The following is a 144,179-nucleotide window of genomic DNA, read 5'->3' as shown; positions in this document are numbered from 1 at the left end:
ATTTTGACCATCGCCCACTAGATCAACTAACAATATGTAAAGGTGAGAATCAAGATATTTCATGATAGGCCTATACTTAATGCGTTTGGGAATGTTTCGAATAAAAAGGAAAAAATTAAAACATATAATTGCTGTTGTGGCTGCTGTGTGTCATGTGACGACCAACCAAACAACCCCCACCCCCAAACTTGTGCCCCCTCAAAAATGAGTGCATGACGCCCCTGCTTACCTAGACAGTGCTGTTGTAAGTCGACAGCGCACTCTCTGTGGTCTGGGTATTTTTAGTCGTTCTCCTGTCTGGTAGCCCTTCCTACACATAGCTATCTGAGGATATCTATGTGCTAGCTCAGTGACTGCTCCCCTTCTTAGGGTCTTTAAATAGCGGTCTCCTTCAGCCCTCACCTAGACAGTGCTATCTCCCCTGCTAGGGTTGTAAGTAGACAGCCCACTCTTTGTGATCTGGGTAGTCTCAGTCGGTACTGTTACGGCTCAGTTTTGTTTTGGGATTGTTCTGTTTTCTTTTCTTATAGGTTGCCAGATAAGGATCCACACCTGTGTTCAATTTGGAAAGCAGTATTTAAGATTGCTGTCCTTTGTGGGAAGGAGTGCTGACCCCTATCTTGGAGATTTTCCTCAGGAGCTGGACCTTCCTATTGTTTTTCTCTTTATTGTTTGTTTATTTTCTGTTGTACATTTAATTTCTTTATTATATAACCCCTAGACGTAAATAAATATTTTGCTTAATTTATTTGTTGGACTCTGCACCCTTTATTTTGTTACTTCCCTGAGCCGGAATGTAACAATTGGGGGCTCGTCCTCAAATGTTTGATAGAATTTGGAAGGTCCAGCTTCTATTGATAAAAACAAGAGAAAACGTAGCCTATTACTTGTAAAATTTCCGCTAGCGCCTGTGTGTATGTATAGGCGGAGCGTATTTGACGGGTATTTGATTCACCTGCGTGAGCGTGTTAACGCTAACAAACAGTGGCCGTTTTGTGCGAGAGTTTTCGGTGTCTTTCAAACGTTGGATTTTCTTCGTTTTTTTTCTCATCTGCGGAGAAAATACGTGGTAACCGAAATAGACCGTATGGTAAGTGTATTGATCTCTCGTAAGAGTTCCCTTTGTAAAGTCTTTTTTTTCCCTCTCTCTAGGCTATACAGTGTAACGTTAGCTCTGGCAGGATTTTGTGTATGTGTACTCTACTCGGTGAGCTAATATTGCTGAAAGGGAATTTGACAGTGAACTCTGTATTTTGTTATACTAATGGTGATGTTCCCCGTTAGGTTTAGCAACGCACTGCGTTGATCTTTTTTTATTTTAGTTTGTTGTTTTTGTGCTGATACTGAGTTGAGAGCGCTGCCGCTATTGTATGTCTCACTGGTTTGTCCGTGAGTTTATACATTTGACGGTATTTGAGTGCTTAAAGATACTCGACTCTTGGTGGACGCATGAAGACTAGGGTTGAGTTATTTTAAGGGAGAGAGAGTAGGGGGGAATAATCACTTGTTGGTGCTTGTGAATTAATGCAATCGGTTACGAGTTCTGCTGAATAGAATTTAAATAATGGCTACTGTTTTAGATGTATTTTTTGAGTCTCCCAGTGAGGGATTGTTTGATCAACTAACGAAAGAACAGTTGTTGGAGGTGGCCTCGAAGTATGAGATCTGTTTAACCACCAAAGAGAAAAAGTTAAAGGAGTCTGTGGCACTAATTGTTAAAGCCGCTCTAGTTAAGTTAGAGGTCTTTGTTCCTGATAAGCCTGTTGATTTTGATGATGATAGCGCAACACAGTCTTCAGTTATTGCTTCCACATTCTCTTTTGAGCAACGAAAAGAACTAATGCTTTTAGAGATAGAAAAGGCAAAATTGAATCGTGAAATTGAAGTTCGCAAATTGGAGGTTGAGGCTTTACGGTTTCAGTTAATTGGTGAGGGAAAAATGGGGGACAGCGCAAGTGGTCTAACCAGTTCTGTCAGAAAAGGGTTGGATGTATCCAATAATATTAAGCTGATACCCAAATTTAGTGAAACTGATGTAGACACATTCTTCAGTTTGTTTGAACGTTTGGCAGATGTTATGAAATGGCCAGATATGGAACAGACTTTGATGTTGCAGTGTGTGCTAACTGGTAAGGCACAAAAAGCTTATTCTTCTTTAAATGCTCATGATAGTCAAAATTATCATAAGGTTAAAGAGGCTGTATTGAAAGCTTATGAGCTGGTACCAGAGGCCTATCGGCAGAAATTTAGAAACATGCGAAAACCTGCAGAACAGACGTATTGTGAATTTGTGAGAGACTTAAAGATCCAGTTAGATCGCTGGTGTGCTGCTTCAGGTGTAACTAGTCGTGAAGATCTTTATGAGTTGTTCCTGTTAGAACAGTTTAGAAGCACTTTGTCTGAGTATGTTTCCATCTTTTTGACTGATCGAAATGTTACATCTACGGAGGAGGCTGCCATTCTTGCTGATGGGTATGCACTCACTCATAAATGTGAAGTCAAGAAAAGTAGGTTTAAGTTCAGTGATAGTCAAACGGAGAGTGTAACTGCCCGTTATGCCCTGCCTGATAAGAGTGAGAGGATTTTTAAAAGTTATGCTGATAGAAATGACCGGTGTGCTTATTGTCATTTAAAGGGACATTGGAAAAAGGATTGTTTAGCACTTAAAGGAAAACTGAGGCGTGTTAACCCTGAACCCAAGCCTGCTCTTGCTATTTCATCTGTTCAAGCAGATAATTCTGACTGTTTTGATATTTTACAGAATCTGGAAAAACCAGTGGTACCTTGCAATGTTGGAGATGTTGGATATGCTCCTTTTATTACAGATGGCTATGTGTCATTGCTTGGAAGTACTGAGAAGGTTCCTATTAAGATTCTCAGAGACACGGGTGCATCGGAATCCTTCATTTTGCAAACTGTCCTTCCTTTTACTCAGGAGTCCAATACAGGAAACAGTGTGCTGATTCGCGGCATTGGATTGCAAACATTGTCTGTACCCCTGCATAACATGTTTCTCCAATCTGATTTAGTAAATGGAGCAGTGGTGATGGGAGTCCGTCCCTCATTACCAATGGAAGGAGTTTCAGTGATTTTGGGGAATAATCTGGCGGGTGATCGTGTATGGCGTGATGTTCCACCTCCACCTGTGGTTGCTACTTGTCCTGCTCCATTGGGTGACACTGATATCTCCCAACAGTATCCAGAGGTATTTGTGTCTTGTGCACTTACGCGTGCAATGCGTAAACAATCAGCCGATGTAAAATTAAGTGACGTTAAGGATTTGTTTACCTCTAAGAGGGTAGTGCCTGGTCTCCTTGCTTTGCCTTCTATTTCCCATCAGGTCTGGGTGTCTGCTCAGAAAGAGGATTCATCTCTGAACTCGCTGGTTGATGCTGCTTTACCTCCTGAGGTAGCAGAGAGTTCCGCTAATGGGTACTTCATTGAAAATGGGGTACTATTGCGGAAGTGGACTTCTAACATAGAGGGAGGTTTGACTGAACCAATTATACAGGTAGTTGTGCCTGTTTCTTTGCGAAGTGCTGTGTTGGATTCTGCTCATGGTGGGGTGTCTGGTCATTTGGGCGTAAATAAGACCTACCAACATTTGCTGCAGTATTTTTACTGGCCTCGTATTAAGAGTGATGTAAGGCAGTTTATTAAGACTTGTGCGATCTGTCAGTTGACTGGAAAACCAAACCAGACCATAAAACCTGTGCCTTTGTATCCCATACCTGTTATGGAACAGCCTTTTCAGCATCTTCTGGTGGATTGTGTCGGGCCTTTACCATCTTCAAAGTCTGGTAGTGTTTATTTATTGACAGTGATGTGTCAGAGCACTCGATATCCTGCTGCTTTTCCTTTGCGTTCAATCACCACACGATCAGTTGTAAAAGCCTTGTCCCAGTTCATTTCTATTTTTGGAATTCCAAAGGTTGTTCAGAGTGATCAGGGGACAAATTTTACATCTAACATGTTTCAAGAGGTTCTGCGGCAGCTTGGCATTAGACACAACAAATCCAGTGCGTACCATGCGGAAAGTCAGGGTGCCCTAGAACGTTTTCATCAGACGTTAAAATCTTTGTTGAGGGCATATTGCACTGAGTTAAAAGGTGATTGGGAGGAAGGTCTACCTTGGTTGTTGTTGGCCACACGTGAGGTTATACAGGAGAGTTTGGGATTTAGTCCCAATCAGTTAGTCTTTGGACATTGTGTACGGGGACCTCTGGCGGTACTGAGTAATGCTGCTTTACCAGAGGAGCCACCACAGAGTCTGATTCAGTATATACAGGGTTTTCGTCGACGTTTAGTTTTGGCTGGGGAATTGGCAAAAGAAAAGTTGGAAAAAACTCAGGAAAAGATGAAAGGCTGGTTTGATCGCAAGTCTGAGATTCGCATGTTTAGTCCAGGAGATCAGGTGTTAGCCTTATTTCCTTTACCAGATTCTCCTTTTGCTGCGAAGTTTTTAGGACCTTACACTGTGCTTCGAAAAGTGTCTGATCAAAATTATATTCTTTCTACCCCTGAGCGCAGGAAACATACCCAGTTGTGCCATGTGAATTTGTTAAAGCCCTTTTATTCTCGTAATGTTGTTCCTGAAGTCATTCCTTCCTCAGTTGCGTTAGCTAGTTTGAGTCAAATAGGTGACGTGCAACAGGATGTGAAATCACCTGATGATGTCATTTTACAACCTCGCTTAAAAAACTCTGAGACCTTGTCTAATTTAGAAGGATGGGTAAAACATTTATCTTGCCAACAACGTTCTGAGTTAAATTCTATGCTGACTGAATTTTCTGTTCTTTTTTCAGATACTCCTTCTCGTACACACTTGATTGAACACGATATTGATGTAGGCGACGTTAAACCTGTCCGACAACGATTTTATCGTGTATCATTTGACAAACGTCAGAAATTGGAGGCTGAAGTCAATTACATGCTTAAAAACAACATAGCAAAGCCTTCCTTTTCAGATTGGGCTTCGCCCTGTTTGTTGGTGGGAAAATCAGACGGCACTCAGCGTTTTTGCACAGATTATAGACGAGTAAATACCCTAACTAGACCTGACTCATATCCATTGCCTAGGATGGAAGACTGCGTTGACCAAGTTGGATCAGCTAACTAACTATGTCAGTAAATTTGATTTGCTCAAAGGGTACTGGCAAGTGCCTTTGACTGCTCGAGCACAGGAAATTTCCTCTTTTATTACACCATTTGGTTTATATTCTTACACCGTAATGAGCTTTGGTCTCAGAAATGCCCCAGCTACATTTCAGCGTTTAATGAACAGAGTGACCGCTGGTTTAGAGGGTTGTGCCGTATACCTGGATGACATCGTTGTCTTTAGTGACACATGGGATCAACACCTTATCCGAATTCGTGCGCTGTTTGAGCGTTTGTCTGATGCCAAACTCACAGTCAACCTGGCAAAGTGTGAGTTTGCCAGGGCGACTGTGACTTATCTGAGTAAGGTTGTCGGAATGGGCAAAGTGCGACCTGTACGTGCTAAAGTCATGGCGATTGACAAATTTCCTAGCCCTCAGACCAAACGTGAATTGATGAGATTTTTAGGAATGGCTGGGTATTACCGAAGTTTTTGTCCGAACTTTTCTTCTGTTGTTGCCCCGCTTACAGATTTGTTGCAAGCAAAGGCTAAATTTGTGTGGACTCCAAAATGTGAAAGCGCCTTTGAGAATGTTAAACGTTTGCTCACATCGTCTCCTGTCCTGACGGCTCCTCGACTTGATAAACCATTCAAACTCCAGGTGGATGCTAGTCAGGTTGGAGCGGGAGCTGTTCTGCTGCAGGCTGATGAGAGTGGTATAAATCGCCCTGTTAGCTATTTCTCACGAAAATTTAATTTGTGTCAGATCAATTATTCTACCATCGAGAAAGAGGCGTTAGCGTTGATTTGGTCCCTGCAACATTTCGAGGTGTATGTGTCTTGTGGGACTATGCCAACTGTGGTGTACACAGACCATAACCCGCTTACGTTTCTTCACTCTCTGCAGAATCCGAATCAGCGTCTTATTAGGTGGTCTCTTTTCTTACAACCTTATGCTTTGGAGATTCGTCATGTGAAAGGCGTAGATAACATCTTAGCTGACGCCTTGTCTCGGGCCCCATGTGGTGGAGAATAAGTTTCTTGACTATTGTTACTTCTCTTCTCTTCCCGTTTATTGGTTTTTAATTCCTTAATTTTGCTTTTTCCAGGCGCCGGGAGATTGCTGGTTTTGGAACTAAGGGATGGGTGGAGTTTGGGAAGTTGTAATGGTTAATGATTGTTACTAACTTCACCCTAACTCTGGATAGGTGTTTTTTTTTTTTTGTATGCATGTTGGGGTTGGAACTTGTAGAAGGTAGAGCTTCTAATGAGAATCTCTCCCTTTTTAAGGGGGGAGGTGTTACGGCTCAGTTTTGTTTTGGGATTGTTCTGTTTTCTTTTCTTATAGGTTGCCAGATAAGGATCCACACCTGTGTTCAATTTGGAAAGCAGTATTTAAGATTGCTGTCCTTTGTGGGAAGGAGTGCTGACCCCTATCTTGGAGATTTTCCTCAGGAGCTGGACCTTCCTATTGTTTTTCTCTTTATTGTTTGTTTATTTTCTGTTGTACATTTAATTTCTTTATTATATAACCCCTAGACGTAAATAAATATTTTGCTTAATTTATTTGTTGGACTCTGCACCCTTTATTTTGTTACTTCCCTGAGCCGGAATGTAACAGTACTCTTCTGGTAGCCTTCCTAGGTACATAGCTATCCGAGGATATCTATGTGCTAGCTCAGAGACTGCTCCCCTTCCTAGGATTTTTAAGTAGCAGTCTCCCTGAGCCTGGACAGCCTAGACAGTGCTATCGCCCCTGCTAGGGTAGTAAGTAGGGATAGCCCACTCTCTGTGGTCTGGGAAGCTTCACTGGAAGGTTTACCTGATTATTAGTTTTTGGTCCCGTCGGGTAGCCCCTTCCTAGGTATATAGTTATCTGAGGGTAGCAATGTGCTAGCTCAGTGACTGCTCCTCTTCTTTAAGAAGCGGTCTTCGTGATAGCTTGTGTAGCAAATTAGCTCAAAAGGGGAATATTAATAATTAATCATAACTCATAATTAATTATAATATCTGGATAAGTTAATAGAATTAGCTTGATAAAGCAGAATTTACAGTACAATCAATTGATCAGGTCGTCTAGCAAATCCTCAGTATTGATTTTTTTTTAGTTTATTCAGTAGGTTGCATTAGTGGCATAAGCTATTGAAAGTATACAACAATGTGACAATAAAACAATGCATTTACTTTTTACTTTTGATACTTAAGTACTTTTAAAAGCATGTACTTTCGTACTTTTACTAAAGTAAAAACCTGTCTTTACAACTTTCATTTGGAGTGGAGTAGTATTTGACCAGTAGTATCTGTACTTTCACTCAAGTAATGAAGTTGTGTACTTTGTCCGCCTCTGTAAATAATATTTTGTAACTGATAAAGAACTTAATAGGTAGCCAGTGCACTTACACACCTTGTACTTGTACTTGAATTTATTCTTGCAAAACTGCTTTTTTGTGCTCCATTTTTCCAACAGAAAAAAAAACCTATTACATTTCCACATCTTTCTAAAATAGGGCAAAGATGTAGAGGGATATAGAGAATACAAGAGATTACAGATTACATGGCTACATGGATTACTGGAGTGAAAAGGGAAAAAGTCCTCAGCTCTAGCAGCTGTATTAGAAACACTGTCACAATTATGTTTATTTGGGATATATTGCATCGAATTTGTTCTGACGTTTACATTGTTACACCGTTATGTGACAAAGACGTGTGACTGTCTTCATGAGTAAGTCATTTAAAACATTCACTCCACCGATTTGTTCATCAACACTATATTCATTCAGGAACTAAACAGAAACATCACTACTGTGTTGCTCAGAGATGCATAACAGTTGATTCTGCTTTGACTTTGTTTGAAACTACATTAATTTTATTGACAAAGATACTGGGTATTTTTTTGTCTACATTTATATTTATTCATTTAGCAGACACTTTTATCCAAAGAGACTTAAATGAGGAGGCAACCTACAAATAAAAATGTCTAAAATTTAAGGTACTTAATAGTAACTTTTTTGTTTGTTGAACTGTTGTATAAAAGCAATATCATACTCAAAATTGACCATTCGAAAAGACCCACCCTCCTTAGTTACTGTTGCCATCTCCGACAAACAATGGCACTCTCACACTACACATCATGTTCTCACGCAGTGAAAAATACGTCGCAGAGCAAAGAGGAAACTGACAACGTGCCGACAGACAAGACAGAGCAGGTTACTTCTGGGATCAAACAGGGTCTCAGGGCTCTCAGCTTTCAAATTGTGTCATTTTTAAAGAAATTTAAACAATAAAGACCAATTTGTGGCTCTATATGTGTCGTGACAGATCACTGTATTGCCTCAGTTAAAACACGTGAATTGATTGTCTTTTCATATTTACTTTAAGCACGAAATGAATATCAGAAAGTGTTTTATTTCAACCACGGAACACACCATTTTTCAAGTTTAATGGTCAGTTGTGGTGTTGGTCTGAATATCAGCCCAGCTATGATTACCAGTGTCTGGCTCATTGCCTCAGCTTCACGCATACTACTCATTGGGACATAAAGGGTTGAATCTTTGTTTTGCTTCATTCAGCCTAATGCTCCATAGTGCATTGTATCTTCTCTTCCCCTCTGCTTTCAGTCTGTGAGGTGCTTTCATCACCTGCCATTAAGGTCTGAATAAATATAGAGGCCTTGGCTAGAGTAATGAATGAGATGTCAACCCTAGCAATGCCTCAGCCTAATGAATCCTAAGCTGTCCCTCATGCTATGGAAGACTTATAATAGCAGAAAGAAAGTTTTCACCCCCCTTTTCATTAGTCCATATTTCCCAGGAATGAAAAATGAGCGAATACTCCTTCAAATGGAGGACAAAGAGGATGCTTACCTCCTCCTGACACCAGTGCTTTTTTTGTGTGCTCAGCTTTGCAGTTCATTGCTTTATTCTCATTCTGACTTTATGCATTTATTTCTTCTTCTTGCCCTAATCTTCACCTATTTCCATGCTTTCTTTACATTCACGCACATCAGTGGTTTTGCTATTATGCTTCATGCTAAATGTTTTGAGGTGCTCATTGCTCCTATCAGCCTTCTAGCTCTGTACTCTATATAATCAGTTTTATCAGATGGCAGAATAAGAATGAGAAGTTGAAGAAAGTTTTTAAGATTTTTAAGATGGTTGTCTCTCTTTTCTTCTCCTGGGTTTATTCAGACAGACCACTGACTTGGCAAATTAAACATGAAATCATAACTTCTAAAGATGATTCCAGATATTACCTTTACTCTTAATAAATCTCCCCTGAGGCATTATACACATTATTGAAATGGCATGAATGTTATTAAGTTTAAAAGGTCACTGAAGAATTAAACAACCTAAATTAAATGCCATTCAGACCTCTGAGTAAAATCAATATAAGCTTGATTGACACCCCTTGTTTCAGTCTCAGCTCTTAAGCAGCTAATGATAATGTTAATGAGGCAATAAAACTGTAATTTATTCCTCCTAAATTAGAATAGATTTGTTATTATATTTTAATCTAGACATCAGTTAAATCACAAAATATCCCTGATGTTGGGAGTTGAATAAGGTCATATAGTGTCAGACATAAAATCATTGTGGAATGCACTTCAGGTCCAGTTGTTGCTTTAAAGGTGCCATAGAATGCATTGATACAATATTTTAAATTGTTCTCTGATATCTACATAGAAGGTATGTGGCTTAGGTAAGGGAAAAAAATTATCCAGAAACAGTTGATTTACAACCCTAAAATTTCTCCTCAGAATGAAACGGTCTGTTATTGGCATTTGGAAGGGTCATGAATAATAATGTTCAGCTCTACTCTGATTGGCTGTTTCACAGTGCGGCTTAATGTTGACCTCTGCTCTGATTGGCGGCTCATTTCAGTAGCTCACAGGAAGAAAACACAGGGAAAATATATATATTTCAATACTTTCTTGCGCAGTTATATCGTTGGGTAATTATACTGTAAATAAAATGCGGGCATCAGGGAACCGCTATTAATATGCTGGGCATTGAAACTGCTTTTGAATGCACGATCGCGTTTTACTTTCGGTTTCGAGCTCGCACGAACTCTGTTTATACTATGGAGCAGCAGTACTTGCCACACATTTTACAAGATCATTGGATCATTTTACAAGATCACTGACACATTGTCAGTGGTGCTCAGGATCTGTAAATCATTCGCCATCATCCTCAAGCATCTCTCCTTACTCTGTGTATGTGGTAAGTGAAATCTTATGTACTGTAACAGGCTACAGCTTGCAAGGAGCTAACCATGTCCCTTTAGTGGCTCACGTTATTTTATTAGAACGCGTTATTTGTTTTCTGTGCCTTTCTGAATACAGACATCAACCCATCCCTGCACTTCACTTCCCCTGCTCAGCCTGGAACATAACATTTGCTTCCATGATCTGCAATTTTCTCTGCTGTCCTCGCTCGTATTTCTTCACAATACCTGCAGAACTTAGTTCTGATGGTTCGGTTGGCAGCTGGCCTAGAACATGGGCGGGTATATGCAAATGTTGGGGGCGTAACTATTAGTGATGTGTTATGTTCTGATTCGGCTATTTTTCAGAGGTCTTTTTTATTCACGATATTTACATAAGAAGAGGGAAACAATGGTGTCTGAGGCTCACTGTATGTCATTTCCATGTACAGAACTCTTACTATTCAACTATGCCATGGCAAATGCAGTTTTCCATTCTATGGCACCTTTAATTATTTCATTTAGTAACATTCAAAAAGCCCTAATATGTATGAAATCATGATTGTGAGAATATCATGAGTGTCAGGTGAACCTTGTTTTTTCAGTTTTTCTCAGTCGCTTGGTACAGTTGGTACATTTCTCGAATCATCCTTGACATTTGCAAAACAGAAAGTGCATTTCTCAAAACAGCTCGTGCAAATAGCAAAACACCATGGATTACCTGCAAAAGCCAGTCTCTTGCTCAAAATACTTAGTTAATCTCTAAAAAATACATATCTGTGTCAATGAACATGTCAGTGCTATCAGAATGACAAGTCCTTGTGTCATTGTGTACGGATAAGACAGTCAAATTGCTTAGTCATGTTGGCAATATCACAGTGTACTCTGGAGGGATGTTCTGATGTAAACTATGGCAACAGTTTGGATGACAATTACTGTACAGAAATGCAGCGTTTAAACGATGCTCAATTGGTACTAAGGGGCCCAAAGTGTGCCAAGAAAATATCCCCCACAACATTACACCACCACCAGCCTGAACCGTTGAGACAAGGCAGGCTGGATTCATGCTTTCATGTTATTTACGCCAAATTCTGACCCTACCATCTGAATGTCACAGCAGAAATCGAGACTCATCAGACCAGGCAACGTTTTTCCAATGTTCTATTGTCCAATTTTGGTGAGCTTGTGCGAATTGTGCCTGTTCTTAGCTGACAGGAGCGGCACCAGGTGTGGTCTTCTGCTGCTGTAGCCCATCTGCTTCAGGGTTCGACTTGTTGTGCGTTCAGAGATGGTATTCTGCATACCTTGGTTGTAACAAGTGGTTATTTGAGTCAATGTTGCCTTTCTATCATCTCTAACCAGTCTGCCCATTCTCCTCTGACCTCTGACATCAACAAAGCATTTTCATCCATACAACTTCCGCTCACTGGATATTTTCTCTTTTTCGGACAATTCTCTGTAAACCCTAGAGATGGTTGTGCATGAAAATCCCAGTAGATCAGCAGTTTTTGAAATACTCAAACTAGCCCGTCTGGCACCAACAACCATTCCACATTCAAAGTCACTTAAATCCCCTTTCTTCCCCATTCTAGTGAGATTAGTCATTCTTCCAAGAGACTAGTCATTCTTCCAAGATTCTAGTGTTGACAAATCTGAGTACTAATTAACCAGTTCTTTAATTGAACCCTAAATAAAGCAAGTGTGTCTAGATTTCTTATAGTTGTCGGAACAGTATTCTATTCTCGAGCAGCTTTGACACAAAAAGCAGACTGACTAAATTTACTTCATCTAAGCGGTATGAGACAGTCTCCTCTTAATGCGCCTCTTTTAGAGCGATAATCAGTTGTTCTGATACAAACTAACTGACCAAGCGGGGGAGAAGATAAATAATAAATAACCATAAACAATTTTATACATCAAGCATACATTTGCATACTTAATCATGTTTTCCCAACTTAACAAATTATATTTTTCTAGTATTGGACAAATGATGATAATGTACCGATTTCTTATCGAAGACTTTAAGTGTACGTTTGTATAAGGACTCTAATGGTTTTAGAGTCACTGAACTCGCCTGAGACCAGGTGGTTAAACAGTAAGTCATGTGAGAGATAACCTATACGCTGTAAAAAAAAAAAAAAAAAAAAAAAAATAAGAAATTGAGTCAACTTAACATTTTAAGGCAACCAGCTTCAGCAGATTTTTGAGTTTTCTCAACTTGTTGTTTTAAGTTTATACAACAAAAAGTTGAGAAACTTTAAAAAATCTGCTGAAGCTGGTTGCCTTAAAATTTTAAGTTGACTCAATTTCTTATTTTTTTTATTTTTTTACAGTGAATACATATATATTTTAGTTGCCTCTAATGACATGTAATTTCTAATAAATTTAAAATTATAGAGCTTAAACTTATCCTGCTTACAAACCTTTTTAACTTGAGCTTTAAATGTGTAAGATATTGTTAATAATCCTACATATATTTATTTTATTTATTTTAGCTTTAGGGAACCACCCTTACCAGTGACGTCATATGATTAATGGATATTAATCAGAACGTCCAACTTATACCTTATCAACGACTTGTCCAGCAAGCATTAATCTCAGCAAGTTATCTCTTAACACTTTGTTTATTTAATTCGTGGCCAACGATTAAAATAACCAAATAGTTAACTTAGTTCTCAGACTCATGAGCGTAGGTAAACGCGATCTTTTGGCAAATAATTACGATATACAAAATCCATAGCACAGACAAGAGATTTCTTAATAAAGTCAAAGTTTTATTCACTACTCTAACACAATATTAACGAGACAACACAAAATAGACGATTTAACATACACACAGATGGGAGCGAGTTGTTTTATATCTGAAGAGAGAGACTTAGGTTTTAATGCTCGTTTCAGCCTGAGGGAAAAATCACACGCCAGAATCCTTATCTTTACTTTTAAACAACAGGTAGATATATCACCAGTTTCCAGTAGATTCAAGAGAAGTTAATTTTGCCTTACTGTTCGTGTTTCTTTTCGGTTCAAAGAGTCTTTTCCTCAGGTGAAATCCGTCCTTTGCTTTGGTCAAGACGGACCGCGTGTGGATTGGCTGCTCGGTAGGTCGTGTGACGCGGTTCCTCTTCAGTGGTTGGAGGACCTCGTTCTGACTCGATGAAGTTCTCAGGAAGTCTTTGTCAGCTCTTAGAAGTTTAACTTTGATCACTATGCAATGCCTTCGCCGTGATGTTAGAGGCCAGAAGCGCTTTGTAGCGTGAGCAGAACGAGAGACGAGCGAGGCGTGCGTGAGCCTGCTGTAGTTTTCAACTCCAACACAACTTTCAGTTGTGCATCTGGTTTTAACGGGCCAATTTGAGGCCCGCCTTTGGGCGCGTGGTCCAATCGGATCCTCTCCTGCGGGGCGTTTGATCCAATCGCAAGTGTTTCTGTGGGCGGAGCCCCGCCCCCTGCACAGTTGCGTGTTGCATACATTATCTGCGCAAGTATTTTATCACATAAAAACTTATAACAGCAAACTTCTATTCGTCTCATTAATGAAAAACAGGTAAGATTTCATTCATACCAAAATATTATTTTTCATGAAATTAGCTTTCATCCGAAACCAAACAGTAGCCATTTAACATGCACCAAAATACAAATATCCTTTATATTCAATTCATATTTAAGGCATTGATTAAACGATCCTAAATTCCCAATAAACATATCAATCGTGTGAAAATGAACAACTAGTGATCAGGAATATAAAAAAGATTACATGAAAAAGACTACATAAGTTCACACAACCAGCTTATAAATGTCACAAACAAAAACATCCTTTAATATATATGTTTAAACTATATCGTCTATAGTGTTTTTGTTTCAGAGTATATTTTGTTTTTTTAAAACCAAAATCCTCAGGGAGTGGCTCTCTCTTTCTCTTTGTTAGATACAGACGCACAGAAAAGGCGCGTTTTCAGGAATGTGCTTGATAACAAGGTCATAAAGTCAGTTCTCTGGAGGGGAGGGGTCCGTGCCTGGCCGTGCTTGTAAAAGTCTTTTGCACTATTTTTTTTTTGTTGAATTACTGCGACTTAATGGAGTTAGCAGTTAGGGAGGGTTCTGTGGAGTTTCTCCAAATGACAAGGGCTCTCAAAAACCCAAAATATATGTTTTTCTGGTCCCAGGAGATTTAAGGGAGGGCCTTCCATACGGCACCAGGATGTCTGTTGTTAGATGTGTGCGTTCAGACCACTTCTTACAAATGTAAGTTTAGAATCAATCAGTATTCCCAGATATTTATATTGAGGCACTATCTGCAGCCTCACCCCTGACACGTAAACAGCCGGCTCTTTAATAATACTGTTAGACTTAGAGAAAAACATACATACTGTTTTGGATACATTTAGTTGTAAGCAATTCTCTTTTAGCCATGCCGACACATTAACCATAGAATTTGTAAGTTCATTTGCAACCTGTGTCAGACCATTACCATGTATATAAATTACTGTATCGTCCGCATAAATTTGTATATAAATGTCAGGACATGCAAGATGAAAATCATTTATATGCATAGCAAAAAGCATTAGACCTAAGGTAGATCCTTGCGGAATACCAGCTGATGTACCTAAATCATTGGATATGTGATTTTGTCACACTTAAACCTATCTGATAGACATGACTCTATCCAGTTAAGTGTATGTGAGAAATTATAACAAGATAACTTAGACATAAGGATTATATGATTAACAGTGTCAAAGGCTTTCTTTAAATGAAGGAACACTGCTCCAACCACACCACCTTTATCTGAGAAAATTTTAATATTTTCAAAAAAAACAAAAACAATTTGCAGTTTCTGTTGAGTGTTTTGCTCTAAAACCAAACTGCATTGGATGCAATGAAAATGAACTACTACTCAAGTAACTGCTAATCTGTTCTGCAACTAGTTTTTCTATAACAGTGGATAAAATACTAATTGGCCTATAATTATCAATAGAAAGGGGATCTCCACTTTTGAATATTGGAACAACAATCGCTGACTTCCAAACACTTGGGAATTATCCCTGGGAGGGAGGGAAAGCTGTGAAGCCTAATTTGCATTATATTGGCGCTTGTAATTGGTATATTCTAAGTATTATTACATTACATCATGAAATACTCATAATCAGATTACAGTTTTTTTTTTCTAGATGAGAAAATTACATATAATTTTACCACTAGATTTTCACAAATCATGATACATGGCAAAAACAGTACTATGCAGTAGAAACCCAACATTTCCTAAAGACTGCCAAGGATATCCACAACCCCCCAAAAAAAAAAAAAAAAAAAATTGGAAGTATGCTTTTTTTTTTTTCTTCAACTGATCTCACACATTTTTAAAACTTTGCCTCTTTTTTTTTCAAAACTTTATACACAAATCCAAGAATTGCACGAACAAAACATCTCTTGCAAAATGAAGCAGTGCATTCAAAATATTACAAACACATCTCAAAAGCATACATTTGCAAACACTTTTGCCATAATATTAATTCCTGATAGATTTTTGTGTGTAACATAGAGAATTGTGTGTTGTGTTTTGCAAAATGTGTTTTATGAAATTTAAATTGAGTCAAAGGCAGAGAATTACACCCACTTCGAATGATATCAGTTGATTGAATGGCCGTTATCAGTGGTTATCAGGTCACAAATATGGAACAGAAGGAATCTGCTGAGCCTACTGGTAAGCTGAGAAGGCTGTTATCATCGATCCACATCCTTAATCACCGCACACATGTATGAAGGTGAAGTTAACACTGGAGTACCAGCAGAGGCGATCATTTCCCCAGCGCCAACAACTGCACACGGACCAAAGACCAGCGAAATAGCGCATTAAACAATGGATTTAGATGACTTCAGGACACATATACAGGTACCGTTTCGTAAAATACTCCATTCCGTGTTTATGAATGAAGTTATTAATTTAAAATTTGCCTATGGTGGGAAAGGGATTGTGTAAAGAGTCCACACATTTACCATATGTTTACCATAGTAACTGTCGCTCGACCATGTTATGTGTAGTCAATGCACATTAACCACAAAATATACCATGCTTCTCCCACTGTAACCATAATTTTACTGTGGTATTTGTAGTGAAATCACAATAACCTCGATATTTACTATGAGTTTACCTCAGTAACCGTAGATTTACTGTGGTATTTGTAGTGAAAGCACAATAACCTCGATATTTACTATGAGTTTACCTCAGTAACCGTAGATTTACTGTGGTATTTGTAGTGAAAGCACAATAACCTCGATACCCTGAGATTTTAAAGGGTTAGTTCACCCAATAATTAATATTTATCTTACAAAATGCATGGATTCGCTACAGGAGGCCATTATTCACCCCCCGGACCCATGTGAGGGACGTTTTATTACGGATGCACGCACTTTATTTCACATCTTCAGAACTGTTGACAAAAAACACCTGTTTACCCCATTGAAAGGCTTGGAGGGACCAGGACAATTTTTAATATATCTCCGATTGGACTCGTCTGAAAGAAGAAAGTCACATACACCTATAGGATGCCTCGAGGGTGAGTAAAACACAGGCTAATTTTCATTTTTGGGTGAATTAACCCTTTAATTTAATATTTCAATAATTTAACAAAACATTTACATGTTCGCCGTTCTTTGATGTGAGCTAATTGTCAGACTGACATGCAGATAAACAAAAAGTATTTGTATTTGAACAAAGTTTTTTTTTGTTAGTTTTTTTTTTTTATTGTTTTTGTTTTAAAATAAGCTAGATAGTAAATTAGTTTACTTTGACATTTTTACACATTATCTATTATGTGTAAACCAGAAGATTATGTTACCAATTACAATTTTTATCATGTAATTTGTAAACAGTAACGGAGTATAATTTGAAGTGATTACCCAAAATGAGAGGGCAGAATAAATGGAAAGCTCTGTAATTAAAGTTCCCTTCCAGGAACTTCGAGCTACGTCCGAAGACGCTATGGGAACGCCATCAGCATGACCGACGCTCTGAATATTATCTACAACCAGTCTAATGGATGGGCGAGGCGTCACGGGCGCAAAGCGGTGGCTGCGCTCGTGGGGCTCGCATATGGATCATCAGATCCAGCGCCCGCTCTCTGTGCTCGGAAGCGGTTCTCTTCCCCAGAGAGAGGGCTCGACGCCCCGCTTGTCTTCCTCCGAGGAGGTGGATGTGAAAGATGTTGATGAGCTTTGTAAGCTCCAGTGTTTGCACAAGCACAAATAAAGCCGGTTCGCTTACACCGCAGCACACGGTGACCGTCTCCCCTCGGTGCCCTCTGGGGATTTGTCTGTCAACCCTGCAGTTCCAGGGCACAGCAGGTCCCAGCGAGTGGTACTCTCAGGTTCTTCCGCCTGTGATTTCAGCGGGCCTGAGAAACTCGCCTCAGCCGCCAGATCATGCGTCTCCTGCCGGTGCGCTGCAGCGAGGCAGCAGTCTGGCCGCTTCTCTGACACCAGAGGTCAGTCTCGAGAGACTAGTAGATCGTTTTGGCAGCTTGGCAGCGGCTGCCGAATGTGTCTCTTTGGGTCCTGCGGACGGTAGAGGCTGGCTATTCCATCCAGTTCGATGGGCCACCTCCGCTGTTCAACGGGGTTTGCGTGACTATGGTCCGCCCCGAGCAGGCTCTGGTCTTGGAACAGGAAGTCGGTACTTTGCTGAGAAAGGAAGCCATCGAGTTGGTTCCACCTCACGAAGTCCACACCGGCTTCTACAGCCAGTACTTAATTGTTCCAAAGAAGGATGGTGGGCTGAGGCCCATACTGGATTCGCGTCTCCTGAACCGCTCAGTCAGTTCGCTGAAGTTCAGGATGTTGATGGTCAAGCAGATCGTGTCTCAAATCAGGTCCGAGGACTGGTTTGTCACGATAGACCTCAAGGACGCCTATTTCCATGTGTCCATCCTTTCTGCTCACAGGAAGTTCCTGAGGTTCGCTTTCGGGGGCAAAGCGTACCAGTATCGGGTTCTTCCCTTCGGCCTAGCACCCTCACCCCGCTCGCTCGATCGGAGCGCTTGGCGATTCGGCATTGAGATGTCGCTCTCGCCCACATGAAAGACTTGGGGTTAAGACTAAACGCCAGGAAAAGTGTGCTTTCTCCGGCTCAGAGAACCACTTATCTAGGCGTGGTGTGGGTTTCGACGAGTCGATCCTCACGACAGTCAGAGAGTGCGAGAGGGCCAGCCATTCACTGTCAAGCAGTTTCAGAGACTGCTTGGGCTCATGGCAGCTGCGTCCAGCGTGATACCTTCTGGCCTGCTGTACATGAGGCCCCAACAGTGGTGGCTCAAGACCAAGGGGGTTTTCTTGAGGGAAAACTCGCTCCACGCTGTCAAAGTGTCACGCCGTTGTCCGTGCCTTAGACATGTGGAGGAAACCTTGGTTCTTGTCTCAGGGACCGGTGCTGGGAGCTCCTTGTCGCCGCGTCTCACTAGCGACAGACGCTTCCCTCACCGGTTGGGGTGCGGTCATGAGTGGCCACCCTGCCCGCGGTCTGTGGAGTGGTCGCCACCTGATGTGGCATATCAACCAGCTAGCGATCCTAACTGTGTTCCGTGCGCTCAAGCACTTCCTCCCGGACCTGGGAGATCACCACGTGCTGGTCCGCACCGACAGCACGGCAGTGGTCTCTTACATCAACCACCAAGGATGTCTGCGGTCGCGCCCCTTGTAGAAGCTGGCACACCAGATCCTTGTGTGGTCCCAGGGCAAGCTCCTGTCACTGAGAGCTGTGCACATTCCTGTATGGTTCGCGGACCTGATTTCGTTAGATCTCCTCTCACAGGCCGGGGGCACCTTTGTGCACCCCCGCCCGGAGATGTGGAAGCTGTAGTATGGCCCCTGAGGGGGCGCAACTCATAGCTTCCGGTCTGTCAACCGAGGTTGTCGAGACCCTCCTCCAATCCAGAGCTCCCTCCACGAGGAAACTGTACACCTTGAAGTGGAAACTCTTCACTTCTTGGTGCGGGGACCGCCAGCTCGACCCAGTCAACTACCCGATTCGCGCAGTCCGGAGTTCCTGCAGGCCCGTTTCTCCGCAGAGTTAACCCACTCCACTATTAAGGTCTACGTGGCAGCTATCTTGTCGTACCACGCCCTTATTGGTGGCCAGTCAGTGGGCAGACACCCCCTGGTTACACGTTTCCTCCGCGGTGCGCTGAGGCTGAGGCCGCCTGTACGACCCGTGTCCCCACGTGGGACCTGGCTGTGGTACTGGAGGCTCGGTGCAGAGCACATTTTGAGCCTCCCGAGGAGATAACAGATAGACTCCTCACCATCGAGACCGTCTTCTTGTTGGCCATCACTTCTCTGAGGAGGGTGAGTGACCTTCAGGCCCTGTCTGTGGCCCCTTCGTGCATTGACTTAGCGCCCGGTTCGGCGAAAGTCTTTCTCTACCCCCGTGCGGGGTACGTACCGTAGGTTCCGACGGTCGTACCACAGCCGGTCGTACTCCAGGTCTTCTGTCCAGCTCCCTTCAGGGAGCCCGACCAGGAAAGGCACAACTGTATGTGTCCAGTGCGAGCACTGGACGCATACATCCACAGAGCTGCCCTGTGGAGAAAGACCGACCAACTGCTCGAGTGCTTTGGTCCGCCTAAGAGGGGTCTTCCTGTTACGAAGCCCACTCTTAGTAGGTGGATAGTGGATGCCATCAATCTGGCGTACGAGGCCTCTGAGCGTCCCCCGCTGTCAGGAGTCAGAGCGCACTCAACGCGAGGTGTGGCAGCCTCCAAGGCCTTCTGGGCAGGTGTCTCAGTCCAAGACATCTGCAACGCTGCGGGATGGTCCACGCCCCTGACGTTTGCCAGGTTTTACAACCTCGACATCAGAGCCACTCCAGGCTCCTCCGTCCTTTCAGCCTGACACCAGGCAGGGACTTGTCAGTCTGGCGGCATTGGTATTGCGTTCCCATAGCGTCTTCGGACGTAGCTCGAAGTTCCTGGAAGGGAATGACCCAGGTTACGTATGTAACCCAGGTTCCCTGAAGGGAACGAGAGCTACGTCCCGAGCCACACTTCCGGCATCCCTGCCAGCGCTTGCTTCATGACTTGAAGCTGATGCCGGCTCCGCCGCACGTGCTTATATACTTCCTGGTCGTGACGTCACCCCGCCCGTGACGCCTCGCCCATCCATTAGACTGGTTGTAGATAATATTCAGAGCGTCGGTCACGCTGATGGCGTTCCCATAGCGTCTTCGGACGTAGCTATCGTTCCCTTCAGGGAACCTGGGTTACATACGTAACCTGGGTCGTTTTTCACTAGGCAATGTCCCAGTAAAGTTTACTGAATCTATTGTTGGATAGAGACTGTCTTTTGAGTAGATTATCAGATGTCTCTGTTAGAAGAGTAATAGAGATCATTACTGATTTAATTAAGCAGTTTGAGTCTGACATAGAAAAATGTGAGTGTGTGTGTGCGTGTTTGAAGGAGAGCGATGGAAAAGAGATAGTAGAGGAGTAATTCCTGGTTCGTCGAAATTGTAAAGAAAGTAGATGGGAATACAGCCAGTTCTCTTGCACAGTAGGAAACCTTTCTGTGTGCATAGTGTTAAGAAGCCTCATGGTGAAAATATTTTAGAAGAAAAAAAAAGTCTGCAATTTTTCATTTGTATGTCTGGTACAGGCCAACCAACCTGACTATGCAGCACAAACCATGAATACATTTTCAAAAGTTGAAACAATTATTTTTGTATGTCATTGAGCAAATGATGCATTAATCTATGACCATGTTCTGTTCAATGCATTTATTGTATCATATTTATTTGCAAGACACAAGGTTGATATAGCAGTGAAGGTTTTATTATTTCAATTTGATGAGTATTTTCATAACCAAAGGAAGGATGAGTTTCATTTTAGATACATGTAAGTACGTGTTGATACATCACCAGCGCACGTATTATGAAAATATTGAAAAAATGACATGAAGGTCAGAGTAATCATGGGGGATGTAAAGTGCTACCTCACCCTGAGACTCCTGGCTGGATATAAAAGTGAATAAAGTAGCACTTTATTTTAAGGTGTCCTTGTTACACGTTACATGTTCTTACTCTAGTAATAACAATTAATTATGCATAATTACATGCAAGTAACCCTAAACCAAACCCTAATCCTAAACCTAACCATATAGTAAGTACATGTAGTTAATTAATATTATGTTATGAGCCCCTTTGAAAAAAGTCTAGGGGTAAAAGGGATGTAACAAAATAGTGGGGAGAGGCTGAGAGAACTGCCATCTCCAAGTCCCACGGCAGGTACACAAGAATGCTCAGCAACACCAGTTTTAAGCAAATAAACCAAATGTATTTTATTTAACAGAATGTGGAAAATACTTTAAGGCTTCAGGAGGGGAAAAGGCCAAAACAATAAACAAACAGTTCCTCTGACTAGGGTTTTAAGAAATAACTTACCAATCAAAAGAAAATGAAAGAAAATACAGAGATACTTCCCTGACTTCCTCTCTAACTCAAACACAGGAGAAAAAAAAAAGGTAATTTCTAAAATAAATGGCATCCACCTCCCTACAAAAGTTTTCCACTCAAGCAGTTACAAAAATAGCTGAAACACTCTGCTATTGACACTTTTAACTACTTTATGTTAACACTAGGTAAAGCAATCAATGAACACTTAGGTAACCATCAGCTTAACAACAGCACTGGGACTGGAAGAAGGTAGCTGTAAGGACGGAACACCTCAGCCTCTCTCCCTGGACTGCAGTTCTGCAGGTTCCTTTGTACTCCAGCAAACGAGCTCAAACAGGTGTCAGGTGGCAATCATTAGCCTGTCAAGCAGAGAGTAGGAGGAGCAAGAGAGACAGGAACACAGTATACACACACAGGAAACACGATTGTAAGTTAAATCATACAAAACAGAATAACTTATGTCCCTATGAACGTAACAATTACACTCAGTACTTAAATGTATAATTACACTGCAACAAAGACACCTTAAAATAAAGTGTTACCGTGAATAGTTGTTAATAGCACAAGCTTTTCATAGTGTGCCCATGTGTGTAGAAATCCCTTCCAGGTGTTCACTGGAACTGCAATACTCAGTCAGAACCGGTGTCTAAACTATGCTAATGAGGATGATGAAAGCTCCCTGATGGAAGAAGACAATAAGAGAAGAGCAGTCTGTGCCCTGTAACACGTGTTTGCTTTAAAAGTAAATTCATCATAGTTCACATTACAGTTCTGTTATTTTAGTGTGTATGTGTAATGTAAAGTTAAATGCATGAAACTCAATGACATGTAGAATATGGAAAGTAAGTTATAGAGAGTGACATACTTAAATTATTAACTTTCTGCCAAACAGCTCTAACTATAAATAAGGGAAAAACTATAACTATAACTTTTTGCTATAACTATACTTTTTTTTTTTTTTGTAAAAATTGAGTGAGGGAGTAAGAGAGAGAAAAGGAGAGATATAGCCTATTGAAGCAAGAAGACATTTTTGTTGGTATTTTATGGCCAATTTCTCTGTGAAGACAAGGGAGGCAGTGTCTCCTCAGAATTCAGGAAAAATAAACAAACAAACAACCAAACTACAAAAAATAAAGCATAGTGAATATGAAATATAACATGAAATTGTTTATACAGTGCTATTTTTATAAATTTTCAAAGGAAGGGATTGTTTTTTTTCTTAAGATCATTACATTTGAATGTTAAGGTCAGGATAGCACAATATCACGGTGTTTTATTTTTTAACTGTTGGTGCATGGTGGCTAATTCAAATTAATTTGTATGATCTTATTCATGCATTTTCATACAATCTGCTTGTGCCCCATGTTTAGGGGTAGACCTTCATACTTTTTTTAATAAAAATCAAATGTTTTCCCATTTGATTTCCTACATAAAAACATAGTTCTGTTTTCCTGTGAGATCAGGTTGGTACCTCTATTGTGCTATGATTGGCTCTGCCAACTGTTTTAAATGGTTCAATTCGATGAGGGATGGACAAATTACAATTCATATACTATAACTTTCAGTCACATCCTAATGAAACTGATCTTGAAATTACTTTATATATGAGATTGGAAGAAAACTCAAAAAAGTTTGCAAAAGTGTTCATATACAGTGTCATGAAAAGGTTTTTGCTCCCTTCCTGATTTTAACATTTGTGCATATTTTTCACACATAAAAGATTCAGATCATCAAACTAATTTTAATATTACACAAAGATAACCTGAGTAAATACAAAATGCCGTTTTGAAATGATGATTTCATTTATTAAACCTGCCTGACAAAAGTAATTGCCCCCTAAATGTAATAACTGGTTGTGCCACCCTTTGCAACAACAACTGCAATCAAGCGTTTGCGATAACTGGCAATGAGTCTTTCACATTGCTGTGCAGGATTTTTGGCCCACTCTTCTTTGCAGAATTGTTTTAATTCAGCCACATTGGAGGGTTTTCGAGCATGAATGGACTGTTTAAGGTCATGCCACAGCATCCCAATCAGATTTAAGCCCGGACTTTGACTTTGCCACTCCAAAACCTTAATTTTGTTTTTCTTGAACCATTCAGAGGTGGACATGCTGGTGTGTTTCGGATCATTGTCCTGCTGCATAACCCAAGTGCGCTTGAGCTTGAGGTCACAAACTGACAGCCGGACATTCTCCTTCAGGATTTCAGAATTCATGATTCCATCAATTATGGCAAGTCGTCCAGGTCCTCAGACCATCACACTACCACCACCATGTTTGACTGTTGGTATGTTCTTTTTATGAAATGCTGTGTTGGTTTTACGCCAGATGTAACGGGACACACACCTTCCAAAATGTTAAACTTTTGTGTCATCAGTCCACAAAATATTTGCCCAAAAGTCTTGGGGACAATCTAAATATTTTTTGGCAAATGTGAGACGAGCCTTTGTGTTCTTTTTGGTCAGCAATGGCTTTTGCCTTGGAACTCTCCCATGGATGCCATTTTTGCCCAGTCTCTTTCTTATTGTTGAATCATGAACATTGACCTTAATTGAGGCAAGTGAGGCCTGCAGTTCTTTAGATGTTGTTATGGATTCTTTTATGACCTCCTGGATGAGTCGTCATTGTTCTCTTGGAGTAATTTTGGTAGGCCGTCCACTCCTGGGGCCAGGTAGGTTTGGACAGCTTTTTTCCCTTAATAAATGAAATCATCATTTAAAAACTGCATTTTGTATTTACTCGGGTTATCTTTGTGTAATATTAAAATGTGTTTGATGATCTGAATCTTTTAAGTGTGACAAATATACAAAAAAATAAAGCAGGAAGGGGGCAATAACCTTTTCATGGCACTGTATATCCCATCAGTTTTTTTTGTTGTTTTTTTCCATCACCGTGTCCGTTTCAGAGCTCTTTAATGACCTCTGTGTAAATGAGCCATGTTTGGCATGGTTATCTTATTATCATTTATTTATGTATATTTTAAAATATGAAGTGAAGGCACGGGGTGTGGGCAAAGCTTTAACTAATTACAATACATATAGCACCGAATTAATTTAATGGCTTTATTATAATTTACCAATTTATATTGGACATCTGGTACATGTACAGTTAATAAATGACCTTTTCAGCTGTCTGTATCGGTCTGAAGTTTATATATTATGCTGTTGGCTCTTGGCCTAAACAAGTGGGACTTTAGACCAACCACATAACAGTGCATTACTTCTTTGCTGAGATACACCGTACCGTTGTCCACGTGTTCCGCATCAGTTTCTTGCTTTCTTCTTTGTTCTGTCAGGTCCACAATGTTCTGAGGTGCCATAGGTCTCAAGTCTCAGGGAAAGGTGATTACTAATGTATGGGAGTTTTGACATGGTGAAAAGATACTGCATCAGAATGCTTTCTGAGATTTGAAAATCTGAAAGTTGTAACTTTCTCCCAAACATTAAACTTTCTTTCTCTCTAGAAAAAAAATGAAGAGAAAGGAAAAGAAATGGAAGAAATACAGTACACTTGAGCCTAAAGACCTGAGCCATTTGATGTTAAGAGGGAGGTTTTCTCTTTCACTTTGTCACAGTAAAGGAGTCTACACCGCAGACAGTAATTGCATACCTCTTAGAGGAACGTGTCATCAGCAGTAGAACAAATCATTATTCTGCTGCACGAATATAACAATCTATCAAAATAACAAATGTCACACATAAATACTGAAGTATAGCTGAATTCTCCCAATTGTGGTTCTGGTGTGCACAGTGTCTGTCATATCTGAAGGGCTGTACTGCATGTTTGTCATCTTCACTTATTTCTGAATCTGCTTAGCTGTGACCACATGCTATTAAATTACAAAATGAGAACAGAAGAGAAAGGGAATTAATTTGCACTTCAGGTGCTTTAACTGCAGACACTGAGCTTTTTTAATAGAGCTGCAGGCAGGGCCGAATTAACCATTGGGCTAGGCGGGGCTGAAGACCTGGGGCCCGAGCAATGAGGGGGCCCGTGATTGGCTGTGAAGTAGATTGACTTGTCATTGGTAGCGCCGATCGCCAAAGCCCCACCACGTCCCCCACTTATTAGCGCTATTATTTAGTGGAGCTATTCCATAAATTTCATTCACCTTTTGAATTTGTTTTACCAATCAAATGCATTTAATTTATATTTTGATTTTGAACGACCTGTGTATCTATAAGGTGACCACTGCGTCCGCACTCACCTCTCTTTGCTTCGTTCTGGCGTAATCTGGAAATGGTCACACAAAGAACAATCTTCGAGAAGTAAAAATGTCAACTATTCTAAATTACTATCCTCTCTCTAATTTTTTAAAAAATGTGAGAGAGGGGCTATTCTAAAAAAAAAAAAAATGAGGAGAGAGGGAAAAACACGTGTTAAAATTCCCAGCTATCAGGTTATTTTACTAAAAAAGCTGATGATGGAGTGGAAGTTGTGAAACAGCAAGTGGACCGGACACATGGCGCAGATAAAAACATAGCGTCATCGTCGCCACAGATTTTAGGTTAGTTTGATTATTAATTTGATGGATTTATATTGTTTGTTGTGTTTTAACAATCTCTATAGGCCTATATTCGCTTTTGGGTCGATAAATAATCCGGAAGAAATATGTCAATCGTTTTGCGCGTCATGATGTTAGCTTATCATTTAAACTCATTTTAAACATTGTGGTTTAAAAACAATTTTTAACTTTTCAGGGACATTAAGAAGCAGGGCAGAATTCATTCTGGGATATGGCGCGCGTAAAGCACCTGCCTAAACTTGAGTTCTTTTTCGCGCCTTCAACTTAAACGTTCAAATACACATAGTTATGTGTCAAAACGCCCGTCCTTGCGAGTATCCTCATAAACAGTCATTTGTGTCTTACTTGAACATTATAATTAAAGATAAAACATGCATGTGTAGTGTAGTAGGCTATATGAGATCCTGGCATTGTATGATGAGATTTTAAAGGGATAGACTCGAGTTGTTCTGAACCTGTATGAATTTCTTTGTTCACCTCAACATAAAAGAAGATATTTTGAAGAATGTTCATAACCAGAAGGTTTCTGGTCCCCATTAACTCCAAGTGTATTTATTTATTTATTTTTATACTATGAAAGTCATGCAGAAGCTGTTTGGTTACCAGTGTTGTTCCCAATATATTATTTTGCATTTAGCGGCAGAAGGAAACTCATACAGCTTAAGAAAAACAACAGAATTTTCATTTTTGGGTGAACTATTCCTCTAAAGCAGCCTAATATAGCTGCTGTTGCCATTTGTGTCAATAATGTGAATCAAACATCAGAAAGAAAATTACTCCATGTCCTTGACTGAATCACTTTTGTAAAATAAGAATTAATCTATATTGAATTTATACAGTGAAGACTATTCATTCTATTTGTACATTTAATGGAAATGTTTTTGATGACTGCCAGACCTGTTGAATCACTTAAATAGAACCTGTCTGACAAAGTAAAGCATGCTTAAAGAGCAACACATCATGCTGCGATCTAAAGAAACTAAAGAACAGATGAGAAGCAAAATAGTTGACATTTATCAGTCTGGAAAGGGTTATAAAGCCTTTTCTAAAGCTCGTCTCACATTTGCCAAAAAATATCTTGATTATCCCCAAGACTTTTGGGCAAATATTTTGTGGACTGATGACAAAAGTTTAACATTTTGGAAGGTGTGTGTCCCATAACATCTGGCGTAAAACCAACACAGCATTTCATAAAAATAACATACCAACAGTCAAACATGGTGGTGGTAGTGTGATGATCTGAGGCTGCTTTGCAGCTTCAGGACCTGGATGGTTTGCCATAATTGATGGAACCATCCATTCTGCACTCTATCAGAAAATCCTAATGGAGAATGTCTGGCCATCAGTTTGTGACCTCAAACTCAAGCGCGCTTGGGTTATGCAGCAGGACAATGATCACAAACACACCAGCAAGTCCACCTTTGAATGGCTCCAGAAAAACAAAATTAAGGTTTTGGAGTGGCCAAGTCAAAGTCCGGACTTAAATCCGATTGGGATGCTGTGGAATGACCTTAAACAGTCCTTTCATGCTCGAAAACCCTCCAATGTGACTCCCTGCCAATTATCGTAAACGCTTGATTGCAGTTGTTGCTGCAAAGGGAGGCACAACCAGTTATTTCACCTGTGGCCAGGCAGGTTTGGACAGCTTTTTTCCTTTAATACTTACTTACTTTACTTTTGTCATTTAGCAGACGCTTTTGTCCAAAGCGACTTACAAATAAGAAAAAGTAACTAAAACTAAAACGTTACAACTCTATAAATATTATCTACCCACATATTTAAGAAAATAAAGAAATTAAATAAAATTGACACATGCATATAACAACATTTCAATAATAAACATATCAATGAAAAAATTTAATAAAAAGCTACTACTATCCCTTGCCGGTGTCCCTGCCCGGTGGAGTCGCACGGTAGAGTCGATGGTCTTTACACTCTTTACTTTTGTCATTTAGCAGACGATAAATGACAATTTATAATGAATAAATTAAATCATTATTTCAAAACTGCATTTTGTATTTTCTAGGGTTATCTTTGTGTAATATTAAAATTTGTTTAATGATCTGAATCATTCAAGTGTGACAAATATGCAAAAAATAAAATTAAAAAAAATTCACACCACCGTTGTTATGGTAAGTGAGTCCAAGGATGGAGGAAGACGAGAATATAAACAAAAAAGGATTTTAATAACATAAAGAGATCGATACAGCAGAATAAAGCTTTCACCACAATGCAAAACTTTAACATAACTTTAAGACTTGACGAAGACATAAGGAAAACTGAGGACTTATAAAGAGCAGGGAACAAAGGAGACAACGACATAATTAACTCAAAACAGGTGACCGGACTAAATGATGATTACTAATTAACTAAATCAGAATAGGAACTACCAATTAAGGTCAAAAGGGGAACTAAACAGAAACTGACATGTTACAACCGTGAGTTTATATATATATATATATATATATATATATATAAATGCTCTTAATTGTAGATGAATACTTCACTTCCATCTTATTTGTGCAGTGTATCTGAGAGGAATTGATTTCATATGTTTTACTGGTTTACCTTTCTCAATTCACAAAAGGGACTGAGGGAGGAAAAATGGCCAAGGCATTCTTCTATGTGTTTCAATGTCCATTTAGAGTCAGAGTCCATTTATCACCGAGACAGACTGTTCTTCATTTTTGCCAGGAGTGAATGCAACTTGTTGACTTGTTTCCAGGCACTTCCCATAGCAAAAAATAAACATTCTCCTCCTATCATTTTACTGAATGTTAATTAGTTTAATCCCTCATTATAATGGATGAGCCATGAATGGGTGTAATGAATTGGGAGTTGATTAGTCCAGACTTGTAAGTGCTTCTTAAATATGCCCTAGGGATAGTGTGTTCGTGACTTCACCAGTGCTGGTCTGGGCATATGGGCTCCAAACAGCTCTGATGGTATTTGTCTTGTGTAACCAATTGTCTGCTTCAAGATGCACAGATAGGCTCTCTGCAACTAATTCTGCCTAACATCAAAAGTGTCTTGTCCTTCTTAAAAAGACATTTGATTAAATACTTTTAAGTGCTTAACCGGGAAGCGTCATGGATATCAGGACCTAAACTTGAAGAAAAATAAGGCTTCTAGAGAGATGACATCAGTTGGTTAATCATAAAATCCCAATTTGCCTGCTGACTGTTTGTTTACTTGTTAAGAGGATTGTGTATATATATATATATATATATATATATATATATATATATATATATATATATATATATTTCCACATTTACCAGTTAAATTGTCTTCTGTTTTGGAGCAGTTTGAAGTTAACTGCAAAGTACACATTTATTTCTAAAGTCCATATAAACCTAATATAGAAAGTCTGTCACAACGTTTGCCTGACTGACAGTTTATCTTCTTCACACACTGCCATTCTGTCAAATCACATAATCATCTTCTTCACATTTAAGGGATGAATGAAACTCACCAGACATTTGACTGTTGACAGAAGCCAGAGGTTTTGTTGTGGAAGGCCAACAAATAAAAAAATATCATACTTTAAATTAAATGTGCCACAATGCTTTCAAAAGATCTTTATTGATCCAACTGTGTTTAAGATCTCAAATGTAACAACATTGGATTGAGATTTTCACACTCTACAAATATAAATATTGTAAAATAATACATTTTAAATCATATAATGATTAATTGCAAACACAAAGGTCAAAGCAGTAAGTTTTCATCCTCTATACGACATTGTGGACAAGTAATGTTTGGAAATTTATAAATGAATGATGTGTACATTTTTTACATAATTAGTTTCTTTCACATTATTAATCGCATAAGTATGGTAGAATTTTAATGAAAAGTCTTTAACAGTCTGAAGCTACAGTAGATGATTTCCTCTACATTTGTTTACCTGTCAGTAGTCCTTTATATCGAGATACTGCCTTTAGCAAGGCAAAAATACTGTGGAGTTCTCTTTTTGCATTGTTCTGATATTTACTGCATTATTGAATCAAACATAAAATTTGCAAATGCAAACAAATGTGATAGCATTTCTGTATGGGTGAATGAACATAAACACAGGTCATGCACAACTAATTTTTCATGTAAATCTACATCAATATTACATCAATCATTTCTACATCAATATTTTGAGATAAAAAGACAATGTTTTTGAGGTGTGCTGACATATAAAATGCAAATGTACAGGTTTGCTGCAATGAAGTTAAATGTCCTAAAAATGCAACTATGTATAAAAAAATTGTAAACTGTCATAAAAATACAATAGCATCATATTTTTTTTCTTCTATTCTCCATTTGGTTTAAAACAGCTCTAGTTTGTATCATGTAATTGTAAAACATTTGAGCAAATAATGGGTGCATGAATTAGCAAATACAGCTCTGCAGGTGCTGTCAAAATAGTCCAGACTTTTTATAATCATAAGTAGGCTATAATATTGAATATTTTATATTATAATGTCATTTAAAATATTATGTTACAAAAAAACAAGAAATTTAGAAACTGTATCTTACATTCACAGGCCACACAGTAACAGTGCTTACAAGGTTTAAAAGTCATACTCAACCTCCCTTATGAAAAAAATTCATAGATGTAGAAAAACCATTTTAAAATTAACAAGATGTACATTGATACAAATACTGTTTTCTCATTGGGGACTATTGCAAGGGAGAGTGTTTTTCGAAGACACGCTTGAGAGCTTTTGTTTACTGTACTGAGAATAGTCTTTTTTTCTCATCAGACCTTTGGACAGGTCTACAAAAATAGTCATCTTAAAACCCGCAGAATCTGAGAACATATCAAAGACAATTAGTAACTGCTAGCTACTTATTACTGCAAGAATATAACACCCTGTTGGATAGCAGACACATAAACTCCACAAAATCAAACTCCTTTGGGATTCTTTCATTTTCCCGTTTGTTATAGTACTTGTACGCAATATGTCTGTGAAATCCTCCAAATCTCACACTGCATTTCCCTCATTTTGTGTGAAAGGTTTCTTCAAGTGTCACCATTTATGAAGCAGAATAACTCTCAAACATTATAATGGGCCACAAGGGAGACCACTGCAGGTTTGGCATTATCTGTTGATAGAGGGCCGTCCTCCACTGGGTTTGCCTGGTTGAGCAGCACTGTGGGTCCCACTGAAGCAACCATAAAAGTGAAGTTGTCTGTGCGCCGTCCAGCCTGAACAGGTTTAGTTACCTTAGAAGAACTTTTCAGACTGGAACCTCGCTGGGGTTTTTCACAGTTGAAAAGAGCTCTGAAACACCTGTAGAACTAACACAAATAAACCCAGACAAACAAGTAAAAGGCATTAGATCAACAATGCTGAAATATATTCAACACAAGCACTTATCAGTTTGCAGGAAGTATGCATCTGGTTCTTGACGCTTTAATTTACTTGTTGACATGCATTCTACATTGTGATTGCACATCAAATGTGTCGAACTGAAGATAAAAAATGCTGTATGTGCATTCTAAGCCTCTATAGTGTTGTTGATTTTATAATTTAAATTTAATACAAACAATTTTCATTTATAATATAGTATTGCTTTATAATAACTCAATACTTCAGAGAGCATAAGCATAATCAATTTGAAAAATGTTATTAAACACTACAGTAAGTTTATGGTTTATTAGTTTCTCTGTTTCTCTCAATGCTTTGATTTCATACGACCTCGCAAATGAAAACATCCACATTCATTTCAGTACCTGCACTTCATAAGTGCTGCATGCCACTAATGAATCATTCATCAGTTATGTAGTTGTTTCCCACCCCACCCTCCAACACACACCAGAGAAAAAATAAACTTTGCAGGTCCTATGGGTGAGAGAGAGCCTACTCGGACGAAAACCTCTTCAGTGAGCTCAATTATAGTAACGCTGCATTTTATTGTCAGTAACGGTAATGGCGTTGTAAAAGAGAAATTTGATTACTCGTTACTGAAAAAAATAATGCTTGACTACCATTGTGCCCTTTCAAATGAAAGACACAGCCAGGTTCGTGATGTCACTTCCCTTAAGAAAATGTAGTGTACTTAGTATACGCATTCTGCTAAGTATACTTATAGTCAACTACATTTCCTCAAGAAATGGAAAGGTGCAACATTTACACACAATGATACTTGATAGGGGAATGGGAAGTTATAACCATTTAGAATTACAATTCATTAGTAAGAGCATTTATTTCATTTCATGTACAAAGGGAAAACAGTGTAAAGTGTTAAAAATAAATAAATAAATAAAAATACTCTACATAAAAATGCTGAGAGCTTATATCACCTTTCCAGGCTTGTTATAAATTAATGATCAGCCTCTGTTGTTTTCTCTCTGTGAGAAAATTGGCAGATTTGTTTGGTGTTATAGCCTAGCAAGGATCAGACACAGTCATTTTTAAAGTGGAATGGGACACCACTGAACATCATTGATTCATAACCCTTCTGATTGTGTCATAGACTTTCACATTTTTCTTGCTCTGGTCAGAAAAGCCTGAGGCCTTTTCACACCACATGTGTAAGCAACAGCAGGTCTGTGACGTCCTTTAACACTGACAATGTACCTGCTGTGGAACAAAAGTAAAGAAACCTGTTTCTTCTAGAAAGTAAAAAAAGAAAGAAGTTAATTGCGATTTTATATCTCACAATTGCAAGTTAGTTTTTTGTAATTGTCACTGTAAATGTGGTAATGCAAATTTATTTCTCACATTATACTTCATCAAGTTTTTTTTTTTTTTTTACTTTGTGGCAGAGATGTGCTTCCACACAAAAATTAAAGTCGGCGGAAAGGAAATTGCAATCATTTAGTCTTTTCCGTACTGTAATGTACACTCACCTAAAGGATTATTAGGAACACCATACTAATACTGTGTTTGACCCCCTTTCGCCTTCAGAACTGCCTTAATTCTACGTGGCATTGATTCAACAAGGTGCTGAAAGCATTCTTTAGAAATGTTGGCCCATATTGATAGGATAGCATCTTGCAGTTGATGGAGATTTGTGGGATGCACATCCAGGGCACGAAGCTCCCGTTCCACCACATCCCAAAGATGCTCTATTGGGTTGAGATCTGGTGACTGTGGGGGCCATTTTAGTACAGTGAACTCATTGTCATGTTCAAGAAACCAATTTGAAATGATTCGAGCTTTGTGACATGGTGCATTATCCTGCTGGAAGTAGCCATCAGAGGATGGGTACATGGTGGTCATAAAGGGATGGACATGGTCAGAAACAATGCTCAGGTAGGCCGTGGCATTTAAACGATGCCCAATTGGCACTAAGGGGCCTAAAGTGTGCCAAGAAAACATCCCCCACACCATTACACCACCACCAGCCTGCACAGTGGTAACAAGGCATGATGGATCCATGTTCTCATTCTGTTTACGCCAAATTCTGACTCTACCATCTGAATGTCTCAACAGAAATCGAGACTCATCAGACCAGGCAACATTTTTCCAGTCTTCAACCGTCCAATTTTGGTGAGCTCGTGCAAATTGTAGCCTCTTTTTCCTATTTGTAGTGGAGATGAGTGGTACCCGGTGGGGTCTTCTGCTGTTGTAGCCCATCCGCCTCAAGGTTGTGCGTGTTGTGGCTTCACAAATGCTTTGCTGCATACCTCGGTTGTAACGAGTGGTTATTTCAGTCAACGTTGCTCTTCTATCAGCTTGAATCAGTCGGCCCATTCTCCTCTAACCTCTAGCATCAACAAGGCCTTTTCGCCCACAGGACTGCCGCATACTGGATGTTTTTCCCTTTTCACACCATTCTTTGTAAACCCTAGAAATGGTTGTGCGTGAAAATCCCAGTAACTGAGCAGGTTGTGAAATACTCAGACCGGCCTGTCTGGCACCAACAACCATGCCACGCTCAAAATTGCTTAAATCACCTTTCTTTCCCATTCTGACATTCAGTTTGGAGTTCAGGAGATTGTCTTGACCAGGCCCACACCCCTAAATGCAATGAAGCAACTGCCATGTGATTGGTTGATTAGATAATTGCATTAATGAGAAATTTAACAGGTGTTCCTAATAATCCTTTAGGTGAGTGTATATTCGAGTGAAACAACTTCTCGAACAAGAAAAAATGCAGGACGGGACCTGATTACCTTCATCAAGAACTGATTGATTCATTGGATTATTGTTATTTGTTAATTGCTGCGATACAGGGGCGGATCTAGAAAATAATTTTTAGGGTGGCAAAGGGGTGGAATGGGGACTATGAGGGGTGGCATCACCAAAGCAATCCCCCATGCATAGTCTTTGGGTATTTATTGTCTGGCATGCACAGTTGTGTTCACAAATATTGCATTACCATTAAGTAATCATCTATACCGTTTAAAATGAAAAATTAATAACAACATTTCAATGTCCATCATGGCACCATGTCAATACACAATATAAAAATTTTCAACAGGTTATATCTGAGCTTGTATCATTAAAGAAGCCATGAGGTTCTATTAATATTTCATAGGCTACTTAGATGGTATAAATCACGTTTTAGTGCAAGTTTAAGAGCAAGTTTAAGAGTAACACTTTTGAATTTCCCAACATTAGAAAGAAATACAATAATATCAATGCATTGAAACTGGATCATTTTTTAAAACAATGTTTGATTTTCTGTTATTAGCCGAGGTAGGAATGTCTGTAATCACCCAGAACACACTATATCAATAGCCTAGCAACACCCCAGCAACTGCATAGCAAGAGCCTAGCAACCACCCAGAATAGCAACCAAATAGCAAGGGAGGGTGGGGGTTCTGGAGGAGGGAGTGGAGCAGGAGAGAGGGCAGACAAGAACAAAGTAAAAGACCATGGGGGAGTGGAAGGTGGAAGGAGCCACGGGGAAGCCAGGAGCAGGAGGAGCCAAGGTGGAGTCGAAGTGTCGACGGACCGAGGTGGAGCAGGGGGCGCAGAGGTCTGAGTCAGAGACAGGGGATCCTCTGTGTAGGGTTGAGCTGATGGTCCGAAGACACTCGGCATATCCAGATGAGCAGCAGGAGGTGCAGAGGGGCTGAAGGGCATCAGCAATGTTGGGGCTGAAGGACTGGTTGAGTAAGGAGGCGGGAGAGAGAGGCTGGGCGGGAATTCAGGACACACAGGAAGCACAAGAGATTCAGGGCTGGACGGGACCAGCGGAGACACAGGAGATTCAGGGCTGGACGGGACCAGCGGAGACAAAGGAGATTCAGGGCTGGACGGGACCAGCGGAGCCACAGGAGTATTGTGAAGAATAGGGGGTTTAGGGTTCACCTCTCCAAAAAAGTAAATTAGGTCCACCAAAAAAATGTCCTTCAGCTCATCATAATATCCATCAGAGTCCAGTTCGTACTCACTCATCGCAGTAGGAGTGTGGGCGGGGCAATCCTCCAACTCCCCGAACTCCACTAACACTCCCTCAGCGCTCAGCGGTGTAGCCGGCTCACACACCTGGTCAGACCATTGCGGAGAAATGGGCTCCAGGGCGATGGTAACTTCTGACCTTGTCCTCGGTCTAAGTTCCTCCATCGCGGCACGCCGAACTCCTCGGTCTGCGGTGGGCTCATGTGACACCTCCGTCGCATCTTTCGTTGGTGGTGGGCTGGTCTCTGGCAGTTATGGAGTGGGGCTGGTGGCGAAATAATCCTCCACAGGATGGTGAACACAGAATCGTTGTGCACCAGCACCCACCCCACAAAGGCGGCGAAATCCTCTTTAGGACCGCCCGCTGGAACGCGTGCATTTGACCGCTCGCTCAGGCTGGTGTAATAAAAAACACAGAGCGAGCGGTCCGGATAGTGAGTGAGGCACACGAGCTGAATGAAGTCCAGGGTGTGAGCTTCCAGCGGGCGATCTCCCTGCTCCAGGCAGAGAAGTTGTACGGCGGGATCGTTCATGAAAATTTTTTGGAGAAATGTGTCTTTGTTTTGAGAAATGAATTAATGGGTTGGGAAAAAGGTGCCAACTAAAATCAGTTAGCTATATTATGTTAACAATTCAAGAAAATTGCAATACAAGATTCTCACCTAACTCTGTTAGTTTTATTAGTTTTCGTGATTGGCATCTTCTTATTGATTTCATGTTATTGTTTCGTCCGATATGGCAGAAAGGCCTTTATCCATGAGTGGAAAAGTGCATCAAAGTGGAGCGAGCGGTCGGAGAATCAGATCACCAAACAATTACGGGATGAATCTCAGACATATCCGGATGGGATTAGATTTATCTAGAGGACTTCTGAATAAACCGAGAAGCAGTATCTGATTCACGAACAAATGTACAAACAATTTGCGCTTTGTGTTTTTGACTCAAAAAGAACCGGTTCATAAGAGTCATTTGTTAATGAAGCCGACTACACTGGGCGCGCTGCATGCGCGTGCAGACTAAACTTCTTTTTGCCAATATTTTCCGTTACGCTGTCATCGCCGCGGCTGAAAAGTAGCACATGAAACACTGCTTACATTTATGTTTTATTCTGTGGTAATTCTGGGGTGGCAGGTGGGGTGGTAGATCCGCCCCTGCTGCAATATGATATAAATGACAGGTTGCTGGTGTAGCCTACACATAATTAGAGAAGACATGACATGAGAGGGAGGAGAAGTTAATTATTTTGATTACAGACTTCAAGCACATAAGAATTAAAAAATAAATAAAATAATGTGCATGGATAAATCGGGATTTTATGGTGACTTCTGGGTTTTTATGTTAGAAAAACATAATTTTATTTCCTTTAAAAGCAGCCATAAATTTTAAATACAAAATGGTTACACTTTATTTCGATAGTCCACTTTAGACATTCTACCAACAATAAATAACTTTGTAACATGTCAACTATATGTCAGCTAATTCTCATTAATTTACAACTACAGGTGCATCTCCAAAAATTTGAATATCTTGAAAACGTTATTTATTTTCTTGTAACTTATTTCAAAAAGTGAAACTTTCATATATTTTAGATTAATTACATGTAAAGTAAAACATTTCAAAAGTTTTTTGTTTTAATTTTGATGATTAGAGCTTACAGCTCATGAAAATCAAAAATCAGTATCTCAAAACATTAGAATATTTACATTTGAGTTTCAATTAATGACCATCCCTACAGTATAAATTCCGTGTATCGCTTGTTCTTTGAAACCACAATAATGGGGAAGACTGCTGACTTGGCAATGATCCAGAAGACAAACATTGACGCCCTCCACAAAGAGGGTAAGTCACAGAGGGGCATTACTGAAAGGTGTGGCTGTTTACAGAGTGCTGTATCAAAGCATATTAAATGCAAAGCTGACTGGAAGGAAGAATTTGGGTTGGAAAAGGTGTACAAGCAACAGGGATGACTGCAAGCTTGAGAATACTGTCAAGCAAAGCTGATTCAAACACTTGTGAGTGCTTGCAAGGTGTGGACTGTAGCTGGAGTCAGTGCATCAAGAGTCACCACGCTCAGACATATTCAGGAAAAGGGCTACCAAGCCACTTCTGAAACAGAGAAGCGTCTTACCTGGGCTGTGGAGAAAAAAAAACTGGACTGTTGCTCATTGGTCCAAAGTCCCCTTTTCAGATGAATTGGAATTGGAAATCAAGGTCCCAGAGTCTGGAGAAAGAGTGGAGAGGCACAGAGTCCAGTGTGAAGTTTCCACAGTCAGCGCTGATTTGGGCTGCCATGTAATCTGCTGGTGTTGGTGTTTTCTGAAGTCCACAGTCAACAAAGCCATCTACCAGGAAAGTTTAGAGCACTTCATGCTTCCTTCTGCTGACAAGCTTTATGGAGATGCTGATTTCATTTTCCAGCAGGACTTGGCACCTAAACATGGGTAGTATTTCGCTGCTTATAGAAGTGGTGTAAAATAGACTTGTTATTTAATTGCTTCCACTTTCTTGTCTGTGACTGTTGAGACAAAACTTAAAACTGCAAAATAACTTAAGGTATGGTTTCTAATTTATTTCATATTTAAACAGATAAAGAGTAGTTAACAGTCCCAAAGAAAAAAAAAAGTGTGCACACATAATACTACTAATTTATTTTTCATCTGATTAATATGGCAAGAAAACATTCAAGTGGAAATAATATCATGCTTCAGTGGTAGTGAAAATTTCAGTGGGGAAAAAACTGAGAATTTATTCATGGAATGTTCTCTTTGTGCTCACAAGTTATGAAATCTTAAAGTTGCAATTTAATACTTACTTCATTACTTCATAAAATGAGTTAAGAGGAAAAAATATAGCATTCCTTTCTAGAACAGCTGTCATCCACCATTTAATATGACAGCAATGCTGCTTAATTTGGTCTAATAAAGTTTCAGATGTTAAAAACTATTTCACATCTGTGCTAAAGTGATATTAAATATTGATGGCTCATCACTTCTAAGTGTCATAAAGGAAATGCAAATGTTTTGTCAGGAGCAAAGTTTGGCTACATCAGACATTAACATTTGTAATATGCATGTTTCATTATTAAAATGCATGGTCTTTGATGGTCTAATGCTAAAGTGAAGTGACATACTGCCAAGTATGGTGACCCATACTCGGAATTCGTGCTCTGCATTTAACCCATCCAACGTGCACACACACAGCAGTGAACACACACCCGGAGCAGTGGGCAGTCATTTATGCTGCGGCGCCCGGGGAGCAGTTGGGGGTTCGGTGCCTTGCTCAAGGGCACCTCAGTCGTGGTATTGAGGGTGGAGAGAGCGCTGGACATTCACTCCCCCCACCTACAATCCCTACCGGCCCGTGACTCGAACCCACAACCTTTGGATTACGTGTCCAACTCTCTAACCATTAGGCCACGACTTCCCCTAAAGATTACAGTAATTCAACAGTTAGTGAAAACTATGTGAAATCCATAGCTTAAGTCGTATCCATATATTCAGTGGCTCAAGTTTGATATCTAACAGATAATCGAGTCACAATTATCAAACACTATGTGTGAAAACACAGGGCCGGACTCACCGTAGATGTTCTGTTCCTGGAATCCCTGATGGATGTTGCTGGCCAAAAATTTTTACTTGTATCTGTACAGCATTTTTAGTCTTCAACTCGCCTCAACTCACAGTTTCCATAGTTACGGGCTGGGAGGAATTGAAGACTGAAAATGACATACAGGAGAATCTTTCTTCATCGACTGGAGTGTGATCAATATCCGGAAACATCACTCAGTTCTTCATGCAGTACACTGGTAGATTTGCACCCATCAGAATTTGAGTGGCACAAAACACTGTGAATGACTAATCTTTCATGCCAAAAACAAAAAAAGAAGTGGTCTATATCTACTGTATCTCAGTGGTTCTTTTCAAATCTGCAGATTATTTCAAAATAGACGTCTAATTCTTCAGTGACCTAAAAAAACAACTCTACTGTACTATAGAAACACTTTTCTTTGAATAAATAATTGCTGAATAATTAAATGCTATTTATTGTATTTTATTCAACTGTTAGTTCCGGTCTATAGCTTCCTTCAGACTTAAATACTGAATTCAATAAATTTGTGTTACACCCTTAGCTTCCAGCCTCCCATATGTGGACTGCCTGCGGTGAACACACAAAATGTACAAAATGACTGACAGACAGAAAGCATCTTGACAGTAAGGAGCCTGGGAAGTCACCTGCAAAAAAAAAAAAGGCCTTGGCGACGGTTTTGCAATTCGTTCCGTCAGTTTATGAACTGTACTCTGTACTGTACTAATTCTTAAATGGTTCTCTCGGTTTAACACACCTTGCCCACAGATTAATAAACCATACCCACAAATTTCCAATCCATGCGCTCAGATTTTGTAAACCGTACCTTCGGTTTTTAAATCCATACCCACAAATTCATAATCCATGTGCACGCTTTCGTAATCTGTTCCCACATTATTTTTTCATATTTTTTCTTTCCTACAGGTGACTTCCCAGGCTCCGTATGAACGCCTTCTGACTGGCTACAGAACACTTGAGGTGAGGACACACAAGAGGTTTGTGAGTTGATGAAAAACTTAAAAAACTAAAATTAAATTAATTTAAAATAAAAATGAATCAATATTGAACATATTTACTTGTTTAACTGCAGGTGACCATTGACAATTATCTGACATCAGAGAACCACAAACATGCAGATATGCTATTAAATTAATAAAATAAATTTTAACTTTAAGTATGTATGATAGGTCACTAGAGTTTATCTGGGAATCCCTGGGCCAATAAAAAATCTGACCATGGACACTTGGTTAGTATGTCAGACATTATTACAAATTATTATGAGTCAGCATACTGAGGATCTCTGAGGAGCTCTTGGTATCATGTTACTCCCAGTTCTTGGCTCATTTTCAGTCAGACAAGAACAATTCAGTCAACTGAGACTGAGGCTCGCTCTGACTGAATCACTTAATTAGAGTTTGTATCCTATGTCAAATTCACAATTGAACCTTAGAGTTATTTAAACAAAACAAAACAAAAGGTCAAAACAATTATATGTTTACAAATCAGGCATTGCTGTGGATGATACTGATTTTCTTAATTGAGATATTATGATTTATAATGTAGTGAAGTAAAAGTTTTCCAAAATGAAAATACAGCTAAGAGTGTACTTGGGGTTACTGATAGAGTAAAATACGTTTTACTGTCCACTACTGCTCAGTATTAATTGGTAAAATAAATTATGTATATTGAAGTGATGTTTGGCTTCATCATTCTTATATTCATTACTTCAGCTCTCTTTTTGTGTCAAATTGCTTAACTGACGTATTGGTAAGCCCCTCCCCTCGAACGTAGATGAGCCAATGGCAGTTGAGGATCAGTTGATGGGGACTGGAACTCTGACATCTTTAGGTTTCAGAACTGTAGAGAAACACTGGAAGATCTGAAGCTCTCATTGGTTTGATGGTTTTTATCTTACAAAAATGGTAAAACGATGTGCCTGGGGTAATTGTAACACCGATTCTATTGCTGCGTCCCAATTCACCTACTTATATGCCCAACAAGTATGTACTCTTTTTTGTGAAGAAAAAGTATACTTTTGAGTATGTAGCAGAATAGTAGGCACCAGGGGCGGCGTTTCCGTATGGCAGAGTATGGCAGTTGCCATATCCTAGCCCAGTCAGTTGTGCCGTGGAAAATTACCCAAACTTCATATCTCTATAATATTTTGTTATTATCATTTTAAATCAGTGCTATTGGACTTCCTTATGTCTGTTTGAAGGTTTTACAAATATTTAACCAATGAAAAGCAATTAAAAGAGCTTGTCAGTAAAACGTAAAACGCCATTGGATCCTCAGACTATCAGAGAAACCTCGTAACTTCACCCCGCCTCCATTCAGAATGAAGCGCCACGCACAACCTTGAGGAGAACGATCTCCGCTTCTTCGCAATGCAAGGGTATAACTGATGTTTGAATAAGAAAAACATTTTCTTTACTTAAACACTATGTCTGGCTAATTAAAGGCTATTTTTTGTGTGTTTGAGGAGTGGAGAAGTATTTGCCGTCTAGTTGTGGCCAATATACATTTGTACGTTGCATATAGCGCTTCATATCATGAGATTTTGGCCAAGTGTATTAAACAACAAGAACAACTAAGCGCCCATATAGCTACAATAAACGTTATAACCTGTGAGTTGATGAAAGCGTAATGTGATGCACTCAGATGTAGCCGTTCTAAAGACAGACAAAACATAGATCTCCATCATTCGCTGCATGGTCAAAAACCTTGTTAACTCCATTTGAGCTTGATTTTCATATAATGTTAAGTGCAAGTGTCTGATAAAACCACAATACTCTGATGATGCAGTGTTTACTGAACCCCCCCCCATATTTCAGTGTTTTAGTGTACCGTGGGAATTTTATTTATTTATTTGATATATTTATTAACACCCTTTCATGCCGAGAACTCTGCTTATGTGTTTGCATAATGATGCATTTAAAGGTTAATGAGCAAATATCATTATAAAAGTTCAGTGTTGCTGCAGATGAACTATAACGTGGATAATATTTTTTTTCATCAGGTTAGACATTGATTATTTATCACTCAAATCCCTTTCTCTACCTGTCTGTCGGTCGCGCATATCCGCCATGTTTGTAGTTTCTTAACACTATTTATGCGAGTTTGTAGTTCTCCACTGCAATGTGTTGTGGGCAATATTAGCCGTTAGGGGGTGCTTCTCAATTCTTATTTGTGCATCCTCGTTTCCTTTCCTTGCGTCCTTTCCTCGCATCTTAGCTCCACCACTTCAGGATACGAGGGAAGGATGCACATAAAAGACGCGAGGATGGTGGAATTGAATCAAGTGAAATGATATATCCTCGCTCCCTTTAGCATCACTTTAGAGCGTCATCAGCTGCGCAAAATGGATCTGCCCTTATGTTGTTAAAGTTTGTTTTTTAAGACTTTCAAAATAAACAAAGCAAGATGCCCTGTTGAAATATATGACATGTATGGTTTATTTAAATTGCAAAGGTAAAATATAAATTAAAAATTATTACAACAGATGAGAAGGGGGAGGAGAATTTACACGTGCGTCAGGTTTTTCGATGAAAAAGTCTTCCGCATAGGATACACCTGTGTATCCTCGCTCATAGCTCCTTTGGAAGGCTCCTCACTCCTCGTTCCTCGCCTCCTCACGGTGCAACTAGAGAATTGAGATGTCCTTCAAGATGGCTAAGCTCGATCGGTTTCCGGGTCATAGGATGGAGGACGGAGGAGTGAGGAAGCGAGGAGGGATATTGAGAAGCACCCAGAGTGTGCATCCATGTGCACTTCAAATTTTAACCGGAAGTAGTAGACCATCTGGGAATCTTTGACACACTTTTTTTAAACATACTATGATTTGGGACATACTAATTCTATTTTCGAATACTAATTAGGACAGATAGTATGTGAATTGGGACACAGCACATGTATCCTGACAGGATGGGCAAAGGAATTTATTTTATATTATTTTCTAAACCCAAACAAGACCCAAGGTAGTCATACTCTCATTAAGTTATCTGCTCAAATAGAACGTTAATGTCATCTTGTGCTTATAAACAAGGTATCTCTGGCTAAAACTAGCTACATTAAAGTTAGTGAGTCCATGCTAATGTACAAACCTAAATAGCTATCTGTTCTCACGCCATGTACAGTGTAGGTCAAAAGGGCATACAAGTACGTCTACATTTCAGCGCCTCTCCATATTAAACTGGTTAAATGTAAATTAATTTAATCTTACCCTGCAGTACATGAACAGTGTTGATCCTGGATGTTGTCATCGGCGATCGTGATGACCGTAACATGAGGCTTCTCCCACTTGAATTGTGATCTATAAACCCTCGCTCCCAAATTTATATTTTTTTCCCACCATATTTATTTTAAAATCTTTTATATATCCCTCCATGGCATATTTAAGTCACACTTGAATGCTCCTCGATGAGAGGTGATCCTTCTGTGTCCAAAACTTGTCAAAAACACATTGGGACAAGGTTTTCACACTGACAGCTGTCATTGTAACAGTTAGCATCTCCGTTTGTTTGTCCAAGTTAGCAACAGTTACTAAGGAGGGCAGAGCTTACCAATAGGTCCATTGCACACTGGTCTAGTCAGTTTTGAACCTACTTCAAGCACACTGCTCAGTGAGACTAATCTATCAGAATATGCAATCATTTAGACACCAGATAAAAGTAAAGCAAGACAGAAGTTTTGATTTGACATTGAGATCTGTCTCAATGGCTGTATCCGAAATCGCCCCCTATACCCTCAAATAGTGCACTATTTGAGGGGACGGCCATTTTAAGTGGTGTTCGAAACCATAGTGGACGTTCTCGAGTGCACTCATTCAATCCCACAATGCACCGCGAAAACGAGTGCACAACCGATGTACACTCAACGGCTAGAGATGACCCAGAATGCACTGTGAGAGTCGTGTGCCAAGTCAATTCCCGCGTCTTACCAGAAGATGCCGCCCGCAGCTGAATCATCCATCCAGTCATTATAGAAGCGCTCGTCCACGGCGTAATAGAGGTAATACAACAAAGGTACAAAATTAATTGTAAATTGACTATTAGGGTTTATACATAATTTCCGTGACAGAGTTCAAGATAAATCCTTCAATCTTATTACTGGAGCTGCCCATATCAAATGATTATTAAACAGCAAGAAAACTATGCAAAAGCGGCAGTCCTTCCAGTGCACTCAGTGTCCAAATTCACTCACTCGTTTTCATTCACTCCTTCAAGTGAATTGTATGAGTGGACTAATGTAGGGAATAGTGAATGAGGGTATAGGGGGCGATTTCGGGTACAGCCAATGACAGACATGACTTTACAGGCTTCTTGGCAGTTTCTTTGTTGTCTGTGCCTTTGGTCCATCTGTATGAAACTATTCTTAAGTTTGCTTAACTTGGATTAAAGCAGTTTGCAGTAGATCTGCACTTTCTACATAGACAAACATGGCCAAAACTTGAGTTCTGTGTCCACACTGGAGGAAACGTGCTGACAGTGTTGCATAATTGTTTATTTTAATAACAACAGCACATGGTGTTGGACGAAGCATATCAAAACAAAGAGGTTATTTTGTCGCCTTGGAATAATAAGGATCTATCTGATATTTTTGTCAAAATTGAGTTATTCACATATTCTTATTCTGTGACAACTTATTTACATTATGTGATGTCTTTTTTTTTTTTCGTTTTGTACATTTTAGGACTTTTTATTTAGAAAACAAAAAGGTTCTATCTATCTACAGTCAAACTCTAACTTGGTTCTATAAGTTTCTATCTGTGAATCAGCCAATCAGCACTTCGAATGCACACAAGAGGACCAATCAGGATCAACTTTCTTTGTCATGTCGCCGGACTGCTCCGTAACAGCAGGAAAGAATAAAAATTAAACAACAATAATTACTTGTTTGCAGAAACAATAAGTGCAGTTCACCTTTATTCCACAAAGTGGCACTGTTTAAAACAATGATGGCGTGATTTTTCACTCATAATTAGCACATGCATAAAACAAATATTATCGGCAAAAATTGAACTGGCTTGAATGGCTTTACTGCAGAGCAATTACTGTACATAATGAAATATACTGTGACTGTCATTTGATGGTCGATGAGGTGAAGAGCGATCAAAATGTTGCTTTTGAAGATGCTGAAAACGATAGTTTTGAGAATATATTGAGATCTTGAATATTAGCCAGATGCTGCATACTGGGGAAATTATTTATGAATTAAAATTAAAATATAATTTGAAAAAAGCAAAGGAACAGCACAGGAAAAAGTTTACTTGTGTTAGAAGTATAAAAACTGTGTTCCATAGTGAACTTCAATATGAACCCTGCTAAGAAACATATTACAACATTGGACAATCTACAAAGAGCAAATGAGCTAAATTATTTCTATTTGAGATTTGAGGCACAAAATGATTTAGAGCAATGTCATAGCAAGCTGCAATCACTGTCTGACACCAAAGACATCCCTTGGGTGGAAGTAGACCCAATTTTAAGGTGCTTGCAAACCAATAAGGCTATTGGGCCAGATGGGTTACCAGCTTTTTTGTTAAAAAACTGTGTTGAAGAGCTTGCTATAGCATGGTGTCCCCTATTTCAGTGATTTCTTGATACCCATACTGTGCCAGCTCTGTGGAAAATGTTCTACATAACACCAATCCCTAAAAAACCTGGTGCTATAGAAAATATTGATCTTTGTGCTGTGACTTTGACTTCAAATGTCATGATGTGCTTTGAGAAATTTGTAATTTCATTGCTGGAAAAAGAAGTAGAGCCACTACTAGACACCTGTCAGTTTGCCTATAAGCAGAACAGGAATACTGAGGATGCTGCTCTTAGCATTTTTCATGTTGTGTCTAAGCATCTTGAGAATACTAAAGCCTATGCTCGTATTTTATTTGTTGATTTTAGTTCAGCATTTAATACAGTGCAGACACATTTGCTTTTAGAGAAGTTGCACAGTATGGGTGTCAGTACTCTTTTAATCAAATGGTTTCTTTTTTTTTTTAAGTAATAGAACTCAGCAGATCAGGGTCAATGGGACACTTTCTGGGGTCAGATATAGTAACACAGGAGTGCCACAAGGTGGTGTTTCATCGCCTTTGCTTTTTGCTTTGTATACGAATGATTGCAGGAGCATATATACTAATAATTTTATCATGAAATATGCTGATGACACTGTCATTTTAAGTCTCTTACATAAAGACATGGACTTATCATCTTACCACAGTAAAATAGATACTTTCATTCAGTGGTGTGACAAGAACTGTCTTGTTTTAAATGTAAAAAAAGACACAAGAAATGGTCCTTGACCCAAGAAGTGTATCTGAACATAAAGCCTGTGATCATTAAAAACACAGTGATACAGCAAGTGACATCTTACAGATACCTGGGGTTTTATATGGACAGTGTTCTTTGTTGGAAGACACACATTGATAGTCTGTGCACAGGATTACAACAGAGGCTCTATTTTTTAAGAAGGCTGAGACTGTATGGGGTGGGTAGCAATATCTTGCTTGTTTTTGACCGAGCTATGTTTGAAAGTCTCATTCGCTATAAAATCACAGTCTGGTTCGGAAACTTGTCTGTTCAACCAGCCCGGTCTCATGAAAATGCGTATAAATAGCACACCAAAATAAAAATGAAAACTCGTGGTATTGATACGAAAAAATGGACTTTGGCGTATATATGACACGCGCGTGTTTGGAGTGCATATAATAAGTGTTGGGAGTAACGCGTTACAAAAGTAATGCATTACAGTAACGGATTACTTTTTGCTGTAATGCAGTAATGTAAGGCATTACTAATCAATTTTCAGTAATATTTTACTCGGTACATGTTCAGTAACGCTTGAGCTACAACACACTTTTAGCCCAATTTCTTTTTTTTTTATTTAAAGTCGGGCTCCGACTTTTTTATGTCCCTAGGGCCGGGCTTCGGGACAATATTCACGTCATAGTTCAGACGCGGGCCTGTTTTAGGCTTCTCCTTATCTTTATATTTTAGACATCCATCAATTATTGATGAAAAAAAAATTGCTGCGCTGGTGGAAATAACATGAGTCCGTGCTGCCGTGACTGTCAAGAGAGGCTCAACGGTGTTTAGTGTCCTGCAGCAGCAGCGAGCCGTCAGCACAGCTGAAGAATTCTGCGTTCAAATACATGCAATAAAGCAAAAGCCCCAGCAAAAGTAATTACCATTAATGTGTCCAGGGGAAATAGTAAGGATTTGCCATCTCCTCATTAGACGCGCCTTTAGAGAGAAGTACATCTTCTTGGATAACGATTATATTAAATAGTTTTTGTTTTTATTTCGTTAAGTAGTAATTTAAAGCTTTCTATAGGTATATTTATCATGTCTGTGAGGCATGTATTCACTGACTTGCGGTTCATTTTTGTGAAGCGCTCATGTTCAAGATAAAAGCACAACGTTTTGTTGATATTGTGTGCGCACACAAATAAAAGTAGACCCTTTACAGTTACGAATGATGTATTAATCTTACCTTTATGAGCAAAAATTACGGCGTAAGTTGTTTCCATTGAAAAAAAATTGCAATTGATTGCGCGGGTGCCTCCAAACTGGATGCAGTGCACATTTATTTAGGTTTAATGTTTAAACATTGTTATATGCTTGAACTGTTTTAGTATATCTATAGATTTTATTTTAGGCAAGTCATGATGATTTGAGAAGGCTACAATGATCAAACATAAGCTATGACCAGTCTGCCGGTCTGCCACTGGCCGCTTGGTCGTTACTTTAAGAAAGAAAAAACATATTTAATGAACAAAAAATGCTTTGAATTTTTTTCTAAATGAACTTAATAAAAAGCCGGAACGAAATATAAACACTTTGCCATTAAGGCAACATTCTCGTTTTAGAATGTTAAGTTCTACTTCTGTAGTTATTTTGGTGAAAGTAACTCAAAAGTAATACAGGAGTCATGTAACGCATTACAATTCTGACACAGTAATATTGTAAGGTAATGAATTACTTTTAAATAACAATAACAAGTAATCTGTAATGTATTACAGTTTGGAAGTAACTTGCACAACACTGCATATAATACGCCATTTTCGTGTGCATATGATATGAAATTTGTTGGCGTGCATATTGTGTTGGGGTGGAAGGAACACGCGACAAGCAAAGCTTAGGTGAAGGCCCCGGAGGGTGGATTTTATTAACAAGTGCGAAAATACGTGGGCGGTGAAGGTGGTCTTCCTCGTGGCGGTGCTCTTGAATGTGTCCAGGTGTGGGTGAATCTGTGCGGTGCTCGTGGCGGTGCAGATCGGTCACACACTGTTATCTGGAGGGAGAAAGAGAACAGAGGATTAGGTCGCTGTCTCATGGAAAGGCTTCTCAACCTTCCTCTGTGAGCACGCTGTTTAAATCCAGCCCGGCTGACGAGGCGCAGGTGTGGGTGATCAGCCCGTGATGAGCTGTGAACAGGTGCTCCACGTGTGTTTCCAGGACGTTCGTCACACTACCCCCCCCCCCCCCCCCCCCCCCCCCCCCCAAGCGTTGTCCTGGCAGAATAATATGGTGTTAGTAGGGGTGACATAAGGGGTGGGTGGGGAGTGACCCCCGACAGACCTGCGAAAGCTGACCAGATCCGGGAGAGGCCGTCCGCATTGGAGTTGGCTGCTCCAGCCCGATGTCGCACTTCAAAGTGGAAGTCTTGCCGTTTGTGTCCTTGACCCGGGCCATCCATTGGAGGAGTGCGTGGTCTGTAACGAGGGTGAACTTTCGGCCCAGGAGATAGTAGCGCAGCTCCAGGACTGCCCACTTGATGGCCAGAGCTTCCTTCTCGACGGTGGCGTAGTTCTTTTCGGCTGGGGTCAGCTTTCTGCTGATGTACAAGACGGGATGCTCCTCCCCTCCCTGCACTTGGGACAGGACGGCTCCAAGTCCCGTGTCGGAGGCATCCGTCTGCAGCAGGAAGGGGCAGCTGAAGTCCGGGGCTAACAGGACCAGCTCCGACGTAAGCGCCATCTTCACCCTCATAAACGCCTCCTCGGCTTCAGGTGTCCAGCACACCTTTTCTGGCTGCCCCTTCCTGGTCAGGTCTGTCAGGGGGGAGGCTAAGGAGGAGAAGTTAGGGATGAAACAGCAATAGTACCCTGCCAACCCCAAAAGGCTCATACCTAGGACTTCGTGCTGGGTTTCAGGGAGGACCGGACTGCTTCCACCTTCTTTTCCTGGGGCTTGATGAAGCCCCGCCCGACCTGGAAGCCCAGATACTTTGCCTTGGACAGGCCCAGGTGACAATTCCGGGGGGTTGGCGGTAAGCCCAGCCCTACGCAGCTCCATTAGCACCCTCCGCAGACGGTCTAGGTGGTCTGGAGTGGATGACCACATCGTCCAGGTACGCCGCGGCGTAGGATTGGTGGGGCCGCAGTAAGATGTCCATCATGCGCTGGAATGTGGCCGGAGCCCCGTGCAGGCCGAAGGAAAGGGTCCGGGGGTACTGAAGGCCGTTTTGGCCTTGGCTGTTTCGGAGAGGGGCACTTGCCAGTATCCTTTAGTCAAGTCCAGCGTAGAGATGTACCGGGCCCTTCCCAGGCAATCGAGGAGCTCATCCACCCGAGGCATTGGGTATCCGTCAAACTCTGAGACTTCATTTAAGCGGCAGAAATCGTTGCAGAAGCAGAGGGTGCCATCTGGTTTTGGTACCATGACGATAGGGCTGGACCAAGGGCTGTTAGATGGTTCAATCACCCCTAATTTCAGCATTTGTTGGATCTCTTCCTCAATAGCCTGCCGACGAGCCTCTGGGACTCGGTAGGGCCGTTGCCGGACGATGACTCCGGCTGGTGTGTTGATCTCGTGCTGGAGGATCTGGGTCCGCTCGGGGTTTGGGGAGAACACATCGGGGAACTGACCGATCAGGTGCTGCAGCTCCGTCTTCTGAGCCGCCGACAGCTGTGGATCAACATCCACTACCGCTGGGTCCGCGAGGGCGATGAGTTGGTCCCTTGTCCCCACCCACTTCTTCAGCAGGTTGACGTGATAGAGTTGGTCTGCTTTCCGCCGGCCCGTCTGGCGGACCCGGTAGGTAACGGGCCCGACCTTCTCGGTGACAGTATACGGGCCCTGCCAGCTGGCCAGGAACTTGCAGGCCGAGTTGGGGACATTACCCGGTCTCCAGGCTGGAACTCTCAGGGCTGGGCAGCTCGGTAGTAATGCCGTTGCTGCGCCTGTTGGGCCTTTGCGAGGTGTTCCCTGACTAATGGCATGACCCGGTCAATCCTTTCCCTCATTTCCTTCACATGCTCAATAACTGAGCGGTGGGGCGCCGGCTGTTGCTCCCATGCCTCTTTGGCCACGTCCAAGAGGCTCCGGGGCTGGTGCACGAACAACAGCTCGAATAGGGTGAAGCCAGTTGACGCACATAAACAGCACATAGGGGAGCATGAGGTCCCAGTCCCGCCTGTCCTCGGCTACCACTCGCCGCAGCATTTGTTTGAGGGTTTGGTTGAAGCGTTCTACAAGGCCGTCGGTCTGGGGATGGTACACGGAGGTCCTCAGTTGCTTCACCTTGAGGAGAGCGCACAGGTCAGCAATTAGCCGGGCCATAAAGGGGGTCCCCTTGTCGGTCAGTACCTCAGTGGGGATGCCGACCCAACTAAAGAACAGGAAGAGCTCACGGGCGGTGGCCTTTCGGAGGGGAACTGCTTCGGGGTACCAGGTGGCGTAATCCACAATCATTAGGATGCGTTCGTGGCCCCAGGCAGACTTAGGCAACGGCCCCACTAGGTCCATCCCGATGCGCTCAAAGGGCACCTCAATGATGGGCAGTGGGATCAGCGGGCTGGGGGTAGGCTTCCACGGAGACGGACGGTCACTCTCCGGGTCGGGTCGTGTTGCGTGTCTCCGTGCACGCACGTGATCGGAAGGGTAGCCTTGGTTTCCCCGCAGGGCGTGAGGATGTGGGACTGAACAAGGCTGACTGCACTGCCGGAGTCCAGAAGAGCTGGGAAAGTGTGGCCATTGATTTTCCCCTCCGCTTCCGGAACTCCCGCGGGTAAGCGATGCACAATACAGCCTGCCAGCCACGTCCGTGCGGGAGATGCGGGGTCCGCTGTGGGCATCCTTTGGAGTGGGAGCCGCCGGCCTGACTACTGGTCGCAAGGTGCCCTCCGGCGCCCGTCGTTCCTGGACCACCCTCTGGGGAAACGCCCTCGCTTGCTCCCCAGCATCCCGGTGTTGGGCAGCATTCGCCAGCTCCACCGCCTTGACGAGTTCGGCCATGGTGGTGGGGTTCCGTATCCCGACAGCCTGGCGGTGAGACCTCGGAAGAGCCCGGAGGAACCGGTCGATGACGACGCGCTCCGCTACTTGGGCAGCTGTGGGTTCTCCGTCGAGCAGCAAATGCCGAGTGAGGCGTGACAGTTCAGCGGCTTGGGCTCGGGCTGGGAGGCGGGGTTTATACTCCCAGTTGTGGAAATACTGGGCTGCACAGACCGAAGACAGCCCCAAGTGGGACAGGATTTCCTTTCTAAGCTCGCCGTAGTTGCTTGATACTTCCGACTCGCTGAGCCTCGCCGGTGAGAAGGGGCACTACCAACCACGCCTAGTCGTCACTCTCCCAGCCTTCTCGGGTTGCTGTGGTTTCGAACATCTGGAGAAATGCCTCAACATCGTCATCAGCTGTAATCTTCGGCAAGAGTTGCGTGACTTTCACCCGAGGATCGGGTAGCGGAACGCGTTGTGCAGCTCGTCGAGCTCCCGATCGGTCTGCCCCTGGCGAGCAGCAAGGTGGTCCGTGATCTGTTGCTGACGGATGCTGACCTCTGCTAGCCGTTGGAGGATTTCATCCATGTCGGAGAATGGGGAGCAGCGGCCGCCTGGCACAAGGAAAACAGAGGGAAAAAAAATGAAAAATTAGTGCGTTGCCGGGAGATCTCTGGTCGGTGTTCCTCCCACTAATATGCCCGCATTCTCCACCAGTATGGCGGGGTGGAAGGAACACGCGACAAGCAAAGCTTAGGTGAAGGCCCTGGAGGGTGGATTTTATTGCTTGATTTTATCAAGTGCGAAAATACGTGGGCGGTGATGGTGGTCTTCCTCGTTGCGGTGCTCTTGAACGTGTCCAGGTGTGGGTGAATCTATGCGGTGCTCGTGGCGGTGCAGATCGGTCACACACTGCTGTCTGGAGGGAGAAAGAGAACAGAGGATTAGGTCGCTGTCTCATGGAGAGGCTTCTAAACCTTCCTCTGTGAGCACGCTGTTTAAATCCAGCCCGACTGACGAGGCGCAGGTGTGGCCGATCAGCCCGTGATGAGCTGTGAACAGGTGCTCCTTGTGTGTTTCCAGGGCAACGCTGATGTGGACTCGGGACGCTCGTCACAATATGATACGCAGTTTTCGTGTACATATGATATGCATCTACCCCACAACCCTTACCCTACCCATCGCGTAGCATATACACGCCAAAGTCCATTTTTGCGTATCAATACCACGAGTTTTCGTTTTTATTTGGCGTACAATTTATATACACATTCATGAGATCGGGTAGGTTCAACTGAAAAAAAAAAATTGGCTCATATCCACAAAACAGCCATGAAAATCATCGGAATAAAACAATATGAGCCTATACAGACTTTATATTAACAGGCAGTGATGAGAAGGGCAATAAGTATTAGCACTGATCCCGATCATCCTCTTTTTAGCAAATACCAGCCGCTGCCATCAGGAAAGAGACTGAGAATGCCTATGTGTAAAACTAATAGACTGAAGCTTTCATTTGTTCCTGCCTCGATAAAACTGTTGAATTCTAACAAGAACAACACACCTATAGCACATTTGCACTTTACTGTGTTTTTCATTTATTTATATTACACACTGTTGTATTTTCATGTATGCTCTTAATTGTTTTATTTAATCTGTTTTGTCTATTATTATTATTGTATATATTATCGTTTAGAGCAACACGGTAGCACTTTGTCCGAGACAAATTTCCTCTCTGGGACAAATAAAGTTGATCCTTAGCCTTAAAAATGCGCTCTGACGATGGCAGTGATAGTAAAATAATCTGCTCAAATCGAACTCTTCTAAGTTTCAAAAGGTAAGGACGTATGATTATTTTATTCTTGTTTTATTTTATTTTTTTTATCTTTTATTGTTCTTAAAATATCAGGAGAGTTTGCTATTGCAGCAATTAGAGATCCATCTGTGTTTGCAGTCAGGGTCGCTAAAGACCCGAATATGTAAAGACTGGCGAAATATTCATCCAATTTAAAGTCTTAAAATGTCTTAAATTTTACAACATTAAGCCTTAAATATCAAATAGCCAACAATTTAAATTATGGGGTCTTAATTACAACAATAAACGTCAGCATGTTATCTCGCCCATACTGATTTAAAGATAATGCCATGTTCCCTGTCCCGCTTTTTATGGAATAAAGTCCTGGTCAGATGGATTAGAGTAACGTTAGCTGCCTTAACTGTTCCCTCAATAATGTGTTTAATTGCCCACTATAATCCTAGCTAAAATTAACATTAGTACTGGACAAAATATTTAGTATTGCCTTTTGTGCCTAACTTAACCAAGAACAAATTATTTGACCTAAAATATTGAATAAATGTAATAAAGAGAGCATTAAATTTACCTTTTTCATGTTAACACATTGTTACAACACTAATTTTATGGTTTAAAACAAATGATAAAAAAAAAAATATTTGTATTTCTTGAAAATTGTTGCTTCAGTTAATATTTTGCAAGACATAACCTTATAATTCCAAGCAGAAAATGACTTTTTAGAGTTAGAAGGTTATCTGCATTTGACCTGTTCCAAAAATACCAATTTAAAAATTTGAGAGGATTTCGATATTGTACATTTAGAATACATTTAGGGTCTCTGTCATTTTCATGTAGGAAAGAGACTTGTTCTCCATATAATTTTTGCTATATGTAATGCAAAATCTTTGAAGCTCAATATCTCAAAACACTCAGAAAGCAGATAGAACCTTATAATTCCAAGGCGACGCTTTATCAAGCATGATGAATGCTGTGTTCCTCTTTTCCTCAGACATTGAAAGACTATAAAGAAGTGGGACCAGGACGCTTAGAGCTAGACACATAATTAACCTCAGCTGAAAAAAATGCACTGATATAGTGTCTAGACATAAGTCAAGACAGCAAATTTCTGCTGATCACCATTTCAACAAGCCTAAAAGAATGGTTTTACTGCTGATTCAGAATCAAAATGAGACTTGGTAAAAGAAACTGTACAAAGAGATGTGCTCAAAACACAAACTACAGTCAGTATAGATTCAGGAGAGATAATAGAATGTTTTGAAGGGCGTGGAGTGGTAAAGTTTAGAGTGGTGCTTGTCCATCCAAAATTCACACCTCTATGTTAGGGTGTTGTCGGTGGTGGCAACTGCCATGCAATTTCTAGGGTCTTATGAATGTCATGTTGCTGTAGCATGTGGTTTTTTAGGTTGTTTTGGATAGCCACTATAAGCTTTTCTTTTGTTTTCACTCGCGAAGTTCTAACATTACAACACATACAGTACATTCTAGGGGTGGAACGGTACACAGATATCACAGTTCAGTACGTACCTCGATTTGGGGATCACGGTTCGATACGATTTCGGTACAACAGGAGAACAAAATAAAATAAATAGCTATGCTCGGTTTCTTTTAATTTATTTTTAACAGACAGTAGTGCAAATTACATTTTTTTCACCTAGATGTGAAAATACGAAATATTATTACATGATGTTATATATAGAAAATCTGTTCTGTTTTCATTGTGAGTGTACACAAATAAAAGCAGACCTTTATACAGTGATGCATTATTAATAGGACAATAAGTGTTTAAAGTTGATTCTGCTGGTATAAGGAAACAGTTGAAGTGATCGCTCCAGAGCGCGCACACACACACACACACACAAAACACATCAGTTCGAGCATTGCTAACTTGACAGCGCAGTTGGTACTTTATCAAAATAAAACACAGTGAACCAAATATCAGCGCACCTGCCTCTGTGTCACCGTCGGAACGCGACTGAAGTACAAAGCCTATAATTTACATAATAAATAATAGTTTAGCATTCAGATACGTTACCTCGCAAATATAGAAATATTATGGAATATTTGGATTTGTGCCGAATGAGAGGGGTAGGATACACGAGCACAAAGCCCCGTTTCGCAAACAGTTGAGTGCGCAAGCCTTTAAAGTATACTCCTTTGCCAGTCTATGTGAGAGACGCATTCAGAATCAGCACATGGTCACTGTCTGGGGGCTTTGTTTTCAAGTGCACAACTCATGGCATTCGCTGTTTTTCTGCTGGCGGTTATCAAACAGCGTTGCATTACTGCGGGTGCCTCCTTCTGGATTGGGGTGCATTGCCTTTATTCCTTGTAAGGCCTCGTGCACCGAACCGAGATGTCCGTACCGTGACAGTTCGGTACGAATACATGTATCGTTCCTAGAGTTGTGACGTTCGCGAACGAACCGATTCTTTTGAACGGCTCATAAACATGAACGATGGGAGCCGAGTCGCGGCTGGGGGGAAGCCGTTCTTTCTGTCGTTCTTTTTTTCCTATGTGTTTCACACAGATGCACACAAATTGACCATATGCACGGAGAGCTATTTAGAACTTCGAGATAAAGATAAGCCAGCTCCTAATCTTCCGGTGAAGCTCATTTTATATGTGCTATATATAGGTAGAGACTCTCACAGAAACATCTCCTGACTCATTCTTATCATAAACTGAGAAACAAAATAATTGCAACACCGTAAATAATGATTGCGGAATTAACATACAGTTTTATGTTATTAAAGAACTTTTATATGCAGAGTCTGTTAATCCCAGGACAGTACCCACGTGAGTATAACTGTACATTTAAATGCTGACAAATAAACACTATCGTAACTGTTTAGGCAGTTAGGCTAATCTCTTAAAGGACAATGTAATGCTATTCTCGATATACCTTCATAGCCATGAACACATTTTTAAAATCTTATAAAATTTTAAAGCATTTATTATTTCTTAACTCTGTGAGGTAAAATTCCCATTATTAAAGGTTCATTTTTCATTCATGAAGACGACATGAAGAAATATGGTAAAAACGTGTCTCGGCGAAAAATAGACTTTTTAAGATGAAAATGAAAATTACCATTATAACCAGGAGATGGCAGTATAGGATCAATCATTGGCTGCAGCTACCATTTCAACTTAGTTTTTCACGTCTTTTGATTTATTATAAAATAAATATTTTAACAAATTTTTAACTTTGTCGCAATGAAGTATAAAGTATAGCAAGTGCAGGAAGTCACAAAGTCACAGCCTATAATGCCAAATTATTTAAATACCTACATAGTCAAATACAAATGAAATAAGTTGGTATAACAAATAAATAATGCATTCAATATTTTGAAATGTTTAGATTTAATTTAATAACTAGGCTACATTAAGTTTAATCCAACACAGACATGTAGTTTTGTTAGTCTGAATTTAGTCTGAATCACTTAATGCACAGCTTTATTTTGACATCGGCTTCATTCCGTTGGCACGGTCAATCATAGCAATGACTCTCGCCATGATTTAACGGATTCTCTCGCGTAAATTTAACATTCGCATTTTGTCATTCCTGAAACGGAATACGTGAACGTTTGGTCATCTTAGACAAACAAAACGCTTCTCCTAATTGTGAATGGATTATGTAGAGAAACCGAGCAAAGGGCGCTCCTCTTACGGCACAGTAAACTTGACCGGAAATGACTGAGCTGGCTTATCTACAACCAGGAAGTAACCGTGCATAAGGTCAATTAGCTCCTCCGCCAGACAGAACAGTTATAGGGGGAGGGGCGCACCCAGCGCAGGGGTGCTACTGCCTAACAGCATGATGATAGTTGTGCACGCATCCTTCACGTGAGTACTCCAGTGGAAAAAAACCCTGCGTGCCTGTCATTGGGTAGGAGCGGAGCCATGACTTGTGCACGCTGCCGTCACATGAGGTAATAATCAATATTTCAGAATAATTCAAACTCAGATATTGGTGTGTGATATCTGAGTTTTAATTATTTGACTACAAATCTCACCTCATCATTCCTCCCAGTGATTATTTCCAGGATAAACTGAGATGCCCCCAAGCTGGCTTCTTAAAACTGACTAAATATTTAAAAAGAGCAGTTCTTTTGAACGGCTCTTTGAAAGGAACGGATTGCCAAGATCCGGATCCCCTCAAAGAGCCATAAATCCCATTACTAATCGTTCCACCCCTAGTACATATACTATTTCTTGACACACTATTTGGCGCCACCTATTGTTGTGGGTGTATTATTGACATGTCAAAGTCTAGACCCTGAATATCAGATGACCACGTTTTTTCAGATGCATTTCCAAGAAAAAAAACATTGCCTTATATTTGGGTCAATATGGTAATATGGATGAATGTGTTTTATTTGACTACTTTTGAACAAAAACACCCGCCCATGCCATTATAAAGCTTGGAAGATTTTTTTTAACATAACTGATTGGATTCGTCAGAAAGAAGAAAGTCATATACACCTAGGATGCCTTGAGGGTGAGTAAAACATGCACTATTTTTTATTTTTGGGTGAACTAACGTTTAAATCAGCTAGGCTTATCCACAGTATAGCTATAATAAAAGTGCTTAAATGAGCAGGACAGTAGGTTAACACTTAATGGCTGCATTCACACTGCTAGTGTTTGGAACTGACAACCGTATTTAATTACAGTGAGTCTCAAAATGTTCTGTTCAAACGCAGCCTACAATAATGTAACAATAGCAATAGTGACAGTGACTAATGTAATTTCAAAAATATGGAGAGTTTTACTCATTTGACAGTCCATTATAGAGCTGTGAGTTCACCCGGCCCACTAAGATTGACAGCTTGTCCACCCAATCAAATGTGACAATGTGGAAAAAAAGAAAAATCCTGCATACAAGACAATGATCTCTTGTATTCATTAACAAAAAAAGTACTTGCATGTGTAAACACGTGAACAATAAGAAGTAATAAGATCCTGTTAAATTAGTGCTGATCTTCAAGTTGTGCACATCTATTCTATGGCAAATGATAAATGCAAGAGTTGTCAATTTGAGTGATCAATCCAATCCAAGAACACTAGTCCCCACCCACCATACCTGAGATCCAGTTTCTATTGGTTGAACTTCCTGATGTTATCAAATAATGCTGGAAAACACTGCATAATCATCATCATCACCTGTAAGACCTTCATTCATCTTCGGAACACAAATTCATATATTTTTGATGAAATCCCAGAACTTTCTGACCATGCATATTCATCAACGGAACTAACATGTTCAAGGCCCAGAAACGTAGTAGGATAATCCATGTGACATCAGTGGTTCAACAGTGATTTTGTGAAACTAGGAGAATACTTTTTGTGCTCAAAGACAACTAAAATAACGACTTTATTCAATGACAAGGAAGTTTTTTTTCTGAAGGTGAATGAAGTTCTTACGGGTTTGGAACGACACGAGGGTAATTAAACAACATGGGTAATTAATGACAGAACTGTAATTTTTGGGTGAACTATCCCTTTAAGCAAACCAGTATGTAATGCCATTCTAATATGATTATCTTAAGATCTCTCAAGTGTTATGTTGGGTTTGGACTCAACTGAATTGAGAACAACTGCTCTAAATACATACTGTATGTGATCTACTATGGTTTACTAATATACTTGGTAGTGTTGGTCTTTACCTGAAACAGCTATGTTTGTTGTATTCAGCTTTGAGACCTTTTCAACAATACAGATTACTTTTATGTATAATGCCTAACAGTTCATACTTTCAAGTAAAGTAAACTTTTTAATTTTGACTTTAGGCGTGCATTTTTGTCTCGTAGATTTCACCTTTTTCACTTTCACCCAAAAACAGATATTTACATTTTTAGATGTAATGAAATTTGCATCTCTATTTTTATGGCATGTACTGTTAAGTTATATAATTTTAAAGTTGGCACTGAGGTGCAGCCTATTTCAACAAGACCCACTCACTTTAAAATGTCTGGCCTCGCCACTGACTGGATCTAAAATCGCTTGCTGCGAACTGAGGGAGAGCAGGCGGAACCGGAAAACAACACTTAAAGGAACCTCGTACCATAATCGCAATACACCAGCCACTTAAAACGATCGTAACTATGAAAACATGATGTCTCAAATAAAATAAATTAAAATTAAAAGAATAACTTCGAGAATATAAAAATTAAATAAATATAAAACAATTGATAATTACAAGGAGAGAAATTTTGAGTGAAATTAATAATATGTCACCTGTTACATAAACATTGACTTGACTGCAAGTATGAGTAAACCCCTGATAAATCAAACATCAAACAAAATTACATGCCATAAAAATATTTAAGTAGTCCTCAGATTGTATGACAGCAGCAACTTTATTATATGTTATATGTTATGTTATGTTACGTTGTGGAGATAGCTGCTGAATAACCTGAATGCAAATGATAGTCAGAAATGACATACTGCATGTATGTAATTGCACATAAATTTAAATTTTGAATTGATTAATTAACAGACATTATTACTTCACCATCTACAGTATGTGTAGTGTAATTAACAACAGTACTGTATTATTGAACCAGTGTGGTCCCAAGGTGTGACCATGTATCTCTCATTTCGGGGAAACAATCGAGACTACTATTCAATATCTCCAACAATGCATTGTGGTTATGCAACAGGTTATGTAGTCATACAGGAAACATACTCCAGTATGTTTCTGTGCAGCAGGGGTTAACAGAAATGAGTTGGTTAAGGATAACCTTAGCAAGAACCACTAATGAAAATAATGAGCAGGCAAAGTTAATAAAAATTGTAATGGCTAATTTTATTGACTTGAGCGAAGGATTCTTTCAAAGCAGGCAGCATTTCACATTGTGTATGCACTAGCAATCCATTCTATAGCTACATGGAATGTGAAACTTTTTGTTGTGCTCTTTGGTTTGTACATAACACTAGTCAAGACAAATGACAAGCTCCATCAATCAAATCAGAGTCTGGTACCTAGAGTGAAACATATCTGGGATTTAGAAGAAGTTAAGCAACTGATGTGGTTTTCAAACTGCAAAGCTGACACGCCGTTTATGACCTTTGCATGGCATTCCATCTTTCTCCAGTGAGACCTGCTTTCTTGCATCGAGACAACCCAATGGTACACTCCATGAGAGGAAAAAAAATATTTTCCCTAGAAACCATCTCTTAGAGCCAAATAGAGTCAACTTTATTTGAGTTAGGGGAGTGTTAACATAGTCTGCCTTCTCCTCAGCTGCCAGAAGCTGAATTCGCCTGTATAAATAGTAGGTCCCTAATCACATGTGGAAGGGACAGGCTGCTATTTACCCTCTTCATCAGTGCCACATTACACAGCTGACACTTTGACGGATGGTGCAAAAAGAACAATGAATTGCATTGTTTCACATGAGAGTACACCAGTAAACCAGTCGCATTACTTTTATCAAGCTGACAGTGTAGATTGATCGGACCACAACATCTCTGGCACCCGCTTTCTGGAGACTCAGAACATCACTGAATGGCTCAGCACACTCAGCTTCGATGGCGATACTTTCTGTTCACGTAGTAAGCAAAACTCTGGGGAATCAGTCAGTTTTGAGCAGGCCCACACAGAATGTGTACAAAAAAATGTTTGACCAAAAACAAAAAAACAAAAATACAACAGATTCCACCAGAGCCAGGATTTTTATCTCTAGTGTTAAGTGCTACATGTTTTTCACAAGTCATAATTTAATTGAAAAGGCTCTTTCCTAAATTAGTAGCAAACGGGATGCTGAATAGTAAGTTGAATGAACTCTATGCACGGTCACTTCCACATTTTACCTCAGGGTGCTTATTTACACTCTGTGCTGCACCGGGACCCATTGTTCCTTACGCAGAACTTGGAGAGGAAAAGATGATTTTTCAGCTTATGTACAAGAACCCCGGATTTCTGTAAATGAATTTCAGCGTATTGTGAGTCAGCTGTCATACCAAAATGAAGAAGGGCATTAAATGTTTCAAGTTACATCAGCAAATAGGGTGAGTACTGTGCTATCATCTTCTAGCAAATCTAGTTAATAAGGCTCGATAACAATGCATGACTTTTGCGCCGATTTGATCAGCACTTAAATATAGTTTAGCTTTAAACTCCATTCACCTCAAGTTTGTATGACTCCTAAGAGATAGTAGCAATAACAACAGAGCTCACGGTAATCCATGTTTGTGTATAAGTATTTTAAATACTGTTCTCATTTTTAGATTGCCATGTATTTTCAATTATTGTATTATCTGTAACCTGAAGCTTAAATTTATTGTTTAAATTTAATATACCAGTTTTCCAGAGATCCCTAACAAAAACATGGTGAAGCCGTTCAGTGTTCAGTAAAAAAAGCAAACAAGATCAGAAATGGTTAAGAGGGATAGGGACATCCTTTGGAATTTTACTGAACTCTTTTTACAGTGTATTGGCATTATAGTGTATTGTAACATTATATAGACTTAATTCTTCATAATTAAATTTTAATTATAGTTCAACTTACAATGCAACCCTTTAAAATGCAACTAAAAAGTAATTCAAAATATATCTGAAATCAATTCAATATGTAACCCAATGTAATTAACTTCACAGATTGTTTTAAATGACTCCTAGTCTGTTGTCTTGTGGGACAGCATTGTTCATCCATATTGTTGCAGCACTGTACCAGATAGCCCACTGTTCAGAACTGAGAATCAATGCAGTTCATCCTGCACATAGCTGCACTAAAATGAAGCAGAGCTGGCACAAACCTAGAAGAATGGTAAGTTTAAGAGAATTATCAAATATTTTAATGAATGACATATATAATTAATGAACTATAATGGTTTCCATAAAAACCATTACAAAATTCCTTTTTTTTTGGGCATTATTCCAATAGGAATTACTGTTGTTCTATTGGTTGCCATCTACTAGATTACATCCCACCAATAGAATGCATCAAATACCAGTAGACACCATTATGGTTAACATTAAAACCAATACAATTCCCATTTTTGTTCGTTTGTTTGTTTTTTCTGCAGGGAAGTTTATAATGGTATTACTACTTTTACAGAATTACTGAATTTCACAGGAAAGATTTGTTTATTTTTATAAATGAACTGTATTTCTTTAGTCAATTATTCAAGTATTACATGTTACACAGGCTGATTTATTCATTTTTAAGTATTTGGGATTTTAAGAGCAAGTGGGAAATGTGCTGAATGGCCTCGTCCATATTGCCAGATGTGCTTGTGAGAGACTTACGAAGTAGAACCGGGCGCGAGACCATGAGTATAAAAGAGCGTTACGAGACAGGCTGCGTGTAAACGGCTCGTCCGTGAGACGCGCAGTGTGGGGCAGAGCCGAGCGAGTATGAGAAGCATTCAGAGACACGGGCTGTGTGTGCGGTCTTCTGAATTAGCAAACATGCATTATAAACTTATTTCAAATTAATCTGTTGGGGAGATAAAATGTGTAAGATAACGTTCATGTAGCCTACTAATAAAAACATCTAAAAATGTATCTTTTATTCTCCAGTACTGAAAGCAGAACTGATAAGGGAGCTTGATATGCGTTATGGCGCAGCTCTTGCAAATGACCTTTTTCGAAGCAGTAGTTACATACGTTTTTCTTTAGTTTTAATTTGCCTAACTTTCGATCTGACCCTTTTTAGATGGTGGGCGTTTACGCAGTTGGCTAGAGCAGTGCTGATCGGGGAGAACAGAGGTTCGCTCACTCTATTGGTAAATAAGACCACCACTCAAGGCTGGCAGTTATGCATATATGCTCTGGAACAGAGTAATATCGTGTCCAAATCGCAGGCTTTGCGATTAGCAAATCGCAACGTCTCAAATCGCGATTTCGATTCGATTTATCGCCCAGCCCTAGATAACCGTTTTTATGTGTTAACATCTGCTTGCCAGGGAGGTGTTAGAAGTGTCCTGTTGTGTCAGAAAGACATTACAACATGTTTAGAAGGAATTCAAGGCTTATTCCAACAACTGAGAAAGGTGGACTAGCTATAACTTCATGGACAGATGGCGAGTTTAAATCATTGTTAGGAGATCACATGGACTTAATTGTGACAGAGTCAGTTAGACTGGATTTAACAAAGAAATTTGGTATTCATCCAGAAAATGTATGGACAATTGAAGAATGCAAGAAGGTGATAGGTGCATGTATTCAGAAGAAAAATATGAAGGGCATTATCTGCTGCCACAGAGAGTTTAGTTTAGCGATAGCACAAGAACAAGCTCAGTGTATCGCTAAGTTAAAAGAACAAAATAAACAGCTGCACAGTCGAGTGTCTTGTCTCACTAAAAAGGTGGGCCATAACAAGGCCTCAACCAAAAGTGATTTACACAAACAACAGTCAGATGAAAGTTATTCTGACTTACAGTCTTTGTGTGGACAAGAGGACAATTGCAATATTGGAAGGACGGAGAAAGATGTAAATGCAGTTGAAGTATGTGGAGCGAGACAAGGGGCTCAGAGTAGGGTACAAGGGGTTGAAAATGTTCCATTTGCAACCCCCACACTACAGTCACAAGCAGTCAGTAGAACTCTAGGTCCTGAGGCCATAGAAAGTCTTACTAAGAGTTTGTCATCAATACATGGAACTTTTTTCTGAATTTAGGAGAGAGTTGTCCAGAAAGATGCACCTCGTTGATATGTCTCTAGCTGAAGTCACCCAGCTAACGTCACAGATCTTGACAGAGTCCGAATTCAGTGATTTTGAAAGTGCTGTAAATAATTCTAAGTTTCAACATGCTAGTAAAGATCAATTGAGAGAGGGAGTTCTGAGAGAGTTAAAGGTCCATTGTTGGACCAAAAGTGGATTGGTCAAATGTCACTAGTTGTGTACAGAAGAAGGATGAAACTGTAAGTGAGTACACTGAAAGGTTTTGTCAGTCAGCTGCAGCATACAGTGGAATAGCTGACACTCTAGAGAAGGTACTGGATCATAAAGGACCACTAGTTCGAACATGGTTTGATGGCCTTTTATCAGAGTACAGATCTGCTTTGCCATTCTTAGATCTAACATGGTTCACTGGAAGCTTGCAAAACAGCCAGAGTAAAGATTGCAGCAGCATCCTATAAAGTCAATACAGAGAACCGCCAGAAACGTAAATGTCCTAAGAGGGAGGGCAGTTGTCTTTACTGTGGTAAACCTGGACATTGGATGAAAGAGTGTAGGAAAAGCAAAAAGACATTAGGAGAAATTAACAGCTTTACTCAGCTCCTACTCAGTCTACTTGCTTCTCTGAAGAAACCCCTCCCCACTTCACCGAACTGTTGGAGCAGCTTGCTCAGGTGTTAACTGTTAGGGCTATGAGTGCTTAACTTCACCAGTAATGTATAGCAAAGATGTACAGCCTTTGTATATTAAACTACAGGAAGGTGACTGTCACTTCCTTCCATTGAGAGAGTGCTAGCTAAGTAAACTCACAGCCTTCAAAGCTATACTACAGCACACTCCTGATGTTCCACTAGAGGATGGAGATGTCACACAGTAAAGTTCGCACACCAGCTACAGGGACAGACTAGGACACACAGACCAGTGAGAAGCATAGGGAAGAACCGAAGTGCAACAGGCCTCGGGGGCCAACCCTGTGGTTAAAACTTCCTCATAGGTTCCCCCTATCAGTAGTTTATCCCCACCTCGCTGGTCCATAAGTGTCAAATGACTAAGACTAGGTCAACAAAACCACTATACGATCACCAGACTTAAAACCACTACACGATCAACAGAAGTCTAAAAACAATCTATGCATGAATACTGCTGTTCAGCTGTTTCTTTTTTTTCTTGTGTTGCCGGTATGTATATATGCCATGTCATCCTCATAAGTGGCACCCTGGTATAAAGCATCACCTCAGACATCCATGAACAAGCTTCATGAGGACAAAGAGTCACCTGAGCGAATCCACGTGGTAAATGGACTACAGAAAACAGACATCACAGCTATTCAGGCGCCACGGGCTTCAGGACTTCCACTCTTATGCTACATGGTTTTCTGTGTCATCATGTAGTTGTATGACATGTTACCATCGCTTGTAGTATATGAGTCAACGGTTATGGTTCTGAAAAGAACTATTACACCTAAGTAAATCTAGGTGAAGACAGAATAAGTTATATGTGCCTGTAACCGTTTCAAGTTACATGACTGCAAGATGGGGCTTATGTTAATAAACATAGGCTGTAGAATGGACTCATGTACAGTGCCCTCCAAAAGTATTGGAACAGTAAAGACAAAATTGCTCTGTTGGCTATGCAGTCAAGACATTTACAAATATGATTAAAATATGAATATGAGACAAAACTACAGAATGTCACATTTTATTATTGGGTGATTCAACACATAGATGTTTTACCAGCTAAGAAGTTCAGCACTTTTAGTGTTTCATCTATCTGTTGTGAGCATAAGTATTGGAACAGTTGCCTCACAGGTCTTTCTAGGTAATCAGCTGTGTCCTGTTGCATTAATTCTTCAGATATTAAAAGCAGGGAATGTGCCGTATCAGTTATATCCATTACTTCTGCATTCTGAATCTTCCATTCAATGATGACACACACAAACTAGGATGAAGACGAGGGAGCTGACTTTGAGAGAAAAGCAAGCAATTTGGATGCTAAAAGAAAAGAGGAAGTCTGATAGAGCTCTAGCAAAAACAAAGGGCATGGAGAAATCAAGCGTTTGGAAACCACCAGCAACCTACAACTACCTGACAGTAGTTGATGACAGACAAATCATAAAAGCTGTGAAAATGGACCCTAAAAGACATGTCTGTAAAATCACCAACAATATCCAGAAAGCTGGGGTGATACTCTGACAATCTACTGTCCTCAGGAGACTTTGACACAGAATTAAAGATGCTACACAGCAAGATGCAAACCTCTGACCAGCACCAAACATAGAAAGGCAAGATTTGAGTTTGTAAAAAAGCACAAAGGTGAGCCAGAAGAGTTTTGGAACTGTGTTTATGGACCGATGAAACAAAGATGAACCTTTATCTAAGTGATGGGAAAGCAAAAATGTGGATAAAAAAAAGAGAACTGCAAATGATCTCAAGCATACAGCCTCAAAGCATGGTGGAGGTTGTGTCATGGCATTTGCATGCATGGCTGCCACTGGAACAGGCCCTATCAACTTTACTGATGACTTAATGTATGATGACAGTAGCAGAATGACTTTGGAAGGGCACAAAACCATCTTGCCTACCAATATTCAAGAAAATGCCACCAGATTAATTGGGAAGTGCTTCATATTGCATCAGGACCCCAGGGCCCGAAGATCACGGGCATCCAGTATGGTTTTCCGGCCTTGACCCTTACGCACAGAGATTGTTCCAGATTCTCTGAATCTTTGGATGATATTATGCACTGTAGATGATGATAACTTCAAACTCTTTTTCAATTTTTCTCTGAGAAACTCCTTTCTGATATTGCTCCACTATTTTTTGCCGCAGCATTGGGGGAATTGGTGATCCTCTTGCCATCTTGACTTCTGAGAGACACTGCCACTCTGAGAGGCTCTTTTTATACCCAATCATGTTGCCAATTGACCTAATAAGATGCACATTGGTCCTCCAGCTGTTCCTTATATCTACATTTAACTTTTCCGGCCTCTTATTGCTACCTGTCCCAACTTTTTTGGAATGTGTAGCTCTCATGAAATCCAAAATGAGACAATATTTGGCATGACATTTCAAAATGTCTCACTTTCAACATTTGATATGTTATCTATATTCTATTGTGAATAAAATATAAGTTTATGAGATTTGTAAATTATTGCATTCCTTTTTTATTCGTAATTTGTACAGTGTCCCAACTTTTTTGGAATCGGGTTTGTAGATTGCGCAAGTCAATCTCCCCATTTAAATCCAATTGAACATGAATTTCACCAGCTGAAGAGGAGAGTAAAGGCAGAAACTCTCCAAAACAAGCAACAACTGGAATTGGCTGCATGAAAGGCTGGGAAAAGTATTTCAAAAGATGAGACCAAGAGTCTGGTGATGTCTATGGTTCACAGACTCACTGCTGTGATTGTGTGCAAGGGATCTGCAACTAAATAATAGCTTTTAATCTTTTATATCTGGCTTATGTTCATCTGTCCCAATACCTATGCTCACATCAATGAGTGGGATGAACTCTAAAAGTGCTGTTCTTTTTATTTGGTAAAACATTTATGTGTTGAAACGGCTAAGAATAAAATGTGACATTCTGTAGTTTTGTCTCATATTCATCTTTTAATCATATTTGCAAATCTCTTGACTCCACAGCCAACAGAGCAATTTTGCCTTCACTGTTCCAATACTTATGGAGGGCACTGTATGTAGGTTTAAATTTGTGTTATGTGAGAGTCATTAGAACTCTCAAAGGGGGGATTGTGGAATTACAAATTTAAGAATGCGTCTTAGATCTACTGATCCTATGTCCTTACATACAATCACCTGAAAAACTAAAGTGAAATACATTGTATTTAGCTTTTATGGTGAACGATTCTGTTGAACAAAGTTTGTAGCAAGAGGTTCCTGCCAGTTCCGGTTTTCTTATTGTAAGTCAAATGAGCCAGATGACAGAGACTCTCACCTTTTGTTTGTAATGGCTCTTGGTGCCCCTGCCCCAGTCTTTGAGTAGTTATGCTGATTGGATAAGGACTGGTTAAATGGGGCAGGCTGCTATACCTGAATACTTAATTTGCATGCTTTGTTTAAGGTCGTCATCCAGGTGCTTTGTCTCCATTCCTAAGCACTGCCCTCTAAATGTATATAAACTACAATGTATCACTGCCTTAGTTAGACTTTTGATGACTGCAGCGCCACGCAGCGCATTCTCAATAAAGAACTCTGCTGAAGATACCCAAGAGTCTTCTGGTCTTCACTTGAAACTGTTAAAGTCCTCCTGTGGTGAAAATAGAGTTTTTTTATGTTGTTTATTTGTGTATGTGGTGTTTTTAATTTGCTTTCAGACAAACCAAGTGCCAATCCATTAATCAACACCATTTGCTGAGTATTTTCTCCTTAAAACTGTAGCTTCCCAAAGGCTGTCCCAGAAACGTGGTTTGAAACAGCCCTTTATTTGCTACTTCACAAAATTCAATAGCCAATCACGTCAAGGGATCCTATCCTTAGCACATCATTAACTGTGTCTAGTATTGAGAAGGCAGCCAAGTTAGTCCGGTAACAGTTATATTTTTCTGTAGATGTTTTGCTAACTTTTAATATTTCCCCTTATTTTCACGATGTCATGTGCTGTTAACGCTTATTTATATGTATTTAGAAAGCTAACTTGAACAATAACCCGCGGCAACAGTGTAAAAGTAGGCTGGAGTCAGACGCACCTCTCCTGCATCGGCGTCTGCTCTTCACACGCGTTGCTTGCGGGCGCGATTTGGAATCACAAACTTGGCTGCATTCAAGTCTTCAAGGCATTCTGAGAACACAACATCGTCAAGTAAGTAAATTTAACGAATGTTATAGTATCCACTGTAGTTGTTCGCTAATAAAAACATAGTTTTGACAGTCATTATCCATGTACGAACCAGCGCAAACAGATAATGTTACCTCACGAAGTTAGCCATCAGTCTCCTTGCTTACGTTGAGCATACCAGCTTATTTCTGGTTCAAACACATGGCTTAATCAAACCAATATTTCCACTTGCCATTGCATTGTATCGCATTTACTACACTTCAGTTAGTGGATCAGGAGGCACTACTCATGGCAGGGAAAGATTTGAGGAACCCTGGTGTAGAGTTACTGTACATTCAAGCTATTTTAAGGCATGAGAAAATTATTTTCACAAGAAAAAACATTTAAATATGTCATTTTGATGATCAAAGATTAGTTTTAAAGGATAACATTTTTGACTACAGGGGGACTTTAACGTTATACAGTTGAATGTATGTATACCATAGTCCCACAGATTTACACTATTTGTGGCGACATATATATGCAAATTAACTCTCTGCCAGCAGGCGCTGTTGGAGTGGTAGAGACTGAGGTTTCCCCGGTAAGGCTGTACACAAAGCAGCGCTCCTCTCACAAATGCTGCTTTATTAGACATTACATGCAAGATGAAATGAACATGACATCCAAAATTTTCTGAAAACAGTCGGTTTCCATCAGAAATACAGTGATATAAAAACACCCGCGCCGGGATTCGATTTTGAAACGTGCAGTGCTCAACCAAGCATTCTTCCCACCAGCCAACCATTCGAATTTCCGTAGGTGGGATTTAATTTAGTGATTTCACAAATACAAGAAAACTATTTTGTAGTCCAAACGAGCCGTTCGTTGCAGATCTTTTTATGCCCAAACATACACACTACACACTGACTAAAATTCAAAAAGTGAAAAAGCACAATAGGACCCATTTAATGTGCTATATTATAGCAATAAAATGTATAAATATAATTTTATATCAATCGTTCAATGACAAAAGATTGCAGCTGGTAATGCACTCACGCTATGGCTGAATCAGACCGGAAGCTTTTAAGCGCCCTGAGATTTCACTGGAAATAGGCTACATGCTGTGCATAGAATCCATTAAATAAGCACAATTAAAATGGAAGAAAATTTTAATTCATAGATACATACATACTTAGGTTATATCTGTACTGCATCCAAGCAATGAGAAAATTTTTAAAAATAAAATAAAAATTGGTTGTGTTTTGTGTCTAGACTAGAAAAATGACATCAAGGTTCTCAAATTTGCCAAAGTGAAGTGTAAAACCTGTAATGATACTATTTGAATGCACATGATTGTTCACCCATGCTACTTATATAACTTGAAAAAATGTTATTAGATAAATAATAAGTTCAGTGTACTTCCATTTTATGGATTATAGCCACAATTACCACAGAATAATTTACCCCAGGGTCCCCAGAGGACCAACATGGAACAAAACAACATTAAACAGACTTACAAGATACATTAGATAGAGAACAACTGATAAATAATTTATTTGAATAGAAATTATTCCACCAGTCATTCCAATTCAAACTCTCAGTGATTTACTCCATGCCATACTTCATACTTTTTGCTCACCTGTTTATTCATGAAGATGTAGATGATGGGATTGATGACTGTGCTTGACTTCGCTAAGATGGAGGGCACTATGCTAGCCTCCACAGTCACCAGTCCTGGGGCTCCAAAAGTGGCCAGCAGAGCCATGATCCCATAAGGCAGCCAGCAGAGCAGATAGAAGATCACCATGGTGATCACCATGAGAAGAACCCGGTGCTCTCTTTTGCGGCTCATGGGCGTGTTCACACCGCTGACCTTCATAATCAGATATAAATGGAGATAATGAAATGGATCATCAGTAAAACTATAAAGAAATATCTGTAAAACTGATTTAAAATGAACCAGATCATAACAGTATAGCATAAATATGAATATCAAAACTGCATACACTTTTTAATCATCAAAATCTTGTATAGCAATTCATTGCAACTGAAAAGCATCTGTTAAGTTATTTACACATGGTCAAGTGGTTAGGAGTTGGATGTTAAGTCCATTAGCATTTCTCTGTAAAGGCTAGAACACTGCTGACTAAGAAATCTTCTTCTATCTATCTATCTATCTATCTATCTATCTATCTATCTATCTATCTATCTATCTATCTATCTATCTAGCTTTTATCACAGCTTTTTATCATATGATATAGAATCTCAAGGAGGAAAAAAAAAAAACAGCTGAGCAATAATATGCAATTTGGTGCAGTTGCTGATATTTATATGACCAAAAAGTAAGATAACGTTCCAATCAATAAAATCTAGCAACATAAAATGCATATAAATATCAGTCTCTCTGTCTCCCAATGATGTCTTAGTAAGATGATATTTAAATGCTTTGATCTTTATTTTTTTAAAATAATAAATATAAACAATGTTATACAACACAATGCTGAGATAGCTGTACAAATAATACACTTTCATTATAAGTTGTTTCAGTCCAACTGTTTGTCTTAAAATAAACACTTCAAATGTAAAATTGTTATTCAATATAGAATTTATTCTTACATTTACTTTATAAAAATCTGTAAAGATTTCACAGAAAAAGACATGTACCATGACCTGAAGGGGGATGTTTTAACAATTATACTAAAAGGCTTTATACTTTGTAAACATTTATATAAAAATATAAATTAGATGACAGAAGGCATGTAGTATATTATATACAGCAGGTATTTAAGCAAAGTTTGTATTATGTTGATAATTTAGAAGCCTTTAAAATTTGAATATCAAATATAGTACAGGGAGAGTGAGGCACAACCTAAAAATACCTAAAACCTAAAAATGACTTTCTCAGATTGTGCAGATCTATTTGTGGTTAAGAAGTTTTTTTTGTTTGTTTGTTTTTTCACAGTAATGTCACGTCTAGTACAAATAGGTGGTCTTGTTTCATTAATGCAAGGTTGTTGATTTTTGTTTTATTCTTTTTTTTTACCCTAAAAGCATGGAAGCGAAATGTGACATACCCCATCGGTGGGGCAAGTTATAACATGACAGCTTGAAATGTTATCAGATCTAATGATATTATATACGTACAAGTCAAACTAAAAGGCTTTGCCAATAAAATAAAATACAAATGAACTATTTCATATAAAATAATGGTATTTTTAGAAATTAAAAATATACTAATTTATTTTACAAAGATTACACCACAACACAGAACTGATCCCATCACAACCCCTCTCCTCCCGCCACACACAACTCTCCTGGAACACAAAACAAATAGACAAGACAAGCCACGAATGCTTTCAATATCTTGAAATAATAATAACTGACTTCTAATTAAAACCTCTTTATTTAGGGTTCTCACATTAATCACCCTTTTTTTGATTGAGCACAAAAGGGAGGAAGGAAGGAAAGTAGACAGACAGGCAAATGGATGGAAGGAAGGCTAATTAGCCACCTGAAGGACTGTAAGAAAGACATTCAATGATCGTGTGCACCATAAGTCATGTATTTATCATTGTATCATAATTACAAATCCCTATGTGCTAATGAGTAGACATTAAAAGAAATGGTCACACTTTATATTAGGTGGCCTTAACTACTATGTACTTACATCAGAAAATAAGTACAATGTACTTATTGTGGTCATATTGTATTTTAAAACACTTTTGCTGCTATTGAGGTGGGATACGGGTAAGGTTAAGGACAGGTTTGGTGGTATGTGTAGGTTTAAGGGTGGGTTAAGGTGTGAGGGATGGGTCAACAGTGTAATTATAAATGTAACTACAGAAATTAATTACAGATGTAATTACAAATAGGTATTTTTAAAAATATAAGTACAATGTAAAAACATGTATGTACACAATAAGTGCATTGTATCAAATGATTAATTTCAATGTAAGTACACAGTAGTTAAGGCCACCTAATATAAAGTGGGACCAAAGAAATTTCAAATGTGCATGTCACCCCCTCCATTGTTAGTTCACACAAAGAGGAGCCACTTATTATTATCTATTGTGATAAACCCTCCTATCACTGTCCCAGATCCAGATGTACAATGGGAGTGGGGGATTTAGTGAAGGGGTGCGTCTTCAGAGTTTCGCTGGCAGTGTGTGATAAGATGTAGCTACTGTACCTCGTCATTGCTGCAATAAAGTCAATGAAAGCCCAATGGAGACCAACCCCCTTCTAGACTTCACTTCCCCAGCACCACACCATGTGAGCAGAGCTGTAATATTTCCTCCAGAACGGAGAGGGTCTTTTCTTAAGATTCCCTCTGCTCGTTCAGTCCTCTCAGGGCCGCTCACTCAACGCAGAATGCTCTTTTTTATATGCTGGTTCGAGAATTTGTTAAAGGCAGGGTAGGTGATTTGGTTCAAAAACATTTTTTCTGGTTGAAAGTCTCTTCACATCTCGATAGCACTCATTAATTTAAGTGGTATAAATGTATTTATATGTATTTATATCATCTGTGGAGGCGTAGGACCAAAAAACTTTGTCCAATCAAAATGTTCAGTCTGAACATTACGATAGGCTGTCCTGCCTGCTTGTCAAAATATGTATTTGCATACCTTTGCGCACCCTGTTAGCACAAACAAAATACATCAGCGCATTCAAGAGATAATGAAAGGCGCTATTATTGGAACATTATGCGCTTTGTACTGTGATGTTTTCTCAGCAGTGAATGAGATGAGAGATAATCTGAAAGCATTGCATTCAATCCTCCACCAACGGGTAATTTCATGTGTTTTGGGGGAGGTGTGGCTTTGCAGAGTGATTACGATTTTGTCTGAAGCACTTAAATCACTCCAATCTCATTGGTGCAATGCAGTGTTAATTTTGGCAGGCATTTTTTATTTAGTCTTAGTCTTTATCTTGAGACGAAAATGCTTAATTGTCTTAGTCACATTTTAGTCATTTGAGTCTTTCATAGTTTTAGTCTAGTTTTAATCGACGAAAAGTCATTGCATTTTTGTCAACTTTTAGTCATTACTTTTAGTCAAACTGCAGTTACCAACATTTATTTTGGAAGCTATTATATAGCCTATGTGGTATTCAAACAAAAATAGTCATCAATTCTTCTCTCTTTAGACCAAATCAATTAAGCTTAGTTATGAGAAATTTGAATCAAGGATTGAATTTGGAAAAACTGGAATACATTTTCATTTTTGGTAGAGATATAAATTAAACTAATTTTTCAGATACAGTAGGTTTACTTAACTATACATTTATTTAACATCTTTTGTTGGTTAACATTTATGACAGATAGCTAATTAGGAATGCTGTCCATTTAAGACGGAAGGTATGCATGTAATAGCCTACTGACATACATTCAGTTTTCACCCACCTGTTTAAGCTCACTTAAACCATAACGGACTGTATTTCCGTGAGATGCTCTACATGAGAGACATTTGGACTGCTGTGTGTGTATTTGAGCACTGAGAACTGATCGCGCACTGTATGAGAACTGAAGAAGTGGAGCGTGCGCGCGAGAGAGCACTTCTATCAGCGCGTTTCCACCTATCGCACCTTCACTGACTTTAAGTTAATCGACAATGAATTGTGACTCCCGGGAAAAACGGGACGTCTGGTCACCCACTCCCTAACCCTTCGGTTGCTGAGGCCATTGTTTCAGATCCCTAGTTCGCGTTTTGGTAGCCTATCCGTCCATTGCGGCTGCCATGCAAATGCCCATTTTCCAATGACAGAGACGCACATTTTGAAAGACAAGACAGTTAACTTAGCCTATAGGATGTATTTTGAATGTCCGGTAGTCCTCAAATAACATTTTAGTCCCGTCTCGTCTTGTTAATGAAGACGAGACGGGACGCATAAATTTCGTCATAGTTTTTATCATCAGATATTAGTTTTAGCTCGTCAACGTCTCGTCTTAGTCACAGAAAAAAGGTTCGTTGACGAATATTTTTCGTCGTCGTCTTCGTCAACGAAATTAACACTGGTGCAATGTCACCCTGTGATGAGTGACTGTGGAAGCTATATAAGATACCAAGAACAAAACATTGTCAGCTTCTGACTGGCTTAAATGGGTCATCGGATGCCCATTTTACACAAGTTGATATGATTCTTTAGGGTCTTAATGAAAGCTCTGTAACATACTCTGTTTAAACTTTCTCAATGGTAGTGTAAAAAAACACCTTCTTTACCCTGTCAAAATCAGCTCTGTCTTCATCACGCTGATCTAGTCCGTTTCTTTAAATCCTAGTGAACTCTGCTGACTCCGCCCCTCTCTTCCGTGGAGTGACGAGCAGACCATAGATATGTGTAGATTCCCTATTCAATATGTGTAGATTCCCTATTCGACCGCTCCAGATACGTTGGCGCATCAGCTATCTCGCATTCACCATAATAATCATAATAATCAAAGATATAGAAGCGTATAACTTGCTGTTGTAGACGCACACAGTCGATGCGCTCAAATATTCGCAGACCGTTCCAAAAATGGCAAATGGCTTGGTTTACGTATCGCGGCCCATTAAAACAGTCGATAATGAGGCATCTAGGTATTTATATCTATTGAGCATACTAAACTTCAGCCACGAAACTGGCTAACTAGCACATTATTAGGAAAGGCGATTTGCAAAGATTTGCAAAAAAATTCATAAAAACCCTATTCACTTCTTCTGTAGATAAAGCTAGATCACAAATGATTCGGGTGAACATAGATTCATTTATGTAGATCAGGAATCAGATTATGTAGAGATCGGGAATGCTCACAGATTACAATCAATAGTATAGGAAGATTTAAGACCCGGCTCTTATTCCCTGTACTTTTGTATTTGGTGTTGTTAGACATCTAGGTTTCATAGATAACAATAACATAGGTTTCATAGACAACTGGACATGTTTTTGGGGCAGACATGACCTGTTGAAAAGAGATGGTCTTCATCCCTCCTGGGGTGGTGCCGCTCGCTACAAATATGGCACATAGTCTTAGAATTTGTACTTGACTAACTAGGGCCCAGGTCAGGAAGCAGACAGACTGGCTAAACCAACCATCTGCTAGCCGCCTCACATCACAGAAGTCAGTTAATTCTCAGCACATAGAGACCCTTTCACCTAGATTTCACACTATAGAGACTGTGTCTGTTCCCAGAACTTGAAAATACAAAAAACGTCCAAAACTATTTAAGAGTAACAATTTAATTGATGCTCAACAAATAGAAAATGTATGTAATACAAAGAAACAAAAGATAAAGCTTGGCTTATTGAAAATCAGGTCTCTTTCTACGAAACCGTTTTTGGTAAATGATATGATCACTGATCATAACCTAGATGTGCTCTGTTTGACAGAAACCTGGCTACAACCAGATTATTACATTATTTTGAATGAGTCTACCCCCAAAGATTACTGTTATAAACATGAGCTGCGCCCAAAAGGTAAAGGGGGAGGTGTTGCTACAATTTATAGCAATATTTTCTGTATTTCTCAGAGAGCGGGCTTCAAGTATAACTAATTTGAAGTAATGGTGCTTCATATAACATTATCCAGAGAAACAAGTATTAATCATAAATCTCCTGTGATGTTTGTTCTGGCTACCGAATACAGGGCACCATACAGACTATTTAAAAAATTTGCTGATTTTTTTTATCAGAATTAGTGCTAGCTGCAGATGAAATCTTAATTGTTGGTGATTTTAATATCCATGTTTATAATGAAAAAGATGCATTGGGATCAGCATTTCTAAACATTCTGAACTCTATTGAGGTTAGACAACACGTGTCAGGTCCTACTCACTGTCGAAATCATACTCTAAATTTAATACTGTCACATGGAATTGATGTTAATGGTGTTGAAATTCTGCAGCAAAGTGATGATATCTCAGATTATTATATAGTCTTGTGTAAACTCCATACAGCCAAAACTGTAAATTCTACTCCTTGTTACAAGTATGGTAGAACCATCACTTCTAACACAAAAGACTGCTTTGTAAGTAATCTTCCGGATTTATCGCAATTCCTCAGCATATCCAATAGTTTAGAAAAACCTGATGATGTAACAGAAACTATAGACTCTTTCTTTTCTAGCGTTTTAGATAGGGTCGCTCCTTTATGCTTAAGGAAGATTAAGGATAGCAGTTTGACACCGTGGTATAATGAGCACACTCACGCCCTAAAAGAGAGCAGCTGGAGAAAAATAAAACTAGAGGTATTTCGCATCGCATGGCGGGAAAGTACCCTATCCTACAGAAAAGCATTAAAAACTGCTAGATCTGATTACTTTTCTGATTCTTTTAGAAGAAAACTAACATAACCCCAGGTATTTATTCAATACAGTGGCTAAAGTAACAAAAAATAAAGCATCAACAGGCATTGACATTTCCCAACAGCACAGCAGTAATGACTTTATGAACTACTTTAATTCCAAGATCGACACTATTTGAGATCAAATTGTAACCATGCAGCCGTCAGCTACAGTATCGCATCAGACAGTGCCCTATAGATCCCCTGAGGAACAATTCCATTCATTCTCTACTATAGGAGAGGAAGAATTGTATAAACTTGTTAAATCATTTAAACCAACAACATGTTTGTTAGATCCCATTCCATCGAAGCTCCTAAAAGAGGTGATTCCAGAAGTCATAGTTCCTTTTCTGACTATTATTAATTCGTCATTGTCATTAGCATATGTCCCCAAAACCTTCAAACTGGCTGTTATTAAGCCTCTCATTAAAAAAAAACACAACTTGACCCCAAATATCTAGTTAATTACAGACCGATCTTGAATCTCCCTTTTCTGACAAGGATACTAGAAAAAGTAGTATCCTCAGAATTATATTCCTTCTTAGAGAAAAAAGGTATCTGTGAGGATTTCCAGTCAGGATTTAGACCATATCATAGTACTGAGATACAATCATTACAAATGACCTGCTCTTATCATCTGATCGTGGTTGTATCTCTTTATTAGTGCTACTGGATCTTAGCGTTGAGTTCGACACTATCGACCACAACATTCTTTTGAATAGACTAGAAAACTTTGTTGGCATTAGTGGAAGTGCATTAGCATGGTTCAAATCGTACTTATCTGACCGCCATCAATTAGTGGTAGTGAATGAAGAGCTATCATACAATCATAAGTGCAGTATGGAGTACCTCAAGACTCAGTGCTATGGCGGTTACTTTTCACGCTTTACATGTTACCCTTGGGAGATATCATCAGGGATCAGGGGGGCAGTCGTGGCCTAGTGGATAGAGAGTTGGACTTGTAACCTGAAGGTTGTGGGTTCGAGTCTCAGGTCTGGCAGGGATTGTAGGTGGGGGGAGTGAATAACCAACACTCTCTCCACCCTCAATACCACGACTGAGGTGAGACCCTTGGCACCGAACCCCCAACTGCTCCCCGGGCACCGCAGCGTTGGCTGCCCACTGCTCCGGGTGTATGTTCACTACTGTGTGTACACTTGGATGGGTTAAATGCAGAGCACACATTTCACTGCTGGTTATATTCTGTATAATTGTGTATGTGACAAATATAAACAAATTATTATTAATTAATTATTATTATCACGGTGTTAGCTTTCCCTGTTTTGGTGATTATACTCAGCTCTATTTTTCTTTGCGGCCAGACAAAACATACCAATTTGAAAAACTAAAAAAATGCTGTTTTACTTCATCATGGCAAGCGGGGGTCAGAAATTGAAAGCTGTGCAATGTAGCTCCTGTGTGTGTTTATTGTAACACATATTATGACCAATATCAGTCATAGCTATATAGAAGCCAAAGACTAGGGGTGGGCGATATGGCAAAAAATACCATATCACGATTTTATTTAGAAATATCACGATTCACGATTTTATTACGATTCTGTCATGTTGGTTTACTATTTTGCAAGTTGTCTGAGCATTACAGCCAAACTAATTTCCCTATTTTTAAAAACAAAGCCTTACAAGGTAACAAAATATAAAAAAGAATGGCAGATATTTAGGCTAAAGTGGGCAAAGATAAAAACCTTTGTCATTATTTTATCTTTGTTATTAAAGAAGAAGCACAAAGATACACATTACAAATACACATAATATACAAATAAAACAAACAGTGCATTATTTTTAGGTACAATAGGTGTGTTTAGCATATTAAAGGAATAGTTCACCCAAAAATTTATTATATCATCTGTCTTCCAATTCTGTCATAGTGTTTAATTTTTATAACATTATTTACTCACTCAAAAGTTGTTTTAAACCAGAATGAGTTTCTTTCTTCTGCTGAACTTATAAGCTATTTTGAGGAACTTGGAAAATAGTATTCCATAGACTTTTTTTCCTACCATCAAATTCAATGTGGACCAGCAACTTTGTGGTTACCCACATTCTTCAAAATATCTTCTTTTGTGTTCAGCGCAAAAAAGAAATTAATACAGGTTTGGGCCAGCATGTGAATGGCTAAATAATGACAGAAATTAAATTTTAGGGTGAACTATCCATTTAATCATAGTCGGCTGCATGTTGTCGCTTTTAGACCTGCGCATAATATACAGGCATGCATCCGTTTCTCTACTTTCATTTAAGACAGTATTGTGGGTTTTGACAGTATTAGCAGAAAAAAAAAATACAAACCCGATTCCAAAAATGTTGGGACACTGTACAAATTGTGAATAAAAACAGAATGCAATGATGTGGAAGTTTCAAATTTCAATATGTTATTCAGAATACAACATAGATTACATATCACATGTTTAAACTGAGAAAATTTATCATTTTAAGTTTATTTTAAATTTCATGGCATCAACACATCTCAAAAAAGTTGGGACAAGGCCATGTTTACCACTGTGTGGCATCCCCTCTTCTTTTTATAACAGTCTGCAAACGTCTGGGGACTGAGGAGACAAGTTGCTCAAGTTTAGGAATAGGAATATTGTCCCATTCTTGTCTAATACAGGCTTCTAGTTGCTCAACTGTCTTAGGTCTTCTTTGTCGCATCTTCCTCTTTATGATTCGCCAAATGTTTTCTATGGGTGAAAGATCTGGACTGCAGGCTGGCCAATTCAGTACCCGGATCCTCCTACGCAGCCATGATGTTGTAATTGATGCAGTATGTGGTCTGGCATTGTCATGTTGGAAAATGCAAGGTCTTCCCTGAAAGAGACAACGTCTGGATGGGAGCATATGTTGTTCTAGAACTTGGATATACCTTTCAGGATTGATGGTACCTTTCCAGATGTGTAAGCTGCCCATGCCACACGTACTCATGCAACCCCATACCATCAAAGATGCAGGCTTCTGAACTGAGCGCTGATAACAACTTGGGTTGTCCTTGTCCTCTTTAGTCCGGATGACATGGCGTCCCAATTTTCCAAAAAGAACTTCAAACTCTTTGCAATTTTTCTCTGAGAAACTCCTTTCTGATATTGCTCCACTATTTTTCGCCGCAGCATTGGGGGAATTGGTGATCCTCTTGCAATCTTGACTTCTGAGAGACACTGCCACTCTGAGAGGCTCTTTTTATACCCAATCATGTTGCCAATTGACCTAATAAGTTGCAAATTGGTCCTCCAGCTGTTCCTTATATGTACATTTAACTTTTCCGGCCTCTTATTGCTACCTGTCCCAACTTTTTTGGAATGTGTAGCTCTCATGAAATCCAAAATGAGCCAATATTTGGCATGACATTTAAAAATGTCTCACTTTCAACATCTGATATGTTATCTATATTCTATTGTGAATAAAATATAAGTTTATGAGATTTGTAAATTATTGCATTCCTTTTTTATTCGTAATTTGTACAGTGTCCCAACTTTTTTGGAATCGGGTTTGTATCTTAGAAATCGGATGCTGTTTGACAATCTTTCTAGTGTGCGTGCTTTGGGTCTCAGAAATGGCGCATGTCAGAACAACACACGAATGAGGGTGATCAGTCGTCCCATTTTTCCCAGGACAGTCCTTTATTTCAGCTATATTTTTAGTGTCCCGGCTTATTTAAAAAAAATATATGTTTTGTCCCGTATTTCAAAATTTCTTTACAACTGAGTAATCGGAGTGAGTAGTGTTCTGTCACTCGAGAACAGCCTTGTTATAGAGCAAAATTACCATCCAATCACAATTCATTTTTAATTTGCTTCTTTATTTTTATATAAAAAACTAACTATGTACGTGTGTGTGTGTATATATATATATATATATTATATATATATACACACAGTGGTGTGAAAAAGTGTTGGCCCCCTTCCTGATGTTTTTTTGCATGTTTGTCACACTTTAATGTTTCAGATCATCAAACAAATTTAAATATTAATCAAAGATAACACAAGTAAACACAACATGCAGTTTTTAAATGAAGTTTTTTATTATGAAGGGAAAACAGAATCCAAACCCACATGGCCCTGTGTGAAAAGTGCTTGCCCCCTAAACCTAATAACTGGTTGGGCCACCCTTAGCAGCAACAACTGCAATCAAGCGTTTGCGATAACTTGCAATGAGTCTATTACAGCGCTGTGGAGGAATTGTGGCCCACTCATCTTGGCAGAATTGTTGTAATTCAGCCACACTGAAGGGTTTTCGAGCATGAACCGCCTTTTTAAGGTCATGCCACAGCATCTCAATAGGATTCAGGTCAGGACTTTGACTAGGCCACTCCAAAGTCTTCATTTTGTTTTTCTTCAGCCATTCAGAGGTGGATTTGCTGGTGTATTTTGGATCATTGTCCTGCTGCAGAACCCAAGTTCGCTTCAGCTTGAGGTTACGAACAGATGGCCGGACATTGTCCTTCAGGATTTTTGGTAGACAGCTAAATTCATGGTTCCATTTATCACAGCAAGTCTTCCAGGTCCTGAAGCAGCAAAACAGCCCCAGACCATCACACTACCACCACCATATTTTCCTGTTGGTATGATGTTCTTTTTCTGAAATGCTGTGTTACTTTTACGCCAGATGTAATGGGACACACACCTTCCAAAAAGTTCAACTTTTGTCTCGTCAGTCCACAGAGTATTTTCCCAAAAGTCTTGGGGATCATCAAAATGTTTTCTGGCAAAACTGAGACGAGCCTTTATGTTCTTTTTGCTCAGCAGCGGTTTTCGTCTTGGAACTCCGCCATGCAGGCCATTTTTGCCCAGTCTCTTTCTTAAGGTGGAGTCATGAACACTGACCTTAACTGAGGCAAGTGAGGCCTGCAGTTCTTTAGATGTTGTTGCGGGGTCTGTTGTGACCTCTTGGATGAGTCGTCGCTGCGCTCTTGGGGTAATTTTGGTCGGCTGGCCACTCCTGGGAAGGTTCACCACTGTTCCATGTTTTCACCATTTGTGGATAATGGCTCTCACTGTGGTTCGCTGGAGACCCAAAGCTTTAGAAATGGCTTTACAACCTTTTCCAGACTGATAGATCTCAATTACTTTCTTTCTTATTTGTTCCTGAATTTCTTTGGATCTCAACATGATGTGTAGCTTTTGAGGATCTTTTGGTCTACTTCACTCAGGTCCTATTTAAGTGATTTCTTGATTGCGAACAGGTGTGGCAGTAATCAGGCCTGGGTGTGGCTAGAGAAACTGAACTCAGGTGTGATAAACCACATTTATGTTTTAACGGGGGGGGGGGGGGGCATACACTTTTTCACACAGGGCCATGTGGGTTTGGATTTTGTAACACAGGTTTTATTGCTCAAAGGAATGTGGGTAGAGCAACACTTCCTCTTAGGAAAGACACATTACACCATAAAAATAGACTCTTCTCTACTTAATTCATAGAAAGCCCTTCTTTGAATGAACACACATATCTTTAGGTCATTGTGTATATTATTACTGTTCTTGTATATGTTTTTGTGTATTGTACACTGTTTTCTGCATGCTTATGATAGATCACTAGTTAATATCACTTCAGCTGTATCATGTTTAGTCTCTATCAATTCGTCTTCGGATGATCTAATTGAGAGTGAATATTACATGTCGATACCTATGCAACATATTAGTGTCCTAAGAATCTTTAGAAGTTTGTGCATTAACCCAGGCGAATTACCTATGCAAATTACCATGTTCAGAGACAAAGGGTCGTAAAACTTTCCCTCCAAAAATCCAGGACTCCATTGGGTATTTGACACCCCAGAGGTGTGACCTCTATAGCAGATAAGCTCTCACTTCAGAGATGCCCAAGCAGTCTGCGGTTTTGTTAGATCCTAAGAGGATGTGAGCTAGAACTTTTTCTGACCCTTTAAGTTTTTGTGCCAGGCCTTTACGGCCTTGTCTTTCCATTCAACCAAGCTCCTTGGACTTCAGCATGATCTCTTTCTTAGCTTTTTTCCAGTCAATACTCGGAAGAACATTTCTACCTGAGAACATCTTTGGAATTCATCACTCTTCAACCTGGAAGAACGTGATCGGGAGTCCAAAAATTTGAAACCATTAAGACTTTCATCTGAGACTGCATTCCAGACACTCGACCCGACCAAAAGGCAGTGCAAGTATAATATTTAACTAAACGAAACAGAGGTTTAGTATAAATAGACTACATTATAAATGGTGCTGATGGTTTTACTCAGGTGGTTAAATGACTTTCTCCATAACTGCATTCTCTGGTTTTCCTGATGGTTTCATCCATAAACGCTCATTAGCCTTTCCATGTATGAGTGATTGTATGTTTGTTTGTTAGTGTGTTTGTTAGACTAGTCAGCGTTAGTGTTTATTTAATAAAAGTTGTATGCACAAATTACATGAGTTTCTGATTCTGCCTTGCATATTAACTGTCCCTTTACGATTATGACCGTTGCTACAATGCTCTAATGCGTGAATAGGAAAGTATTTTCTGTGGCCAAGGAAATACCCTTCCTTAGAGTTGATACAAACTTACACTAAATGTTCGCTGGACGGACAGATCAGCTGATGTCAATTTAATTCTGCGACAGTTATTACTGTCAGCTGATATAAATAATTGTAATTAATCGTAATTAATCGTAATTATTTACAGGTCCTTTTCAAAAAATTAGCATATTGTGATAAAGTTCATTATTTTCTGTAATGTGCTGATAAACATTAGACTTTCATATATTTTAGATTCATTACAACACAACTGAAGTAGTTCAAGCCTTTTATTGTTTTAATATTGATGATTTTGGCATACAGCTCATGAAAACCCAAAATTCCTATCTCAAAAAATTAGCATATCATGAAAAGGTTCTCTAAACGAGCTATTAACCTAATCATCTGAATCAACTAATTAACTCTAAACACCTGCAAAAGATTCCTGAGGCTTTTAAAAACTCCCAGCCTGGTTCATTACTCAAAACCGCTATCATGGGTAAGACTGCTGACCTGACTGCTGTCCAGAAGGCCATCATTGACACCCTCAAGCAAGAGGGTAAGACACAGAAATAAATTTCTGAACGAATAGGCTGTTCCCAGAGTGCTGTATCAAGGCACCTCAGTGGGAAGTCTGTGGGAAGGAAAAAGTGTGGCAGAAAACGCAGCACAACGAGAAGAGGTGACCGGACCCTGAGGAAGATTGTGGAGAAGGACCGATTCCAGACCTTGGGGGACCTGCGGAAGCAGTGGACTGAGTCTGGAGTAGAAACATCCAGAGCCACCGTGTACAGGCATGTGCAGGAAATGGGCTACAGGTGCCGCATTCCCCAGGTCAAGCCACTTTTGAACCAGAAACAGCGGCAGAAGCGCCTGACCTGGGCTACAGAGAAGCAGCACTGGACTGTTGCTCAGTGGTCCAAAGTACTTTTTTCGGATGAAAGCAAATTTTGCATGTCATTCGGAAATCAAGGTGCCAGAGTCTGGAGGAAGACTGGGGAGAGGGAAATGCCAAAATGCCTGAAGTCCAGTGTCAAGTACCCACAGTCAGTGCTGCTGGTGTTGGTCCACTGTGTTTTATCAAGGGCAGGGTCAATGCAGCTAGCTATAAGGAGATTTTGGAGCACTTCATGCTTCCATCTGCTGAAAAGCTTTATGGAAAAATAAATGACTTTTAATAGGAAAGTCATTTAACCACCTGAGTAAAACCATCAGCACCATTTATAATGTAGTCTATGCCAAAATCATCAATATTAAAACAATAAAAGGCTTGAACTACTTCAGTTGTGTTGTAATGAATCTAAAATATATGAAAGTCTAATGTTTATCAGTACATTACAGAAAATAATGAACTTTATCACAATATGCTAATTTTTTGAAAAGGACCTGTATATACAATTCCCTTTTGAGCTTATAAATTGTTACAGCATGTCTCGTAGAAGGCGCTCTCGCCGAAGTGATGGTGTCAACTACCTCTTGGGGTAGGTCACCTAGAACCTCCACGTCCTGTCCAGGGACCAGACATAAAGTTTCCAGAGGTCTGGACGCAGGTGCCATAAGGTGCCCAGTCTCTGAGTCAGTAGATCCTTCCTCAAAGGAATCTGCCAAGGAGGGGCTGTCACAAGGAGCATCAGTTCTGGGAACCAAGTCCGAGTGGGCCAGTATGGCGCCACGAGCAGGACCTGCTCCTCGTCCTCCCTGATCTTGCACAGTGTCTCAGAAGGCTCACAGGGGGAAACGCATACTTGCGAAGGTTGAGCAAACCCGGAATGTGAATGGCATGAAGCGACCTCAGATGCTTCTGACTCCAGAGGAGGAGGTGGCGGGCAAGTTGCGACATGTGACTGGAGCGTAGACCACCTTGTCGGTTGATGTACGCAACGGTCGCAGTGTTGTCTGTGTGAACCAGTACGTGTTTGCCTCGTCAGCGCCTCTTGAGGCTGATCAAGGCCAGGCATACTGCCAGCAACTCTAGGCAATTGATGTGCCAGTGCAGTTGGGGGCCCGTCCAAACCCCCGACACTGAAAGCCCATCGAACGTGGCCCTCCAGCCGGTGGTGGAGGCATCCGTGTAAACCACAGCATGCCTGGAGATCTGAAAAGAATGACATGAGAGAAACGAGAGGTCTGACCACGGAGTGAGGGTTTGGCGGCAGGCCGGTGTGACTTGGACCCGGTGAGTGCCGCTTTGCCACACCCACCTCCGGACTCGGCCATGGAGCCAGTATTAAAGCGGTCTCATATGAAGCAGCCCCAGCGGCGTGACTGCCGCCACAGCTGCCATATGCCCCAGGAGCCTCTGAAATAGTTTCAGTGGGACTGCTGTCCTGCTCTTGAACGTATTCAAGCAGTTCAACACCGACTGAGCACATTCCTGCGGGGAGGCCAAGCGGCAACCTCCCGCTCCCTCTAGTGAAACCAACACGGAAGTGATTAAAACTGCAATTCATCGACTAGCCGCTGGAGGCTGGCTCCAAAAGGGAGTCAATCACATTGACTCTCCATGTTAAAATGCCCAACTTTACAGTAGAAAAAAACATGTTTACAGCCTGGTACAAAAATTTATTTTGGTCTATATAGCTAATTTTGCCCTTCGTGACAACTGTGAGGGGGGTGAATTTTTGTATAACTCATCCATTTAAATTATATTAAGCCTTAAACTTCTGCATAATTAAGGGCGTGGCCACTTGAGTGACAGGTTGATTGACGTTGCTGTCTCTATCTGCAGTCTGTTAGCCGTCACGTTACCTCAGCCGCTGAACTTGGCATCTCTGCCGTGTTTCTGCTTTTGTTTTATACAGTCTATGGCTTTTTTCGTTATTATTTCTTAAAATTATCTAATAAAATGGCGAACCCAAGTGTGTGTATGTGTGAATGCCCTGATAACATCAATAACAGATAAATAGTTATTTGAAGTTTTGTTGTGTAGTTTCAGGTTAATTTACCTTGAGTAAGCTGGAAAGCTCTGGAAAAGTTCAAAAATCAACCGCCAATACGTCGACGAGGTAGGCGGGCGTGGTTTCAGCAACCAGGCACCTCAGTTCCGCCCACGTCCCGCCTCATTGCCCATTTTGGATCATCCGGGAGTGACGCACGGTGACGCGTTGCCAAGATGGCGGCGGTCGGCTCCGCCCACTTTAGGCTTCAAAAACGCTCTTCAGAAACCTACGAGTGACGTCACGGACACTACGTCCATTTTTTTTTACAGTCTATGGGGGAGGCGTGATGTCTCCCACAATGGGAGCACGACTCGTCCACGAAAGCCACCTCAGCGTGCTTAACGCCCAGACACGAGAGGCAGTGATCGTGACCATCACACGGCGCCAGGTAGCGACCGAATCCAGAAACGCACGGGTGGAAAGGCATCTTTAAAAAGACACATCTTTAAAAAGACGTTCCAACCGTGAATGTCTCTTTTAGAATTCACTCTTTCAGAATTCGCTCTTTTAGTGTGCTGAAGCGCACAGGGGAGATGGCAACACTACAGTCAGTTTAGACTAGTGCTCATACTGTATATACCTTTATTTAACCAGGAAAAGACTCACTGAGATTAAAATATCTTTTCCAGGAGTGTCCTTGCCAAGATAGGCAGCTGAGTTTGCATAAACAAATAAAAAACATATTTACGACAAACATTACAAACCAACATATAACCAGTCAAAAACAATTACACACCATTAAGTTGCTCTCTAGATTACATAGTAAGGACTTAAAATAATTATAAGACACCAAGTTTTGTAACTTCATCTCCTTTTGGAGAAGGTTCCAATCTAAGGCGGCAGCATATTTAACCTGTTAACGTTTACCAGAGCGACGGCGCACTGAAGCGTTTTTTTCCCCACTAGTTTAATGTTTATGAATGAATTTAATGTGAAAGAATATCATTAATCTTGACAAACTATATATCATTCTGAAGGTCTAAGCCTCAAGCATCGACGACAGATCTTTGTTTTTCGATGGAAAGCTTATAAGGAAGGTTTTTGCTACATTTGCGTAAGCAGTACACATGAAAACCGGCAGAATAAAAAAGCTGTACGTACAAGATTCATTGTAATAACAAGCCACAAACGCGTCCACTGCTGAAATCCCAGTTTAGTTAGACAGGTAAGGGTCCACAGAACAACATCCCAGCGAGCACTTTTAGTCCAGCGAAACAGTAACATTGTAATAAGGATGAATATTCCTTTGTTTACATTTCATTTCTTCTGGAGAGTTATTGTTCGCGTCCGTTATGGAATAAATTACGCTCAAAAACAGCGTCTTGGTGGTAAAAAAAACAACACGGTGTTGTAGCATACAGTTTTACAAACAGAATGAGACCATCCACGGAAAAAAAAGTCTCAGAAAAGCGGAATATAGTTTATTTGAATTTGGCGCTCCCTCCTGAAAGTGTGACGCACGCTGTGACGCAGCTGTCATCTGAGCGGGGCGTAACTTAGCGATCTGCTTTTTATATAAAAAACTGTTTTTTTTTTTCTTCTACATTTTTATATGTGTGTGTGTGTATTGTGTGCAGAATGTGGCCGTATCTGCATGATTATCATCTGTATGGACGGACATCAGCGTGTTTATTACAGACTCTATGACGGCTATCATTGTTATTCAATGATCAGCTATTATTGATTATATGGCTCATCTGTTTGATTATCATCTTTATGGACGGACATCAGCGTGTTTATTACCGACTCTATGACGGCTATCATTGTGATTCAATGATCAGCTATTATTGATTATATGGCACATCTGTATGATTATCATCTGTATGGAAGCACATCAGCGTGTGATTACTGACTCTATGACCATGTCTGCCAATATCACTTCATGTCTGGCAATCAGAATACTTCAGTAACATGATCAGAATATGATCAGAACCTGGCGATTTATTCACGTTTAATTCTTTTAAAGCAGAACAAACTCTGTTGTCCATAAATTACGTTCAGCTTCAAGAAATTCTAAATCAGAAATCACATCATTACTTATTGGAAATAAAGATCCTGATGCAATAAAGTGACTGTTAAAACTATTAAGCATTTGCTTTTTATCTGTAATTTTAGTAGAGTCTGTCAATATACAAGGGGGAAGCTCTGTAAATGTTTTGGTACCAGTTAGGAATTTAATATTCTTCCACAACTTCCTAGGATTTGTCAGATTTACTTTAGTTTTATCAAGAAATGAATCGGATTTAGACTTTCTAATCGCTACTGTACACTTTTTCCGAAGCTGCCTAAAATGTAGCCAGTCAGAATTTAAATCTGTTTGTCTGGCCTTAGCCCAAGCTACATCACGCTCTTGGATAAGATTATATATGGCAGTTGAAAAGGATTGTCCCGGTGATTAACTCCGTTTTCTCAAAGGTGCGTGCTTATTAATAATTTACATAAAACTATTATAAAAATAGTCCCAAGCACAATCCACATCTGGAATTAAAGTAATTTTATCCCAATCGATCTGAGCGAGATCATATAAGAAAGCTTGTTCATTAAAATATTTCATAAAACGCCTAGTTATGATTCTCGAGTTCTGCTTGGGTAGCTTTATATCTCTGGCTACTGCCACAACACAGTGATCACTGAGATCGTTTGCGAATTCAGAAACTGAAGAATATTTATGCGGAACGTTTGTAAAGACAAAATCTATTAAAGTAGATTTTTCTGGGAATTTCAAATTAGGCCTAGTGGGTGTATCTACCAATTTAAAAAGATTGCGAATATCACAAAGCAATTTAAAATCATCAGCTATTGAATGATTCCAATTCAAATTAAAATCAACCATTACGATCAGTTCCTTGTAATTCAAAGAGGCCATTGAATCCATTATAGAATGTAAAACACAGCTAGAAGCTGAAGGAGGTCTATAACAACTAGCTAAAGTGAGCTGAAGGGTCTTAGACACAGAAAGATTTAAAGCTAATAGTTCATACTGTTTAGCTATAGACACTGAAAGTATTAATGATGCCTCAAGATGTTCTTTGACATAAATTGCTACCCACTCCACCCCTGCTCTAAAAAACTTATAACCAGTAATACTAATGTCGTTGTCTGTGATAGATTAATTAAGCCAGGATTCAGATATGACTATAACATCCACATTTGTATTTTTAGCCCAAATATACACCATATCCAATTTAGGCAACAGACTACAAACATTTAAATGTATAAAACCCAATCCAGACCTTGATCTCAACTCGACTGGGGTAGTAAACTTTGAAGCAGTGTGAGGTCCTGGGTTTGGAGATACATTCCCAGACATTAATAACATTAATACTATTAAACTACTTCTTTTAACTGAATTATTCACTCTAATTCTAGCCGTCGGCCCCAAACAAAAACATATATTAAGCGTACAATAATTTACCTCCCTAGATAAATCACATCTCAAAAAATTTAAATACATAAAATTCCTGGGGTATAACATCCCATAATATTGTTAAAAAATGACAGAATTGGTAAATACTCTATAATATGTCCGATTATCTAAATTTACCAATAATGACTTACACAATAAAAATTGACCTGAAGCAAACCCGCTGCCACTTACTTGACAAAATGTCCAAAATAATCTTAAAAAGAGCATCCTTCCAGTGATTAAACACCGCATATTGCACACAAGCAAGTTGACGGCCACAAAAGTCCAAATGCCCTTGAGCAATGTAATAAGCGAGAGCAGTTAAAAAATAAAAAATAAAATGAGTCAGATTTAAATACAAATCCCGATCATACAAAGCTACGTGATCTTAAAACTCCAGGATTCAGGCTGAGACGGCAGCACTCAGTCACGTACAAACAAGATGACTTGATCCAGATGACTTGTAGACTGATGGTTGTATGCAATGCAACTAACATGAGCAATGCTTCAAAACAGTCAAATTTAAAACCAAATTTCGTTCAAACAAAGCCACGCAGGCCCAGAACTCCAGGAATCAGGTTCAGATGGTAACACACCGCCACACAAAAAACGAAATGGCTTAAGCCGGACAACTTGTAGACTGATGGCTTTTCATGATGCATCAAACGTGAAGATTGAAGCCTTTGCGCGATGTAGTAAACTTGTAGACTGATAGCTTTGCGCGATACAGCAAATGTGGAGATTGAAGCCTTTGCATGATGCAGCAAACATGAAGATAGAAGCCTTTGCGTGATGCAGCAAACTTGTAGACTGATGCTTTGCGCGATGCAGCAAACTTGTAGACCGATGCCTTTGTGCGATGCAGCAAACATGAAAGTTAAAGGCTTTGCGCGATGAAGCAAACTTGTAGATTGATGCCTTTGCACGATGCAGCAAGCGTGAAGATTGAAGCCTTTCAGCGATGCAGCAAACGTGAAGATTAAGCCTTTGCGCAATGCAGCAAACGTGAAGATTGAAGCCTTTGCGCAATGCAGCAAACGTGAACAATGCAACAGAAACAGTCAGGTTTAAATCCAAATCCCGATCAAACAAAGCTTTGTGGTCGTAAAACTCCAGGATTAGGCCGAGACGGTCAGTCACGCACAAACAAGATGGCTTGATCCGGACGGCTTGACTGGTAGTTGTATGTATGCAATGTAACAAAAACAGTCAGATGTGAATCCAAATCCTGATCAAGCAGAACTTAGTGGGCTTACAACTCCAGGACTCAAGCCCAAATGGCAGCACACAATCACGCACAGCTGGGGTGACTTGACACACACCCGTCTGCAGATGCAACACGCTGAATCCCCGTAGAGCATGAGCTGGCCGCAGCTCACTAATTAAACACGGCGTCGACAGCTGGATCGTTTCAAATAAAGAAGATTATTTTCTTTTTTATTCTTTAAATTCAATACTGCATTTTATGGTGTCAATAGTCCACTTAAAACACAAAAATCAAAATAAACAAAGACAGATACTAACACTAGCAAACTAACGAGCTGCCATCTTGGATTTTTTTCTCATATGGACAACCACCAGCTTACGTTTTTTTGGGACCACTTTCCAGCCCATCCACATCATCTCCACCAGGCAAACAGTAATAAAAGTAATTGTAAAAGTAAAGTTACTCGCATTCTCAAACTGAGCCAGGTTGTATCAAAAGCATCCAGAAAGTCTGTCTTCTGACCTATAAGCAACTCAAGCAAGTGTAGTTTGTAGTCAATATGAAGACAGATGGTATCTGAGAAAGCAAGAGAGAGTCTTCAGCAAAGGACAGTCACACAGTCATCCTAAGGGTCTTCATTAGCCTTGAGCTATAAAACAGATACTGCTATGCAGACAGCAACCCATAACTGAGTGGACGATTATGCTCTAAGGTCCATGTAATAAATCAAAATTAGGGTTCTAGGAATAGGAATATTGTCCCATTCTTGTCTAATACAGGCTTCTAGTTGCTCAACTGTCTTAGGTCTTCTTTGTCGCATCTTCCTCTTTATGATTCGCCAAATGTTTTCTATGGGTGAAAGATCTGGACTGCAGGCTGGCCAATTCAGTACCCGGATCCTCCTACGCAGCCATGATGTTGTAATTGATGCAGTATGTGGTCTGGCATTGTCATGTTGGAAAATGCAAGGTCTTCCCTGAAAGAGACAACGTCTGGATGGGAGCATATGTTGTTCTAGAACTTGGATATACCTTTCAGGATTGATGGTACCTTTCCAGATGTGTAAGCTGCCCATGCCACACGTACTCATGCAACCCCATACCATCAAAGATGCAGGCTTCTGAACTGAGCGCTGATAACAACTTGGGTTGTCCTTGTCCTCTTTAGTCCGGATGACATGGCGTCCCAATTTTCCAAAAAGAACTTCAAACTCTTTGCAATTTTTCTCTGAGAAACTCCTTTCTGATATTGCTCCACTATTTTTCGCCGCAGCATTGGGGGAATTGGTGATCCTCTTGCAATCTTGACTTCTGAGAGACACTGCCACTCTGAGAGGCTCTTTTTATACCCAATCATGTTGCCAATTGACCTAATAAGTTGCAAATTGGTCCTCCAGCTGTTCCTTATATGTACATTTAACTTTTCCGGCCTCTTATTGCTACCTGTCCCAACTTTTTTGGAATGTGTAGCTCTCATGAAATCCAAAATGAGCCAATATTTGGCATGACATTTAAAAATGTCTCACTTTCAACATCTGATATGTTATCTATATTCTATTGTGAATAAAATATAAGTTTATGAGATTTGTAAATTATTGCATTCCTTTTTTATTCGTAATTTGTACAGTGTCCCAACTTTTTTGGAATCGGGTTTGTATCTTAGAAATCGGATGCTGTTTGACAATCTTTCTAGTGTGCGTGCTTTGGGTCTCAGAAATGGCGCATGTCAGAACAACACACGAATGAGGGTGATCAGTCGTCCCATTTTTCCCAGGACAGTCCTTTATTTCAGCTATATTTTTAGTGTCCCGGCTTATTTAAAAAAAATATATGTTTTGTCCCGTATTTCAAAATTTCTTTACAACTGAGTAATCGGAGTGAGTAGTGTTCTGTCACTCGAGAACAGCCTTGTTATAGAGCAAAATTACCATCCAATCACAATTCATTTTTAATTTGCTTCTTTATTTTTATATAAAAAACTAACTATGTACGTGTGTGTGTGTATATATATATATATATATTATATATATATACACACAGTGGTGTGAAAAAGTGTTGGCCCCCTTCCTGATGTTTTTTTGCATGTTTGTCACACTTTAATGTTTCAGATCATCAAACAAATTTAAATATTAATCAAAGATAACACAAGTAAACACAACATGCAGTTTTTAAATGAAGTTTTTTATTATGAAGGGAAAACAGAATCCAAACCCACATGGCCCTGTGTGAAAAGTGCTTGCCCCCTAAACCTAATAACTGGTTGGGCCACCCTTAGCAGCAACAACTGCAATCAAGCGTTTGCGATAACTTGCAATGAGTCTATTACAGCGCTGTGGAGGAATTGTGGCCCACTCATCTTGGCAGAATTGTTGTAATTCAGCCACACTGAAGGGTTTTCGAGCATGAACCGCCTTTTTAAGGTCATGCCACAGCATCTCAATAGGATTCAGGTCAGGACTTTGACTAGGCCACTCCAAAGTCTTCATTTTGTTTTTCTTCAGCCATTCAGAGGTGGATTTGCTGGTGTATTTTGGATCATTGTCCTGCTGCAGAACCCAAGTTCGCTTCAGCTTGAGGTTACGAACAGATGGCCGGACATTGTCCTTCAGGATTTTTGGTAGACAGCTAAATTCATGGTTCCATTTATCACAGCAAGTCTTCCAGGTCCTGAAGCAGCAAAACAGCCCCAGACCATCACACTACCACCACCATATTTTCCTGTTGGTATGATGTTCTTTTTCTGAAATGCTGTGTTACTTTTACGCCAGATGTAATGGGACACACACCTTCCAAAAAGTTCAACTTTTGTCTCGTCAGTCCACAGAGTATTTTCCCAAAAGTCTTGGGGATCATCAAAATGTTTTCTGGCAAAACTGAGACGAGCCTTTATGTTCTTTTTGCTCAGCAGCGGTTTTCGTCTTGGAACTCCGCCATGCAGGCCATTTTTGCCCAGTCTCTTTCTTAAGGTGGAGTCATGAACACTGACCTTAACTGAGGCAAGTGAGGCCTGCAGTTCTTTAGATGTTGTTGCGGGGTCTGTTGTGACCTCTTGGATGAGTCGTCGCTGCGCTCTTGGGGTAATTTTGGTCGGCTGGCCACTCCTGGGAAGGTTCACCACTGTTCCATGTTTTCACCATTTGTGGATAATGGCTCTCACTGTGGTTCGCTGGAGACCCAAAGCTTTAGAAATGGCTTTACAACCTTTTCCAGACTGATAGATCTCAATTACTTTCTTTCTTATTTGTTCCTGAATTTCTTTGGATCTCAACATGATGTGTAGCTTTTGAGGATCTTTTGGTCTACTTCACTCAGGTCCTATTTAAGTGATTTCTTGATTGCGAACAGGTGTGGCAGTAATCAGGCCTGGGTGTGGCTAGAGAAACTGAACTCAGGTGTGATAAACCACATTTATGTTTTAACGGGGGGGGGGGGGGGCATACACTTTTTCACACAGGGCCATGTGGGTTTGGATTTTGTAACACAGGTTTTATTGCTCAAAGGAATGTGGGTAGAGCAACACTTCCTCTTAGGAAAGACACATTACACCATAAAAATAGACTCTTCTCTACTTAATTCATAGAAAGCCCTTCTTTGAATGAACACACATATCTTTAGGTCATTGTGTATATTATTACTGTTCTTGTATATGTTTTTGTGTATTGTACACTGTTTTCTGCATGCTTATGATAGATCACTAGTTAATATCACTTCAGCTGTATCATGTTTAGTCTCTATCAATTCGTCTTCGGATGATCTAATTGAGAGTGAATATTACATGTCGATACCTATGCAACATATTAGTGTCCTAAGAATCTTTAGAAGTTTGTGCATTAACCCAGGCGAATTACCTATGCAAATTACCATGTTCAGAGACAAAGGGTCGTAAAACTTTCCCTCCAAAAATCCAGGACTCCATTGGGTATTTGACACCCCAGAGGTGTGACCTCTATAGCAGATAAGCTCTCACTTCAGAGATGCCCAAGCAGTCTGCGGTTTTGTTAGATCCTAAGAGGATGTGAGCTAGAACTTTTTCTGACCCTTTAAGTTTTTGTGCCAGGCCTTTACGGCCTTGTCTTTCCATTCAACCAAGCTCCTTGGACTTCAGCATGATCTCTTTCTTAGCTTTTTTCCAGTCAATACTCGGAAGAACATTTCTACCTGAGAACATCTTTGGAATTCATCACTCTTCAACCTGGAAGAACGTGATCGGGAGTCCAAAAATTTGAAACCATTAAGACTTTCATCTGAGACTGCATTCCAGACACTCGACCCGACCAAAAGGCAGTGCAAGTATAATATTTAACTAAACGAAACAGAGGTTTAGTATAAATAGACTACATTATAAATGGTGCTGATGGTTTTACTCAGGTGGTTAAATGACTTTCTCCATAACTGCATTCTCTGGTTTTCCTGATGGTTTCATCCATAAACGCTCATTAGCCTTTCCATGTATGAGTGATTGTATGTTTGTTTGTTAGTGTGTTTGTTAGACTAGTCAGCGTTAGTGTTTATTTAATAAAAGTTGTATGCACAAATTACATGAGTTTCTGATTCTGCCTTGCATATTAACTGTCCCTTTACGATTATGACCGTTGCTACAATGCTCTAATGCGTGAATAGGAAAGTATTTTCTGTGGCCAAGGAAATACCCTTCCTTAGAGTTGATACAAACTTACACTAAATGTTCGCTGGACGGACAGATCAGCTGATGTCAATTTAATTCTGCGACAGTTATTACTGTCAGCTGATATAAATAATTGTAATTAATCGTAATTAATCGTAATTATTTACAGGTCCTTTTCAAAAAATTAGCATATTGTGATAAAGTTCATTATTTTCTGTAATGTGCTGATAAACATTAGACTTTCATATATTTTAGATTCATTACAACACAACTGAAGTAGTTCAAGCCTTTTATTGTTTTAATATTGATGATTTTGGCATACAGCTCATGAAAACCCAAAATTCCTATCTCAAAAAATTAGCATATCATGAAAAGGTTCTCTAAACGAGCTATTAACCTAATCATCTGAATCAACTAATTAACTCTAAACACCTGCAAAAGATTCCTGAGGCTTTTAAAAACTCCCAGCCTGGTTCATTACTCAAAACCGCTATCATGGGTAAGACTGCTGACCTGACTGCTGTCCAGAAGGCCATCATTGACACCCTCAAGCAAGAGGGTAAGACACAGAAATAAATTTCTGAACGAATAGGCTGTTCCCAGAGTGCTGTATCAAGGCACCTCAGTGGGAAGTCTGTGGGAAGGAAAAAGTGTGGCAGAAAACGCAGCACAACGAGAAGAGGTGACCGGACCCTGAGGAAGATTGTGGAGAAGGACCGATTCCAGACCTTGGGGGACCTGCGGAAGCAGTGGACTGAGTCTGGAGTAGAAACATCCAGAGCCACCGTGTACAGGCATGTGCAGGAAATGGGCTACAGGTGCCGCATTCCCCAGGTCAAGCCACTTTTGAACCAGAAACAGCGGCAGAAGCGCCTGACCTGGGCTACAGAGAAGCAGCACTGGACTGTTGCTCAGTGGTCCAAAGTACTTTTTTCGGATGAAAGCAAATTTTGCATGTCATTCGGAAATCAAGGTGCCAGAGTCTGGAGGAAGACTGGGGAGAGGGAAATGCCAAAATGCCTGAAGTCCAGTGTCAAGTACCCACAGTCAGTGCTGCTGGTGTTGGTCCACTGTGTTTTATCAAGGGCAGGGTCAATGCAGCTAGCTATAAGGAGATTTTGGAGCACTTCATGCTTCCATCTGCTGAAAAGCTTTATGGAAAAATAAATGACTTTTAATAGGAAAGTCATTTAACCACCTGAGTAAAACCATCAGCACCATTTATAATGTAGTCTATGCCAAAATCATCAATATTAAAACAATAAAAGGCTTGAACTACTTCAGTTGTGTTGTAATGAATCTAAAATATATGAAAGTCTAATGTTTATCAGTACATTACAGAAAATAATGAACTTTATCACAATATGCTAATTTTTTGAAAAGGACCTGTATATACAATTCCCTTTTGAGCTTATAAATTGTTACAGCATGTCTCGTAGAAGGCGCTCTCGCCGAAGTGATGGTGTCAACTACCTCTTGGGGTAGGTCACCTAGAACCTCCACGTCCTGTCCAGGGACCAGACATAAAGTTTCCAGAGGTCTGGACGCAGGTGCCATAAGGTGCCCAGTCTCTGAGTCAGTAGATCCTTCCTCAAAGGAATCTGCCAAGGAGGGGCTGTCACAAGGAGCATCAGTTCTGGGAACCAAGTCCGAGTGGGCCAGTATGGCGCCACGAGCAGGACCTGCTCCTCGTCCTCCCTGATCTTGCACAGTGTCTCAGAAGGCTCACAGGGGGAAACGCATACTTGCGAAGGTTGAGCAAACCCGGAATGTGAATGGCATGAAGCGACCTCAGATGCTTCTGACTCCAGAGGAGGAGGTGGCGGGCAAGTTGCGACATGTGACTGGAGCGTAGACCACCTTGTCGGTTGATGTACGCAACGGTCGCAGTGTTGTCTGTGTGAACCAGTACGTGTTTGCCTCGTCAGCGCCTCTTGAGGCTGATCAAGGCCAGGCATACTGCCAGCAACTCTAGGCAATTGATGTGCCAGTGCAGTTGGGGGCCCGTCCAAACCCCCGACACTGAAAGCCCATCGAACGTGGCCCTCCAGCCGGTGGTGGAGGCATCCGTGTAAACCACAGCATGCCTGGAGATCTGAAAAGAATGACATGAGAGAAACGAGAGGTCTGACCACGGAGTGAGGGTTTGGCGGCAGGCCGGTGTGACTTGGACCCGGTGAGTGCCGCTTTGCCACACCCACCTCCGGACTCGGCCATGGAGCCAGTATTAAAGCGGTCTCATATGAAGCAGCCCCAGCGGCGTGACTGCCGCCACAGCTGCCATATGCCCCAGGAGCCTCTGAAATAGTTTCAGTGGGACTGCTGTCCTGCTCTTGAACGTATTCAAGCAGTTCAACACCGACTGAGCACATTCCTGCGGGGAGGCCAAGCGGCAACCTCCCGCTCCCTCTAGTGAAACCAACACGGAAGTGATTAAAACTGCAATTCATCGACTAGCCGCTGGAGGCTGGCTCCAAAAGGGAGTCAATCACATTGACTCTCCATGTTAAAATGCCCAACTTTACAGTAGAAAAAAACATGTTTACAGCCTGGTACAAAAATTTATTTTGGTCTATATAGCTAATTTTGCCCTTCGTGACAACTGTGAGGGGGGTGAATTTTTGTATAACTCATCCATTTAAATTATATTAAGCCTTAAACTTCTGCATAATTAAGGGCGTGGCCACTTGAGTGACAGGTTGATTGACGTTGCTGTCTCTATCTGCAGTCTGTTAGCCGTCACGTTACCTCAGCCGCTGAACTTGGCATCTCTGCCGTGTTTCTGCTTTTGTTTTATACAGTCTATGGCTTTTTTCGTTATTATTTCTTAAAATTATCTAATAAAATGGCGAACCCAAGTGTGTGTATGTGTGAATGCCCTGATAACATCAATAACAGATAAATAGTTATTTGAAGTTTTGTTGTGTAGTTTCAGGTTAATTTACCTTGAGTAAGCTGGAAAGCTCTGGAAAAGTTCAAAAATCAACCGCCAATACGTCGACGAGGTAGGCGGGCGTGGTTTCAGCAACCAGGCACCTCAGTTCCGCCCACGTCCCGCCTCATTGCCCATTTTGGATCATCCGGGAGTGACGCACGGTGACGCGTTGCCAAGATGGCGGCGGTCGGCTCCGCCCACTTTAGGCTTCAAAAACGCTCTTCAGAAACCTACGAGTGACGTCACGGACACTACGTCCATTTTTTTTTACAGTCTATGGGGGAGGCGTGATGTCTCCCACAATGGGAGCACGACTCGTCCACGAAAGCCACCTCAGCGTGCTTAACGCCCAGACACGAGAGGCAGTGATCGTGACCATCACACGGCGCCAGGTAGCGACCGAATCCAGAAACGCACGGGTGGAAAGGCATCTTTAAAAAGACACATCTTTAAAAAGACGTTCCAACCGTGAATGTCTCTTTTAGAATTCACTCTTTCAGAATTCGCTCTTTTAGTGTGCTGAAGCGCACAGGGGAGATGGCAACACTACAGTCAGTTTAGACTAGTGCTCATACTGTATATACCTTTATTTAACCAGGAAAAGACTCACTGAGATTAAAATATCTTTTCCAGGAGTGTCCTTGCCAAGATAGGCAGCTGAGTTTGCATAAACAAATAAAAAACATATTTACGACAAACATTACAAACCAACATATAACCAGTCAAAAACAATTACACACCATTAAGTTGCTCTCTAGATTACATAGTAAGGACTTAAAATAATTATAAGACACCAAGTTTTGTAACTTCATCTCCTTTTGGAGAAGGTTCCAATCTAAGGCGGCAGCATATTTAACCTGTTAACGTTTACCAGAGCGACGGCGCACTGAAGCGTTTTTTTCCCCACTAGTTTAATGTTTATGAATGAATTTAATGTGAAAGAATATCATTAATCTTGACAAACTATATATCATTCTGAAGGTCTAAGCCTCAAGCATCGACGACAGATCTTTGTTTTTCGATGGAAAGCTTATAAGGAAGGTTTTTGCTACATTTGCGTAAGCAGTACACATGAAAACCGGCAGAATAAAAAAGCTGTACGTACAAGATTCATTGTAATAACAAGCCACAAACGCGTCCACTGCTGAAATCCCAGTTTAGTTAGACAGGTAAGGGTCCACAGAACAACATCCCAGCGAGCACTTTTAGTCCAGCGAAACAGTAACATTGTAATAAGGATGAATATTCCTTTGTTTACATTTCATTTCTTCTGGAGAGTTATTGTTCGCGTCCGTTATGGAATAAATTACGCTCAAAAACAGCGTCTTGGTGGTAAAAAAAACAACACGGTGTTGTAGCATACAGTTTTACAAACAGAATGAGACCATCCACGGAAAAAAAAGTCTCAGAAAAGCGGAATATAGTTTATTTGAATTTGGCGCTCCCTCCTGAAAGTGTGACGCACGCTGTGACGCAGCTGTCATCTGAGCGGGGCGTAACTTAGCGATCTGCTTTTTATATAAAAAACTGTTTTTTTTTTTCTTCTACATTTTTATATGTGTGTGTGTGTATTGTGTGCAGAATGTGGCCGTATCTGCATGATTATCATCTGTATGGACGGACATCAGCGTGTTTATTACAGACTCTATGACGGCTATCATTGTTATTCAATGATCAGCTATTATTGATTATATGGCTCATCTGTTTGATTATCATCTTTATGGACGGACATCAGCGTGTTTATTACCGACTCTATGACGGCTATCATTGTGATTCAATGATCAGCTATTATTGATTATATGGCACATCTGTATGATTATCATCTGTATGGAAGCACATCAGCGTGTGATTACTGACTCTATGACCATGTCTGCCAATATCACTTCATGTCTGGCAATCAGAATACTTCAGTAACATGATCAGAATATGATCAGAACCTGGCGATTTATTCACGTTTAATTCTTTTAAAGCAGAACAAACTCTGTTGTCCATAAATTACGTTCAGCTTCAAGAAATTCTAAATCAGAAATCACATCATTACTTATTGGAAATAAAGATCCTGATGCAATAAAGTGACTGTTAAAACTATTAAGCATTTGCTTTTTATCTGTAATTTTAGTAGAGTCTGTCAATATACAAGGGGGAAGCTCTGTAAATGTTTTGGTACCAGTTAGGAATTTAATATTCTTCCACAACTTCCTAGGATTTGTCAGATTTACTTTAGTTTTATCAAGAAATGAATCGGATTTAGACTTTCTAATCGCTACTGTACACTTTTTCCGAAGCTGCCTAAAATGTAGCCAGTCAGAATTTAAATCTGTTTGTCTGGCCTTAGCCCAAGCTACATCACGCTCTTGGATAAGATTATATATGGCAGTTGAAAAGGATTGTCCCGGTGATTAACTCCGTTTTCTCAAAGGTGCGTGCTTATTAATAATTTACATAAAACTATTATAAAAATAGTCCCAAGCACAATCCACATCTGGAATTAAAGTAATTTTATCCCAATCGATCTGAGCGAGATCATATAAGAAAGCTTGTTCATTAAAATATTTCATAAAACGCCTAGTTATGATTCTCGAGTTCTGCTTGGGTAGCTTTATATCTCTGGCTACTGCCACAACACAGTGATCACTGAGATCGTTTGCGAATTCAGAAACTGAAGAATATTTATGCGGAACGTTTGTAAAGACAAAATCTATTAAAGTAGATTTTTCTGGGAATTTCAAATTAGGCCTAGTGGGTGTATCTACCAATTTAAAAAGATTGCGAATATCACAAAGCAATTTAAAATCATCAGCTATTGAATGATTCCAATTCAAATTAAAATCAACCATTACGATCAGTTCCTTGTAATTCAAAGAGGCCATTGAATCCATTATAGAATGTAAAACACAGCTAGAAGCTGAAGGAGGTCTATAACAACTAGCTAAAGTGAGCTGAAGGGTCTTAGACACAGAAAGATTTAAAGCTAATAGTTCATACTGTTTAGCTATAGACACTGAAAGTATTAATGATGCCTCAAGATGTTCTTTGACATAAATTGCTACCCACTCCACCCCTGCTCTAAAAAACTTATAACCAGTAATACTAATGTCGTTGTCTGTGATAGATTAATTAAGCCAGGATTCAGATATGACTATAACATCCACATTTGTATTTTTAGCCCAAATATACACCATATCCAATTTAGGCAACAGACTACAAACATTTAAATGTATAAAACCCAATCCAGACCTTGATCTCAACTCGACTGGGGTAGTAAAGTTTGAAGCAGTGTGAGGTCCTGGGTTTGGAGATACATTCCCAGACATTAATAACATTAATACTATTAAACTACTTCTTTTAACTGAATTATTCACTCTAATTCTAGCCGTCGGCCCCAAACAAAAACATATATTAAGCGTACAATAATTTACCTCCCTAGATAAATCACATCTCAAAAAATTTAAATACATAAAATTCCTGGGGTATAACATCCCATAATATTGTTAAAAAATGACAGAATTGGTAAATACTCTATAATATGTCCGATTATCTAAATTTACCAATAATGACTTACACAATAAAAATTGACCTGAAGCAAACCCGCTGCCACTTACTTGACAAAATGTCCAAAATAATCTTAAAAAGAGCATCCTTCCAGTGATTAAACACCGCATATTGCACACAAGCAAGTTGACGGCCACAAAAGTCCAAATGCCCTTGAGCAATGTAATAAGCGAGAGCAGTTAAAAAATAAAAAATAAAATGAGTCAGATTTAAATACAAATCCCGATCATACAAAGCTACGTGATCTTAAAACTCCAGGATTCAGGCTGAGACGGCAGCACTCAGTCACGTACAAACAAGATGACTTGATCCAGATGACTTGTAGACTGATGGTTGTATGCAATGCAACTAACATGAGCAATGCTTCAAAACAGTCAAATTTAAAACCAAATTTCGTTCAAACAAAGCCACGCAGGCCCAGAACTCCAGGAATCAGGTTCAGATGGTAACACACCGCCACACAAAAAACGAAATGGCTTAAGCCGGACAACTTGTAGACTGATGGCTTTTCATGATGCATCAAACGTGAAGATTGAAGCCTTTGCGCGATGTAGTAAACTTGTAGACTGATAGCTTTGCGCGATACAGCAAATGTGGAGATTGAAGCCTTTGCATGATGCAGCAAACATGAAGATAGAAGCCTTTGCGTGATGCAGCAAACTTGTAGACTGATGCTTTGCGCGATGCAGCAAACTTGTAGACCGATGCCTTTGTGCGATGCAGCAAACATGAAAGTTAAAGGCTTTGCGCGATGAAGCAAACTTGTAGATTGATGCCTTTGCACGATGCAGCAAGCGTGAAGATTGAAGCCTTTCAGCGATGCAGCAAACGTGAAGATTAAGCCTTTGCGCAATGCAGCAAACGTGAAGATTGAAGCCTTTGCGCAATGCAGCAAACGTGAACAATGCAACAGAAACAGTCAGGTTTAAATCCAAATCCCGATCAAACAAAGCTTTGTGGTCGTAAAACTCCAGGATTAGGCCGAGACGGTCAGTCACGCACAAACAAGATGGCTTGATCCGGACGGCTTGACTGGTAGTTGTATGTATGCAATGTAACAAAAACAGTCAGATGTGAATCCAAATCCTGATCAAGCAGAACTTAGTGGGCTTACAACTCCAGGACTCAAGCCCAAATGGCAGCACACAATCACGCACAGCTGGGGTGACTTGACACACACCCGTCTGCAGATGCAACACGCTGAATCCCCGTAGAGCATGAGCTGGCCGCAGCTCACTAATTAAACACGGCGTCGACAGCTGGATCGTTTCAAATAAAGAAGATTATTTTCTTTTTTATTCTTTAAATTCAATACTGCATTTTATGGTGTCAATAGTCCACTTAAAACACAAAAATCAAAATAAACAAAGACAGATACTAACACTAGCAAACTAACGAGCTGCCATCTTGGATTTTTTTCTCATATGGACAACCACCAGCTTACGTTTTTTTGGGACCACTTTCCAGCCCATCCACATCATCTCCACCAGGCAAACAGTAATAAAAGTAATTGTAAAAGTAAAGTTACTCGCATTCTCAAACTGAGCCAGGTTGTATCAAAAGCATCCAGAAAGTCTGTCTTCTGACCTATAAGCAACTCAAGCAAGTGTAGTTTGTAGTCAATATGAAGACAGATGGTATCTGAGAAAGCAAGAGAGAGTCTTCAGCAAAGGACAGTCACACAGTCATCCTAAGGGTCTTCATTAGCCTTGAGCTATAAAACAGATACTGCTATGCAGACAGCAACCCATAACTGAGTGGACGATTATGCTCTAAGGTCCATGTAATAAATCAAAATTAGGGTTCTGGACTGCAGAAGTAGATCAGAGGAAAAGAAATGAACTCACACAGGGGGCAAATGGACTTATGCAATCTGTGCTAGCGGCCTGAGCTCGTATCATCAGAGAGATACGACTCCAAGTGGTAATTGTATTGGACTGAAGGGGGCCATGTATACGTTTACCTGCTGAATACACTCAGAAACAAAACATAAGCCCTGAGACATCAAGCCTATACACATGCAATTTTATTTAATTAGTATGGCAACAGGCATCTATACAGCCTTCTTTCACTGGCTCCAGAATTTCTCGAAAACAACCTTCCTTAAAAATGATCTTATCTCTCAATCTCAGTCAGACACTACTGCTGATTTCTTGAGTTGAGTTTCAGATTATTGTCATTAATATTGTGGCTTTGTTGGACTCATAAAAACAAACTAAGCAAAACAACATATTGGTATTTGCTCAAGGAAAGACAAATAGGTTAATGCCATCATATGGGTTAGGCCTTTTTGAATGCAAAGTCAGCATAGTCAAACAAAAGGCAAATTCCAAATGCTGTTTTTACTCCCTTGAATGGCACTGTGGGAAGAGAACACCATACAAAGGATCATTCCAGATAAAAAATGATTTTGTTTTTCATTGATCCAAGTGTGTTTCAAACAGCCACATTATGAGACTCTTTTGCCTTGCTCCCTCCAGAGTTCCCACTTCAAGGGCTCTGCCCTTTTATAATGAGTAGACAATAGGGATGCTCAGTTTTACATGAATGCATTTGGCAGACACTTTTACCTTTTGACTTGCATTGCATTCTGGGTTAACATTTTATTGGTTCTTTCCCAGTAAATTGATGACCTTGGCTTTGCTCTACTGCTTGATCTACAGGAAGATTTCACCCAAAGCCTCACCGCACTCCACAAAGAAGTACAGGCTGAATCAATCCATAAGACCCTCTGTCAAAACAAAAAAAAAGAGAAATGATGCTGCTACCAAACAGAGAAAAAGGAGCGAGAATACAAAGAAACAACCATATCAAACCAGCCTAACTCAGTAAATCTGGTAAATCTTACTGCAATGAGTGATTTTGTTCTCAGTTAATGTTTTTGACTCAACATTATAAAAAAATAAAATTATAATTATAATAAAAAAGTTCAAAATCAAGGTAGGGAAAGACCGTGGACAGATGAATGACCAGTCTATTGTAGGGCTAACACACAGTTACTAGCGATTAAGCATTTCCAATTTACATATACTTTTATGGATTTATATTGTGGGGAAAACAAATGCCTTCAAAGGGAGAAACCTGGTGTGTTGTATTTTTGTCCAATTTTAAATACTTTTTTTCCTTCTAATCAGTTTGTTTTGATTCACTTCAGATATGGTTGGTTTGGTTCATGTTTTAAAACTCTTTAATGATTTTTTATTTATTATTTTCTGTTTAACAAAAGAAAAAACAAAAAGGTTCTTGAAGCACGTGGCAAGAAATGTTGTGCTCTGTTGTACAAAGTAATGTACTATGAGTGTTCTGTAGTGAGGCGTAGGGCAGGACTTTCTAAATCAAAGTGCTTCTTCTTGATGAATACAGAGAATTTTGAATTTTGTTCCTATATAAACATTTACTTAATGCTCCCTGATATAGCCAGATGCTCACTTTCACTCAAAGAAAGAGATCAAGGGAAACAAAGTAAAGAGAAATTTGTCTCAGCTTAACTATAAGTGTTCTTATGGACTAGCTGCCAATCTTCTCAATTTTGGCCTTAATGTGATGGATTGCATGACCTGGATCATGTGTGTTAGCTGCCATGAGGACTTTTCACCCTTTCTGGACTTCATGTCACCAGCAAATACAGCTTCAGGCTTCTGTATAGCAAGAAGCATTCCTCTTTGTAAACATGCACTCTACTTCATCACCCTACCCTATCATGCCTGTCATGCCTCTCAGCATCTCAGATTGTGGAGGTGTTGCCCTATGCTAAGAAAACTGAGCAAAGGGAAGCATTACCCTTTAAAAAGTAAAAACGTCAATCAAAATGAAGCTTTTAAGTCATTCTGAAAAACAGAAAAGCCATTCTGTTAAAAAATACTGCAATCTGTGATGCCTAAAGAGCTTGAAAGTGGTAGGGAAACAGTTATAGCATCTTTCATTCTGTTTCAAAGGCTCTGTGGTATATAAACAAAGCCAAGTGCATCTAATAGCACTTATTTCAATTCTGTAATTTTGATGTCCATTTACCAAGAAGTCCAAAAGCAGAGCGATTTGTATATATTGATCCCTCAATGCACCCTTATTTTTTCAAGGAATATTGCACTACTGAAAGGGGTAAATGCGTAGACCGTTGCCTTATGTTTGCAGCTCCCAATTTAAAGAAATCAGAGAATAGGATTTGAGCCTTTGGGGGGGCAACTATTTAAAATATGACAAACTGCAAGTTTTGTGATCAATCTAATAATTTTAGAGCAATTTTCATTATGAATTTGGCATATAGAAGCTTTTTAGTACTCTTCATCTGCTGTCTCGCAATGAAAAACAGATGAAATACATATCAGGTAGTTCCTGATTCACTTGCATACTCGGTTCTTCTCTCTGGTTAATCAGTAAATTTTAAAATTCTTTAATAATCTGCAAAAAGCCTTGCTATGTCAAGAATATACCAAAGTAAATCTCATTCCTTAGACTGAGTGAATGCGCTTATGCTGACATTAAACTGGCTATAATCATATTCAAACTGCTGAAAAATATTCACTGGTGCTGTGTGAGACCATCATAACTTGTTAGGACACTAAAATTTTTGTAGCAAACTCATTAAAATGATGAATACTGTTTTGCAAATAAGACATGGGTGATTAATAAAGCTGAACAAACAAATTTAGTTCAAAAGTAAGTTCAAAATATACTGTACATAAAACATTACAGTAATTCTGTATTCTGTACTCCTTATTTAAAGAACTTTACATTAGCTAATGAGATATAGAATCCAGTTTAAAGGGTTCCTCTGGCCAACAAAGGAAAGTAATTAGCCCAAAACTTGCAATTGTCTTGCATGGACTGTATCATCAGAGTGTGCAGTGTTGAAATAAAATACTAAAAAACTGACATATGGTAAGCAGTGCTAAAGAGGACAGAACAGGGCTCCAGATGACAGCAGTGTCGACTGTGTCAGCAAATTCTAGAAATTATTTGGTCTGATTTGGTAATACCAGTTAAGGTGTGACTTTTCAAACTTCAAATTGAAGGCCAAAAACAATATAGTGATAATTTTATTGTATTTTGCAATTGCCGATAATACTGCCCATAGGAATGCACATTTTACAGTAAAGCACTGATTTTGTGTTAGGATGCAGGTAGGATTAATTGCTATTAACACCAATATAATCTGATAAAGAAAGTTAAAGGACACCTTAATCTTATTGTTCAATTATTATTATTATTATTAAAAGTTTTAAACAGCTTTGAGTTTTTTTTGTTGTTGTTGTTGTTGTTATTGTTTTTTTTAAGGAAAGCAAAAACTAGTGACTTTAACTGGACAAAAGAATAATTTGCACTGAAGAAAAGTATACTTAATAAATTTAGAAACTATAAATATATTTTCCATAGCTGAAATAAAGAATAATTAGAAAAATTAACAGACTGAATGCACTGTATTTTTTCTGCACTGTATTTTTTTGCTTTGACTGAAAACTGTCAAATGCATAAAAAGTGAAACATGGTTTAAAATGTTTCAATAGTGCTACAGTGGGGAAAAGATTATGTCATCCCCTGCTGATTTTGTACGTTTGCCAATTGACAAAGAAATTATCAGTCTATAATTTTAATGGTAGGTTTATTTGAACAGTGAGAGACAGAATAACAAAAAAAAATTATTTAAAAATTATTTAAAGTTATTTGCATTTTAATGATTGAAATAAGTATTTGATCCCCTATCAATCAGCAAGATTCCTGGCTCCCAGGTGTCTTTTGTACAGGTAAGGAGCTGAGATTAGGATCATTATCTTAAAGGGAGTGCTCCTAATCTCAGTTTGTTACCTGTATAAAAGACATCTGTCCACAGAAGCAATCAATCAATCAGATTCCAAACTCTCCACCATGGCCAAGACCAAAGAGCTGTCCAAGGACGTCAGAGACAAGATTGTAGACCAACACAAGACTCGAATGGGCTACAAGACCATCACCAAGCAGTTTGGTGAGAAGGTGACAACAGTTGGTGCAATTATTCGTGAAGTTTGGCAATGAACATCTGAATGATTCAGAGGAGAACTGGGTGAAAGTGTTGTGGTCAGATGAGACCAACATCGAGCTCTTTGGCATGAACTCAACTCGCCGTGTTTGGAGGACGAGGAATGCTGCCTATGAACCCAAGAACATCCCCACCGTCAAACATGGAGGTGGAAATATTATGCTATGGGGGTGTTTTTCTGCTAAGGGGACAGGGAGCCTGGTCTCGTGTTTATACGTAGGTATTAATACGTAATATTTACAAGCACAAAACGTACATTTTTGTACGTTTTTATTGATGTTAAAACGTACAATTTAGACGTATTTCAACGTTTAAAACATATAAATCAATACGTATTTTTAGCTAAAAAACGTAAAAATATTTACGTATCTTTTATATCATTAAAATATTTGTATCATAGCATTTTTATAATTTTATCAATAAGCGATTTAGATTTTTAGACCCCTTAACCTACCCCCAAACCTAAACCTACCCATTTTACAGCGAATATGCATTTTTATAATTTTATTAAAAAGCTATTAAGATTTTAGACCCCTTAGCCTACCCCCAAACCTAAACCTACCCATTTTATAGCAAATATAAAACGCAATTGACCAAAATATGCAGGAAAAATTTAGTAACAATATAGCATTAAAAAGTTTTTACAGTCGCTAATCCCACTTCTACATCTAAACCTAGCTATTTCTGTACAGTATAAGAAAAACATGAGAGACAGATTAACGTTCCAATCATTTATTTATTGCAAAAATGTCAAAAGCACTACCAAAAGTAAACCAAATGACGATGCATTGCAGCCGCAGTCCTCTCTGGCGGAATACAGCAGGTTTGTAGCTGAAAACAGTATGAACAGTAGTTTATACTGTTAATAGCTGAAAATATTATCCAGATTATTTTCCTGATCTCTCGCTCTCAGTGAACTCGTGAAGGCACACGCGTGCTAGCATCATTCAAACACACACCTCGCCAGAAACACGGCATTTTGCAATCTGTGACGAATGCAGGCGAGAGACAATGAGCGTTCGATTATCCTGCCGTAAATCCTGTCTTTTGAAGCGGCAACATTTGAATTCGAAACGAGCGTGTCAGTCAGCGCGGGCTTTGCTGTTTATGGTCGCTGGACTTGCTGCTCGGGATAGAGATGATGATCTCCGAATAAAGGCTTGGATTTGGGTTTGTTCCTCGCAGTCGTATGGATTCTGAAGATCTGGATTATAGCGCACAAATAAAATTGTTTCGTTTCGTAATTATGTTGCGTTTTTGGTGTTTTTTATAGTTCTATTGTCAGTCACAGCATGTCGAAGAAAATTTTTGTGGCCCATGGCAAACCAAGTAAACATTACATGACAAGTAAAGGTTAAACGATTTCAAATGTTATTTATTTTAAGGTTTGAATTGAAGTCTTGTTTAACATTATGTAGGCCTATAGAGTCTGGGAATCTACATCAGTCCGCGTTGGATTCCGCCATGCTTTAGGTCACGCTCAGGAGCGCACAGTGTAAACACACGCAAATCACCACAGAAAAAAGCCGACCGTTTACTATTAATATTTTTGGAAAACCATCTTACATACTCTTAGAATAAAACGGACTAATATGTAAATCTCTTTAAATAAAAAAAATCGCTCTGTGGTTTGTCTGAGAGGCTGCAAATATTCATTATTCAGTCTCCTTCACTACAGTGGTACTGATAGGCTAACTATACATATACTGATATAGGCTAACTGTTAAAACACTTTGGTTAGAGTAGCAAAACCATGTCTATTTTTTAAAGGGGAGGATACATAGCTAGATCTTAAACAGTGGATCGTTTAGCATTGTTATATATCACAATTTTCCAGTAAATCTGCTCAGTGTAAAGAATTAAGACATTATAGAGGTAACAGAACAAGCTGCTTTGAAACGATGTATATTGTGGATTCTATGCAAATAAATAATGAACCAAGTTGAAGATTCCTTACTATTAGAGATGACGAACAATGATGCAAACGATCCAATAAATTAATGAATGAAACTTAATCCTTACAAACTCCATATATTTCCATATATGATTTTCTTTTATTTGTAGTGTGAGGGCTTACAGTTTAATGCAAATCACTGTATATATTAAATCTACAGAGATCAATTATTAAGCCATATCTTATTTGAGTTACTGAGTTTCAGTTTAACTTTCATCTGAGTTCCGTAGTGAATGTAGACATTTTATAGGCTATTTTATGTTTATGTGATTCAACTTAAGATCGCAGTGGAATGATTAATGCTTACTGTATCAACATAGCGTTAATCAAAAGCAGAGGTATTTCATGCAGACACTGATAAGGGATATGGCATCTGTTAATGTCTGCAGGAAATACCTCTACTCTTTCAGCTTTCTAAGGCTGAAAAAAGCATGTTTTTCACACCGGCCGTGCAAAGGGTTATGGCAAATGATGTAAGGTGAGCCTTAACCACTCCAACGCGATCTTAAGTAGAATAATAGAAACATTAAATACTATCAACGTCTATATTCACTATATTATCCAGTCTCCGCTGTAGCTCTCGTGACCTAAATTCCCAGAATGCATTGCTGCTGTGACGACACATTCCCAGACTCTATTACTGGAAGCGAGCTGGCAGCAGAAATCACACAACAAAACGAGTAAACAATTTAACGATGCAACTGAAAACAAGGAAATAAATATGAAACTAAAAACAACTAATAATAAAATTAATGCCGCGATTTCAATATTCATAATGATTCATTTTTAGATGTCGTCAATATGCCAGTTTTGCACGTTTAAATGCTGAAAATATGCCAGTATTGTAGTCTTAGTACCTGTTAAAACATAAATAGATGTACGTTTTATAGAACCACATTTTACGTAAAATACATACAAATTATCATGAGATCACGTTGCAGCTGGACAGGACAACTGCACCACATCAAAGGGACGATTGACAGGGCCATGTACCGTCAGGGCCAGGGCATTGAAAATGGGTTGTGGATGGGTATTCCAGCATGACAATGACCCAAAACACACGGCCACACACAAGGAGTGGCTCAAGAAGAAGCACATTACGGTTCTGGAGTGACCTAGCCAGTCTACAGATATTAATCCCATAGAAAATCTGTGGAGGGAGCTAAAGGTTTGAGTTGCCAAACGTCAGCCTCGGAACCATAATGACTTGGAGTGCAAACCTGGTGGCCAACTACAAGAATGACCTCTGTGATTGCCAACAAGGGTTTTGCCACCAAGTGCTAAGTCATGCTTTTCATAACAGTTCAAAAGTCTTTCAAGTAGTTTGCCTGGTGCAGTAATCGGGTAAAGCAAGTAATAATGTTTTATTTAATGTATATAATCAGAATTTGGTCAATATATTCATCATAACCAAACAAAACCACCATAATGTAATTTTTGGTGATTCAAAAATGCTGAAGAAGCACATTTTTAAAAGAGAGGAAAAAAGTTATTAAATAAATACAAAATTTTATAAATAAAGGTAAAACTTTATTGTACAGTTTTCTTAACCAAAATTACTATTTTATGTCAGCATTTATTCTTATTAATTTATATGAAAATAATTTGATGGAATGTTTGTGAAGGACTCTTAGCCAACTTGAGTTGTGTTCAGTTGAAAAAAGGTCTTCTGTATATATGAAAAATAGGGCATAAGTAGTCCCACTTGATTCAATAATTAAGTAATATTTTGTTACAAATCATTTTGTCAGCCTTATAAAATGTGTTCAATATATTCACCATAACCAAACAAACCATTTTACAAAATCACTTTGTCGGACTAAAAAAATGTCATGTGGTTAATTCATCATATTGTAATTTCAGGGTCTTTGCAGAAATATAGTCTGAATATAATCAGAATTTGGTCAATATATTCACTATAACCAAACAAAACCACCATGTCCATGTATTTATGTTATTCAGAAATGTTTGAGAAGCACTTTTTAAAAGGGAGGGACTCTTTTTCTTATTTATTTATTTATTTAAGCTTAATAGAAGTTTAAATAAATGTCATGGTCTATATTTGTAATGGTTTTACAACCTAATTACTAATATGTAGCAAAATAAATGATGAAAGAGTCTCTCTAATATTTCCAGAGGAGAATAGCACTTTGCATGTCTGGATTTGGATCACGTATATACTGTACAGGAATATTCCAAAAGATATGAAGCATCTCAACACAATGTTCAGATTACACTAAAAGTTTAACTAATATGTAGACTTTAATAGGAAAATAATGAGAATATAAATGCAGTTGGTAAGTCCATAAAGATATAGACAAGCATACCAAGAACTCAACAGTCTGTACCCTAGAATTAAGAACTACCTATTTATACAAGCATTAAAAGTGCATATGTGAAAAGTGGGTCGGATGGAACATTTGATAATCAGCTCGAGTCGCTGCCCTAATTCCTTCGTGCAACTCCCAAAGGAATTGGGATTGATACTCCCTGCAGGAGATTCAAGGGAAATTAATAATGACAGCATACACACTGAATCCTAGTCTCACACCGAAATTTACAAGGAACACTTGTAATCAGCCGTGCCTTCTTACAAATGCCCGACTGTTCTGTAGTTTCTCTGTTCACTTAATTTTAAAACTGTGGTTGTGTGAGAAAGGGCTGTATGTTTTTCAGTCATCAAAACCACAGTAGGCAGACACCCTAAATGAATTAGCAAGGCCTCAGTGACTAATTTCACAAATGTTTGGCAGAAGGCCAAGGACCCACATGATGACCAGATGCAAGATTAACATCAAATTACAATCAGAGGCTCAATTCAGTCCCTCTGCACAAAGGATCTTGCGATGTGAGGTTTCATCTGATTGCTGCAAATTAAGGGATTTATAGAACCTGGAAGCTGAGTGGAAGCTGGAAGTAGACTTTCTGTAATGTGCAGATAGTTAAACTTGACTCACCCCAATGAGCAAGAGTTGCTTCTTTTGCCCATTATTGTCTCAAATAGCCACAGTATTCTACACAAAAGATCTTGTCACATAAGGCTGGTTCACACCAAGTACAATAACAATAAGGATAAAGATATATTTTTAAAAGTCATACTAAATTAAATAAATAAATACATGCATACATACAGGCGGATCTCAAAAAATTAGAATATCGTGTAGAAGTTCATTTCTTTTTGTAACTTATTTTAAAAAGTGAAACGTTCATATATTCCAGATTCATTACATGTAAAGTAAAACATTTCAAAAGTGTTTTTGTTTCAATTTTGATGATTAAAGCTTACAGCTCATGAAAGTAAAATCGCTGACTCGATTTCCTTCTCATACATTCCCGTAGCGTCACGGTGTATTTCCCTGTTGAAGCCTAGCGTCCATTGACTTCAATGGGGCTGCTTTGAACAGTTTTTTTCAGTGCTTCGAAACTAGACGGTCATTGGATAAATGCTGTGATTATGTCCTGCCCATGGACGCTCAGCATCTCTGGGGGTGAATGGAGGAGTGGGCTGGCCTGGACTCCGGGCTTCTGCGTGATGATTGGAGGGTCTGTCGAAAGACTGCATCTCCTTTTGATTGACAGCGATTTTGTACTATAAAAAGTCACTGGCGGTGAAGTGTAGTCAAAAGTCAAACTGCTGCAACCTATTTCTTGGTATTTGCTTGGCGAAATTGCTAGCCAATTTTCATCATACATTTCATACAATTATACACCACATTCCTTGTTTCAGTTTAACCTAATTCCCACATTTCCTCCATCAAGTTTGATATCTTTTTTTTTTAGATCGTTTGTTCATTCATTCATTCATACTGTAGGCTAGGCTAGCGTCGTAGGGTTGAACTAGCCAGCTAGCAAACTGCACACGAGGAACGCAGGGCAGAATTTACGTATAAATAAATGGACAATTTGGATGATGTAGGCCGAAAATGAGCTTCGCCTCTTTGAAAGAACAGCAGCCGCTACTGCTGTTCACAGAGTGCTGTATCAAAGCATATTAAATGCAAAGTTGACTGGAAGGAAGAAATTGGGTAGGAAAAGGTGCACAAGCAACAGGGATGACCACAAGCTTTAGAATACTGTCAAGCAAGGCCAATTCAAACACTTGGCAGAGCTTCACAAGGAGTAGACTGAAGCTGGAGTCAGTGCATCAAGAGTCACCACGCTCAGACATCTTCAGGAAAAGGGCTACCAAGCCACTTCTGAAACAGAAATAACATCAGAAGCATCTTACCTGGGCTACATTATTTTGAACGAGTCTACCCCCCAAGATTACTGTTATAAAAATGAGCCGCGTCCAAAAGGCAAAGGGGGAGGTGTTACTACAATTTATAGCAATATTTTCAGTATTTCACAGAAGACAGGCTTTAAGTATAACTCCTTTGAAGTAATAGTGCTTCATATAACATTATCTAGAGAAAAAAGTATTAATGATAAATCCCTGTGATGTTTGGACTGGCTACTGTATACCTGGCTACTGTATACAGGCCACCAGGGCACCATACAGACTTTTTTAAAGAATTTGGTGATTTTCTATCAGAGTTAGTGCTGGCTGCAGATAATCTCTTAATTGTGGGTGATTTTAATATCCACGTTGACAATAAAAAAGATGCATTAGGATCAGCAGCCCGGAAAATGGAGCGCAGCTGGAGGAAAACTAAACTAGAGTTATTTCGTATTGCTTGGTGGGAAAGTACCCTGTCCTACAGAAAAGCATTAAAAACTGCTAGATCTGCTTACTTTTCGTCTCTTTTAGAAGAAAACAAACATAACCCCAGGTATTTATTCAATACAGTGGCAAAATTAAGAAAAAAATAAAGCATCAACAGGTGTTGACATTTCCCAACAGCACAGCAGTAATGACTTTATGACCTATTTTACTTCCAAAATCGATACTATTAGAGATCAAATTGTAACCATGCGGCCGTCAGCTACAGTATCGCATCAGATAGTGGACTATAGATCCCCTGAGGAACAGTTCCACTCATTCTCCACTATAGGAGAGGAAGAACTGTATAAACTTGTTAAATCAGCTAAACCAACAACATGTATGTTAGAACCTATTCCAGCTAAACTACTAAAAGAGGTCCTTCCAGAAGTCATAGATCCTCTTTTGGCTATTATTAATTCGTCATTGTCATTAGGATATGTCCCCAAAACCTCTAAATTGGCTGTTATTAAGCCTCTCATTTAAAAAAAACACAATTTGACCCCAAAGATCTACTTAATTACAGGCCGATCTCGAATCTCCCTTTTCTGTCAAAGATACTAGAAAATGTAGTCCTCACAATTATATTCCTTCTTAGAGAAAAATGATATCTGTGAGGATTTCCAGTCAGGATTTAGACCATCCCATAGTACTGAGACTGCTCTCATTAGAGTTACAAATGACCTGCTCTTATCATCTGATCGTGGTTGTATATTTCTATTAGTGCTACTGGATCTTAGCGCTGCGTTCAACACTATCGATCACAACATTCTTTTGAATAGACTAGAAAACTTTGTTGGCATTAGTGGAAGTGCATTAGCATGGTTCAAATCGTACTTATCTGACCGCCATCAATTTGTAGCAGTGAATGAAGAGGTATCATATCGATCACAAGTGCAGTATGGAGTACCTCAAGGCTCAGTATAGGGCCATTACTTTTTACGCTTTACATGTTACCCTTGGGAAATATCATCAGGAAACACAGGGTTAGCTTTCACTGTTATGCTGATGATACTCAGCTCTATATCTCTTCGCGGCCTGGTGAAACACACCAATTTGAGAAACTTATGGAATGCATAGTCGATATAAAAAACTGGATGACAAGTAATTTCTTACTGTTAAATTCTGGAAAAACAGAGGTGTTAATTATCGGACCTAAAACCCCCAAAAGTAACAACCTAGAACACTGTCTAACACTTGATGGCTGCTCTGTAAATTCTTCGCCATCAGCCAGGAAGCTAGGTGTGCTATTTGATAACAATCTCTCCTTTGACAGCCACGTTTCTAGCATTTGTACAACTGCTTTTTTTTCATCTTAAAAATATATCTAAACTAAGACCTATGCTCTCAATCTCAAATGCAGAAATGTTAATTCATGCGTTTATGACCTCAAGGTTAGATTATTGTAATGCATTATTGGGCGGTTGTTCTGCACGATTAATAAACAAACTACAGATGGTTCAAAATGCAGCAGCTAGAGTTCTTACTAGAACCAGGAAGTATGACCACATTAGCCCGGTTCTGTCAACACTGCACTGGCTCCCTATTAAACATCGTATAGATTTTAAAATCTTGTTAATTACTTATAAAGCCCTGAATGGTTTAGCTCCTCAGTACTTCAGCGAGCTGTTATCGCATTATAGTCCTCCACGTCCATTACGTTCTCAAAACTCTGGCCATTTGATAATACCTAGAATATCAAAATAAACTGCGGGGGGCAGATCCTTTTTCTATTTAGCGCCCAAACTCTGGAACAATCTACCTAACACTGTTCGGGAGGCAGACACACTGTGTCAGTTTAAATCTACATTAAAGACCCATCTCTTTAACCTGGCGTACACATAACACACTAATACGCTTCTAATATTCAAATCCGTTAAAGGATTGTTAGGCTGCATTAACTAGGTCAACCGGAACTGGGAACACTTCCCATAACACACGATGTACTTGTTACATCGTAAGAAGATTGATATCTACGCTAATATTAGTCTGTTTTTCTTTTATTCCGAGGTCACCGTAGCCACCCGATCTAGTCCATATCCAGCCCAGATGTCACTGCAGTCACCAGATCCAGTTCGTATCCAGATCAGATGGTGGATCAGCACCCAGAGACGACCTCTACAGCCCTGAACGTCAGCGGAGACCAGGACACCTTGATGAGCCCCAGAGACCGATCCCCAGTGAGGACCCCGTCACCTAGACAGCCATCAGGAAAAGACCACTGGAACCAGTTGAGCCCTTACAATCTTACTTTGCTGCAGTTGGAATTGACTGCTGGTTCATTTGGCCAGAGGAGAACTGGCCCCCCGACTGAGCCTGGTTCTCCCAAGGTTTTTTTCTCCATTCTGTCACCGATGGAGTTTTGTTTCCTTGCCGCTATCGACTCTGGCTTGCTTAGTTGGGGGCACTTCATTTCCAGCGATATTGTCGACCTGATTGCAAAGATACTATTTAAACTGAACTGAGCTGGATGATGACATCACTGAATTCAATAATGAAATGCCTTTAACTGAAAATTGAGTGTTTAATCTTGTCATTTTACATTATTGACACACTATTTTCCTATTTTGATATTGTGCAGTTGCTTTGACACAATTTACATTGTTAAAAGCACTATATAAATAAAGGTGACTTGACTTGACTAAAGAGAAAAAGAACTAGACTGTTGCTCAGTGGTCCAAAGTCCAGTGTGAAGTTTCCGAAGTCAGTGATGATTTGGGGTGCTGTGATGTCTGCTGCTGTTGGTCCATTGTGTTTTATCAAGTCCAAAGTCAATGCAGCTGTCTACCAGGAGATTTTGGGGCACTTTTTGCTTCCATCTGCTGACAAGCTTTATGGAGATGCTAATTTCCTTTTACAGCAGGACTTTAGCACCTGCCCACAGTGCCAAAACTACTTCCAAGTGGATTACTGACCATGATATTACTGTGCTTGATTGGCCAGCAAACATGCCTAACCAGGGGCATCATTTATAACCGTTGCGTACGCACAAAACCTCAAAACCTGCCCTGAAAGAGGCGTACGCCACTTCCTAAGCAAAAGGTGGGATTTATAAAAACAAACTTGACCGGCAAATTTGCGCACCTGCACGCAAACTCTGAGCCATGCATACAAACTCTTTTTTTTCCAGGAGTAAGACAATTAATGAAGTAAACAACGATTTTAAACTCTGTTTTCATGTCGATATACACATTTGCATTAAATATTCCACTCTCATAATGTAAATAAGCACTGAAATTACATAAAGTCATTATGCAGAAGTTAAACAAAAATTAGGCTATATGAATTTAGACATATTTGTAGTGTATGCGCTTGATCACTTTTCCTGTGGCATGCTATGTTTTAATAACAGTGAGGAGTGCTATAGGTGCACAATAATTCATCTTTAAACTGCAGATCTCATGTAATGAGAACATTTTTTTAGCGCGAACAATGATCAATGATGCACACTTTCTTCAATATTATGGCGGACACTGCTGGATACTCTGTGGTTGAACGGTCCATTGTCCGGTTTGAATAGGTCTAATGATAATAACTTACTGTACAACCGCAGCTGCACGGAGGTGTTAATGTCGTGTGAAGACATCTCCACAACATTATGAAAAATACCACTGTATTTGAAGGATGCAACTGGAAGTAAACGGTAAGATTTGCACGTTTCATTTTTAAAATACGTCAGTGACGCACCGAGTCAGACAATTGTATTTACACTGCAATAAATATAGGCCAATCTGTTTCCACTATATATAGCCAGTGTAAAAGAATGACATCAACTTTATTCTTTAAAACTTTATTCTAAAATATTTATTTGATAACCATATTAAACAGTTTTGTTTTTTATGAATAGGTTGATATATTTATTCTAAAACATACAAGGATATTGGAAGACTTTTAGCAAAAAAATAAAAATTTTATGTTTGGCACAAACGGAATTTATAGTCCGTATCTCATATTTCCTTAATGTCTTGTACCTTTGACGGTGTTAAACATGGTGTCGCGTGGATGGGAATATGTATGGAAATGATATGCAGATGAGGTTATGCATAATAAAATACATAACCTGCATAGTAAAATGCATAGGCGTTGTAAGCTCCATATATGGTGATTTCGGGGAGGAGTCGGGGTGGAGATGCACGTACGCACAGTCTTCCCCTAACTGGAATTTAATGCCAGTATCGTTGGAATTACTTTCACAAAGATTTTTTTCCAGCTGATGAACAATATAAACATTGACAGCCAATCAGAATCCATTCAGCTTTAAAGAGCTCAAGAATTTAAAGCAGAATAAAACAGAAATGTGGTATGTGCTTATTATAAACAGAATGTTATCATGCATTGTGGATGCATAGTTATTGTTCTTGGTATGAACGGGCCTTATTCTAGAGGTACAGACTGCATGTTTCAGCCTAAACCCCTTGAGACCAGTGACCCGGGATTTCATCACACATCAATCACAACAAACCAACTGCATTGATTGAATTAGTTTGTCACTACAGTAGTCATGTCCAAAACTATTGGCTGTTTCTCACCATGCAGGAACTTACAAATGTGTCACAACTTCATTTGGGGGTTGGATGAGAGATAGAAACGCAGATGGTGTACACTGCTGGACATGATCATCTGGCTCTCTGCTCTCGTGAAAGTGTTTACAGATCAACACACAGCATGTTGATGCAACATTCTCCATATGAAATATTTGTTTTGAAAATTGACCCTCATATGTGACCCTGGACCACAAAACCAGTCTTAAGTGTAAATTTTCTGAAATTGAGATTTATACATCATCTGAAAGCTGAATAAATAAGCTTTCCATTGATGTATGGTTTGTTAGGATCGGACAATATTTGGCCGAGATACAACTATTAGCAAATCTGCAATCTGAGGGTGCAAAAAAATCTAAATATTGAGAAAATCGCCTTTAAAGCTGTCCAAATGAAGTTCTGATATATTTATTAAATTTACAAAATATCTTCATGGAACATGATCTTCACTTAATATCCTAATGAATATCCTAATGACCCATACAATGTATTTTTGGCTTTTGTTACAAATATACCCCAGCGACTTAAGACTGCTTTTGTGGTCCAGAGTCACGTATAAACTGCTTTTGATGGATGTAGAGATAGATTAATCGACTTATCCTGCATCTGAGAACATTAAGTATTCTCTTTTTGGTCATGGCTAATTATACAAATCTTATAAATGGAATGGAGTTTTAAATGCATGTTCATCTAATTCTTATCTCTGCTTATAACAACCAGGCTACTAAATTTAATTACAACATTTTTAAGTTATTTCTATCTTTTGCGTTAATGTGTCATTAGGAAATATGCATCTTATATTCACAAACAAACATGCAAACATTTTAATAGTTGGGATTTTTGCATGAACAAAGAGTCCCACAACAGATGGTAAGGCCCACACAGAGATTTGATCTCACTATCATCGAGTCAGTCTGGAATTGCACTAGCAGACAGACAACCTAAATCGATAGTAGAGCTGTGGCAACGTAATATATATATACTGTAATGTCCATTGCCCATCATATTTGGCCCCTTGCAGGTGAGGAGACTCATGTGAATACAGAAGTGTGATGAGGCATCCTGACACAAATCATTTTCAATGAGAGTGGTAGATGGAATTTAGAGTAGGCACAATCTCATTAAACTGCAATTGATAAGTGGAGTGTCTGAGAGCTGCAATGCTACCTACAGATATTGTCCATCATCAGGGTTCGCAGCCTACTTGAGCTGAACCAGTGATGGTTGATATTTTTTCTATAAATAAGTTGGTACATTTACAGTACACTGCATGTAAAATTGTTTTTGCATTGTTGGATTTTTATGGAGTTATATGATAGATGGATAGACAGACAGACAGACCAACCATAGAAACGGCATTCTTTCATTCTTTTGTTCTATTGTCACAGGCCAGTTCCAGAACAATCTATTGCCTTGTAAAGCTTATTTGGCAACCTGTGAATTCAAACTATTTTCCTTTCCAAGAAACAATCAACTGCCATCTGAATAAATATGTTTGACACAATTACCTACAGCTTGAACAAATCACAGGAAATGTTTTGAGAGATGAAGCTGTCAACCTTTATGCCAGCAATTTCTGCAGAACAAACTGAGGGGTAAGACACAACATAATTGAATGTAAATTACAGGCATGGGGCACTGGCTTTATTGATGAGATATGGATGATGGGACAGAGTAATGTGCACACTGTCAGCAATTGAAAATATTCCTCAAATTGATTACAATGAGTCAAGTTTCTGACACAACCAGTACTTGAAATGTCACTCACTCTCAAAAGAACCCATAAACTAAAGTATCTCTCACAGGTGAATAATTTATCTTTGCCTCAGAGTGTCAGTCAAAGCAGCTCACACCATATGGGAACACATGAGATTTTAATTAAATAAAATGACAGTGAATGAATAGGAAATATGCTTTCAAGAGAATAATTTCTTCCTAAGTGTTCAAAGATTGCATGGTGTTATTCCCCATGAACTTTAGTTATGATTAGTCCAGGTCTTGCGTATAATGAAATGCAAATTGCTGAGGTATTTGATAATGACAGAAAGTAGCATAAATGGGCTTTGGGTGTTATTACATCCACATGTATCACTGCTCAAACACATAGGCTTGTATTCAACTTGAGCAAAGTTATAAATGCATGATAATTTGAACCCTCATGAATGCATTCAACTCAGATGCAGATTGGAACTCAATGTTTTGAAACGTGTCCAGATTATAAAAATACAAATGTTAAAGTACTTTTTTACCATACAAACAAATGATCAACTTTTTCATCTGAAAGGTTTATGCATGTAAAATGTATTTTTTGTTTGAAAACATTTCAGAGTTTTCAACGAAAATGAAATTAATTAAAACGGTGTAAATGTACTCATAACATGATAATAAAATGGTAACATTCAAAACTTTGAAATTTGTGTGCATTCAATCATTAATGCAAAGTTATTGATCAGATACAAAATGGTCTTAGTTGAAAATATTAACTTAAGTAAATTTTTAAATGCAATGCACAATGCAAATCAGCTGGTGTTGGTGTTGATGCAGATGAGCCCACACTTTTAGCCAATCTAGTGCAAAAGCTGGCAGACAAGACGATTCATGACAGATTTTTAGTGCAATAATAGGATCAGATTTTAAACTTGTTGCTTTCAAGTGATCACTATTTAGTGTGAGAGTGACCCTTCTTTCAAACTGTGGATTCTTCTGTTTGAAGTTAAAGCCCAACATGAAGGTAAGCACATTATTATTATTAAGCATGTGTGAGATGAGCGTATCACTGTCACCCAAAAAGTTAGCTCGTTGCACTAATCGCATTGCTTATTCCTGTGACTTATACTGAACTTTTGCCTGCACTTACATTTGCTTGTTTTTACAATTGACATTGAAAACAATGTGTGATTATGAGGGTTACGGTCTGTTAATTTCTTGACTGCCATTTGCAAATATTTCCTGTTGTACTATTCTCCAGTCTGGTAAATTTATTTATTTTATATTTTTATTTTGTCACTATCTAGTTTAACGAGTCCTTATCAACATTGATTGACATGGAAATAGAAATCTATCACATTCTTTTGGCAGTGAATTGGCAGCGAGGCAACAAGCCAGCTGTGTAAGCTTTCAGACACACCTAATAAAAAAAATTTTCACCATAATTAACATGATGATTTGAAAACATGATTTTGAAATGTGAACAAATATCTGACATGACATGAAGGTTAAAAAACCTTTGATAACATTCTGAAAGTACTCTAATGGTTAAGACGTGAACACACATGTATTCAAGAGTTAGAAATAAATGCTATTACTTTTTACTTTACGGTTTCACCACACATTACATAATAAATTGAAGCATTTCTCGCAAACCGTATAAAACCATATAAAACCAAGGAATACAAAGATTTAAAAAGGTTTTTCCTGTTTTATTTATTGTGGACACTCTTATTTGTCACTGATTCGATTATGTTTTATAAAACTTTATTAAACTTAAAAAAAAAAAAATCTGGAAACTCTTTATAATAAGTATACACTTATAAACCATTAATAAACTATTACTTGAGTTAATACAATAATAGACTGTACAAATAATGAGTCCTCCATTATTGTCACTGTAATTAACACAATTATTATTGTTTAATTAGCCCGAAAAAAAAAAAAAAGTAAAACGGTAATAAGGAGTGAAGAGTTCTCACTTTACATTAGGTTACAGAAAAAGGGAAAATGTTATCAATTAAGTGCTTTAAACAAACATTTATTGAACATTAACTACATTCATATTTAGTGTTCTTTAAAATGTTTACAAATACAGTTATGACTAGTAAGGACTTTATTAGTGCATATTTATTATAAAGTGTTACCAAATTGTGTATAAAGTGTGTTTATACATATCTAATAAAAAGTCGTAAAAAAAAAGTAAAGTCGTGACGTATTGTCAAGTATGGTGACCCATACTCGAAATTGGTGCTCTGCGTTTAACCCATCCAAGTGCACACACACAGCAGTGAGTAGTGAACAAATGCACACACACACACACACACACACACACACACACACACACACCGTGAACACACACCCGGAGCAGTGGGCAGCCATGCTGCAGCGCCCGGGGAGCAGTTGGGGGTTCGGTGCCTTGCTCAAGGGCACCTCAGTCGTGGTATTGAGGGTGGAGAGAGCGCTGGACATTCCCTCCCCCCACCTACAATTCCTGCCGGCCGGGGGCTCGACCGGCCGGGGGCTCGAACTCGCAACCTTTCGATTACGAGTCCGACTCTCTGACCATTAGGCCACGACTTCCCCAATATACAGACTATTCAACAAACTGACATAATATTCAGTATAACACCTATGATAACATGCTTATATGTGCTACTCACAGCCAGGGGTGCATTTTACAAAAGCATTGTTATCCAACTATAGTCGCAAATTCCACTGAACTCTTTTGGTAACTATAAAACTTGCGACCATAGTTGCTTTTGGGAAACGCACTCCAGGATGGGAAAAAAAGGTGGGCCAGATACTCGTGGCTTGCTTATGACTCCTGGTATAGGCATTCTGCCAGGTACAATTTATATTAATACAAGGATAATATGTTCCCCAAGCATGAATAATACACACAGACACACACACACATACATACACACACACACACACACACACACATACGCACGTCTCCATACTGCACTTTACTGCAAATAGTAGGCTTAATCTCAGCCTACAATCCACAAGGTGCTAAGTAATCATGAGAAACAATGCATTGAGCTCTGGAGGAGGCTAATTACATGTTTCTTTCACCAATCAGAGTTAACGTAACCTTATGCAAGGGAAGCCTGAGAATGCCACTTACTGAGTTTACAAGCATCTATTACATGGTCGCACTTAGAACTGCTGTAATATTAGCTGTAGCTCATACCTAATTAAATCCAATCAAAGCTACATCATAAAAAACAAAAAACACGTAGAGTTGTGGTTTTCAGCAGAGAATTACCAACAAGAGCACTTGTTTCCTTTTCTCTTTGCACACAGCTTTGTTTCCCCCTGTAGGTTGGAGTGTTAGTCCTCAGGCTGTAAAAAGCATGTGTGGTTTTGTATTTGTGTGCGAGGAGTCTGTGCCCAAGGCAATGAGCTACCCAGACTGCAACCTCCACACAGCTGCAGCAGGACTGATAATGTCCAAACCGGTCCAGCCAGTGTCTCTGTAGGCCCATGAACACATCTAGCACCTGAGGCAAACTCTGAGTTCTGTCATGTCCTACACCGAGCTGTCTCTCAAAGTACTGCTGAATCACACCAATGCAGGCCGTGTTGGCTATGCTCCCCAGACTGATTTGAAACATGCACCAGTACAATCATTTTTTAATTAGAAATTATATCTACACATGCCCAGCCTCCTCTGACAAGCACGTGTCTGTAGACCCCCGTGTTCTGATACATTCAGTCTAGCTGTTTTGGTACTGTGACAAGTGAAATGAGATATAGTGATATTGGTAGTGGGTTTATTGAGCATTTTTCTGCCACATTATAGTGAGTAGCATGACAGACATAGGGCATTCTGTGGTTTCTTCTAAATATCGTGTTATACAACTTATACAGTGACCATTTGTGAATCAAACAATGATCATCAAACTCACTTTGGCAACTGTCACACCGTGACATGTCTGACTTTTTCATGTTGGCAGAAATCAACGGTGTTGGGACGGTTACTTTGGAAGTGTAATGGGTTCCAGATTACAAGTTACCTCATTTAAAATGTAATAAGTAGTGTAACTATTTCCATTACTTTATTAAAGTAATATAACTGATTACATTTGATTACTTTTTGATTACTTTTCTAAATTTAAATATCAGATTTTTTTTCTAAATATTTCTAAATTGTTAATCATTTTCATATATTTAAAGCAGGCAGGGTTAAGCTTACAGTAGTACTCAAGACTGATTAACCCTTTGAAGTAAGATTATAATAATTTAATTGTAATGCACAGCCACCACAAAATCTGACTTGAGCACCTCTTTTTACTTTGAAATCATTCTGAGGTTAAATACATATTTAAAAACACAAGATATAGCTTAATAGATATATTGTTTCTGAAATCAAATCTTTCCTTAGCTGGCCTAATGGTTAGAGAGTCGGACTTGTAATCCGAAGGTTGCGGGTTCGAGTCTCCGGCCGGCAGGAATTGTAGGTGGGGGGAGTGAATGTCCAGCGCTCTCTCCACCCTCAATACCACGACTGAGGTGCCCTTGAGCAAGGCACCGAACCCCCAACTGCTCCCCGGGCGCCTCAGCATAAATGACTGCCCACTGCTCCGGGTGTGTGTTCACGGTGTGTGTGTGTGTTCACTGCTGTGTGTGTGCACGTTGGATGGGTTAAATGCAGAGCACGAATTCCGAGTATGGGTCACCATACTTGGCTGAATGTCACTTCACTGTGACAGGAAACACTGGCATCTAACAATGCCTTTGACAAAAACATTATATAATGCATATAAATAAACCCAAATAGAAAATACAACAGATATCATATAAACGTGTGTTCTGTTCTGTGTCCTAAACTCCTGGAACATTGGTGTCTCATATTTTAGAGCAGTCAGTGCAACATTGGGAAAAAAATCTATCAAATCTGTGAGTGAAAATAAACCCCACTTTTCGAAAACAAACCGCTGTCAGCAAATCCAAAGACATCTCTATTTTTCTGTTTACAAGGCCATGCTGAAAACAGATATCACTGAAATTGGTGTAAATTTCAGTTATATCTGTTTCTGCAACAGTATCATATCTGCCAAGTGGTAGAGACATTTTTGTGCAATATTCTAAAAAAAAAAAAAAAAGGTGCCTCTTTAAACTATTCCAAACAATAAAGGAATTATCTTTATATTTGTAAGTCTATTTGGAATGCAGCACATTAAGTATTAGGCAGCTGTTATTGCAAACACAAGCATACAGCATTGGAGATTATTTTAAAAGATTATTTTAAATGCTGTTGAAAATGTCAAGTTGATGGTTTAGAAAGCATGCTTAAACAGCTACCAGACCTCTGTGGTTATAATCATAGTAAAATATGCATGAAAGCAGTGATTGAGGTGATGTCAAAACAAGAGTCAACACAGAGAACATAAGCCAGAACTGAAATAAGATGTAAATATTATACAGTACAAGATGCAAACTTGTATTCATCATAGACATCCAACTTCTCCAGGAAACACATTAATAAAAAGATTTTCCCTGAGCCTGATGTTTACCATAAAACAAATATTTGTAGATCTGATCTCAAAAATAACACTTAAGGCAAACTTCAAAATATCAGACATCAAGAACAGCATATGCCCTTGCCAACATGTATTAAATGCATATTGATGGGCAAGTTTAGGGTGTAAAAGACAATAAAACATCTAAAATATTTCCTTTATAAACTATATAAAACAAGAAAGGCATCTGTCCTCTTTAAAAGCCCAAAGGACACATTCCTACCAGTCAGCGGTCGTGGGTCCATATCCCTCGCTTAACTCGGTTTAACTGCAGTGACAACATTGAAGTCAGCATGAGCCAGAAATTTCAACAAACGTTTCTTCCCAAACGGGAGCGTGACTTGTTTTTGTTGGAAAATGATTGGATTATTGAATCATTGCTGTTTGCTAATCACATTTCATGTGAGTTACTGGAGTTGAGGGATTGAAACTCATCTGGCTGTTGGACAATCTTATTTACCAGATCTTGCACTGGTATATACATTATAGGAAAAGATGTCATTGCAAGGGGGATGTAACATTAATGATGTAGCAAAAATGATGCACATAGAAAAATCACAAAAACATGAATGAAATGAATCTGCTAAACATAAATATTTTAAAATGTAAAAAGCTATAAGATATATAAAGCTGAAGAGAATATAATCGCCACTTGAGATGAAAAACAAAAGAGAAAGAGATCATGAGAGAGAAAAACCACACAGTTTGTCTACTTGGGTTTTTGAGCACACACATCAACAGCAGCCAACTGACTATGCTAATTAAAGAACGTAATTTATTTTCACATATCTCTCATATATATGAGAGATATGTGTTATATACGACTTCCCCACGAGGGGGAAGTCGTGGCCTAATGGTTAGAGAGTTGGACTCGTAATCCAAAGGTTGCGGGTTCGAGTCTCCGGCCGGCAGGGATTGTAGGTGGGGGGAGTGAATGTCCAGCGCTCTCTCCACCATCAATACCACGACTGAGGTACCCTTGAGCAAGGCACCGAACCCCCAACTGCTCCCCGGGCGCTGCAGCATAAATGGCTGCCCACTGCTCCGGGTGTGTGTTCATGGTGTGTGTATGTTCACTGCTGTGTGTGTGCACGTTGGATGGGTTAAATGCAGAGCACGAATTCCGAGTATGGGTCACCATACTTGGATGAATGTCACTTCACTTCACTTCACTTCATATATACCACAATGTTCTGAGTGCATGTGAACACTTTGTGTACATTTAACATCAACAGCCAACATGCGAACAAAACAAGTAGTGTGTAAACTTATATAATAGTCAACCAGCTTCTCCAATAAACTTACCAATGACAAGATTTTCCATGGGTTTGGCAAATGGTCTTGTTTTGCGACTATAAAAAATTATAATTCAATGATATTCCCAAAGGTAATATTTACAACGTGTTATGCTGAAAAAGAGGCTCAGTAGTCCTGAACTCATCATCAGGACTTTTTCCACACCAAATTCTTTCATAATTGATTACTTATCTATGAAAAACCAGAGTACAGGTACATCTCAAAAAAATTGAATATCGTGAAGAACTTCATTTTTTTTTTTTTTTTTTACTTATTTCAAAAAGTGAAACTTTCATATATATTTTACATTCATAACATTTCAAAAGTTTTTTTTTTTATTTTGATAATTAGAGCTTACAGCTCATGAAAGTCAAAATCCAGTATCTCAATATATTAGAATATTTTGTATATTATATTATGTATATTATGTTTCATTAAACGACCATCTTACTTTTACTTTTACTTACTTTTGTTATTTAGCAGACGCTTTTGTCCAAAGCGACTTACAAATAATATTATTTATTACATTATTAATATTATATATTATTATTTATATAATATTTATTATTATTATAATATTTTAATGTCAAATCATTTCCTAAAGTGCTTTATTTAGTTTATCTTTGCCTTTCAAGTAAAGCTAGCTTAAAAATAAGCAAAATAAGTCCAAGGTGATAAAAATGGTGGCCGAGAAATACAAAACAAATCACGATTCTGAAAACAAAATAACTAATTACAAACGCAAACCTAAAAAACAAAAGGCGGTCTGAAACTATACCTAGCTCTTCCCGTTTGTCTGATTTGTCGTTGTGTTTTCTGACTTGTTCTAATGTTTTCTGAATTGTTATTTTGCTTTTTAGATTTGCGTTTGTTTTTCAGAATCGTCACATCTCTACAGTATAAATTCAGGGTATCTCTTCTTCTTTGAAACCACAATAATGGGGAATACTGCTGACTTGGCAATGGTCCAGAAGACAATCATTGACACCCTCCACAAAGAGGGTAAGTCACAGAAGGTCTTTACTGAAAGGAGTGGCTGTTCACAGAGTTCTGTATCAAAGCATATTAAATGCAAAATTGACTGGAAGGAAGAAATTGGGCAGGAAAAGGTGCACAAGCAACAGGGATGATCGCAAGCTTGAGAATACTGTCAAGCAAAGCTGATTCAAACACTTGGGAGAGTTTCACAAGGAGTGGATTGAAGCTGGAGTCAGTGCATCAAGAGTCACCATGCTCAGACATCTTCAGGAAAAGGGCTACCAAGCCATTTCTGAAACAGAAACATCTTACCTGGCCTAAGGAGAAAAAGAACTGGACTGTTGCTTAGTGGTCCAAAGTCCTCTTTTCAGATAAATTTAAATGTTGCATTTCATTTGGAAATCAATGTCTGGAGTCTGGAGGAAGACTGGAGAGGCACGGAACCCAAGCGGCTTGAAGTCCAGTTTGAAGTTTCCACAGTCAGTGATGATTTGGAATGCCGTGACGTCTGCTGGTGTTGGTCCATTGTGTTTTATCAAGTCCAAAGACAATGCAAAGTTTTGACTTTCATGAGCTGTAAGCTCTAATCATCAAAATTAAAACAACTTTTGAAATGTCTTACTTTACATGTAATGAATCTAAAATATATATGAAAGTTTCACTTTTTGAAATAAGTTACAAAAAAAATTTTTTCACGATATTCACATTTTTTTAGATGTACCTGTATTAGTTGTCTAATCTAAAGCAGATTAATTGATTTTGCTCTCCCTGCAACATACAGTCAAAGCATAAAACCGTCGGCTAGTCTGATTTATTAGTGTGCGCTCTGCAACAAGGGAGGACACTGTTACATTTGTCTACAGAGTCCAGACATATGTAAATTAATAAATAAAATATGGAGCAGCATTTTGCCTGTAGCTGCAGGAATCTTGAAATGTAATTCCTATATGCGCTGTCTGAAGTCAGACCATCTTCATCTGTGAAAAAGTGACATCAGTGATTTAGATGGTAATGTGGTAAAATAAGTGCTAATGACTACAGGAGCTTTCACTAAGCTGGACACGCCAATCTACAAAATGACAACTTTATATACTGTATATATATACTGTATACTTTCCTCCCATGCCACTTCTACTGTCTGTCTGCACATTAGTCTCCTGATTTGCTAGGAGTCAATGTTAAAAAAAAACAACATTTGACAAGCACAACCAAATTCAAGTCACTTTATAAAGAAACACTGAACACACATTCCTATAGAATGAACACATAATACGCAAACGCAAGTAGTCACCATTTTCCCAAATTTACACAGAAATGATAACGGTATTATTTTCAAAAACCTATATGCATAAAGTTTTCCATCTTTAATTGAAAACTGTGTCGTGTAAACAACCCTTTAGAAGACAAACTTCCTGCAGAGTTCAGCTTCATCCTGTTCCAACACACCTACCTGGATGTTTCTGGTTATCTGGAAGACATTGATTAGCTTGTTCTGATGTGTTTTATTGAGGGTGGTGCTGAACTCTGCAGGTTACAGTTTTCTATCTCACAGGATTCTGTTTATATTTATATTATATTTCTTCATGTGTGCTGAAAGCAGTGGCTGCAGAACATGTTGTTTCATTAATCTTATCAGCAGTTAAAAATACATCTGTTTCATTATTATCCTTTCCTCTGTGGGTCAGTGGTCAGCACACACAATTTGCACTTCATTTCTCATCTTTTATCCAAGCATTCTCCATTTCAGCTAAATCAAATGATGTTTTATTAACAAGGTTCGGGAGGAGCACGATCAGATAATCAACCAATTTTGCACAGGTTTAACTCATTTAGCTAACCAGCTAACTAGCACAATACGCATATATATGCAGTAGGGGTGGGCGATATGGGAAAAATATCATATCACGATTTTTTATAGAAATATCACGATTCACGATTTTTATCACGATTCTTTGTTAGTTTTACTATTTTGGTTTTACAAGTTGTCTGAGCATTACAGCCAAACTAGAAAGACAAAGATGCATGGCAGATATTTAGGCCAAAGTGGGCGAAGATAAATCTTTGTCATTATTTTATTTTTCTTATTAAAAAATAAGAACAAAGATACACATTACAAATACACATAATATACAAATAAAACAAACAGTGCTTTATTTCCAGGTACAATAGGTGTATTTAGCAGAGCATTCAATGAAATTGAATGAACAAATATAAAAATAAAACACTAGATAGACTGATTCCTAAAGCAACTGTATTAAAGTTTTTCAGTCAAGAATAGTGAGTGATTTTTCTCTTTTGCGTTTTGTTGTTTTGTTAACGTTAAATGAATAGTTCCCCCACAAATTAATATTCTGTCATCTGTCTGTCAATTCTGTCATAATGTTGTATTTTTATATCATCATTTACTCAAAAGTTGTTTTAAACCGGAATGAGTTTCTTTCTTGTGCTGAACATTTATAAATGCTATTTTGAAGAAGGTGGAAAACCAATCAGTTGCTGGTCCACAGTGACTTCCATAGGATTTTTCTTTCCTACTATCAAAGTCAATGTGGACCAGCAACTGTTTGGTTTTCCACTGAGTAAATAATGACAGAAATTAAATTTTAGGGTGAACTATCCCTTTAATGACAGTCGGCAGCACGTTTAGTGTCCTGTCCCTTTAAGAGCTGCACGCATCTAATATACAGTACAGGCACGCATCCGTTTCTCTCTTAACTATTTACTTTCATTTTAGAGATAACCAACTCAGTCTGTATGTAAACCTTGTGTGTTTTGACAGTATTAGCGCAAAATATAACTTAGTTGAGTAATCAGGCGCTGTTAGACAGGCTTTTTAGCACGCGTGCTTCAGGTGTATCCGCTCAGAACAAGCGCACGTCAGACCAGCGCGCGAATTAAACATTTACCAGCAAGGCTTGTATGCAAATAATGTACTTTTGCGATCGCGAATAAGTGCAGTGTCCTGTCTGAGTAACTCTACTGCTGTATGTCGTGTTGTACAGTATATAGAGACGGAGGCGCCAGAACTGTATTTGACATAATGTGCGCGGTAGCGCGATACTACGATATTTCTTAAAAAGCAGATCGTGGAGACATTTTTATCGTCCACGATCAAAAATCGTCATATCGCACACCCCTAATATGCAGCCTACCTACCACTGTTCTACCAAAGTAATTTGCGGAATTGTTAAATCCATTTTTGATTTGAATTGTTGAGAACTGAGGCAAAAAAGAATCTAATGTATTCTAGCCATATTAAAAGGCTTTGAATATAGTGCATTTCATATGGACCATTCAGAGAATCAGAGGTGTTAAGTGTACCTGAAAACCATACTTGAGTAAAAGTACAGATATTTTACAATGAAAATTACTCCACTACAAGTACTCTTAGAGTATGTGATTTTAACAGTACTTAAGCATTTGACTTATACTAAATAAAGGGTCAAAGAAGCACCAGTCAAAGAGACATGCCAGTAAAAATTGTGACATTGTGGAGAAGCTGGGGAAAACAGGCAGAGGAATTTAAATGGAAAAACTAGAACAAACCAAAAGCCACAGCGAACAAAGAACAGAATGAGAAGCCAACAGACAACCATTACATTCAACAACTGACAAAGACCTAAAGAAACACTAGGGCTATATACAGTATCTCACAGTGACAACACTGAAGAAATGACACTTTGCTACAATGTAAAGTAGTGAGTGTACAGCTTGTTTAACAGTGTAAATTTGCTGTCCCTTCAAAATAACTCAACACACAGCCATTAATGTCTAAACCGCTGGCCACAAAAGTGAGTACACCCCTAAGTGAAAATGTCCAAATTGGGCCCGAAGTGTCAATATTTTGTGTGGCCACCATTATTTTGCAGCACTGCCTTTATCCTCTTGGGCATGGAGTTCACCAGAGCTTCACAGGTTGCCACTGGAGTCCTCTTCCACTCCTCCATGACGACATCACGGAGCTGGTGGATGTTAGAGACCTTGCGCTCCTCCACCTTCCGTTTGAGGATGCCCCACAGATGCTCAATAGGGTTTAGGTCTGGAGACATGCTAGGCCAGTCCATCACCTTTACCCTCAGCTTCTTTAGCAAGGCATTGGTCGTCTTGGATGTGTGTTTGGGGTCGTTATCATGTTGGAATACTGCCCTGCGGCCCAGTCTTTGCTTCAGTATGTCACAGTACATGTTGGCATTCATGGTTCCCTCAGTGAACTGTAGCTCCGGCAGCACTCATGCAGCCCCAGACCATGATACTCCCACTACCATGCTTGACTGTAGATAAGACACACTTGTCTTTGTTCTCCTCACCTGGTTACCGCCACACATGCTTGACACCATCTGAACCAAATACGTTTATCTTGGTCTCATCAGACCACAGGGAATGGTTCCAGTAATCCATGTCCTTAGTCTGCTTGTCTTCAGCAAACTGTTTGCGGGCTTTCTTGTGCATCATCTTTAGAAGAGGCTTCCTTCTGGGATGACAGCCATGCAGACCAATTTGATGCAGTGTACGGCGTATGGTCTGAGCCCTGACAGGCTGACCCTCCCACCCCTTCAACCTCTGCAGCAATGCTGGCAGCACTCATACGTCTATTTCCCAAACACAACCTCTGGATATGATGCTGAGCACGTGCACTCAACTTCTTTGGTTGACCATGGCGAGGCCTGTTCTGAGTGAAACCTGTCCTGTTAAACCGCTGTATGGTCTTGGCCACCGTGCTGCAGCACAGTTTCAGGGTCTTGGCAATCTTCTTATAGCCTACTCCATCTTTATGTAGAGCAAAAAAAAAAATTCAGATCCTCAGAGAGTTCTTTGCCATGAGGTGCCATATTGAACTTCCAGTGACCAGTATGAGAGAGTGAGAGTGATAACACCAAATTTAACACACCTGCTCCCCATTCTCATAACGAGTCACATGACACCGGGGAGAGAAAATGGCTAATTGGGCCCAATTTGGACATTTTCACTTAGGGGTGTACTCACTTTTGCGGCCAGTGGTTTAGACATTAATGGCTGTGTGGAGTTATTTTGAGGGGACAGCAAATTTACACTGTTATACAAGCTGTACACTCACTACTTTACATTGTAGCAAAGTGTCATTTCTTCAGTGTTGTCACATGAAAAGATATTTACAAAAATGTGAGGGGTGTACTCACTTCTGTGAGATACCGTATACACAGGGGGCTAACAAGCTTAACAAGATAACAAGACACACCTGGGGAGACTAATCAAGGAGAACCAATGAACAAACAGACGACAAACTGACTACAAACACCACGGAAGACAGGAAATCACATAAAAGTCCAAGACAATGCACAGAGAACATGTAACAAGAAACAAGAAAGAGTTGATTTGTGAAAAGAGCTGTCATGTTCATTTTCTAAAATAAAAATAAAAATGGACAACTCAAAACTGAAAAAAAACAATATCCTTCAAAAGGGTCTCTTCAGTGTAACGGATAAATAAAATAATTTGAAGTAAAATTAAAAATTCAAAGCCTTCTTGCACTGGATGTGCTGGTTCCGGCCTTATTGCCAGCTGCAGTCATGTCCTCATCTCATACATAAAGAGCCTCATAAAAATATGTATATACGCCAAATAAAAACAGAAAATTGTGTCTGAAAATTGCCTTTGGTGTGCATATGATACGAAATTTGTTGGCGTGCATATGATACGCATTTACCCCACAACCCTATTCCTACCTTTTGTGTTTCATTTGCACGCCAAAGTCAATTTCTGCGTATAAACAGTACACCAAATCGAAACATAAACTTGTGCTATTGATACGCACTTTCATGAGATCGGGTAGTATATAAAACACCTTTGATTCACAACTACTCGCATTTTCATAAAGTAGCCTTGTTGACAAGTTTGGGTGAGTAAGAGCAAAATGCACAAAATAGTATTCTAGTAACTAGTAGCCGAAAAATAATTGCTGCAGAAAAAGCTAGGTGCCATGCAAAATGTAATGTGTAATAAAAAAAAAACTCACTACAAACATAGTGGAGTAAAGAGTACAGATGCTTATTCAAAAATGTAGTGAAGTAGAGAGTAAAAGTTACTAATATCTTTGAACTGCAGAGTATCCAAAAAGATACAGAAGTACAGTAATTAATCACATTTACTCAAATACTTTATACCTCTGGGATTTTATGGTGTTCAGTTATTTTTTGGTTTTGAAGCTTGGATGCGAAAAGAGATGTGTATTCTACTAAATATACATGCTCGAAACAACATGAAGGATGAATGAAAAATAAGACAGCTTTCATTTTGGGGTCAACGTTTCCTTTAGAGATGCTGGCTGGCAACTAGAACTATAAAGTTTTTGAGATCCCCTACCAGCACAGTGCCCTTGAAAAAGGAAAATAACCCCAGGATGCTCCCTGCAGCGAATGGACAATAAGCAGCTGCTAAATATCAGATATCCTAACCAGGGCTCTGAACCGGTTCAAGGAACGAAATCAAAATTTATAGTTCCGAACAGAATCGAAAATTTGAAATGGCCATTAACCGGTTAATAACATTATTTTATCGTTCCATTTAATATTTGAAATTTGCTGTCACCCAATCAGGAATTCAAGTAATACTATGCAAATGTGATGCTGACGCATCCAGCGAGTGAAATGCCCGCCCGCGCTCAGCTGTGAACCCTAGTCGCAATGTAAATGATTTCTGCTACCATCTGTTTTAATGGGAGGTAGCAAAATCTGACAAGGTAGCACAAATCGTCAGAACATCGGCGTTAGAGTTTATCCGACGACAGTGTTACATAGATTCAACAGATCTTGCGCACCTGCGGCGCTTCTGTGAACGGAGAAAACACAATAAAACTATAGGCTTACATAAAAAGGAATATATATGCCTATACACTAAATATATTTCACATAAATCATTGACAGATTAACAAAAAGAAAGAAAAAAAAATGCTGAGTTAAGCCTACTGTTCATTGTGACGCATTCCAACGTTCTGAGAAAGGAAAAAGAGACGCAGAAAGTAGTTTTCTTTATTTTGCAAAAGCTTTACAGTTTTATTTTACAGTTTTATTTTACAGTTTTATTTGTTTTGCAATAGCTTGACAGTTTTGAATGATGTCTTGCATCTGTATAACAAACCAGCGTTGGTATGGCCATATCGCGCTGGCGCCTCATGCGCACAAAGACACATATTTTTGCGACATTGCAGCCAGTTCATTATCAAAATAAAATACAGTTAAAGGTATGTGTAAAAAGTTACAGTGCTCCGTTGTCCAATCTGCTGCGTTCAGCGTGACCACCGCCTCACTGTGCTGTTATTGCCTATGTGAAGGATGATGTTTTTTTACGTAGATGAAAGTAAAAGCCAATAAATAATATTTTAGTATACGTCGAGAATATGAAAACATTTGGATTCGTGCCGAGTGAGAGAGGTAGGCATCAGTTTCACCTTTAATTTGTTTTTGGAATGACGTTTTTATAGCCTATAGGCTATATCCTTAAGTTTAGAGGATTTGTTGTGGAGAGAAACTAATAACTGTGTTTATAATGTCTGTAAACATTTTTGATTTACCAGCATTTTAGCCTACATCATTTCTGAATAATAGCCTAATAAAATGTGACGTGGCTTAGCCTTTGTTTTGTTTTTTTCCTCAAAACGCAATTTTATACAAGTAGCGTTTTTTTTTTTTTTTTTACAATTTGCAGCAAACATTTTTAAATATCTTTAAAAAAATACTTTGTGTTTAAAGCATTAATAGATTTTTTTTTTCTTTTGTTTAGTAGCCTACATTTAGAAATTTTAAAAGATACCATCTCTTTCTGTATTTTTTTTCTTTTTCTTTTTGTGTAAAGAAAACACTGTACTTTATTTTTTATTATTATTATAGGCAAAGATAATTTTAAAAAATAATGGTATTAACCGTTATTTTTTCTACTCGAACCAGTTGCGGAGCGGTAATAATACAGAGGAACGCAGGAACGGAAATGTAAAAATATTGATTCTGCTGGAACTGAACTGAACTTTTTTTAGTTTTCAAGCCCTGATCCTAACCTTAATCAAATACTGAACTACCAAGGGCACATGCTAAATTTTTAGTTGAAAAACTGATTTCACATAACCAATGACAGTGGACTGTGTTTCACTCACCTGTTTAATTGCATGCAGCAGCTTACCATAGCAGAAGACAATGACCAGGAAGGGGACAATCAGGCAAAAAATAAAGAGACAAATGACGTAAGAGATGTTATTAGCTGTCTTGGTTGTCCAGTCTACAGAGCAGGTGGTCCCAGGGCCTTCTGGGCCATAGCGGCTCCAACCAAATAGAGGGGGCAGTGTCCAGATTAAAGAGTAGACCCAGGACATCACCACCCCACCGGCAACCTTCCTATAGTTGGTGGTATCAGCCTCCGTGGAGCCCATCATTGTACAGTAGCGTTCGTATGATAGCGCGGCCAGAGAGATAAGTGACACAATGCCTGCAGAAAATATAAAGACATATTTTGATAATGTTATAATATGATTTAAGTTTAAATAGTCAAATGTGTTATTCCATTATGGAATGACTCCTCACGTGGAGTTCAATTATTTTTTACACAGGCATAGACAAGTCATTCAGAAGGGCAGAACTACATGTCCTACTATTAATTCAAGACTGGCACTGACTGATAAACAGCAGCTCTGATGCACATAAAAAATAACTTTTGCAGAGTTCAGTTGAGTTGTCTGATTAGTAAGGCTTTGATTCTTTATTCATACTCTTTATTTGTTGTGCAGTTTTAGGTGCAAGAGATCCACAAGTCGGCTCTTAATGCTAAAGCGTGTAATTTATGTTCCACTTGCCTTGTCTTCTGTCTTCCATTGACTCTACAAACATCAGAAAGTTTTGATAGCACCACAGTGAAGTGGACAGAAGGAGTGTGTTATTTGAACCTTGAAGCCTGGCAGATATCTTGGGATTAGCTAAAATTCCATAACATCTTGTGCCATTTTTTCCATTTTCCTTCATTAATCAGATTAATGGACAACAATGTGTACATAACTAATACACTGTATTTTGAAATCAGATTATGTAAATCCTAAATATTTTCATTAAGTGAGCTAAACCCTTTAAGTTTCTTATTGGTCAGGTAAAGGTAGTTAGAGATTTTATTTGATTTGGAGCAACACACAGTTATGTATACATTTTAATTAGCAAAGATCCTACCATTAAGGAAGTAATCAAGGTAAATCCCTATGTGCACATCTGTTAGTGTCGAACACTTTAATTTCTAGGTCCGTCAACCCAGACCAGAGATACTTTGATGTCTTCACAACAATTAAATCTCAATGTTCAATTGTTTATTATTTTTCAGCATCAAGTCACCCACATACCACCATTACGTCTTATGAGTATAAGGGGAGGCCAACATTTAGACCTGTGGACACTGAGTTCAGCTGATTGGGAGGGCATGCTACATAAACTGGAGTACCCAGTTCAAGGGCATGACCGCAATGAAGCTCACCCGAAATCTAATCCTTCTACAGCCCGATTGCTGATTCCTTAACTAAACCACTAGACCATGTCGAATATAACAAATACCCCAGCTTTGAGAATCTAGGAAAACATCTTGGTATTTAGGTCTCAAGATGCACTTGTCAGACAGCTAGCATGGTTATTTGACACCTTAAGGGGATAGTTCACCCAAAAATTTCTGTCATAATACACTCCAGGCCCGCATCCAGAATCAAATCACAGTATATATATATATATATATATATATATATATATAAATGTTTTAGTGCCATCCATTGCTATATGGCGCAAAGAGCGCTCCATTTATAATCACTAAAAGCTGTCACTCATCTTAGTTCATCGTTCATAGTTACGTTATAATCAATGAAGTTTCTACGCTGCACAATGAATCTCTTACTTACATTGTGTTGACACTTTGTTATAATGAGATGATTCATTCTGAACACAACACCTGCACAAAAACTCCAGCGATTCTAGCGCTGAGTGAATTCTAACTTAAACGCCTCTGATTGGATGTTGGGTCCAAGAAATCAGTAGATATGTCTGTGATTGGCTACACTGCTCAAAGCTGCAAAAACACATAAAAATAAAAACCAATCTCCAAAGCACAAATGCACTGGATAGTTTGCCAAATCTGCAATGAAATGCCATTATTACAGCTTTAACTAAGGGTGCTATTGATTTCATTTCACCCCCTGACACACTCAGCCTTTCCAAACTCATTGGATATTTTGTTCTGCTATGGAATAAAAAAGATGTTTTGAACAATAAAGTTTTTATGCATATAATGAAAGTCAGTGATGTCCAAAGACAATGGGGGTAAAAGAAAGAAAAATATATTACAAATTTTAAACAACTTTTATTAACATATTATACACACACATGATTAATTGGTATACATGTGCAATGTATTACTTTTTATATTACTTTTGTAATATTTATCATGCTCAGCAACCACAACATTATTAACCATATTAATAACACATTTAATACACCTTAATTTAATTTCTTCAAAGTTAAGGAGAGATGTAACTCACATTTTGATGCACTACAAGGCCATGCTTTTTAAAGTGTTCCTCTGGGATCAGTGCTCAAGTACACAGCCCTGCAGTATGAAATGACTTTTTGATTACTTTCTTCAAACTGAATCCAGATGAAACCAACAGTCATAAACATTTTATGAGATATTTATTTAGCTTATTCTAATGATAAATTGTTCACATAACATCTCAGAGGAGATTAATCAGATATAGTAAGTATCTGGAAAAATTGCATAAGATCTCAAGCCATACTGAGGTGGATTCAAAATCTAATATTCTGGCTATGTTAAGCTGCCAAGAGGTGATTTTCCCACAAACAAAGCAATCAAATATGATTTGTCTTGCACTGCTGCATTCACTGGCAGCCTTTCGATGCCAAAATAGAAAAACATTCTCTGCTCAAAACAAACTTACTGGAGAATATGACTATAGTGATCCTTCTCTAGACATACAGGTGTATCTCAGAAAATTAGAATATGGTGAAAAAGTTAATTTTTTCTTTTAACTTATTTCAAAAAGTGAAACTTTCATATATTTTAGATTCATTACATGTAAAGTAAAACACTTCAAAAGTTTTTTTTTTTTTGCTTTAATTTTGATGATTAGAGCTTACAGCTAATCAGTATCTCAAAATATTACAATATTTACATTTGAGTTTCAATAAATGACCATCCATACAGTATAAACTCTGGGTGTCTCTTGTTCTTTGAAACCACAATAATGGGGAATACTGCTGACTTCGCAATGTTCCGGAAGACGATCATTGACACCCTCCACAAAGAGGGTAATCACAGAGGGTCATTACTGAAAGGGGTGGCTGTTCAAGGAGTGCTGTATCAAAGCATATTGAATGCAAATTTGACTGTAAGGAAGAAATTGGGTAGGAAAATGTGCACAAGCAACAGGGATGACTGCAAGCTTGAGAATACTGTCAAGCAAAGCCGATTCAAACACTTGGGAGAGCTTCACAAGGAGTGAACTGAAGCTGGAGTCACCACGCTCAGACATCGTCAGGAAAAGGGCTACCAAGCCACTTCTGAAACAGAAACATCATCAGAAGCATCTTACCTGGGCTAAAGAGAAAAAGAACTGGACTGCTGCTCAGTGGTCCAAAGTCCTCTTTTCAGATAAAAGTAAATTTTGGTTTTCATTTGGAAATCAAGGTCTGGAGTCTGGAGGAAGACTGGAGAGGCACAGAATCCAAGCTGCTTGAAGTTCAGTGAGAAGTTTCCCGTAGTCAGTGATAATTTGGGGTGCCGTGACGTCTGCTGGTGTTGGTCCATTGTGTTTTATCAAGTCCAAAGTCAATGCAGCCATCTACCAGGAGATTTTAGAGCACTTTATGCTTCCATCTGCTGACAAGCTTTATGGAGATGCTGATTTCCTTTTCCAGCAGGACTTTAGTACCTGCCCACAGTGCCAAAAACACTTCCAAGTGCTTTGCTGACCATCATATTACTGTGCTTGATTGGCCAGCCAACATGCCTGACCTGAACCCCATATGGAATCTATTGGATATTTTCAAGAGAAAGATGAGAAACAGTCAAGCCAACAATCCAGACGAGCTGAAGGCTCAATAGTGCCTCAGCAGTGCCACAGGCTGATCGCTTCCATGCCATTCCTCACTGATGCTGGAGTTTGTGCTAAAGGAGCCCCGACCAAGTATTGAGTGCATAAATGTACATACTTTAAAGAACTTGAACTTTTCTGTTTTGCAAATCCTTTTTTTGATTGATCTTAGGAAATATTCTAATATATTGAGATACTGGATTTTGACTTTCATGAGCTGTAAGCTCTAATCATCAAAATTTAAAAAAAAAAAAAAAACTTTTGAAGTGTTTTACTTTACATGTAATGAATCTAAAATATATGAAAGTTTCACTTTTTGAAATAAGTTACAAGAAAAAAATAACTTTTTCACCATATTGTAATTTTCTGAGATGCACCTGTAATGTAGAACAAAGCAGTCTGAGGTTCTAGCATGGTTAGGCTATCTCTATCTGATCTGATAAAAAAAAAAAAAAAAAAAATCATATTCAAATTGTCATGTCCCTCCAACATTTTACTGCTAAACTTATTTATAGAGTATTCATATTTATAGGGCTTTCACATTTTGAAATAATTAACCCTGGGTCAGTCTATACCAAGGAAAATGCAATCCTGGGTTATCTTGCTTCATGTTTCATACTGCTTATACTTTACCCAGGGTTAAAAGTTAATCTTGAGTATGCATAAACTTCTGTTTTACACTGTACATCACTAAACCCCAGGTTAATGTTCTTATTTGCATATTTGCAGTGTCACTGACATTTATTTGATGAATACAGCGCACAATGTGCCAAATCATATGAATTGTGATACAATACTATTCATACCCTCTTAAGTCTAAAGCATCACATGAGAAAACAATGAATTTCTAAGTCATGCACACAAACGCTTTTGGCAATAGTTACTATGACAAATACTAAGTGAATTGATAGTAGTGGATTGATGTATGTGGCTGCATGTTAATGACATTACTATCAGTTTAGGAGTGTTCCTGATTGAATGACAGATTCTTTCTTTGAGAGCAGATTAGTGGTGCATCTTTATCATCAATGTTATTATCTTCAAAGTTTTATGTCCTTCTAATGTAATGAATGTTTATGAGTTCTGAAAACACAGTGGTGATGTTGTGATTCGAAGTGATGAACTACTCTAAGACACTATGCAGTTCTGAAAATTAACAGAGAAATGTATTTCTCTATTACAACCTCACTTTCTAACCAAAAAAGGTATTTTTGCATCACTAAGCTCACAGAGGTCCTGATAGTAATCAAACCCAAAGCCTGAGGTGAGCCTGACATGCTATGGTCCGCTGATAGGTCAGTGTGAATGTCTCAGATTTGGTCACATGGAAAAGAAAAGGATAAAAGAAGATTTTAACCAATGCTCATGATTTCTTTGTTTGGCACTCTTGCATTTTTCTAGCATTTTTCTTTTTCTGACCTCTGTCTTCATCAGACTCCGGTCCTTAATGGCATCTCTCTTGCTAATATTCCATGTACACATTAATTAACGGTCTAATATATCATTTGTAATGATAACTTCTAAAATTAAAATCATTGAAACGGTAACACACTAATTTGTAACTATATGTCAAGTAAATGTCCCAAAACAGTGTTTTATTTCCTGTAAGTTTTGAATTCATACATCATTAAAACAACAATAAGTAATATAAGTTAACATGCTAGTCAAATGACATCAATTAAACATGGTGAGAGGAACGTCATGAAATCTTTGAATTGTGAAAAATATCAAATGCTTCTAGTCTTATTTCAGTTCATTTGTGATAAAGGTATAGGCAAGCCTTGAAAAAAATGGAAATCTACTATCAAAGTGGTGTTTCATCACTGAGCTACTGACTGAGAATCACATCAGTTGAAGGAACCAAATTTACTCGGGAAGAAGATTTGCTGCCTCCAGCAAGAACCTTCAGACTCATCTGCAGTTATAAGCTGCAATTCTGTCTGTGTACTGAAACTGGTGTGGTGTGGAAACTGGTCTTTATTTGTTTTTGTTTGGTTGTTTGTTTCCTGGATGCAAGAAGTTATTCAAAACTGCATATCATATGCAATTCATTAAAACATTAAGAGTTAAACACATCTGTGCTATAGCCTAACATGTTTTCACTTTCTTGACAAATGTTTATAGGTGCTGATATAAAATATTTGATTATTATTATTATTTTATTTTTTGTTTTAAATATTACTAATATTTGAAAAACGTTTTGGCACTAATTCAAAGCCACTGAATGTCTTTTTTTTTTTTTTTTTTTTTTTTTTTGCAGAAAACTATTTTTTAATATATATATATATATATATATATATATATATATATATATATATATTTAAACAGCAGCACAAAGATGCCATATGAGTTTAGTTATCGCTACACGTTAAGCTAAACTTGCAAATGAAGACACAACTGGATACTTTAGGTAGGCTACTTGTGATTAATAGGGTTTTTGATCATTTGAATGATTCATTCCAGTTGAGAACTTTACTGCATGCAAAAACATAACTGATGAACTGAATAACGCATAGCCTACAGTAGGAGTATTCCGCAAAACACTCACCTAACAACGAGTTGGCAAAGCCGTACCACACACATCCACTCTCGCCGATGAGCCATCGCCCTTGAGTGCTCGCCGCGAAGCTGAACGGCGTGCCCAACACGCAAACCAGGAGATCACTCAAGCAAATATTCACCAGCAAAAAGTTGATGGGGGACCGCAGAATCTTGTAGCGGCAGAAGAGCACGAGAACCAGAAGGTTGTTGAGGAATCCGAAAGTGCCGATGAAGCCCAAGGTCACCGCCACGAGCAGGTGGCCGGTGGGACTGAGGTTGCGATAGGAGGAGGACGCCTCCAAACGTTCCTCCACTGCACTGAGGCACAGCGCGCTGTTCGTCCTCCTGCAGCTGATCACACTCAAGTTGGACGCAATCATCGCAATCCGTTCTGAGTGCACATTGAACAAAAGTCACTGCATTGTTTTCTGGGTGAAAGCAAAACATTTAATGTGCTGTGGCGTTTTGACAACAGACTGCGATCCATAGAGAGGATAGTTATTTGCTGTTGAGTTTAAGTGTTGGATGAGATGCACAACGAATTATTTATTTTATTTTATTTTTTTCAATTGCCTTACTTTGTTGCTCGGTTCATCGGTTCAAAAGTGGGAATAAAGTTTGGCGTCCCTTTGCTCCACCGTGTGGCGATTACAATCCTCATATAGGGTGGAACTGTACTGTGTTGATGTTAGTGTACCTCCTTCTCAGCTGACGTCTGCTCTGCTGAGGATAGGCTACTGGA

The 144,179-nt window shown here is 39.2% G+C and overlaps 1 protein-coding gene across 1 annotated transcript; it reads right to left on the bottom strand.

Moving 5' to 3' along the window:
• Positions 1–31,307: 31,307 nt before the first annotated feature.
• Positions 31,308–143,817, bottom strand: LOC306881591 (pinopsin-like; the record flags this gene model as incomplete). The annotated part of the gene is made up of 4 exons (XM_079435768.1): positions 31,308–31,553; positions 70,264–70,497; positions 136,922–137,250; positions 143,445–143,817. The coding sequence occupies 4 exons, from the start codon at positions 143,815–143,817 to the stop codon at positions 31,308–31,310; spliced, it is 1,182 nt and encodes a 393-aa protein (XP_079291894.1).
• Between the last annotated feature and the right edge of the window lie 362 nt (positions 143,818–144,179).

The sequence above is a fragment of the Barbus barbus genome (assembly GCF_936440315.1).
Source record: "Barbus barbus genome assembly, chromosome: 15".
In the NCBI taxonomy this organism is placed as follows: domain Eukaryota; kingdom Metazoa; phylum Chordata; class Actinopteri; order Cypriniformes; family Cyprinidae; genus Barbus; species Barbus barbus.
Note: the sequence above shows the minus strand (reverse complement) of the source record. Positions and strands in the feature narration are given on the sequence as shown.